Here is a 144179-nt window from a genome sequence, read left to right as displayed (position 1 = left end):
TGCTTTGATGTATTTCTCAGTGTAGGATTACATTGATGCTGATGAATTGCATTCAAGAAGAACTTTTCCATTTTGTATTCCTATCAAAATAAAATAATTATGATTATTATAGGATTTAAAAGTTAAAATGCACTGAAAATATAATCTAGTCCAAATTATTCATATTTACATATGAGGAAAATTAAAATTAGGTTAAGGACTTGGCAAACTTAAATGGACAAGCAAAAGAGCTAAAACTCAAACCCAAGTATTTTCACAAATTCAGTGCACTTCACAATACATTACATTACCTACCACACATAATATGCATTAGATGTTGAATGAATTTTTGTTGAAAGAAAAGATTCTTAAAATATCTATCAAAAGAGCTGTCATTTTACAAAAATGTTCATATATGCTGACACATTTAAATTAGGAAAATTGAGATGACTACATAGTATTAAATAGGAAAGAATGCATCTATTCAGAGACAAAATAGACAAGTTCTGTTGAGCTCAAATTGAACTTTTTTCTATCTACCCTTCTCCTCTCTTTTCCCCCCTTAGTAATTTATCTACTTTGCACTGTATTTACCATTAGCTCGCCCATATAAATGATCCAAACACTTCAGTTCTTTTGCTTTTATTTCTTAATATGTATTGTGATTGTACTTTATATTACTTGGAAATTTCATCTCACTTTCAATTCTCAAGTCAATTCATCAAGCATTTATTAGACATCTACTGTGTGCAAGATTAGAGTTGTCCACCAGTTAACATGTAATTGGCACAGCCAGGAGTTTAGTGCAAAAGCTTATTACTTTTTGTTTGAAGGATCTTTATTTTTATAGGAACCTGATGTTACAACTGGTCACATTGGGGTTCATGGAGTAATAGCTGATAAATCCCAAGGTAATGGGCCAGTAAGTTTCTACCTGGTTGCTGGGTAAACAAATACCATTAATGTTAAGTGCAAGGAAGGCAGAATCCCATCCAAGTATTGGTCAATGAACTTGTGTGTGTGTGTGTGTGTGTGTGTGTGTGTGTGTGTGTGTGTGTATTAGTTTCCCAGTTTACATCTCCTGCAAATTTATTATTTTCCTTTTTGATCATATTAGCTTATCTGATAGATGTCTCAGAATTAGTTTAATTTACATTTTTCTAATCAATAGTGATTTGGATAACTTTTTTTCATGACCATAGACAGTTTTAATTTCATCATCTGAGAACTGCCTGTTCATATCCTTTGACTTTCTATCAATTGCAAAATGCTTTTTATTCTTATAAATTTGACTCATTTCTCTATATATTTGAGAAATGAACCCTTTGTCAGAGACACCTACTATACACATTACTCCCATTTGTTATTTCTTTTCTAATCTAAGTTGAATTGTTTTTATTTGTATAAAAATTTTTAATTTAATGTAATGAATTTTTGTTATGTTCTCTATGTTTTATTTGATTATAGATTCTTCCCTTATCCATAAATCTAACAGGTAAACTTTTCCATGTTACTCTAATTTCTTTATGATATAATCCTTTATTTCTATTTCAAGTGTGCATTCTTACTTTATATTGGAGTAAAGTATGAGAGGTTGGTCTATGCCTAATTCCTACCATATTGTTTTCCAATTTTCCCAGCAGTTTTTGTCAGATACTTAATTCTTTGGGTTCATCATAAACTAGGTTACTATGCTCATTAACCACTATGTGTTGATTTCCTAACCTATTCCATTGATCCATTACTCTATTTCCTAGCCAGTACAAACTTGTTTTGATGATTACCCCTTTGTGGTATAGTTTGAAATCTGGTAGAAGTAGACCTCTATCCTTCATTTTTTTTTCATTAATTCCCTTGATAGTCTTTTGTTCTTCCATATAAAGAGGACTAACTAGAGAATGTTTTATAAGGCCTTTCCATCTCTTTAGAACATTTCACACAGTACCCAAATGGGCAGGGTGGAGGTCCAAAAGTCTTTCTTGCCCATGCTGACATTCGTCAGGCCACATGGGTAGAGATCCTCTGGTCAGGCAAGTACATGTTCTGAAATTTTAATTTTTTAATTATATCTTTATTTTATTTTAATAACAAATTTAGATATAAGTTTTCCAAAATTATATGATTGATGTTGTCTCCCTCCTTTCTTCCGTCCCCCACTCCCAGGGTGGACAAGCAGTTCAATCTGGGTTGTGCATGTATTATCACTCAAAACATATTTCCATATTATTCATTTTTGTAAGTGAATAATCTTATAAAACCAAAACCCCAAAACATATACCCAAATGAACAAGTGATAAAGTATGTGCTTTCATTTGTATTTATATTCCAATAGTTCTTTCTTTAAAGGTGAATAGCATTCTTTTTCATAAGTCCCTCAGAATTTTCCTGGATCATTATATTGTTATTGGTTCATGTTAAGTCTTTCCAGTTCTTTCTGAAATCATCCTGTTCATCATTCCTTCACCATCATATATCACAATTTGTTCAGCCATTCCCCAATTGGGGGACATTCTTTTGGTTTCTAATTCTTTGCCACCACGAAAAGAGCAGTTATAAATATTTTTGTACAAATAGGTCCTTCCCCGTTTTTATCTCTTTGGAATACAGACCTGGCAATGGCATTGCTGGATCAAAAGGTATGCATTCTTTTTTTTATACCCTTTCCTTCCACTTTAGAGTCAGTACTATATATTGGTTCCAAGCAGAAGAGTGGTAAGGGTTAGGCAATAAGGGTTAAGTGATTTGCCCAGGGTCACATAGCTAGGAAGTGTTTGAAAACAGATTTGAACCCAGTACCTCCCTTCCCTAGGCCTGACTCTCAATCCACTGAGCTACCCAGCTATCCCTGGATGCATTCTTTTAAAGTCCCTAGGCATAATTCCAAATTGCCTTCCAGAATCAATTCACAACTCCACCAGCAAGGCATTATTGTCCCAATTTTGCCATTATTCCCTCCAACATGTATTATTTCCCTTTACTATCATTTTGGCCAATCGAATATGTGTAAGATGGTGCCTCAGGATTGTTTTAATTTGTATTTCTCTAATCAGAAAGGATTTAGAACATTATCTCATGTGATTCTTGATAGTTTTGTTTTCTTCATCAGAAAAGTACCTATTCATATCTTTTAACCTTTTTTATCAACTGGGAAATGACTTGGTTTCTTATAAATTTGATTTAGTTCTTTATATATTTGAGAAAATTGACCTTTATCAGACAAATATTTTATTTTAAAAATTTCCCAGTATATTGCTTCCCATCTAATGTTGGTTGCTTTGGTTTCGTTTGTGCAAAACCCCTTTTTAATTTAATATAATCAAAATTTTCATTTTATATCTTATAATGTTCTCTATCTCTTGTTTGGTCATAAATTCTTCTCTTCTTCATAGATATGACAGGTAAACTAGTCTACATTCTCCTAATTTACTTATAATGTCACTCTTTATGTTTAAGTCACATATGCATTTTGACCTTATCTTGGTATAGGGTATGAGATATTGATCTAAACCTAATTTTTCCATACTGTTTTCCTTATTATTTTATTTATTTTTCAGAAAAATTTTCTATGGTTACATGATTCATGTTCTCACTTTCCCCTTCACCCCACCAAAAAACTCCCCCATAGCCGATGTGCATTTCCACTGGTTTTAACATGTGTCATCCATCAAGGCCTATTTCCATATTATTGATAGTTACATTGGTGTGATAGTTTCGAGTCCACATCCCCAATCATGTCCGCATAAACCCATGTGTTCAAGCAATTATTTTTCTTCTGTGTTTCTACTCCTGTATTTTTTCCTCTGAATGTGGGTAGTGTTCTTTTCCATAAATCCCTCAGAGCTGTCCTGGGTCATTGCATTGCTGCTAGTAGAGAAGTCCATTACATTCGATTTTACCACAGTATATCAGTCTCTGTGTACAATGTTCTTCTGGCTCTGCTCCTCTCACTCTGCATCAATTCCTGGAGGTCTTTCCAGTTCATATGGAATTCCTCCAATTTATTATTCCTTTGAGCACAATAGTATTCCATCACCAGCATATACCACAATTTGTTCAGTCATTCCCCAATTGAAGGACATACCCTTGTTTTCCAGTTTTTTGCCACCACAAATAGCGTGGCTATAAATATTTTTGTACAAGTCTGTTTTTCTATGATCTCTTTGGAGTAGAAACCCAACAATGGTATGACTGGATCAAAGGGTAGGCATTCTTTTAGCTCTCTTTGGGAATCATTCCAAATTGTCATCCAGAATGGTTGGATCAGTTCATAACTCCACCAGCAATGCATTAATGTCCCAATTTTGCCACATCCCCTCCAAAATCAGAAGGGAAACAACAAACTGGGAAAAAAATCTTTATAACAAAAAACTCTGACAGAGGTCTAATTACTTAAATATACAAGGAGCTAAATGAATCGTATAAAAAATCATTCCCCAATTGATAAATGGGCAAGGGACATGAATGGGCAATTTTCAGATAAAGAAATCAAAAGTATCAATAAGCATATGAGAAAGTGTTCTAAATCTCTAATAATTAGAGAAATGCAAACCAAAACAACTCTGAAGTATCACCTCACGCCTAGCAGATTGGCTAAAATGATAGCAGGGGAGAGTAATAAATATAATACTGTTTTCCAATGTTGTCTAGCAGTTTTTGTCAAATAGTGAGTTCTTATCTCAAAAGCACAATTTAAGTTCTGATACTGCTAGGTCACCCATCCTTCAGATGTTTTTTTTTTCATTAGTTCCCTTCATATTCTTGACCTTTTTTTCTTCCACATGAATTTCATTATTACTTTTTCTAGTTCTATAAAATAGTTTTTGATAGTTTGATAGTTATGGCACTGAATGAGTAAATTAATTTAGGTTGGATTGTCATTTTTATGATATTAGCCCAGACCACCCATGAGCAATTAATGATTTTCCAGTTGTTTAGATCAAATTTTATTTGTGTGAAAAGTGTTTTGTAATTGTGTTCATATAATTCCAGTGTTTGTCTTGGCAAATAGATTACCAAATATTTTATACTATCTAAAGTGATTTTAAATTAAGTTTTTCTTTCTAACTCTTGTTGATGAATTTTCTTGGAAATATATAGAAATGCTAATGATTATATGAATTTATTATGTATCCTGCAATATTGCTAAAATTATTAATTATTTCAACTAGATTTTTAGTTGGTTCTCTAGGATTCTCTAAATATAACATCACATCACATGGAAATAGTCAAAGATTAGTTTTCTTATTGCCTACTTTAATTCCTTTGATTTCTTTTGCTTCTCTAATTCCTAAAGCTAGCATTTCTAGTACAATATTAAATAATAGTGCTGATAATGGGCATCCTTCCTTTACTCCTGGCCTTATTGGTATAAGATTAAAATTAATATCCAAATACTTCAAGTATTATATTTTATAATATATTTTATAAGAATTTATTAATAGTAACTTGAAGAAAAAGAAGAGTGACAGCCTTAGCAAAGAGAGATTTGCCTGCACTGCAAAAAGCGGGAAGAGAGAGTGAAAAAGGTGGAGTTGCAGTAAATTTATTTACAAAATGTAAGGACTAAAGTAGGGAAACGTAATTCAAGGAATTCTGGGAAAAGTAAAGGAATTCTGGGGAATGTAGTCCTGGGGTACACAATTCTATTTACATATTCCCTCCCTTCACCCCCTCCCAGATCCTTTGAAAGACTAGTTTCCCCAAGGGATCATTTAAACATAAGATATAACAAACTTAAAATAATAAAGATTTTAACTAAAGGCATATACCATACTGTAGTTTCTAAAGGGGAATTACAATACTTTGGGGATAAGAGGGAAACAAAAGAGAAAAAGAATAAAACCAATGATTGCTTTATTTCCAAAAAGCCAATTTGGGGACAGTCCCCTTTGGCATAAGAGTGTACATTCAAAATAAATGCATCCAATTCCCCACAGTGCAATTTACCACATCCCAAACTTTACTCTGGATCTTCTGGTGCAGTGTGTGGTTTCTGCAGGCATCTTCACGGAGCCTTCTCCAAACAACTAGTTCACTTTCTGGATTTAGGGAGGTAGTGTGTTTTTATCCTAAAATTACTCTCAAAAGAATTTAAATTTTGCATTATAGGATAATAATACATTCCCCCTGAGGAGACTATTGACAAACACAGGGATCACTCAGGGATGCATGGCTGAGTTATGAAGTATATGAATCAATTGGCAAAAGAAATTAAAAAAAACATAAAAAAATTCAAATAAAAGAGAAAAATAACTTCTGGATGAAATATAAAATATCAGAGTCTTATGTCTAAAAATTTTAAGTAAAGGAAAAATAAACCTATAAGAGGTCATTGAATGAGGGCCCAATTAAAGTGAGCTATGTCCCATAAGCCTGTAGTAGAAAGTATGCACTTACCCAAACAGCAACCAGGACTACAGAAAGTTCTCCATGCTATGAAAGATAGAAAAGGGACTAGATTTTAGCAGCAAATAGGAAATAGCATTCTCTGGTCTGGTTTTACCTTTTCTCTCAGGAATAGGGGAGCCAGGATGGCAGCAAAAGTGAGGTCCTTAATAGAATGTGGAATGGAGAAGAACTGCCTCTGACATATATCAAACAGCTACAACCTTGAACCTCAAATAAGTTAATGTCCTCTTGTCTTGGCTCAGAATTTCATCAATCCCACAGAGATTGTTTGGTCTCTTTGACCTTGTGCTTGATTGGCATTATGCAGGTTAGCTTTGTAATTCTTTGGCACTATACAGTGGCTCTTTTTGTATTCCCTTCTGGAATCAGACACAATTATTAAGCACAGTCCCATAACATTAAACAATGAATGGCAGATTTCTATAGGCTAAAGCTTTTTGGGTATACATTGATAGTAGGGCTAATGGACATTTTAAACTTACCCTAGTGCAAAATAAAAAAATAAAAAACCTTAATACTGGTAATATGTGCTTTGAGTACAAAAAATGAGAGAAGCAATGAAACTAAAATAGTATATTGCATATGAAAGGGAAAAGAATAATAATTTAAAAATGTTTTTAAAAACCAAAAATATATGGCTTACAATCAGTGACACACTGTGTTAGCCAAGGAGAGATAGAATACAAAGGCTTCTCATCCCAAAATGAGATCCATTTCCTTTTTAACTTGGACATTATCCACAGTGTGAGTGCAAATGATTTTTACAAAGTAACAGCTTTATAAAACAGTAGTATAGCAGGTAATGTACATTCAAAGAAGTACCAAAATCCCCCAAATCATAATAGCCCAGTTAATGACAATAGCAAACAAATACTATCATATAGGATTCACAAGTTGCTATATAACCACTTGCTGTGTGAAATTTTAAAAAAATCTATGAACTCATGGATACTTGTCACAAGTTCTACAGGTATAACAATCTTTAAGCCTTGGCTGAGAAACTTTTTAACAAAGTCCATTATTGCCATCATTTCAAAATGTGGCAGAGGAGTCCAGAAAAACACAAACTTCTGTACTGCTGATGAAAACCTTTTGGGTCTAAAATGTCACCAAGAACTTAGATCCTTCTGGTGGAAGGCTAGAATAAGCTAAAGAGTTACAAATATAAAAAACCCTCTTCAGAAGCTACTAGGCTTCACAGGAAAATCCTTCCCACCTCCTGGATGAGATTATAACCCATTATAGGGTAATTAAGCCACTTGGGTACCTCCCTCCCTCTGGTATGAGACTCTAACAGTGTAACAGACATGTCTCTAAAATGTCCCACCCATTACAGGTGGAGCTGAGGACTAAAAAGTAAAAATCACTTTGGATGTCTCATCCATTATATTTTTAATAAATGTGGAGATGGGAAAATACAACAGTGCCATTGCACTCCACTTCAGCTACTAATTGGACCCTTACCTCTTGTTACAAACAACTCAGAGGCAGGTAAATGATCAGTCAGAGGAATTGATGCTACTAGATATCAGAAAATCACTGAAGACCCCTTAAAATCAATTAAGATATTTAGCTCATTAAATTCTTTAAATGTTGTATACAGGTTGTAACCAGTCTAGTGGAGTCCATCTATCATCATTTATGTGACAATTAACAAATGCAAAAAGGAAAAAAGGCCATATAGCAACATGTGATCTCGATGGATCTAGGGAAAAACCCAGCATCCATAATGAGTTATGGTTTTGCCAGGAAAAGGGTTTGTGCAAGATAACTATGGGCTTTTACAATGGTATTTTTTTTAGTATAGTCATAGGGGAAGTACAAATACAGATTACGTAACAGCACATATAGCTAATAGCCAAAACACAGTAGCTGAAAATTACTTAGTGTAACAGAATAGTATTAGATCAGATGAATGTATATAAACTTAAAAAGCAAAATTAAATTTTAAAGCAAACACTCAGAAAATACAACAAGTTTGAGATGACACAGGCACTGAATTCAAAAGTCCTTTTCTCCAATTCCAATAAAGACTTGTTCACTATTAGGAGGGGAAGGAAACTGAAAAGAGTTAACATTAAGAAAACAATGGAGTCTGAAAAGGTTTAACAAATCACCTCTAGACTGTTAGAGGTTACTTCCCCTCACCAATGTGATCATCCATTTAGATTCCTTTGGTCACACCTCTGGAGTTCCCCATATAGGTACTGGGCAGAATGGGAAGAAATCTCTTATAGGATGTGTTGCAGAGACTGGGCAAGTCAAAATGATGAGGGAGTGTAGGGAAGTGAATATTCCCTCTGAATCCCAAGAGTACTCAAGCTAATTGCAAGGACCAGTGCACCCAGTAGCAGTAGTAAGAAAAGACACCCCAAAACTGGGAGCTGCATAAGCTCAGTAGGATTCTCTGTAAACAGGAACTATTTCAGATAGGCAGAAAAGCAGGCCATGCCTGCAATCTCTACTTCCTGTCTGTAGGTGGCGCTACCCAGGTATGTACTGACTAGGAGTAAAAGCCTCACAAAGAATGTTTGGGAGAAGAGCTCTGACTGCTCCCTTCTCCCCCAAACACACACAGATGAAACTAGTGGCCCCTTGATATTTCAGATTTAGCTTGAAGGCAAAACAAAAAAGAATTACTTGAAGGCAAAGAGAATGAAAAAAACCTTTTGGAGGTAGTTAAGAAGTTTTGAAAAGCCATTCTTCATCACCTCCTTCCTAGGGACAAAACTGCCAGGGAGAACAATAGTGTATTTGAATATGAAGGACAGAGTATCCCTTGGTGTTTTCAGTCAGGAGAAAAAAAAACTATTAGAGGCTTATTCCCCACCCCAAAAAAAAATTGGCTTCAAATCCACTGACTTTGTACCTGACCCCCCCACTAGGTTGAGTTTTAGGGTGGGCTAGCACCTCAGTAAGGTAAATGGGGTATGCAGCATTCATGCTCAGCTATGAGGCTGTTGCTAGGTTAAAAGGCCCTTAAGGTTTCAAGTTGGGAACCCATGTAGGAGAGGAGGAGAGGAGTCAGGGTTGCTTCTCCCAGGTGAAAGGAGTCAGGAGGGTTATAGGCTAATTTTAGCTAAAAAAAACAACAACAACTTCCAACAATCATAGTGAGCAATGACTATCCAGCTGCTTTCAATTTAAAGAGGAGGAAATGGGATTATGATCTCACCCTTCCCTCGGGAAAAAGTGGCAAGGATGGCAGGTGGGTTTGAATCAGCAGCAGTAAGAGGCAGCATCTGTAAGTAGCCATGGGGCAGAGAGCACCAGGCACATGGAGAGTCTCTCAACTCTCATGATGGGCATAGTTCTCATCACTGAGCAAACTTACTGTCTTTACTGAGAGGCTATCTGAGTAGAAATTTTGAGAATTCTTTTCCCAAAATGGTTGGCCAGAAATGTAAGATTAGAAATTAATATCCAAATACTTCAAGTATTATATTTTATAAGAATTTATTAATAATAACTTGAAGAAAAAGGATAATGATAGGCTTAGCAAAGAAAGAGTTGCTCAGACTGTGAAAAGTGGGAAGAAAGAGAGAAAAAGATGGGGTTATAGCAAACTTATTTACAAAATGTAAGGACTTAAAGTAGGGGACATAATTCAAGGAATTCTGGGAAAAGTAAGGGAATTCAGGGGAATGTAGTCCTGGGGTACACAATACCGTTTACACATTGGGAAGGCTTCTAACTTATCTCCATTGCAGATGATACTTGCTGATGACATTAAATGAATACTATTTATCATTTTAAAGGAAGGCCCTTTTATTCCTATGCTTTCTAGTGTTTCCAATTGGAATGGGTGTTGTATTTTGTCAAAGGCTTTTCCTGTACTTATTGAGATAATCATGTGATTTCTGTTAGTTTGATTATTGATATGGTCAATTATGCTCATGGTTTTCCTAATATTAAACCAGCTTGCATTCCTGGTATACATCTCACCTGCTCATAGTGAATAATCCTTGTGATATATTGCTGTAGCATCTTTATTAGTATTTTATTTAAGATTTTTGCATCAATGTTCAATAAAGAAATTGGTCTGTAGTTTTCTTTCTATGTTTTTGGTCTTCTTTCTTTCTATGTTTTTGGTCTTTGGCTGGCTTAAGTATCAGCACCATATGTGTAGTCATAAAAAGAATTTGGTAGGATCCCTTCTTTACTTATTTTGCCAAATAGTTTGTATAGTACTAGGTTTAATAGTTCATCAAATGTTTGATAGAATTCACTTGTGAATCCATCTGGCACTGAAGATTTTTTCTTGAGAAGCTCATTTATGACTTGTCCAATTTCTTTTTCTGAGATTGGATTATTTAATTATTTAATTTCCTCTTTTGTTAATCTAGGCAATTTACATTTTTGTAAGTATCCATTTCACATAGATTATGAGATTTAATGTCAATAAATGGGCAAAATAGCTCCTAATGATTACTTTAATTTCTTTCATTTTGATACTGGTAATTTGATTCTCTTCTTTATTTTTTAATCAAATCAACAAACACTATTTTTTTCATAAGACTAGTTACTAGTCCTATTTATTAGTTCAATAGTTCTTTAATTTTCAATTCAATTTTCCTTTGATTTTTTTAGGATTTTCAATTTAGTCTTTAATTAGGGATTTTTAATTTGTTCTTTTTCTATTGTTTTTAATTGCATGCCCAATTCATTGATCTGCATTTTCTCTATTTTATTGATATATACATTTTCACTTGAATACTACTTTGGCTGTATCCCATCAATTTCAATGTGTTGTTTCCCCACTGTCATTCTCTTCAATGAAATCAGTGATTGTTTCTATGATTTGTGCTTTGACCAACAAGTTTTGAAGAATTAGATTAGATAGTTTCCAATTAATTTTTAATTTGCCTCTTCATAACCCTTATTGATTATACTTTTTATCATTTTATGATATGAAAAATGTTGCATTTATTATTTTTGCTTTTCTGTGTTTGGTTGTGAAAGTTTTAAGCCCTAATGCATGGTCAATCTTTGTATACATACCATGTGTTGTTAAAAAGAAGATATATTCCTTTTTTATCCCTATACAATTTTCTTCAGATAGCTATTAAATCAAGCTTTTCTAAAATATCATTTACTTCCCCTCACTTCTTTCATATTTCTTTTTTGGTTAGATTTATCTTGTTCTGATAGAGGAAAATTGATGTCTCCCACTTGTATAGTTTTAGTATCTATTTCTTCCTTAATCTTCTTTAATTTCTCCCTTTAAAATCTGGATGCTAAAGTAAAAGGAGCAGAACCAGGAGAATTTTGTACACAGAGACTGATACATTGTGGCACAATCAAACATAATGGACTTCTCTACTAACAGCTATGCAATGATCCAGGGCAAATCTGAGGGATTTATGAGAAAGAACACTATCCACATCCAGAGAAAGAACTGTGGAAATAGAAACACAGAAGAAAAACATTGCTGATCACATTGTCCAATGGGGATATGACTGAAGATGTTGACTTTAAATGATCACCCCATCACAAATAGTAATAATATGGAAATAGATTTTGAACAATAATACATGTTAAAACCAGTGGAATTGCTTGTTGGGTACGGGAGTGGGGGGAAAGAGTTCAGGGAAAGAACATTAATCATGTAACCATGGAAAAATATTCTAAATTAATTTATTAAATAGAATTTTAAAGATCTGAATGCTATACCATTTTGTGTGTATATATATATTTCATTCTTTTTATTTGTTTTATTGTTTTTGATGTCTCATAAACTTATTAGCTTCTATTTGTCTGTGTCTAATTTTTATAGACTGAATTTCTTCCATGACCTTGTGATCCTCCTTTTCCATTTGGTCCATTCTAGTTTTCATGGCACTCTTTTCTTCATTGGATTTTGTGCCACTTTTTTCAGTTGACTAATTTTGCTTTGTAAGCTGTTATTTCCTTTTTGCATTACTTTCTTTTCTTTTTTCCATTTTCTTTAATCTATCTTATTTGATTTTTGAATTCTTTCTAAGTTCTTCCTGAGCTTGAGACCAATTCCTGTTTTTTTTTTTTAAGTTTTGCATGTGATTGCTTGGAAACATCATCTCCTATTAGTTCTTTGCTTTCATCCTTGCCCCCATATACAATTTCGAGCTCTAAGTGTTTTTCTGCTGTTTGCCCATTTCCCCAAACTTTTTTGCCTATGGACTGGGAAGTCTTAAAGCTAATTTCTGATTCTGTCTTATCTGCTGGCTTGCAGGGTTTACCCTGGGACTATGTCTTCAGTGCAGCTGTGAAGGCTTGAAAGTGCCCAGCATTATGGATATCCAGGCCTCATTGTGGACTGGTGCCAGGGCCTAGGACTTCAAGGTGTTGGTCTGAGATTTTCTTTTTCTGGGGTAGCTCCCATCCTGGCATCACACAGTTAGCCTACACATAATTACAGAACCTAGAGCAATAGGTGGAGAGGAGAAAGTTGTTGGCCAGCACTCCTCTGCATGCAGTTTTGTTTTCAATTCCCCATTATCCCATGAAAATCAACTCTTTCTGCCTACCTTTCAAGTTATGTTCAGTGGGAGAGTCCCCTCACACCTTCTTGCTGTTCATTTTTGAGTCCTGTCATTTTGAAGTGGTTTGTAAAGATTTGTTTGGAAGGAATATTAGAGTGGTTTTTGGTTTTTGTTACTACCAAGCTGCTCTGACAAATTTAAAGTCTAACACAGAACACACTTTATAAGTATGAAGTCTAATACAAGAAAGAATCTACTTATCCAACTTTAATTACTCTTAATTATGTTATGTATTAAGATAAATTGATTATCTTTAACTGAATAAAACTACATTGATATCTGATAATACAAAAGAAATAATTACTACCCCTATGGAAACACGTTAAAGTGAATGATACAGATTAGGAATTACCATAGGGGTAAAATCATTGATTTAAAATGGGCAGGGATCTGTACAAATAAAGTAGGAGTCAGATTATTTGGCACAGTCCCTAATCTCTTTTTCTTTCTAATTCTTCTTTTCATTGTTTTCTCTTATATTTTTAAATGGTATGACTTTTAATATTTATATTTTTAGAGAGCCAGTGTAGTATAGGGGAAAGAACACTGGATTTGGAGTTGGAGAGTCTGAATCTGAATCTGACTTTATCACTTAATAATGATGCAACCAAAGTTATTTCACTTTTCTGCATCTCAGTTTCTTTATATATAAAATGAGAGATGGCTTATATGAACTCTAAGATCCTTTTTATCTCTAAATCTTTTGTCTATTATCTATTTGCTATTTCTTCAACTATACATTAAAAATGCTCATCTAAACCATTTTTTTGCAAAACTGCTTTTGATTTTTCCCATCATTTCTAATTTTAAAATGCAATAATGATAATCATCATTAAAAGAACAGAAAAAACATCCAGTATTTCTATAGTGCTTAAAGTAAAAAGTGCTTACATATATTACATTTTTATCCAACAATAATCCTACAAGGGTAGATGCTATTACTATTGCCATTTTATAGAAGAGATTGAAACAAATAGAGGTTAAGTGATTTACCCAAGGTCACATAGCTAGTCAGCATTTAAGCCAGGATTTGAATTCCAGTCTTCCTGACTATAGGTCCAGAATTCTGTATCCATTGTGCCAACAATTTTTATGTTTGAGTCTACAAAGAAACTAGACTACTCTGTCATTTTTCTTTTTAGATCTTATCTAATGGTTGTGAATTTCCCCTTCATATTTTACACTTATTTACTTTAAAAATCCAGTGCCAGATAACTTTTGTTAATTATGGGTCTTTTATAAAGTTTGAGATCTTCTTTTCCAATTTTTTTATCATTTTAGCTAATTTCTTCATCTAAATATTGCTATTATTTTGTCTAATCTTAAAGTATGCTGATTATTTGATTAGAATAACAAAAACTGTAGAGGAATTTGGTTAATATCTTCATTTTTATTATATTGGTATAGCTCACTTTAAAATTCATATTCAATAATCACAAAAAAGTATATTGTGTAATTTTTCATTTTGTTTAGATCTAGAATTTCTCTTAGTTTATCTTTCTGTTAGATTTGTCAAGGTCTGAAACAATGGTGTTAAAAATCACCTACAATTATCTTATTAAATAGAGGTTTTGTAATTCAATTAGCTTTGTTTTACTGATTCACATGCTATGTCATTTGGTAAATGTATATGTATATTTAATATTGATATTGTTAACACTGACATTGATATTGAAAGTCAGCACAGTTTAGCAGATAGAGTATTAGTTTGGGAAAGAGGAGAGGCTGCGTTCAAATATAATATTTGATAATATCCTACTTGTATAAACAGGAGAGATTCATATACCTCTGTAAGCCTTAGTTTTCTCATCTGTCAAATGGGAATAAGAAAACCTTACAGAATTTTTGTGAGGATCAAATGAGATAATATGTACAAATTGTTTTGCAAAACTTAGTGTTATAGAATTATCAGGTATATTGTCATATTGCCTATAGTACCTTTTAGCATAACAGGTTTTATTTTTCTAGTATCTATTTTTCACAGTATCTATTTTTATTTTATCATATACTATATCCAAAATGAAAAAGTCACATAATCTCTCTCTTTTTCTTTCTCTATAGAATTTGATAATCATTCCTGTAGTGCTTACCTCCCTGTGTATATTTGAGGGGAAATGAGATAATAAATACAAAACACTTAAAAATGTCAAATTGTTATTTGCATATTTTTAACAAGACTCTTATACATTAGAGCATGAACTTTTAGAACAAGGTCTCAGTATTACTTGTGAATAAGTATTTGGTGAGTTAAAATGAATTTAACTATTTATATCTCCTGCACAGTTAACACTGCATAAGGTTATAGAGGTAAACCTGAATAGGATTACCAAAATCAAAATTAGAAAATAGTAGCCTAACATGATAGATCAGAATTTGGTTCTCCTTAACCTCTTATCCTATCATCTTTACAAGGTATTTCTCCAACTCTCATCTCATTGAGATTAGTATGCTAGTTAGATGAGAAAAAACCTCAATAACATCTTACTTCATTTTATAAAAGTTGGAAAATCATAGGAACATAGATTTAGAGCTTGAAGAAACGAGATAGGTCATCTGATTCAATCTCCCTCATTTTACAGATAAGGAACCCAAGATTGAGAGAGGATGGATATACTCAAAGTTATACAAGCATTCCATTACAAGGCATCTACTCAAAACTCAATGTTTTTTCTACTGTTTTGCAGTATTGATATTTGGAATGTTGGCAATACCTAATTAAGAAGCATAGCTGAATTTTTATCTAGGAATAAATTTCTATTTAAATTAAAACATTGAAGATCACACTTAAGGAAAAAACTATTTTGGGGGGGATTGCACAAATTACATTATTAAAAATCTTATATATATATATAAAATAGAGGAAGAACCAAAATGGCAGGAGAGAGGCACAGAAATCTTGAACTGCAGTGGGAAACCTCTCCAACCAATGTTAAAATAATGCTTCAAAACGAATACTAGAGAGACACAAACAACAAAGGGTTGGAATGAAGCAACTTTCCTGTAGAAAACAATTTGAAAGGTAGGTAAAAAGAGTCCCGTTACTCTGGGTTGAGAGGAGAATGCAACTCACAGCAAGGCAGTACAGTTCTCAGCAAGGCCACAATAAGAAATATTGGCATAAGCCAATAGAAAGCCCCACAACTATCCTGCTCCTACTGCTCCAGGTTTGGAATCTAGGGCCAAGTCGACTTTACATAAGCAAAGAGTAGAGCACCCTACGTCCACCACTTGAAGTTCCAAGCCCTACAACAAACCTACAGTGAGAACCTGAATCACAGTACAGGGCATTCTATAGTGTGCGTTGGTGTAGACCAAGAGTGAGGTTTGGACCCCCTGACCAAGCTTCAGTATAAAGCACTTCACAGTGTCCCTAGTGGATATAAGTCCAAGGAGAAACTCAGAACTCCTGACCAAGCCTACAATGAAGGCCTGTACCCCAGCCCAAATCAGTCCTTGGTGTACCTGGCTAAGTGTGAGTCAAGAATGAAGCTCTGGGTACTGGCACAAGGTAGCTAACAGTGCTCTGAGCCCTGCAAGCAATCAACAGTCACTGGACAGACTGGATCAGTAGTGGGGGAAGGGGGGTTTCAGAGCACTCAGACCATAGGCCATAGTACCATCTTGGAAGAACTGAAATTTACAGAAACATAGAACTACAGCTGAGGGGAAGAGCAAGGAAAAAACTAAAGTTTAAGAAAGTAGCCCCTCTATCTTGAAGAACAGAGCTGACCTTTTTATGCAAAAATAAAAGTTAAGAAAAAAGTCTAGGAAAGTAAGTAAACATTAAATAAAACACCTAACCATAGAAAATTATTATGGAGACAAAGATTAGCAAGGCACAGACTCAAAAGGGGATAGTGAGATCAAAGCAACTGCTCACAAGACTTCAAGGAAAATGGAAATTGGACTCTCAGGTTTTGGAAAAGATCATAAAAGCAATGAAGAATCAAATAAGAAAGACAGAGGAAAATTGGGAAGAGAAATGAAAGTGATATAAGAAGAAAATAATACCTTATAAAGCAGAATTGGCCAAATTGAAAAAGAGATTCAAAATATGATAGAAGAAAATAATTTCTTAAAAAATTAGAGTTGGACAAGTAGAAGCTAATGACTTCATGAAATTCAAGAAACAAAACAAAATCAATAGAATAGAAAAAATAGAAGAAAATGTGAAATATCTCATTGAAAAATAACCGACCTGATAGATTCAGGAGAGACAATTTAAGAATTACTAGACTACCTGAAACTAATGATTAAAAATAAACAAAAAACCTAGAATCCATATTACAAGAAAATATCAAAGAAAACTGCCCTGATATTCTTAAACAAAAGGGCAAAATAGAAATTGAGGACATCTAGATATCTCGGGCAGGCCTAGAGATAGGAAGTCCTAGGTTCAAATCTGGCCTTAGACACTTCCTAGCTGTGTGACCCTGTGCAAGTCACTTAACCCCCATTGCCCAGCCCTTATTACTCTTCTGCCTTGGAACAAATACATAATATTGATTCTCAGAGAGAAGGTAAGGATTTAAAAAAAATAAATTGAAAGAAACTACTGATCACTTCCTGAAATAAATCCCCAAATGATAATACCAGGATTATAACCAAATTCAAAAATTCTCAGGCCAAGGAAAAATACTGCAAGTAGTCAGAAAGAAATAATTCAAATATAATGGAACCACAGTCAGGATTACATAGGACTGAGCAGCTTCTACATTAAAGGATTGGAAGGCTTGGATTATGATATTCCAGAAGGCAAAAGAAGTAGGTTTACAACTGAGAATCAACTACCCAGCAAAACTGAGGATATTCTTTCAGAGGGAAAAAATGGTCATTCATTTAATAAAATAGAAGATTTCCAAATATTCCTGACGAAAAGATCAGGCTTGAACAGAAAATATGATGTTCAAATATAAGACTCAAAAGAAGCATCAAAAAGTAAACAAGAAAGAGGAAATTTAAGGGATTCAATAAGATCAAACTCTTTATATTGCTACATGAAAGATGATATTTGTAATTCTTAAAATAGTTATCATTATCAGAGCAGTTAGGAGTATACACAGATAAAGGGTTAGGGAATAAGTTGACTAGGATGACATGATATGCAAAAAAAAATAGAAGTATGAAAAAGAGTATTACACTAAGAAAAGATGAAGGGGTAGAATTGGGGTAAATTATCTCATTCAAAGAGGCACAAAAAACTATTACATTAGAGGAGAGGATGAAGGTAATGATGGACAATGCTGAAACTTTACTCTCATCCTAACTGGCTCAGAAAGGGAATAATAACCATACTCATTTGGGTCTAAAATCCTGTCTTATGCTATTGAGAAATAGGAGAGGAATGGGATGGAGATAGTTAATAGAAGGAAGAGGGAAATGGGAGGTAGTAATTAAAAGCAAAATACTTATGAAGAAGGAGAGAGTAAAATGAAAAAGCAGAAGTAAAAGGAAAAAATAAGATGGAGGGGAATGCATAGTTGAAAATCATAACTGTGAATGTGAATGGGATGAACTCATCCATAAAATGGAAGCAAATCACAGAGTATATTAAAAACCAGAATCCTGTGATATGTTGCTTATAAGCAGCATATTTGAGGCAAGGATACTTACACAGAGTAAAGGTAAGAATCTGGAGTAGAACTTATAATGATTTAGTTGAAGTAAAGACAGCAGGAGTGGTATTCATAATCTCGGTCAAAACTAAAGCAAAAAATAGATCTAATTAAAAGAGATAAGGAAGAAAATTACATCTTCATCAAAAGGTGCCATAGGACAATAAAGTAATAGCAGTACTGAAGACATATGCACCAAATGGCATAGTATCCAAATTTTTAAAGGAGAAATTAAATGAAAAGAGTAACTTTACTAACAATGAAAAGGAAATTAAAGCAATCATTAGGACACATTTTGTCCAATTACATGCCAATAAATCTGGAAATCTAAGGGAAATGGAGTAATATTTATGAAAATATATAAATTGCTCACATTCACAAAAGAGGAAATAGAATACTTAAATAACCCCATATCAGAGAAAGAAATTGAACAAGTCATCAAAGAAATCCCTAAGAAAAAATCCCTAGGGCCAGATGGATTCACAAGTAAATTCTATCAAACATTTAAATAACAATGAATACAAATATTATATAAACTATTTTTGGAAAATAGGCAAAGAAGGGCTCCTACCAAATTCTTTTCATGACACAAATATGGTGCTGATACCTAAGCCACAAAGAGCAAAAACAGAGAATGAAAATTATAGGTCAATTTCCTTAATGCATATCTGTGCAAATATTTTAAATAAAATACCAGCAAGGAAAGTAGGTAATACAATCACAGAAATCATTCACTATGAGTATATGGGATATATACGAGGAATGCAGGGCTAGTTTAATATTAGCAAACTACCAATTGGCCATATCAATAACCAAACTTACAAATCACATGATTATTTCAATAGATGCAGAAAAAGCCTTTGACAAAATAAAATATGAAACACCCATTTATTCCTATGCTTTCTGGTGTTTTTAATAGAAATGGTATTAAAACACCAGAAAGCATAGGAATAAAATGGGTCCTTCCTTAAAATGATAGTAGTATATATCTAAAACCATCAGCAAGTATCATTTGCAATAAGGATAGATTAGAAGCCTTCCCAATAAATCAAGGGTGAAGCAAAGATGCCCATTATTGCCACTATTATTCAATTTTGTAGTAGAAATGCTAGGTTTAGCAATATGAGAAGAAAAAGAAATGGAAGGATTCAAAGAAGTCAATGAGAAAACTACACCATCACTCTCTGAAGATGATATGATGGTATACTTAAAGAATAAACTTAAAAATCTAGTTGAAATAATAACTTTAGCAAAGTTGCAGGATGCAAAAGAAACCTACTTAAATCACCAGCATGTCTGTATATTAATAAAAAAGTCCAGCAGCAATAGAGAGAAAAAGAAATTCCATTTAAAATAACTCTACACAATATAAAATACCTAGGAATCTACTTGTCAAGACAAACAGGAATTAAATGAACAGAGGTACAAAACACTTCTCACACAAGTCAAGTCAGATCTAAATAATTGGAAAAACTAATTGCTCATGGGTAGGCCAAGTTAATTTAATGAAATTATAATCCTATTGTAATAATGAAAGTAAAATATTAAATGTAATATTAATTTTAAAGAAAGATTGTGGTTGCCGCTTATAAAATTAACTCTCAAGTCACGAGTCTGTTAGTAGTTCTTAACAATTAAGTTTTAATCAAAATGGAGATAAAGTAAAAAAGAGGGACATGTGGGAAGGAGACAGAAAATATTACCTAGCTAAAATAACCTAAGCTGAATTAGGAAGCTGAAAGCAGAAGACCACCAAGCTGCTTAAGTCCACAAAAGCCCACCAGCACACAGCAGGCACCAGAGCTCTGGTCCCACTGTGTTCCACCAAAGCCTTAACCCTGAAAGACCTCTGCATCCCACAATGAAAGCATGAAAAATGAGATGTGGGTAGGAGGAGCTTGGGGAGGACAAGCCTTGGGAGTGGATTCTATATACACACTATCTAAATTACTTTGTTTATTCAGTGCAATACCAAACTACCAAAAATGCTTTATATAACTACAAAATTCATCTGGAAGAACAAAAGTTCAAGAATATCAAGGGAATTCATCAAAAAATGTGAAGGAAAGTGACTTATCAGTACCAGATCTCAATCTGTACTATAAAATAGTAACCATAAAACAATCTGGCATTGGCTAAAAAATAGAATGGTGGATCAATGCAATAGATTAGATACATAATATATAAATGTATATGACCTTAGCAATCTAATGTTTGGTAAATCCAAAGATCCAAACTTTTGGAATAAAAACCTACTATTTGACAAAAACTTGTGGGAAAACTGGAAAACAGTATGGCAGAAATTAGGTATATGATAATATCCCATACTCTATACCAAGATAAGGATAAAATATGTATATGATTTAGACATAAAGGATGATACCATAAGTAAATTAAAGAAACATAGAATATTTTACCTATCAGATCTATGGATAAGGGAAGAATTTGTAAGCAAACAAACATTATGAAATATAAAATGAATAATTTTGATCATATGAAATTAAAAAATATATACAAATAAAGCCAATGTAACAAGATTAGAAGGAAAATAACCAAATTGCAAAATAATGTGGAAACAGAGGCTCATGAACTAAAATAAGAAAACAGTTCCTTGAAAGCCAGAATTGCTCAGCTTGAAAACAAGGCAAAGAAAGTGAAAGATAACCTACAAAGAAAAACAGTCTAAAAGGAAAATGATGATCAAAAAGCCAGGGATAAAATTCAGTCTTTAAAAATTAGAATCCAACAACTAGAAGCAAATGACTTCACAAGGCAGAAAGAGTCTATAAAACAAAATTAAAAGAATGAAGAAATTGAGGAAAATATGAAACACCTCATTGATAAAACAACAGACCTAGAAAATAGATTCAGGAGAGACAATTTAAGAATTATTGGACTACTGGAAAATTATGACAAAAGAAAAAGCCTGGACATCATTCAAAAAGAAATTATCCAAGAAAACTGCTCTGATATTCTTGATTAAGAGGGTAAAGTAGAGATTGAAAGAATCCAAAGATCATCTCCTATATTAAATCCCCAAATGACAATGCCCAGGAATGTTGTGGCCAAGTTCAAGAACTTCCAGATTAAAGAAAAGATATTACGAGCTGCTAAAAATAAAACATTCAGATATCATGGAGCTACATGTTATCCTAACTGGACCTGGCTGCATCCATGCTGAAGGACTAGAAGGCATAGGACATGATATTCTGAAAAGCAAGGGATCTAGGTCTACAACCGAGAATCAACTACCCAGAAAAATTGACTATATTCTTGTAGGGGAAATATGGTCATTTTAAAAAAAAGAAGACTTCCAAGCATTCTTTCTTATTATTCCTTTTTTTAACCCTTGTACTTTGGTGTATTGTCTCATAGGTGGAAGATTGGTAAGGGTGGGCAATGGGGGTCAAGTGACTTGCCCAGGGTCACACAGCTGGGAAGTGGCTGAGGCCAGGTTTGAACCTAGGACCTCCTGTCTCTAGGCCTGACTCTCACTCCACTGAGCTACCCAGCTGCCCCTCCAAGCATTCTTAAAGTAAAGACCTGACTTAAACTGAAAGCCTGATGCCTAAACACAGAACTCAAGAGAATCACCAAAAGGTAATTAAGAAAAGGGAAAACAAATTAAGGGGCCCAATAAGTTCAAATGATTTGTATTCCCATAAGAAAAGATGATATTGGTAACTCTTAAAAATTGTTACTATCATCAGAGTAGCAAGAAGTATACTTAGAGGGTTCGGTGACAAACTGTATAAGATATGTCAAAAATATATTAAAAAACTAGGGGTAAAAAAAAGAGAAGAAAATACTAAGAGAAATGGGAAAAGAGATAAAATGGAGTAAATATATATTTCATAAAGAAGGCATGGGGCTAATAGGGGAGAAGACCAATACAATGGATGGGTGGAAGAGGTTGGCAACAGGTAATACTTAAATCTTATACATATTGAAATTGACTCAGAGAGGGAAGAACAATCAGATCCATTGTTCTGAGAGAATTGTTGTTCAGAGAATTGCATCATGCCCTATTGAGAAGTAGAAGGGTAATAAATGGGCTGGTGGGTAGGAGAGCAATACAAGGGAGGGAGAGGTTAGGGGGTTGTTTAAAAGGCACTATAGTAAGAGGGAAATAAATAAGAGGGAAGGGAGTGGGAAGGGGAGCACATTAGGGAGGGGAAAAGGGAGAGACTGACTAAAAGCATAAAGTTGGAGGGGAGGGTAAAAGGGATAAGAGAAAAGGCAGAAGCAAAGGAGAAAGTAAAAATGGAGGAGAATACACAGACAGTAATCATAACTGCGAATTTGAATGGGATGAACTCACCAATAAAAAGGAAGCAGATAGCAGAATGGATTAAAAATCAGAACCCCACCATATGTTGTCTATGATAAACACACTTGAGGCAGGTAGACATGCACAGGATAAAAGTAAGAGGATGGAGCAGAATTTATTAGGCAGCAACTGAGACAAAGAAGGCAGGAATAGTGATTATGATCTCAGACAAAGCCAAAACAAAACTAGATCTGATTAAAAGAGATAAGGAAGGCATTTACATCTTGATGAAAGGCATTCTAAGTAATGAAGAAACATCAATACTCAACATATATGTACTAAATGGTACAGCATTGAAATTTTTAAAGGAGAAACTAAAGGAGCTTAAGGAGGAAGTAGATAGTAAAACCATACTAGTGGGGGACCTCAACCTTTCCCTATCAGAACTAGATAAATCAAACCAAAAATAAAAAAGAAATAAGTAAGGGAAGTTAATGAAATGTTTGAAAAATTAGAGCTAATAGATATCAGGAGAAAAACAGGGATAAAAAGAAATATGCCTTGCTTTCAGCAGCTCATGGCACATATACAAAGATTGGCCATGTACTAGGGCATAAAAACATTGCAAACAAATGTAGGAAAACAGAAATAACGAATGCAATTTTCTCAAACCATAATGCCATAAAAATCATAATGAATAAGGGCTTGTGCAAAGGCAGATTTAAAATTAATTGAAAACTAAATAATCTAATTCTTCAAAACTGGTGGATTAAAGAGCAAATCAAAGAAACAATTACTGATTTCCTTGAAAAGAATGACAATGAGGAAAAAACTTATCAAAATATATGGGATACAACCAAAGCAGTCCTTACAGGAAAATTTACATCCTTGAGTGCATATATCAACAAATCAGCAAGGGAAGAGGTCAATTAATTGGGCATGCAACTCAAATATATGGAGAACTGATTCAAATTCATAAGACCACAAGTCATTCTCCAATTGACAAATGATCAAAGTATATGAACAAGTAATTTTCAGATGAAGAAAACAAAGCTATTAACAATCATATGAAAATGTTCTAAATCACTCTTGATTGAATAAATGCACATTAAAACAACTCGAGTACCACCTCATACCTGTCATATTGGTCATTATGATGGTAAAGGAGAATGATGAATGTTGGAGGATATGTAGCAAAATTGGGACTCTAATGCATTGCTGGTAGAGCTGTGAACAAACTGATCCAACCATTCTGAAGGGCAATTTGGAGCTATTCCCAAAGGCTATAAAACTGTGCATACTTTTTTATACTATAAATACCACTACTACATCTGTATACACAAAAAAAAGAAAGAAAGAAGAAAAATCCAAGTAAGGCGAAAACACCTACTTATATGAGAATATTAAAAGCAGCTTTTTTTTTTATGGTGGCAAAGAATTAGAAATTGAGGAGATGCTTATCAATCAGGGAATGGTTGAACAAATGTTGGTATATAATGTGATAGAATACTATTGTGCTATGTGAAATGATGAGCAGAATGATTAAAAAAAAAACAACTTTGAAAGACATGCATGGATTGAATCACAGTGAAATAAGTGGAACCAGGAGAACTTTGTACATAGCATCAGCAATATTATATGATGATCTACTGTGAGTTTTCCACACTACCAAGGTTAACAAATAACAGCATTAATATTTTTCATAGGATTCCTGCTACATAATAAAAATAATACAAATACAGTTCTCTTAAAACAAGAAAATAATTTTTAAAAGAAGTGGAAACTTAAGATTATTTCAGAATGAGCTTATTTCATAAACAATGGGGGGTCTTTTGCAACTTGAATGACAACTAAAGTAGACCATTATCTCTCTTATGATCACTAAATTATAATTTTGTTAAATAGAAATTTCATTATTTCTTGAGGCATTGTCAAGTAACTACATGTAGAGTCCAGTTCCTCTTATGCAAAAATAGCAGGACATCTTCAATATAAATTAAAATAATAAGAAAATGAGAGAAAATAAAGACATCCTCATAAGGAAAATATCCAATGAATAAAAAAAGTTCAAAGAATTTTTTTAGAGTTTCTTATATATGATATCCCAAAAGTGTTAGTACAGCTTAAAACTTATTCAGAGTGTCTCAAAACTATTGGTCTTTTGGTAAATCCTGCACAATGTAGAAATATCATAAAGTAAAAGAAAACTAGGCAGTGGGGGAGGAACACTGAAATAAAGGAATAATTCTGTAATAACTAAAACTAAACTTCCAGAAAAAAGTCTTCCAAAATTATTTAAATGCTTAATAAACATTAAAAATTCAAATGATAAGGAAGAAAATTAGAGTTCTTAATGAAGAATTAATTCTAAAAGAAAATCAATGGCAGAGAAGCCAAGAATATTTGTTATAAAATTCTTGAATCATCTTTTCCATTTTTTAAAAACTTGCCTAGATTCACAGAGCTACTAAATTTCTGTGAAAGTATTTTTACCTAAGTCTTCCTGATTCCAAGTCCAGCAGAGTTATCTCCTATAGGACATCACAGAAACCAAAACTTGACAAAGGCTCAAATCTTTTCAGGAACCCCTTGAGGTCAAGATTACTCAAAATTCCTTTGGAAAGATAAATTGTATCATTTTTCAGATCACCCATACTAATGTTGTACATGAGTACATGTATTCATATTTTGCATACCTTACATATCTATTTTCAGCTTTAAATAGCATCCCCATTAGAATGGTGTGTCATTACCAGTAGGGACTGTTTCTTCATTTTTTATTATATCCCCAGAGCACCAACACAGTACCTGAAGCACATAAGTGGGTGTTTAAAACATACCTGCATATTAATTATCATTGAGTTAACATCACAATGAGCCTTAGAACATTCTTTCAGTCACCACCTTGTACAAGTTCCCCATCACTTTGCCCTATGATTATATTAGGACTGACTAACTACCTTAAGAGTGTCAGTTGCATAGCAAGGTCAGTGGCAGAAAGCAGAATAAAATAAAGACCTTTGGTCATCCAGTGGGTTAAAGATCTCTGAGGCAGCAAGGCAATAGCTATTTCCAATAGCCCTAATGCCTCCTCTTCCTTTTTGAATCTAACTGTAGACAGCATATTAAAAGAGAGAGAGAGAGACAATATATGTTTTTGACTAGCTTTTTAGAGTATAATCATGGACCTATGAGTATTTGAAGAGAAGAAAAAAAGAAAATGAGTGGATGTGTCCAGAGCTGTGCACCACTGGTGGTCTGGTATTCCTGAATCACATTCCCAGTTTTGTTTCTTTCCCTGTCAGTCATTCAGTAAACATTTATTAAGCGCTTTCTATGTTCCAGGCTATATGCTAAGTTCAGGAGATAGAGAGAAAAGTAAAAGACAGTTCCTGTTTTCAAGGAGTTCAGACTAATGGAGAATTGACATATAAACACAACTATGTACAAAGTGTATAGGATATGTTGGAAATAATCAACAGAGGAAAGGCACTAGAATTAAGGGGGATCTTGAAAGGCAGGATTTTTGCTGGCACTTGAAGGAAGCTAGCCAGAAGAGATAAGAAAGGAGATCATTTTAGGCATGGGGAATAGCCAATGAAAAATGACCAGAGATTAAGTATCTTGTTCTGAGAAAAGCAAAGGAAACCAGCGTCACCAGCTCATGGGGGTGGGGCAGAGTGGGGATGGATAGAGTATAAGAAGACTAGAAATATGAGGGGGCATGAGTAACAAGTTATGAAGGGCTTTGTATGTGAACAGAGATGTTTATATTTGATGTTTTCCTAGAAAATTCCTGTGTCATGAGTTGAATAGCAAGCTAATTAAATTCTTGGGCACAGAGAACACTTAAGTGACTATCACTGAAGATCAAAACATCAGCATCTTGGTCAGTACCTTTTGAGGCTCTTTATTATTCCCTCAGACAAATGTTATCTCAGATATATTCCCTTTTGTTAGGGGCTCTATAATTTAAATTTATATCCCCATAGTTATTATGAGATAGCCTTGATACATATATTTGTATAAAGAATATATATATATATATATACATATATATGTGTGTATGTGTGTGTGTGTGTGTGTGCGTATTCTCAGAGGCAATGTGACATACACTAGAAGTCAGGAAAACCTGGGCAAAACTCGACCTTACATATTCAATTGCTATATGACCTTCAGCAACTTATTGCATACGTAAATAATATTGGTATAATTTAAGAATTTTCTGAAAATTTTCAATTTCCAATTTAGGGAAAAACTTTTAACACAATAACATTAGAAAATTATTCTTAGGATCCTAGATCTAAGGTGGGAAGGGAATCAGAGGCCTTTTAATTTAATTTCATCTTAAAAAATTATATCCAGGGAAGTTAAGCAACTTGCCCAGGTCACATAAATAGTATATGTTAGAGATGGGATACAAATCAGCTTTGAATTTCACAGCCAATGCCCTTTCCACTGTTCAATACTTCCTCCCTGTATTTCTTTAAAAAGAGAAAAGGGATGAGATATAATCTGTCTTTCAAACCTAATGTAAGATGTTAATATAAACATAGTGTGTCATTATCTCATGAAGTATAACTGATTAGTTTCAAATATCTATTGTTTTAGAAAATGAATATTGCATTAAAGCTTGATTCTGTTCAACAAAACCAAAGAATGAAATACTCTAACACAGTAGATATAAGATCTAAAAGTATCTTTGAGAGAGATTAAGAGAGAGAGAGTGTGTGTGTATGTGTGTGTGTGCATGCACCTGCACATACATATATGAAAGGCTGTCTTGCACACTGGTCAGGAGTCAGCCTTGGAGCCAGATTCAATCTCTGATACACATGCATTATGTGACTACTGACTAGTAGTAACTTAAACCCTTCGTGGCCTGGGCAACTCTGATTTACTCATCTGCTAGGTAAAGTCCCAACACTAGGAATTTTCTATTCAACATCTTAAGATACCCAACAATGTGAAATGTGCATATACTACTAGGCCATAAAATAAATTCAACTGTAACACAATGGCACCACCTGTTGTTGTATTAGCAGAATTGACATGAACCAGAAATGACAATACAATCTTTTCCATTAAGGTCTGTTTTTCAAAAATGCTTTTCTAGTACTGGCCAGTAACAATCTAATCTCTTAGTGCTCCATATTATATAATACTTTGCTTTATAGCACATATATCGTATGATAGTCTGCAATATGACTAGCATTTCATCGCTTTTATTGACACATAAAGTCTCTGAGGGCAGGAAACATCCTATATACAACTTCATATTTCTTTTAGCATCTAACACACATAACATAATATTCTCTGAACAGTGAAATTCATAACAAGTAGTTATTCTATAGAATTACTTTGGAACTTCATATTTGAAAGAAGTCAGTAAGATATCATTGGACAGAGTAAATACTAAATGTTATTGCAACAGAATGAAATTGATTCTAACAGGTAAGAAATGATTGGAAGTCAGCTTGAGGGTCATTTCTTTTAAGAAAACACAAACATCAAGTATGTTTAATTGTATTTTTTTAGGAAACTAGGAAGAAATCATTTTTTATTTTTAGAAACATTTTCCATTGTTACATAATTCATGTTTTTACTTTACCCTTCACCCCCTCAAACACTGCCCCCCTCCACCATAGCTAACTTGCATTGCCACTGGTTTCAATATGTGTAGTCAGTCAAGACTTATTTACACATTGATAGTTGCATTGCTGTGGTCTTTTCAGGTCTACATCCCCAATCATGTCCTCATCAACCCAAGTGTTCAAGCAGTTGTTTTTCTTCTGTGTTTCCTCTCCTGCAGTCCTTCCTCTGAATGTAGGTAGCGTTCTTTATCCTAAATCCCTCAGAGCTGTCCTGTGTCATTGCATTGCTGCTGGTACAGAAGCCCATTACATTCGATTTTACCACAGTATATCAGTCTCTGTGTACAGTGTTCTTCTGGCTCTGCTCCTCTCATTCTGCATCAATTCCTGGAGTATTCCATCACCAGCATATACCACATTTTGTTCAGCCATTCCCCAATTGAAGGACATACCCTCCTTTTCCAGTTTTTTGCCACAAAGAGCGCAGCTATAAATATTTTTGTACAAGTCTGTTTATCTATGATCTCTTTGGGGTACAATCCCAGCAATGCTATAGCTGGATCGAAGGGCAGGCAGTCTTTTATCGCTCTTTGGGCATAGTTCCAAATTACCATCCAGAATGGTTGGATCAGTTCACAACTCCACCAGCAATGCATTAATGACCCAATTTTGCCGCATCCCCTCCAGCATTCATTACTCTCCCCTTCTTTCATTTTAGCCAGTCTGCTAGGTGTGAGGTGATACCTCAGAGTTGTTTTGATTTGCATTTCACTAATTATTAGAGATTTAGAACACTTTCTCATGTGCTTATTGATAGTTTTGATTTCTTTATCTGAAAATTGCCTATTCATGTCTCTTGCCCATTTATCAATTGGGGAATGGCTTGATTTTTTTATACAATTGATTTAGCTCCTTGTATATTTGAGTAATTAAAATGCGAGAAAGTATAGGAATAGGAGGTGCTTTCCTAAAAGTAATAAACAGTATATATCTTAAATCATCAACAAGCATAATATGCAATGGGGATAAATTAGAAGCCTTCCCAATAAGATCAGGAGTGAAACAAGGATGCCCATTATCACCTCTGTTATTTAACATTGTACTAGAAACACTAGCAGTAGCAATTAGGGAAGAAAAAGAAATTGAAGGTATTGAAATAGGCAATGAGGAGACTAAGCTATCACTGTTTGTAGATGATATGATGGTCTACTTAAAAAATTCTAGAGAATCAACTAAAAAGCTAGTAGAAATAATCAACAACTTTAGCAAAGTTGCAGGATACAAAAATAAATGTACATAAATCATCAGCATTTCTATATATTTCCAACACATCACAGCAGCAAGAGGTAGAAAGAGAAACACCATTTAAAATCACCCTAGACAATATAAAATACTTAGGAATCTATCTTCCAAAACAAACACAGGAATTATACGAACATAACTACAAAACACTTTCAAAACAATCAAAACTAGACCTAAACAATTGGAAAAACATTGAGTGCTCATGAGTAGGACAAGCTAACATAATAAAAATGACCATTCTACCCAAATTAATTTACCTATGTAGTGCCATATTTATAAAACTACAAAAAAAACTTTTTTACTGAATTAGAAAAAAACTATAATAAAGTTCATTTGGAAGAACAAAAGATCAAGAATATCAAGGGAAATAATGAAAAAAAAAACGTGAAGGAAGGTGGCTTAGCAGTACCAGATACTAAGCTATAGTATAAAGCAGCAGTCATCAAAACAATATCTTACTGGCTAAGAAATAGAAGGGAGGATCAGTGGAATAGACTTGGGGTAAGAGATGTCAGCAAAACAGTGTATGATAAACCCAAAGAGCCCAACTTTTGGGACATGACTCCACTATTTGACAAAAACTGCTGGCAAAATTGGAAAACAATATGGGAGAGATTAGGTTTAGATCAACATCTCACACCCTACACCAAGATAAATTCAGAATCAGCAAAAGACTTGAATATAAAGAAGGAAACTGTAAGTAAACTAGGTGAACACAGAATAGTATACTTGTCAGATCTCTGGAAAAGATTTTAAAACCAAGCAATAGTTAGAGAAAATTACAAAATGTAAAATAAATAATTTTGATTGTATTAAATTAAAAAAGTTTTGTACAAACAAAAATAAAGCAACCAAAATCAGAAGGGAAACAACAAACTGGGAAAAAATCCTTATAACAAAAAATTCTGAGGGTCATTTCTAAAACAGCTTTGTGTAGGCAAACCAAAAGTCAACAGCAAAAGCAAATTAGAATAAAAGATTAATATAAGAAGAAATTGTATACAATTAGAACAGACTTGTTCTAACCTATCCAAACAAGTTCATAGTGCTAAAAATGAGAAATCAATGAATAAATAATACAGAGAATTAGGCTATACTCATTTTACAGAAGTTTCAGTTGATATTATCAGAAGAAAGCAGTCCAAAGAGCGCAGACATTATCTCAGTCAACAAATACTTGTTTTCTTTGACAACTGGAAAGAGAGAGTAGCAAAATGCTACAGTATATTCATAAAGGAGAGAAAAAGAGCAGATTACAGGCAATATCATCTCACAAAACAATAAAAAACAGTGCTACAGGAAATACTATTATGTTCCTAGTAGTTTAGGTTCAATTCTGGAATTAAATGGAAATATTCATAAAATTTGACAGTTAGGAAAGATATAGATATAACAAGTGAAGGATATTCAGTAGGAATATTTAGTGAGGATTGAAAAAGGTGATATTGGGAATGGGGAATTAATAATAAACTGAGGACACACTCATTCCTCACAAGGGAAGGACAGACAGGGGAACACATTACAGGATACAGTTATAATTCAGCTGAGGGCAGCTACCCTGCCCCACACCAGTCTTGCACATCAAACTTCAGGGCCCAGTTGGATCTTCAAGGGTTTCTTTGTACCTCACGATGCCAGGAAACCAAATTAAGAACGTATACCATTTAAATATAAAGGATAGTTGTAATGTATTCCAAGAAAAAACTAGCCTAACCTGCATGGGGTAGGGCTTCTACCACAAGCAAACAATTAGTCTGAGAAATTAATGAAAAAGATGCTCCCATGATGATTAATAACTTGAATTGGAATGATAGCAAAAAATAAACTGCATTGACAAGATCCATCACTTGCCATATTGGGATTCTAAAAACTCAAAACATATGTCATATAAGGAAGAAGAGATGTCACTTAGGATCATATAATTAGCACTCCAAAGTATTTTCAAAGTCTAGTCCAATTTATTTTTGTAGATGAGGAAACCGAGGCCTATAAAATTAACGTTGTTCGAGGTCACGCAGCCACCAAGTAGCTGAGGTAGGGTTTTAAAGCAAGTGTTATAATTTCAAATCCAGGTTTTAGATGAAATTGGGTCAAGCAGTTCAAGTTCACATATATTCAAAGATATTACACAATAGATAGGAAAGCTAAAAGGTCAGTTGTTCCTGGAAGCTCTGCCTAATTTCCTGGCAACATTTTCCTAGTTTGCTCCAAATCACTTCTTTCTATAGATATTATTAAAAAAAGTGGTACTAACTTACTTTGAATATAGTCATTAATAGTAATTTATAAAATAATTATAAAACACTTTGTATATATGAATACTTTAGTACAATAATACATCTGTGATATTGACAGAAGCCATCTTTATATGGGTATAGAATATATAGCATCTGTCTTTATCTTGAATGACTTTCCTTCATGTCCTCTCATAAATCAACTTGCCAAACTTAAAACCTTCCTTAAAGGCTTTTTTTATATCCTATGGTACAAGTACATTACTCAATTTATCTACTGTTATTTCTTGCTCTCTATTTCATAATCATCTTACCTCTTTTTCTGGTCATATATTCCTTGGATAGGATCCTTTCCTGGCATTTGAGTCATTATTACTAATAAGCTAAAATTTATAGCCACTATCTGACAGTTTTAAAAGCACTTAGGGCTATTTTTCAACATATTTTAAAGAAAAGAAGATGCCAAATAATACAATTGTCATTTTTTAAAAAGTGATTAAAAAGAACATCATTAACTACTGGCCTATGTGACTATTTGCTCCTCTCCATATAATTGTGAACAGAGTCTACACACATACCTTGATGAAATAACACACTATCCTTGATGAAAATTTAAGCCCAATGCCTTATATTATTTTTTTTAACTCTCACATTCTGTCTTAGTAACAACTCTCAGTCAGAAGAACAAGAATTAGGCAAACAGGGGTTAAGTGACTTGTCTAGAGTCACACAGATTGGAAGCATCTGAAGCCAGTTTTGAACACTGGTCCTCCCAACTCCAATCTGGCACTCTTTCCACTGAGCTATCTAGCTGCTCCCCTTGGTTGATTTTCTTTAACAGATCATATCATATATTTGTTACTGAAGAATATATTAGAATACAAACTCCTAATGGGTTTATGATTTTTAGATTACAAAATATATTTGATTCAGAAAATCAACCTTCCTCTACCAAGCTTTTTACCATGCTCACAACTTCTTTGCTCAAAGTTGTTTGCATATCATGTACCCCATTAGATTGTGAGCTCTTTGAATTATTTTTGTTTGTTTTCAATTGTTTTTTTCTTTGTATCTTTGGTATGGAGAAAAATCTCTGGCACATAAATTCTTAACAGATGCTTGTTCATGACTTGATTTTGTGTTACTTTTTAGAATGCTTTCATTTCCCATAATCACTTATCTATACCAATTGCTTTGAATTCTTTAATCTGTCACTTGATGATAATTCATGAATATTCAAGTTTAAAGAAGAAATGCTTGTCCCAGAGTTTGGGACTTACTCTACCCATGTACTAAGAGGTAGAGCTCAATTTGGATTCAAATTTATGCGGATGATACAGTTCCTTTGGAATTGTCTAAGGATACCTAATCTAGGTTCACACAGTAAGTGATAGAGCCCAAATTCAAATTCAGTTACAAGGCTCCAAGTCAGGGGTCGGGAACATATGGCTCTTGAGCCATATCTGGCTCTTTTGAGGGCCAGATATAGCTCTTTCTGCAGGAGCCATAAAGTCAATTTTTTTTTCAGTTACTGTTACAGGAGTGCACACTGTAGGGCTCTCAAAAAATTACATTTTCAAAAATGTGGTGTTTATGGCTCTCATGGCGAAAAAGGTTGCTGAACCCTGCTGCTCCAAATTTTAGAGCAGTGATTCCCAAAGTGGATGCTACCGCCCCCTGGTGGGTGCTGCAGCGACCCAGGGGAGAATAGTGATGGTCACAGGTGCATTTATCTTTCCTATTAATTGCTATTAAATTTTTTTAAAAATTAATTTCCAGGGGGCTAAGTAATATTTTTTCTGGAAAGGGGGTGGTAGGGAACCACTGTTTTAGAGGCTCTTTCTACAAGAGTTGCTTGGGAGCAATCAGATGATTTGCCATGAGTTAGTTACACAAAGAGTAAGTTACATAAACTTTGAAGATCAGTTTTCTTTATTCCAAGGCTGGCTTTCTCTCCAATATATTGCTATCACTACTTCTACTAATGCTTCTACTGCTGTGTAAAGTTAATAATTCAGAAACATGAAGAAAGGGCAGGAAAGAGTCAGATTCCTCAATGACCCCCTGGTCCTTACATGTCCATTTTCCGAGGATAAAGTCAGTATCTGAATTTTTTTTTATCCTCACCCTCCTTCCTCCAACCCTGCCACTTTCACCCTTCTCTCTTCAATTTAGTACTCCCTTTTCTGATAACTACTATTTTTGGAGTAGGATATCAAAGAGCCTGGACGATATAGGCTTCAGTTTCCTCATCTCTAAAATTAGGATTATTTTGTATTACTTTTTGGAGGCACCAATGTCTGGGGATGTCCTGAGGATAAAATAGTACTTGTAAAACCCATTTCAAATGTTAAAAGTCTTTATAAATGATAGTTGTTGTGATTGTTGTTATGGAAGGTACATGATGAAATCGTTAGAGTGCTAGGCCTGGAGTCAGAAAGACTCAGCTTCCTGAGTTCAAATACAGCCTCAGACATTTGTGACCTTGAACAAGACACTTAACCTTGCAAGCCTCGGTTTTCTCATCTGTAAAATGAGCTGGAGAAAAAAAAATCGCAAATCACTCCAGTATCTTTGACAAAAAAACCTCACATGAGGTTATGAGGAGTTAGGACTGAACAACAAAATTATTATTGCTATCGTTTAAAAATAATAATACTTTTATAGAACAAGGGAGCTTGGACCTTGCCTGCAGGCGAGCCCTGTAAAGTGGTCCCTTGAAGGGGATGACTGAGATGCCCTTGTGGGGGCGAGAGGAGAGAAGGGGCGAAAGGGACGGAGGATATCACTGCCCAGACAGTGCCGATCCCGGTTCCTAAACCAAAAAGTAAGAGCTGGATGGATAGCTCCCAGACTAGCAAGGAGGAATTCTCTCCTCCCGGCCTCTTCCTTGCCCCTTCCGCTTCCGGGGAGGGTACCCCTAAATTACTCCCGCCTCCAGAGCGCAGAAGGGTGGGTGGGATTAGAAAGGAAGGAAGTATCCGAGGGGAACTTCCGGTCCTGCGGAAACTCTGCACTGTGGCTTAGCTGACAGGCTCCGTATTCCTTGTGCCAGTAGCCGGTCCCCTCCATCATCTTCTTGGTGGTCCTACTCTTCCTCCTCCTCCTCCTCCGTCTTCTTTTTCTCTTCTTTCTCCTCTTCCACTTCCTCCTCCTCGTCCTTTTCCGCCTCCTCCCCCTCACTTCTGCTGCCTCAGAGTCCCCCAGCCTCCCCTATCCCCATGTTTCGGGGCGGGAGGCCTGGAAGCGAAACTCCGCTCGCTGGTACCTCATCATGTCCGAAGTGACGAAAGAGCTGATGGAGCTGGTGTGGGGCCCCAAAACCAGCCCCGGCCTCTCCGACACCATCTTCTGCCGCTGGACTCAAGGTACCGCGGGTCCCGCGCCCCTCTCGGGGTCCGGTGGGGTCGCAGCTTCCCCGACCTGGGCTCTCGCGGGGCGAGCAGGTGCCAGACTTCCCCAAGATCCCATCCCACCTGGGGCGGGGAGGTGGCATCTGATCTGCTGGCGAGGCGTTCTGAGAGGGCGGTGGTGTGGGTGGCTCCAGGAGCGCTGCTCAATTAACCAAGAGTCCGGAACTTAAAAAAAAAAAAAAAAGAACTTTATGTCAATATAAGTGGTTTTCTTTGCAACCCTATATATGTTGGGCATTTAATCAAGTGAACACGCATTAACTAAGCACCTACGATGTGTCAGGCACCTTGTTAAACCCTGGGAATACAAAGAAAGGCAAAGCAAAATGTCCATGCTCTCAGGGAGTTCACTGCTTAATGGGAAAAAAACAAACAAAAAAAAAAAAACTTAAGAAAAGAGAAGTCTTTAGGCATCATCAAACTGCCAGAGGGAAGCTTGATACAGAAAAGGTTAAGAATCCAAAGTCTGTACTTTGTTTCCACATCAGTTTCTTTATGAAGGGATCATTCTAGGCTAAGGTTATGAACCTCTGGCCTATACTCTGCATTCAAATCAGTTTCCATTTTTAAAAGATGACCTATTTGGATTCTTTTAGGCTAAAATTAAGAACGTATTGACTACATTTTGTGTCCATTTAGTTTTCCCCTAAAAATTAGTGACTCAGTTGGATTGTTTTAGATAAAGTTAAAGGGGAAAAAAAATCTCATCTACACTTTTGTGTCCTCATCGGTTTCCTTTAAGAATAAAAATAAAAAAGCACCACAATTAGATTGTTCTAGGTTGAGGTTAATAAGAACCCCTGGTCTACACTTTGCCATCTACATCAATTTAGACCTGGTGACGTCTTTAGACTGTTTTAACATAGGTATCTTAGAAAGACCCATTGTGCTTTTTTTAAAAAAAAAAATAATAATAAGGGGATTAGGGCAGGGAATAGGGAAATAAGAAAAGGTGCATGGGTGCCCAGAGACGCTGTTTTATTACAGCTTGCCTGCTGTAATTGTTTGGTGTGTCACTATAATGTTCAAGGTGTACAGAATATACTACATCATTGCTTGCAAAGGCTAGATGAGAGTGCAAGGCTATTTTATTGTGGTTCATTAGATCTCTGTTATGGAGGGCTGAAGAGTTTTATCTGTCCATAAGAGCCCAAGGAAGCTTAGGACACAAATCAACTCCCCCAGTATGGTAATTTTGTCAGAACATACATCATAAAGAAAAATATTATATTCCTTTTGTAGGCATTATTCCAACATCTTTTAGTATTAGAAATATAGTATTTTAGAGCTAGAAGTTTAGAGATTATTCTACTCCACCACCCCCCACCCCTTCATCTTGGGTCAACTGCTGTTTTATTTAACCTTAATCCCTAATACAGTACATTGCTAGTTGTTTACTATATATTTATTGATCATTGACAGATTAAGAATGGGTTTCCTCCATGGATTAGGTGGTTTGCCTAAAGTCACCCACTAATTAATGGTAAATCATAGACTCTTAGAGTTGAAAGGATTTTCAAGTGACCAAATAGTCCAATTCATGCCTGAAAAAGAATCCTTTTTATATCCTGCATCTGTTTGAATACTTCCAGTAACAGGGAACATAATATTTTCTAAGGCAACCTGTTCTTTTTGACAGATCTAATGACTGGATTAGTCAATTTTTCCTTTAATTGAGCCTAAACTATATATATATATATTTGCAGCTTTTATGCATTGCTCCTAGATTTGCCCTCTGGGGCCAGAAGACAATCTTTTCTCTCTTCCATGTAATAATTCTTCAAATATATGAACACAGCTATCATATTCCAATCTCTACCTCCCTTGATTTCTCCTTCAACTGATCAATATATGATGTGAATTTGAGTCTCTTTACTAAATTGATTTCATTTAAACTGGATCAGTTGCTATTTCCCATACACCTTAAGACACCTCCCACCTCTGTGCCTTTGCATAAGTTGTCCTCCATACCTGGAATACATTTCATCCACCTTAGAATCCTAACTCTTTTCCTGCCTGAGATCTATGCTGATTTTTGCCTTTTCTCCTTAATAGTGCCCTTAATCTTTAAAATAACTTTGTTTTTAAACACACATATATGTATGCCTTTGTATCCCTTGTGCAACAATGATAATGTTGGCAGAAGTACGTACTTAATACTCTTTGAATAAATTCTATACCCAGTGTTTTAAACTATCAAAATACTTGAATTTTGTTAAAATTGCTTCTAAGTATTGTTTCATTGGCAAACTTAATGCATTTTTTTGGAATGATTGATAACTAAACTATATGGCTTTATATATAACTTAATTGATCAAAATAATTATACTTAGCACAGAACTAAATATAGAATCCTTAGGACACTAGAGAACTTTGAGTTTATATCAAATTAATTATGGTTCTAAGACACTAATTAGAATACACTCCTGTTTATGTGCCCTTTATAGTGCTTTGTTTGGATTTCTAATAGTTTGATACAATTGAATTTTTTTATGTATGTGTGGACTAGATCTTACTTGATGGAATATAATTGTTTGATTTAAAATCCTGCATTTTCAAATCTTATCTTAAATTTACCTTTGCCTCTTAATTATTTATTATTTGGATCTTTGCATTTTGATAAACATAAACTGGTTATATTTATATATAGTGTTGAAATAGACAAAACTATTAATAAAACTTTTAAAGGACTCATTATTTTGCTTGCTTCAACATTTACTAACCATCTTCTTTATATAAAACTTTTATTGCTTTACTCTGCTAAGAAATTGAAAATACTAAATTTTTATTTTGAATTGTTGAGTTAAACTTACAGTATGGTGGTTATATTATGAAGTAATTTAATTGTAGGCTCTTCCAAAAATTAGAGGTCATAGATTTTTAGACCAAAAAGGTACCTTAGAAATCATCTACCCAAATCCTAGATACAGATAAGGAAACTGAGAGCAAAAGAGATTAGATGATACCTTTGTCTTGTCTTGTTTTGTCCAAATCTAGTAAGTTAGAGAATTTGATCTTGTATATGCCCTTTGTGAATGTATATAATAAAATGGGGCTTAACAACTTTTCAAAAAGACTAACAGTTATGAACTATATCATTTTCATATACTGTGTTCTTCTGCTTTAGAAAGTTCTACCCTAATGTATTCCTAGTCCTGTCAGAAATGCTTGTGTCCCCAAGTTTTCTTGGACAATCAAACACACCTAAGTAACAACTGTAACTACTTCCCATTTTAATGCTTTAACATTTTCAGAATGCTTTTCCTCACTGTAAAGGGTAAGATAAGTAGTACCACCATTTTTATAACCATTTTGTAAAAAGAGGTAACATAAGAGAGTTCTTTAGGGGAGGTAAAATAATTATTGCTGTACTGCTATTTAGTACAGGCCTCTTACCTGCAATTCTAACATTACTTCCACTATACTATACTTTTCTTAAGTCTTAACCTGGACTTTAATAAAATTGTTAAGAGCATACTTTTCAGCATTATTATATGAATAACTAATGGATCTATTGGAATTATTTTGCAGATACAAAGTTATGTTTATAAAATTTGAAAAGGGCTTGTTGAAATACTAGCCAGGGCAGATGCTCTTAATAGGGAATAATTTAATAAATGACACTTCAGAATTTACAATGTTTCATATTCACTTAGAAAAACTTAATAGAATAAAATGCTTTACATGAGCAGTTCCAAACATTATTAATGTTTTGGGGCAACTGAATATACATATTTGGTGATTAAACCTGTTACACTGATAATGAGGTTTTTGGAGTACACTTTTATGTCTTTGTTTTTTGTTTTTTTGAAGTTCCAGTTGCTAGAGATTGTTCTAGTGGTCATTTGGGATATGGAAGTAGACAATAAGACTCCACTTTGCTGCACTTAAAGTGCTGCATTAGTGTTCTGACATCAATTCTGGCATTGTCTCATAAATGTATAATGGTGCTTAGTGTTGGACTGAATTCAAATCTTGAGGCATCCTTAAGAAACATTTGATATTTAAGATTTTTTTTACAAAATCAAATAGTGCCCCTAAATCCAGAGAGGATACATTCTAAGATCTAATATGGATTGCTGAAACCATGGATAGTTGTAACTGTGGATATAAGTGAACACTTGCTGTTAATGTTAACCATGGTCTGATACAGTTTGATACAGAGGCATAGTTGCACTACTAGCACCACTACTTTTCTTCCCTCCCAAATTCCCCCTCCACACCCCTGGCAAAAACCTTATTATTTATATATGTGTATATATGTATTTCCAAATGCTTGCAGAATCCATTTTTAACATTTGTCTTCTGACATTTTATGATCCAAATTTTTTCTCTCCCTCCCCCTACACTTCCAGAGACAGCAAGCAATATGATATAAGGCAGTGATGGGCAAACTTTTTAAAGAGGGGGTCAAAGGAAAGGAAATGCTGATCTGTCAGTCTGTTTCTAAGGCAACTCTTTTGAAGTTTCATTGTATTGTATCCTACTCATTGTATTCGTCAGATTAGGAATAATGTCCTGCAGTAGGGGACCACGTCTGGTCCGTGGGCCATAGTTTGCCCATCACTGATATAGGTTATACATGTGCTGTCATGCAATACATATTCCCATGTTGATCATGTTGTGAAAGAAGACAATACCATACATACAAAAAAATACTCATGAAGAAAATTAAGTGAAAAATGGTATGATTCAATGTGCATTTAGACTCCTTCAGTTCCTTTTATGGCAATGGATAGATAGCATTTTTCATTGAGTTCCTTTGAACCTTGCATTGCTGATAGTAGTTTAATCCTTCACAGTTGATCATCACATAATATTGATGTTTTTGTGTACAATGTTCTGATTTTGCTCACTTTAGTCTGCATCAGATCATACAAATCTTTACAGGCTTTTCTGAAATCATGCTCTACATCATTTCTTAAGGCACAAAAGTATTCCATTACTCTTATATCATAGCCTGTTCAGCTATTCTGCAGTTGATGGATATCCCCTTCAATTTCTAATTCATTATCATTCCAAAAAGAGCTGTTATAAATATTTTCGTGTAAGTAGGTCCTTTTCCCATTTCTTTGATCTCTTTGGGCTAGAGTATACATAGTATTGTGGACCATTAGGTATGGTTCCAATTTGCTCTCCAGAATGTTGTTGTATTAGTTCACAGCTTTACCAGCAGAGTATCAGCATCTCAAATTTTCCACATCCCCTCAAACATTTATTATTTTCCTTTTTGATCATATTAGTTAATCCAATAGGTGTGATTTGGTACCTCAGAATTGTTTTAATTTGCATTTCTATTCAGTAGTGATTTGGAGCATTTTTTCATATGACTACAGTTTTAATTTCTTCATTTGAGAATTGCTAGTTCATATCCTTTGACCATGTATCAATTGGAACTCAGTTTTCCATATTTTTGAGAAATGAGACCTTTGTCAGACACATTTGGTATAAATATTTTCCCTTCTAATCTTGGTTGTATTTGCACAAAACCTTTTAATTTTAATGTGTTACATCTTATAATATTCTCTATATCTTCTATGGTCATAAATTCTTTCCTTATCTAGTCTAATTTGTTTATGTTATCACTCTTTACTTCTAAATCATGTATCCATTTTGACTTTATCTTGGTATGTTTTGTGACAAGTTAGTCTATGTCTAGTTTCTGCCATACTGTTTTCCTATTTAACCCCAGATGTTTTTGTCAAATAGTAAGTTCTTCTTCTAATAAACTTAGATCTTAGGGTTTGTCCAACACTAGGTTGCTGTGGTCATTTATTGCATTTAAGTACCTAATCTATTCCATTGATCCAGTACTCTCTAAGCCTGTACCAGATTATGTTGATGATCACCACTTTATAATATTAAGACTAGGCCTCCTTTCTTCATTTTTGTATTGTCTCTTTGATGTTCTTGATCTTTTGTTCTTCCAGATGAATTTTATTGTTTTCTATAGCTCTATGAAATAATTATTGACTAGTATGATTGGTATGTCACTGAACAGGTAGATTAATTTAGGTAGAATTGTTATTTTTTTATATTGGCTTGGTCTACCCATGAGCAATTAATGTTTTTCCAGTTGTTTAAATCTGACTGTGTGTGAAAAGTGTATTATAATTGTGCTCATATTGTTCTTGGATATGTCCTGGCAAGTAGAACCCCAAATATTTTATAGTATCTATAGTTGTTTTATTTTTTTATTTTTTAGAAAAATTTTTTCTATGATTACATGATTCATGTTCTTACTCTCTCCTCGCCAACTCCCTCCCCACCCCATAGCTGACACACATTTCCACTGGTTTCTTCCTGTATCATCAATCAAGACCTATTTCCATATTATTGATAGTCATACTAGGGTGATCATTTAGAGCAGGGGTTCGGCAACCTTTTTGGCCATGAGAGCCATAAACGCCACATTTTTTAAAATGTAATTTCGTGAGAGCCGTACAGTGCTCACAGTGCACCCTCCTGTAACAGCACCTGGAAAAAATTGACTTCATGGCTCCTGTAGAAAAAGCCAGATATGGCTCCAGAGCCATACATTGCCGACCCCTGGTTTAGAGTCTGCATCCCTAACCATGTCCACATCAACCCATGTGTTCAAGCAGTTGCTTTTCTTCTGTGTTTCCACTCCTGCAGTTCTTCCTCTGAATGTGGGTAGCGTTCTTTACCATAAATCCCTCAGAATTGTCCTGGGTCATTGCATTGCTGCTAGTACAGAAGTCCATTACATTTGAATTTACACAGTGTATCAGTCTCTGCGTATGGGATTTCTCTTTCTGTTTCTTGCTGTTGAACTTTATTGTTGTATTTAGAAATGCTAATGATTTATGTGGGTTTATTTTATATCCTGCAATTTAGCTAAAGTTGCTACTTATTTCTATTAGTTTTTTGGTTGATTCACTAGTTTTCTCTTACATATACCATTTTACTATCTGCACAGTGTAATAGCCTTATTACCTTATTGCCTATCTCTAATTCCTTCTTCTCTTGTTGTTCTAGCTAGCATTTCTAGAACAATATTGAATAGTAATGGTAATAATGGCATCCTTGCTTCACTCTTGATCTTATTGGAAAGGCTTCTAGCTTATCTCCATAATAGATAATGCTTGCTGATAGTTTTAGATAGATGCTATTTATTATTCTAAAGATTGTGCCATTTATTCCAGTGTTGTCTAGTATTTATATCTTAAGAATCTTAATTATTACCTCATGTAGGAGTATAATCAGTTTAACAAGTATCTTAAATATTTCAGGTATCATATCCAAATATCTTGATTATTACCTTCTTGTGTGGGAATATAATCACTTTAACAGGTATTTTGAGTACTTAGGTAGCATAGATATCTTAATTATTACCTTCCCTGGTAGGAATGTAATCAGTTTAACCTTATTATACCCCTTAAGTATTCCCTTTTCTGTTTAACTTTTTATGCTTCTTTTGAGTGTTGAATTTATACCTAGAAAACTTCTTTTTCATTAAATGTCAGTTTTTCCCCTGAAGAATTATGCTCATTTTTGCCGGATAGTTGATTTTTTTTATTGTAATCCTAGATCCTTTACATTCCAGAATATTATGTTCTAAGCCCTGTGGTCCTTTAATGTAGAATCTTCTAAATTCTCTATAATCTTGACTGTAGCTCCACAGTATTTGAGTTGTTTCCTTCTTGTAATAGACTCCTTTCAGTACATTTTCCTTGGCTTAGGTTTTCTGGGATTTGCCCATAGTACTCCTGGGAGTTTTTATTTTGAGGTCTCTTTCAGGATATGGTCTTTGAATTCTTTAAATTTCTGTTTCCCCCTCTTTTTTTATTTTTTATTTTTTAAACCCTTACCTTCTGCCTTGGCTCCAAGGCAGAAGGGTGGTAAGGGTAGGCAATGGGAGTCAAGTGACTTGCCCAGGGTCACACAGCTAGGAAGTGTCTGAAGCCAGATTTGGACCTAGTATTTCCCAGTCTCTAGGCCTGGCTCTCAATCCACTGAGCTACCCAGCTGCCCCCTCCCCATCTTTTTTTAGAATATCAGGGCAGTTTTCCTTGTAATATGGTGTCCAGGCCTTTTTTTTTTTTTTTTGATCCTGCCTTTTCCAATGATTCATCCAAGTCAGTTATTTTTCCAGTGAAATATTTCAGATTTCCTTTTCTTTTTTCTTTTTTTTTTGATTTTGTTTTATTTCCTATTGTCTGATGGCACCGTTAGCTTCCATTTGCCCAATTTGATTTTAGTATATTATTTTCTTCCTTGAGCTTATTTCCTTTTCCATTTGACCCAGTTTTTGTAATTCTCTTCTAAGTTTGTGTTTTGATCTTCCTGTCAATAAAATAATTTTCTGAAGTCCGATTTTTTCCTGCCTTTTTTTTTTCATAGCCTTTCTTTAAGGTGAAGTTTAGCTCTGTTTTTAAGGTGGAAGAAGTACTATCTCTGGGTTCTTCCAGGTGTCACATACACTGGTTTGAATTGGTTTGCACTCCCCACAACTGCCATTTCCCTCAAGTGTCTGGAGCACTGAGCTGCTTCTCCTGCTGAGGTTTCCCTGGGAAGTACTTTCATCAGGCTGCTCTTCACACTGCTGATTCCCCTGCTTTCCTCTCTTCTCCCTTTGAGATGGGTACTTCCTGCTTTCCCTTCTATGTTTTCTTGGGCTGAAACAATGTTTCACCTTGTCTTTTGTTGGTTCTTTATTTCTAGAATTTGTTTTGAGACTTTGTGTATGTGTTCTTGTTCATAAGTGGAGCTGGGCAAGCTCAGAGTGGTTCTTATTCTGCTGTTGTGGCTCCCTGAAGCAGAAGTCTCAATATGGACTTTCTTAGAAGCACTGTGATAGCACTACAATGAATGTGATCAGTGAGAACAATAGAGACAGACTGGAGAAAACTTTTGCCTCATAGCCTGGGAATGGGTACAAAGTGATGAGCTATACTCTGGCCTGAAGGACTTCACCATCTTACAACCTATATTTGCTTGGTGGGCAATTTGAAATGTATGGACTATTTGTTTTTTCTATTTTATAAAATTTTCCATTTTTTGCCCCCATGGCTAACCTATAGATAACCGAATCAGTAGATACCAAAGCAGTAGATATTGGAGCACAACTGTAGCTTTTTTTTTTTTAAACTCTTATTTAAATGATGTTTTTCTTTTAGAATCGCCATTGGCTAATCCAGTGGAACAGTTTTGAAATGTATTTTGCTGCAGCTAAACTATGTCTTTGACTTTGCTTACTTGTAGAATTCCAGAACAGATTATTTTCATGAATATCTAGAGATAAAAGTGATCCTGTAGATTTAGCATAACTTGATCAAGAGTAAGTCATGCCAGACTAATCTCATTCTTTTTTTAATTTGTTTTGTTTAAGGTTAACTAGTATCAGAAGAATGTAATAAATGTGGATTGTGGTTTATCTAGATTTCAGCAAAATATTTGATAATTAGTTAATCTTGTAAATAAGATGGAGAAATATAGGTTAGCTGATAGGTAGGTGGGTAAGGAACTCATTGAATGACAGAAAGAATAATCATTTATAATTTGGTAGTAACTTGGAAGGTTGTCATTAGTGGATACTCTAGGAATCTTTTCTTGAACCTCTGCTGGTTTAATACCTTTATAAATGACTTGAATATACAAGAGAGACAGAGAGACAAAGAGAAATCTAGACACATGTGGATATTTATAGATATGATATACGTATTATATGTAGCAAATATATACTGTGAGTGTGTAAAGGGAATAAGGATGGATGGGAGGAAGGAAGGGATAAGAAGGGAAAGGGAATAGGAATAGGAAGGTAACCTAGCTGGGGTAGTCCCAAGCCCAGAGGGGGAAATTGACTGGAGCCTTTCAGGGCTTAATAAAGATCAAGAAACAACTTAAGGATATATAGATAGCTGGGTTTATTTAGTTTAGGGAAAGAAAAGGTCTAGGGAGGCTAGGAGGTAGATCTTCGGCAGCTATGTGTGGACCAAGGCTTTTCCTCCAAAAAGGTGGCAAAAACCTGTGCTCTCTCTTCTCTTATACCTTCCTCAGACACCTCCCACAAAATAAGTGGGAGTGTGTCTGAGGATGTTAGGGTAGAAGATCCTAGGAGAGGTAGTCTCCCAGGGTTAGTGCATTTCAAAATGCACAATACACAGTATACATTGTAAATAAAATATAAGCAATAAATCTATATGTATAATATATACATATAATTATGTGTATATATAATATGCTTATCAAATATGCAGGTGATATAAGCTAGGAGAATTAGCTAATACACTGCATGATAAAATCAAGATACAGGGGGCAGCAGGGTAGCTCAGTGGATTGAGAGCCAGGCCTAGAGACAGGAGGTCCTAGGTTCGATTCTGACCTCAGACACTTCCCAGCCGTGTGTGACCCTGGGCAAGTCACTTGACCCCCATTGCCTACCCTTACCACTCTTCTGCCTTGGAGCCAATACACAGTATTGACTCTAAGACGGAAGGTAAGGGTTAAAAAAATAAATAAATAAAAAATAATAAATAAAATCAAGATACAAAAAGTTTAGACCAGAACAATGAGCTTTTTATCTTGCAATTTAATAGACAATGCCAATATCTAGATTTGTTTTGCTCAAAAATACTTATTACAAAGGAAAGCTTCTATATCAGGCATAAGGATGAAGGACATCAAAACATTTTAAAATGCACTCAGAAAGGGATGCAAAATAGTGGGTTTTTTACTATTTTAAAAAATTATATATATATGCATATATATAATATATGGTACACATATTTTAGAAAAACTATGTTAGAAATTGTTTTGTAAATTCTTCTAAGTTCTTTTTATATTGAAATGTTTGTTGATGGTTAAATTCATTAAAAAGAAAATGTAAAAAAATAATAGGGACTAATATAAAGATTTACACTTGATTTTCATCTTTATAAATATAAGAGTAGAGATGGAAGGGGAACGATGTTTTAGTTGAATTTCAGGTTCACTGTGAGTAAATAATGTTTTTAGTAAAATCCTAAAAGTTAATGTAAGCTTTGGAAGCATTAAGAGCAGTTTCTGCTCAACTCCATCCTCTATTCAGCTGTCAGTGATTTTCCTAAAGTTCAAATCAGACCATGTTACCTCCCTTCAGCTCAATAAACACACAACAGCTCCCATCCCTTACAGTATACTATAAAATCCTCTGTTTTTCTTTAAAAAGCCCTTCATAATCTTTCCTCATTCACCCTTCTAGCTTTCTTGCATCTTCCTCCCCCACAAACTCTTCTGTTCATTTGTGATTCTAGAAAAGGTCATGTTAAGGCACTCTCATTACTAGGATACTGAAGACTGATTTTTTAGAATTAGTTTTTTAGAAAGGAATGAAACCATTCCAATTATTAACATACATTTATTAGATGTCTGATTGTCATACAAATTGTGCCAGTATAGAACTTTTGTATTAGACATAACAAACTTTTGTAATCCCTAGAATATTCAGTATTGATAACTGTAAATAAAGATACTCAAAAGCCTCTGCCATTTCTTTGCCCAGCCTCTTTTTGATTGGATATTAAATAAATTAAATAAGAAAAAGAGAGTTTTAGAGGTCGTCACCCTAATGCCAAACTCAGGAAGGCCTAAAGTGCACTTAACCCACATGCTTCCTTTTTTTCCTCTGTAAAATGAGAATTATAACAGCACCTACATTACAGGGTTATGAAGACCAAAGGAGATAATATATGGAAAGGACTTTGCCAGCAATGAAGTATACACAGATGCTTGCTACTATTATTATTCTTTGAGAGCACACTACATTCTTGTTTTAGGGAATGTGGTTCAGTATTAAAAGACAAATTTGTGATTTTGTTGTTTCTTGGTAGGCTTTGAAAAGCCAAAGTACTGTATTAAAAGTGAACAGGAAATTCATACCAATTTTCTTCTAAGCAATGTAGGTAACAAAACAGAGCAGTGCAAAAATCCTGAATTTTTATTATCCTTTTAAATCTATAGTGATGAAAGTTCGTAATACATTATCTCATTTATTGCCTTCATTTTATAAATTTAAAATCAAGGCACAGAGTTATGAATTTGTTTAGCTACCAAGTAACCAAAGTGTTACATATCCCTTTCTTAGTCAATAGACTTGAGGTTTCTTCAGACTTACCTCACTAAATGATTAACCCCCAAATTATTTTCTTACTTTGATGAGTATTATTTCTCATAGGAAAATTTATTTAATGATTTTTAACCTTTTTTTTTTAACCTTTAGGTTTTGTATTTAGTGAATCAGAAGGTTCTGCATTGGAACAATTGGAAGGTGGCCCCTGTGCAGTTATTGCACCTGTTCAGGTAACATATGCTAATGGTGACTTACAAACTGCATGATGGGAAGATTCAGTGTTAAGTTTGGGGTTTGTTTGTTTTAGTAAAGGGTTAGTCTGAACTGGTAATTTCATAGCTTTGGGGAACTTTACAAGCAATGTGCATAGTTCACCTCTAACTTAAAATTCTAGAAAGCTGCTTGTGGCATTGAGGTTAAGCCATGGTCACACAGCCATAATTTGTCAGGGGCGCAATGTGAAACCAGGTGTTCTGCCCTTAATGACTGGCCCTCTATCCATTATTCCTGTGTCACACTGCTTGTCATGTTTTGGTTTACAAAAAATAATATTATTATTATTATTCATCGACATAAGGCTTTTAACTGACTTGAACTCATATAAATTGGCTATATAAGCCTAATGGGGGGAAATGCGGATTTATAATGTGCGCTTTTAGTGTCTATGTATGCACTTTTTTAAATACTTAAAAAGAAATTTATCCATTCTCCAGAGAAGTAATCTTCACCATAATAGGTATAAATATTTATTTATGTAGTATTTTCAAGTTCACAAAGTGCTTTGCAGATAATATCTTATTTGACTTTCGTAGCAAACCAGTGAGGTAGGGGAAACTGACGCTCACAGAGGTTCCTTGATGTGCTACTGGTCACACAGCAATGCATGGCCAAGGTAAATTCAGGACCCAGAGCTTCTTAACTTCAAGACCATTGTGTTTCTCACTATACCTGTCTGCTTTCTGTGGACAAGTAACAATTTATATGTAGATTAATAAACAGTTAACAAACATTGGTTAAGTACCTGCTCTATGCTAGTCACTGTCCTAAGTGTTTGAGATACAAATACCTAATGGAAAGTTTCTACTCTCAAACAGTTCATCATCTATTGGAATAAGACAGTACACAAAAGGAAGCTAAAGGGGAAGGTGAATGGAGAAGAGATAGCTGGCCTGGGCACCCTCCTTAAGTGGAGTTTGGAGAGGAGCTCTTCACTCTACTTTTCAATCAGAGAAGTCTTAGGGGCAGAGGATATGGATGTAGTATGAAGGCTGATGCATGATGGAGAAGTCCAGATACATGATTGTTAAGTTTTTTGCCTTCATTTGTTTCCATTTGTTGAGAATAATATGCCTGACAAAGAAGAATGAGCTATTAAAATATCATAATATAAGTGACATGCAAAATATATTTTCTAGAATATATAAAATATATGATATTTTTGAACTGTCAATGCCACTTTATAGTTTTAAAATTAGCTGTAACTTTAAATCAATTTTATTAATAAAAAATCAGTTCATATGGAAAAAAATCTAAAAGTATATTTTCATACTGAAGAAATTTCAATAACAGAAACTTTTAAAGCGTTGTTAAAAGATTTCAGTAGAGCAATGAGTTAGATTACTTATGCTTTAAAATTAGAAACTATTTGATTTTTTAGGTATGTTTATCATGTATCCTAATTGTTGCTTTGATTTTGTAAAGGCATTTCTTTTGAAGAAGCTATTGTTTACTTCTGAAAAGTCTTCTTGGAGAGATTGTCAAGGTACTATTTTAAAATAATTATTCATTTTGCTTTTTAAAAACTTATTTTGATCAACAAGTATATTTTAATTATATTACTTTTCCAAAATAGGTTTTTTTCATTTTACAAAATACATTTTCTCAGCTAATTCTTTTAAGTACCTTTCATGTTGACAGAATAAGTATTGTCCTAATTTCACAGATGAAGAAACCGAGACTAAGAAATTACAACTTGTAATAACAATAGTAAATAGTACAACTGAATCTCATATGCATATATTCTCCTGTACCGTTTTCAGCCTTTAAGTGATGAGATCTCAAAAAAATCCATAGTACTTACACTAAAATAATTTTTTCTTAATTTATAAATCTTACTATTTAATCTTTCATCCGAAAATATTTCTAAAGCAATAAACTATTAAGAATGTAAAGAATGTATAATTTTTCTAAATACATATCTATGAGTGATATCTTACTACTGAATACATATTTGGTTATAAGTATAAAATTTTATGCAAGAGATAATACTTTTGGCAAGAAAAAATGCTACTGTAGACATAACTTTTAAAATGGATGTGATATTCAAGTCAGATTCCTTTCAGAAATTTTTATGAATATGTATAGAATCCAAATCTAAAAGCCCCTTTTTTATAGAATATTTCCAAATATTATGGTTTTAACTAAAGATCTTGGCATTAATCTTATAGAACATTGTACTGTAGATGCTATTGACTTGGCAGGCCTTCCATATTTGTAGATGTCATATGGCACATATGGTGTTTAAAACTCATCCTTCAGAATCTAGTAGTCATTTGACTTACTTTGATGTTGATTGATATAAAATTTATTTTTTAGAGTACTAAAAATGGAAAATAAAACATGAACTGTTTTACAAACAAACATGATGTTGAAAATATAACTAACCACTTAATACTTAAAATTTGGGGCATCTAGGTAGCTTCCTTCTTCCCTGCCAGTGTTAGTTAGATGGTACACACCTTAGAAATAAGAAACATTTCTATCCTATAATAGCTGACTTTCCTTTTTTAAAAATGTATGTGTAGGGGGCAACTGGGTAGCTCAGTGGATTGAGAGTCAGGCCTAGAGACGGGAGGTCCTAGGTTCAGATCTGGCCTCAGACACTTCCCAGCAGTGTGACCTTGGGCAAGTCACTTGACCCCCATTGCCTACCCTTACCACTCTTCTAACTAGGAGCCAATACACAGAAGTTAAGGGTTTAAAATTAAAAAAATAAAAATAAAAAAAATGTATGTGTATATATAATCCAATAATATAAAATAATAAAACTCTGACCCTTTCCCTTTTGGACCCTTTATAATATCACTAATTAAATACAGCAAATCCTAAGCATTGGACTACTTCTTCTGTCACTTACTTACTCCTACACATGTGCTACTAAATGGGAGAAAATCACATAACTGTTCTGACTGGATCCATTACAAATCTAGGTAATCTAATACCTCCCTTATCAACTCAGTCCCATTCTCTAAAGTGTTTTCAAATTTTCTCATCCCTTCTCAAACATCTCATGCCTTAAAGGGATAAGGACCTATTTGTACAAAATATTTGTTGCATATATTGTACAAAATTGTACAAAAATGCACATATTGTACAAAAATATTCCAGCTCTTTTTGTGGAAGCAAAGAATTAGAAATTGAGGAGCTGCCTATCATTGGCCGAACAAATTATGGTATATGATTTCAATGGAATACTATTTTGCTATAATAAATGACAAGCAGGATGATTTCAGAAAAATCTGGATTTACATGAACTGATGCACAATGAAGTGAGCAAAACCAGTGATAATAGTATTTCTTGATGAACAACTGTGAATGATCTAGTTATTCTCAGCAGTGCAGTGATCAAAGACAAACTGAGAGACTCATAATAAAAAAAAAATACCATCTGCCCTCGGAGAAAAAACTGATGGCGTCTAAATGCAGACTGAAATATATTATATTTCTCTTTCTTTCTACAAAATGAGTAATATGGAAAAATGTTTTGCCTGATTGTACATGTAAAATCTTTATCATATTGCTTACTGTCTCAGGGAGGGGGGGAGCGAGGGGGGGTCAGAAGGAGGGAGAGAATTTGGAAGTCAAAACTTTAAAAAAAAGAATGTTAAATTTGTCTTTACATGTATTAAGGGAAAAATAAAATATTTAAAAACAAAAACTTCTCATGACTCTCTGTCCCCCTATTCTTTAAACTGAAAACTTTGTCTCATATTTTAATGAAAAAATTGAAGCCATTCACCATGAACTCCTTCTCTCTTCCTCATCTTTTATCATTTGGGTATCTTTGGCCACTTTCTGCTCCTTCTTTCCTATCCCACAATGATGAAGTGGCCCTACTTCTTATACTCTCCTTGTTCAAGTAATTCTATTTCATCCCATCTTCTTTAGCAGATTAACCCTTCTATATTCTCTGTATTCCCCACTCTTTCACTTATTTTCAATCTTTTCTCTTGTAATGGCTCATTTTCTAATACTTACAGACATACATATATCACCCTTATCCTGAAAACTCCTTCAGTTGATTCTTCTATCCTTGTTAACTATCTTACTATATCTTTTCTATCCTTTGTAAACTAAACTTCTTGAAAAAGCTATTCACCTGCTTTCTTCTCGCTCTCTTTTTAATTCTTTACAATCTAGCTTCTGATCTTATGTCCTAGAAATTGCTCTCTCCTGTCACTATTATGGCCTTTTCTCAATCCTCATTCTCTTTGGCTTCTCTCCAGCCTTTGACATTATTTATCACTCTCTCTTCCTTGATAGTCTTTTCTCTAGATTTTCAGAACACCCTTCTCTCCTATTTTCACTCCAGCCTATCTGACCACTCTTCTGTCTCCTTTGTTGGATCCTCCTCCAGATCATACCATAGGTGCTCCTGAGTTCTGTCCTGGGCCCTTTTCTCTTCTCCCTCTATACTATTATGTCAATTGGGGATCTCATCAACTCCTCTGGTTTTAATTATCATCTTTATGTTAATGATTCTCAAATCTGTCTATTCTGGCATGAATTCTCTGCTGACCTCCAAACTTGCATCTCTAACCTAACTACCTTTCAAATATCTCTAAGTGGATGTCCTGTAGACATCTTAAGTTCCAGGCCCCCACGTCCTGCTTTCCCAGTTGCTATTGAGGGTAACACCATCCTCCCAGTCCCTCAGGCTCCTAATCTAGGAATCATGCTGGATTCTCTCCATCTCAACTCCCATATCCAATCTATTGCCAAGGCCTATCGACTTCACTTTTGCAGCATCTCTCGAATATGTCCTCATCTCTCCTCTATCACTGCCACCCCTCTGGTGCAGGTCATCACCTCACATCTTGATTACTGCAATAACCTGTTGATGGGTCTGCCTGCCTTAAGACTCTTCTTACTACAAGAATGGTTTTCCTATGTCCCATCATGTCATCCCTACACCATGGACCTCCAAGAAAAAATATGAAATCCTCTCTGGCATTCAGAACACTTCATAGCCTAGCCCCCTCCTACCTTTCTAGTGTTCTTACACCTTACCTAGTGTATTCTTTGACCCAGTGACACTGGCCTTCAGACTGTTCCATGAACAAGACACATTCCATCTCTCAGTTCTAGGCATTTTCTCTAGCTGGCACCCACATCCGGCCCCCATGTCCAGAATGGTCTTCTTTCTTAACTCTGACTGCCAAACTCCCTGGATCCTCTAAATCTCAACTAAAATCCATCCTTTTATAGGACCTTTCTCAATCCCTCTCAATTCCTTTGCCTTCCTTATTAATTATTTTTGTTCTGCATAAAGTGTACTCTGTGTGTGTGGATGTATGTGCTTATGTTTGGGGTTTTTTGCATGTTGTTATACTGCAAGCTCTTTGAAGTCAGGAACTATCCCATATCTTTTTGCATCCCTAATGCTTTAGCACAATGCCAGGTATATAGTATGTACTTAAATAATGTTTATTTATATTTATTTGAATGATTTACTTATACTGTATAACATGATCTCCACAATCCTTTTCTCAATAAAGTTTTGCATCAGTGATTGTGCAGAATTTATCTGTCTTTCCCCTTCTGGTAGAAAGAATTTAAAGCTGTTAAACTGATTTCTGGAAGGGAGATTGGGGACTTAAGGTCAATTAAGGTATAGATTACATTGTTCTACAACAGAGGCCTTAGGCAGTTTTGGATTCAACATACAAAGCATATACATTTATGGCAAGCAGACAATGATATAAGATTTTTTATGGTATATTCCTGTCACTAATGTATCTTTTTTTTTCTTATTGGTTGTAAAATAAATAATGGTGAAATTGGCCCTCCAAATAAAGCACATCCTCAGATTGTTAAATTTCTCATTTGTATATGTTTTAAAGTAAAAATCATGTTTAATTTTCTTTATCAAATTAATACATTTTAATGGTGTTGTAATTCATGGCAAGATACAATTTTAAATCTTTTTTTTAGGGGCAGTATTTTTCATAACTTTGTAACTTGTGTCAATTTTAGAAGAAGAACGGAAGGATCTTCTTTGTCATACCCTGTGTGATATTTTAGAAACTGCTCGCTCTGATAACTCTGGGTCTTACTGCTTGGCAGCATGGATAAGAGGAAAGACCACAGAGGACACTGCGAGTATTTCCGAAGGCCCTGCAGAGTCCAGTTGTCAAGAGGAACATACTTGTAAGATTCCTTTTTATTTTGTTCTCAATATTATTTCTTTTGCACATAATTTAAATGAGTTATACGGTTTTATAAAGGGGAAAAAAACCTTTATTTTCATGGGATATCTTTAGTGTGAGCCCACATTTAAAGTCTGAATACCAATACTTTTTGAATAAGTCTTCCATTCATATAGAGCAAAAGAGGACATTAACTTTCTTTTAGTGGTCCTCTTTCATTTTTCTTTTTTTTTCTTTTTTCAGAAAGGAGACATATAATACATACAAAAGCAATGATGTTTTAATTCTGATTATCTTCTGCTTCCTTATAATCTCTTGTCTTTTTCAAACCTCATCCTGTGAGCTCAATCTATTAAAGTATCTCTTATGTACCTTCATCTTTACTTGTAATTAACATTCTTTGACATTCCAAAAGAGAAAATTAAGGTAATCTATAATAAAGTTCCTACTGCTAAAAAAAATATCATAATGTTCTTTAGATGTCTTCTAGAGTAAAGTTAGGAGAAATTTTCCATGAGACATTTCATAGCAGATTAATGTCATCCTTTCTTGTCTGTCTTGTTTGTACAAAACTGAGATTCCTCTTGAACTAATTGGCATTATTGTCCCCCCCCACCCCAGTAATTTTAAAACAGCAAACCAAAATAATAAAAAAAAGTTGTATTTAAATATATCAAAATACAGGGTGGTGACTTTTCTGTCTAAAATGATAATTCCAAGAAATTTTAGCTGTTTTAAACTATCCATTTTTTCCCTTGAAGGTGTACCCTGGCTTTGTATATTTCATAACTAATTGACATACCTAAACTTATACATTTTATAATGTGTAATATTCTGGTGTTATAAAAATCACTTCTATATTTCTTTTGTTTCAAGATATTAAATTTTTGTAGAAGTCAGTTGATTACTATCAAGACTTCATTTTTATGCCAAAGACAAATCTAAATATATTGCAGAATATTTTTTCATCTCTTATGAATTTTATTCTATTCCAATTTGAGGCCATAGAAATCAGAGTACTAGAGAAACTTAAGAAACTCTGCTTCCCCATCACTTTCTGCTTCCCTTTCCCTTCCCCCTTCTTGGGTGCCTGATTTCTAAAAAAGCATTTTTTTTAAATATATTTATGACATCCATCTTCATTCTTCCATATTCACTTGCCACTGGGCTATGATTGCTGTCTAATGTAACTATTTACCACATTTCACTTTTAAAATTAAAATATTATGAGCTTGACTAATTAGTCATGTCTTTGTCCCAAGTACATTTACAATAAAATATTTCCCCTTATTAAACTAATGAAAAGAACATATTTCCTTTTCCTTTTGAGAAAGATGGCCCTTCAAATTACTCGAATTATTTTTATAGTTGATAGATGTCTTGATGGGAAAATTTAGTGTTTACCAGATGGGTGAAAATAACAAACTGGTTTATAGTTATATTGAAATAATCATGTTTATTGCTATAGGGTACTTATAAAGATCATTTAAATAGTTAATATAATATTCTTAGTTTGAGATATAAATGTTATATGTGCACATAAATTATTTCATTTAAAACTTACTTATTTGACCAGTAATCAAATATATGGTTTAGCGAGCCTATTACATATGAGATGTGAGAAAACTAGAGAACTTTGGATTTTTAGAAACTTGATTATAGATTTATAGACTTTCTTGTTTTCTCAATATTGTACCATACTTGGTAAGACATTTAACTTAGGTATCTAGTCTGTAAGCTTTTTGAAGGTGAGACTCATACTTCTTTAACTAATTCAAATGAGTCCCAAGATATTTATTGTCATACTGAAGTATCCTATGTAGCAAATTATTAAATCTAATATTTTTGCTGCTTCATTTTTAAAAGCCAAGGCCTAACATGATATTTCATTTAAACTATACTTTTAAAAAATTTCAAGATAGTGTAATATCCTTTAAAATGGTGCCCAAATTTTTGGACTGTCTGTGTTTTGGGGTGTGGAATTGTTTTTGTTTTTATCAGGGAATTTTGAAAATTTATCTTAGATGCTTAAAAGTGAAATAAACTGTTATTTCCCTTCTTCTATGCTGTGTTCTGTTTCTTGTATTTCTGTAGTATCTTTCCATTATTCTTGCCTGCTAAGCCTTTTCTTTTGCTTTACAGTTTATTCTAAATTAACTCCTTTATGTCTGCTTTTATGGCATACAGCCCAATAAAAAACATTGAGATTGTCAACCATTACAATTAGTAGTATTTGTAAAATATTAGGCACAATTTTTAACATTTTGATATGATCTATTTGTTTGGTTTTTGTTCTGAATTGCATATTTTACTCTGTGTAAGCACACCAATTTCAGTGGCTTATTTTGTGATGTATTCTTGTGGCTTGTTGGTAATGCACATTGTTTGCAATATTAGAGTCTCAGGTTCAATTACAATTTGTTTCCATCATAAGTAACATATTTGATACATAAATGAATCTTTCCACTTATTTATTAAAATATCTAAAGTATTTGTCTTTTCAAAGGAAAACAAAATTTTAAAGTATTTTCCAAATGTAACTTCATTTCAGATTTAAACTATGATGTTGAAATGAATTAGTAGTCATTTTTATAGCTGATCATTGAGAAGCCTTATTCTTTAACTCAAAAAAAATTTTTTAATGTTAAAATTGAAGGCCTCTTTATTTTAAATGAAATGAGACATTTTCATTAACATTTAATTGTTTAAGGAGATTTTTTATTTCATTATTTTAATTTTTTTTTATATTTGGCACATACTTAAAATGCCATTTAAAGAGGTAAATTGACAAAAGCACTCAAAAGTTATATGAGTAAATGCAAGGAAACAGATCCAAAGCAGTTGTTGAACCTGGATAGACTCAGAATGCTATGTCTTTTTCTAGACAATTGAGGCATGTAAACATAAAAATTTAATACCATAAGGAAAAATATTAAGGAATGGGCACTTCACAATCGATGACAATTTAAAAGATGAGAAGTAATTTTTAAAAGCAGTTTTATTACTAAAATGAATGTTAAGTATTTAAACTTTAAAAAATAGAAATCCTCTGTTTACAAAATGACCATGCTTGCTTTTTTTTAAAGTAGTATTTTTATCTGATTGTAAAGTATAATTTAGTTAATTCTGCTACAGACAAAATTAAATGTCTGAGGTTCTGTAATTATAAATTGGACAAAATACTAACCTGAAATTTCTCCCCATTTTACAAGCCATAGTAGCTTAGTTTAATTAAAAGGCAATGTTATTATTAAGCTGCTATTTTATAATTTGTGTCAAAAAATCTTACTTTTAATTAAAATAATTAAATTCCAAAATGTTTCATTTTTTATATTAATAATAAAATTGAAGACCAACTGGTAATTTTAAGAGGGGGAAGGAAATAGGAGACATTATGTTTGAAGCTTGAAAATATTTATAGCTTGCTGTGTGTATCTTGTGTCATTTATTTGCCATGTGTAGTGCTGAAAAGTGTCTTTTATGTATAGCTGCCTTGGCTGTCGAAGAGCTTGGCTTTGAGCGATTTCATTCATTACTTCAGTAAGTAACACGTTGGAACATTTAAAATACTTATCTTGTGGGCACATTGCTTTTTGAAGTTTATTCACACTATGGAAAGGGGAAAGCGTTTACAAGACATAGTATTGAAACTGTTGAATGTGGATTTTAAATGAATATTTTGAGTATAATTTTTTTTGTATTGTACTTAAAGGTTAGAAAATAGTGATGTGCTAATATATTAAAATTTACCCAAATCCTAACTTCAGTACCTAAATATATTTATTTATTGAAATCTATTTTCATAGGGAAGATGGAAATATAACTAATACTAATATAATTGTCTTTTTCCCTAAGCTAATAGAAAGATTTATACATTCTAGATCTAACTTCTTTGTAGAATTACTTTTTCAACTCTTTGTCACATGATAAAAGAGTAGACATGCTTCCTTATCAGAGTATATTAAGATGAAATTTGGATCAGAATTTAAAGGTCACTTTCTTTTAAATTAGTTCTCAGTTGTGACTTAGTTTTTAATTTTCATATCTGTGATGAATACTTTACATATGTTTCAGGTTTTTGTTTTTTTAACTAGACTTGTGATTTCATAACTATAGGGAGCTTCTAGTGAAGTTTTTTCTGCCACTTCAAGTATATTAGCAAATGTTTTTATTATCATAAATCCAAGATACTTTTCTACTTGATTTTCTCAAAATAAAGCTACCTTATTTTCTAAATTATTTTTGTAATATATTATTGGGTAATGCCATTGATCCCCAGACATTAACCTCTGTCATACACAGGTCAGGGATATAGAGATTGTCCCTGCCTATTAGGATTTCTTTCTCATTTAATTCCATATATTAGGTGAAACGAATAGTCAACTCATCTCTGCTAATACATATGATTGTATGAAAGCATTTTTAATACTTACTATTCTACTTGCTATAATTTTTAAACATATAAAATAATTTAAAACCTCAGCATTCTTCCTTTTCTTTTTCCTTGATTATTGGTTTATGCTTTTTTATGAATAAGTTACTAATGTCCATTTCTTTTTTTTTTTCCCAGCAAAAGGTCATTCAAAAGTTTTCCTGAACTAAAAGAAGCTATCTGGGATCAGTATTCCATGTGGGCAAACAAATTTGGAGTATTGCTTTTTCTGTATTCTGTGATACTTACAAAGGTTTGTTAAAGAAGTCAATACTTGTGACTTTTGCTCATTTCAGTTGAGTACTTTTTATACCTTTTTGAGATGAATCTGAGGTGAATATTATTTAGTCTTAAAGTTTAAATCTTTTAGTTTTGAAGTTTAGAAACAGCTATATTCTATTTCTTCATCCATTTGCTTACTCTTTAGTCCTTTAAGAGTTGGCTACCTCATATTGAATCAGGCCTAATATAATTGGGCATTATATTGAAATTACTGGCAGAGATTTTCTATAATTTTCTAAAGACCAAAATCTAGTGACTTTTTCTGAGTTTTTATTCTTTTTGATCTCTATAAAGCATTTGACTCTTTTCCCTGCCTCTCTTTGGTGGCTATAATTTCATATTATATTCATCTTTTTACTGTTCCTCTAATGGAGCCTCCTATTTCCATCAATTCTACATTCTCTTCATCCCACATCAAACTTTGAACATTTCATAAAATTCAATCCTAATTTTTCTGTTCTTTTTTAGAGCTCTTAACCACTCTCAGAGATTCAGTGATCACTTCTATTTGGATGGTTCTCAATTCATGTCCTGTCCTCTCTCTCTCCAGTTCTGGTTCTTCATCTTCAATTTCTTACTGATTTTTTTCACTTTAACATCTTGTTATTTTCTAAAATTCCCCAAGTCTAAATTGAACTTCTTGGTATCCTGAAGTTCTCCCTCCTTGGCCACCCCATTTCTGCCAAGCATTCTTATTGTCATTATGATCTTTGACTGATTAGTCAGCCAGGCCCACTGATTTTCTGTTCATAATATTTTTTGAATCTGCCCCTTTTAATTCCCCTTCCACTGTCATAGCTAAGGGCCTTACCACTATTGTTATTACCTTCTCACTTTTCTCTAACTAGGGGCTCTTTATACACCAGTATATCTCGTGTGCCAGTCTCCAATTGGTTTTCCTAATTACTGTCTTGATGAAAAACTTTCCATGATTCTCCTAATCTGGTCCCAACTTCTTTTTCATTCAGACCTTTCACTACTCATCTTCACAAAGGCCTTACACTATCCACATTGATCTATTGTTATGAACTACAGGGACCGTCCTACTCCAAGCTGATAACATTTTCTGTCCTCAAATTGATGTCTACTTAATTCCTCTCTGTCTGTCAAGATCCAGCTTGAGGAATCCTTTGTGCAAGAACTCTTCTCAGATCATTTCTGTCCATCGATTTCTCCCTCACTTTTGGTACTTGCTGTGTGTTTTTCTGTATTATGGATGATCAGTTAAGCTCCTTGAGAGGCCTCCAGTCCCTTTGAGTGTTAGAAAGTATTCAGGATACATTTGATCATGTGCTTTTCAGAAAACCATTAGCTTGATTCAACTATATCTTCATGCTAGTTTGGGCATTTCCTCTGAGTCATAGTTTCTTTTTGTAATCAGTAGATTATAGAAGCTAAACATCTTGGGTCTTCCCATATTATTTAAGTAGAGGTTCACTACTCATGGGTTAGTTGTTGCAAGCTTTTGTTTTAAGTATTCAGCTTGGTTTTTAAAAGATTGTGTTGATACAAGGCTAGAATCAACCCTGTCATGTTCACTGTGAACATTTCCTTTTACTATGGGTGAGTTCTTTTGCCGAGAACAGTTAGTGTTATTGAAAGTGCATAGAATTCTAAGAAATAGGATATTTAGGCATGCCTCATTTAGAAAGCATATTCAAATGTATACCTCAGTAGATAAATTAGATAAGTAAACTGAGAAGCTGGGAGAAAAAATCAGTAGAACTCTGGACTGGCAGTTAAGATCTGCATTCAAATCCTGCCCCATGCATATACTGGTTGTGTGACAATGTACAAATCACTTACCATCAGTGACTTCAGATAGCTGTCTTATACTTTACAGACTAATGAAATTACCAGGCAATATTGGTAAAAGCAAATTTTACATCATATGTTCCCTACTGATAAAAAGTACAGGTTGAGATCTTTCACCAACCCCCCCAAAGAAGTATAAATTAATGCACAAAATATTTTTCTTTCTATTTCTTTTTAAGATTAAGACATAATTTAATAATTTTTAACATAAGAAATATATGTCATTGAAGCCAAATCATCTTCTCAGTTCATAGAATCCATTATTGACCTCCCAAAATACTGTTAGAATTAGTGCTCCTTTCCAGTAAAGTTCCTCATTCTTTTTACTTGATATGTCTTTGGCATTTATTTTTTCTTATTTGCTTATTTTTTATTAGGGATTGATTGGTGTGAAAAACTACTATGATCTAATTTTTAAAAAATATATCAGTGAATTTTAATAATTGGTTTCTTTAGGGTATCGAAAACATAAAAAATGAAATTGAAGATACAACAGAACCTTTGATAGATCCTGTATATGGACATGGCAGGTAATGAATTAAGATGTAATATAGTTATGACCTAATGTAAGACATTGTACTAGAAGCTAGCAGTTTTTAGGAATATGAATTGTTCTTTTATGACTTATCTTCTGTATAATGTAATGAATGAAGTTTTCTTCAATATATTCTATAATGTTTTATATTTTATAGAATTATTTTTGCTTTTGAAAATTGTTTTATTTATGTTTCATAGATGAGTATTTTTTCTTTATTTTTCAAACAAAATTTACACTTTTCTCAAAAGTGGAAAATAGTTACAGTTTCATCCCATTTTTACAACTTTTACTTTTTTAATAATTATTTTCTTCATTCTGTTTCTCTTATTCAAAATAATTTTTGAGATATGTGGAAAAAAATAACTTAAAGATTAATCCTTTTCAAGATATTGATATCATCAATTGCCTATTCTCTTAACCTCAAACAGACTTTCTAAGATAAAATCAACACACGTGCTATCAAAAACAGAAAATTAGTAATTTTAGTTATTCTTTCTAGAAATGTAGATGTTCAGTAATGAAAGTAAATAGATCTAATATTAAACATTATAATTCAACATTCTCTTCAGTTACATATGCCATCTTGTGTAAGGGTCTTAAATTTATATAGAATATAGAAGACAGTATATGTTATGGAATAAAGTTAACAGTGTTGATTTTTAATGATCAGATGACATTTTAGAAATGAAAAATTTTGAAATTAAGAGAGCCTTCTATCTTCCCCTAATGTAAGAAAATAAAATCATTTGAAAGGTAAATGTTATGTATCTTTGAAATAATTTTATAGAAAAAAATTTTTATTAAAAGCAAATAGTCATTTTCTACTGGTTATTTGTTTATTAATTAAAGGGGTTTTTTTATGTTAAATAGCCAAAGTTTAATTAACCTCCTACTAACTGGGCATGCTGTTTCTAACGTATGGGATGGAGATAGAGAGTGCTCGGGAATGAGTAAGTATATTCTTTATTATTTATATAACATTTTTTCTGATTGTATAAATTTTTGTCTAGTACAATTTAATTATTTTTTCCTATCTGTTTTCTTACTTTTCCTTACTTTGTAGAGGACAAGAGTGTCCCACTAGTAAAATTGCCTTCATGGTCAGAGGTACTTATATCTACCTAATTTTTGTAAATTAAAATTATTTAAAAAAATCTAAAAGAAGCTGCCAAATTTTTCTTTGATAACAAGAATGCATAGAGAATCATTAAAAATACCCATAATTTTGGAATACTATGTCCCATTCTTTATAAGTTAAAGTTTTTGCTACTTTAAAATGTTTAGGACATACCTAATAATCAATCTAATCTTTATAATTTTTCTCTTATTTACTATTTTATGTTGCAGAAAAAAGGCAATGAATATAAGTTCTATGTTAAATCATTTAATAAGTCCATCTCCTCGAAGGGACATTTTTTAGTTGGCCACAGCTGGAAATGTGATAAGACTGACTTACTAAAGGAACAATCAAAAGAACAGTCATGGCCACAGCTCTCTGAGATGCCTACCATAAAAGGAAACTGAAATGAAATTCTTGTTTTCTATAAGAATAAAGCTATATATCAGCAGTGCATTTAAAATGACATAATTTCTTTTGTAATAATTATTTTTACCACAAATACACATTTTTAACAGGACATTACAAATATATGTTTAAAATGTTTTAGTTCTAGGTAGCCGAAATGTATGGGAGGACAGTCATGAAGAAAACCACATGAATCCGTGTTTTCCCTTCTGTCCAAAATCTTAAAGTCACAAAATTCTAGAGCTACAAGACACCTTTAGGATCTTCTTATCCCATCTCTTTGCTTTGCAGATGAGGGGACTAAATCTCAGAGAGTTGAAGTGCTTTTACTTCATCAGGATCAGTCAGCTCTTTACTAGTAAAAACTAGGAAGAGATTTCAATTTTCTTGACAATCTTCATTCGTTCTTTTTTCTACTGTGCACTAACTCCCCTTTGTCCTTTTTGGTAACAAATGAATTCATTCCTCTTTGTCCCTTAACTGCCTGTCTTACATGCCATCCTTGAAATTTGATGGTATTGAGTGAACTCTGTACATAACCACCTCAGAAATACACAGCAAAAAAACTTTGTTCATCAAAGGGCCAAATCTTTAAGGAGGAAGAAGATGATGTTCATAGTTGAGTTTAATAGTGTGCCGAAGAAGGTAGAACGAACTGGCTTGGTAGATGTATAGACTGTTTTTAAGACTTTGCATCTCTTCTTATATAAGTCCTCACCAGTAGTAGCAAATTCCAAAAATTTGGGCAGAATAATAAACAGTAAATTGTTAACTTTAGAGCCATGCAGTTCTGTGGCTGTTGATTTTATATTTCACTCACTTAACTTTATTATCTCCAGTCTAATTCAGGAACATTTATTAAGGATTTTCTTTTGCAAGGTACCATTGCTGAGGTTACATAGAGAAAAAATGAAATGAATCCTACTTGCAAGAGAAAGTTTCAGAGAGAATAAGTATCCACAAATAAATACAGAGTATTTCCAAGACCTATTTCAATATCATTCATTTTTGTAAAAAACTAATCTTTTAAAACCAAAACCCCAAATCATATACCAGTATAGACAAGTGATAAAGCATATGTTTTTCTTCTGCATTTCTACTCCCACAATTTTCTCTACATGTGGATAGTGTTTTCTCATAAGTCCCTTGAGATTGTCCTAGATTATTGCATTGCTATTAGTAGCAAAGCCTATTACATTTGATTGTCCCACAATGTTTCAGTTACTATATATACAATGCTCTCTGGGTTATGCTCATTTCATTCCACATCAGTTTGTGTAGATCCTTCTAATTCTTATAGAAATCAAGCAATTCACCATTCCTTATAGTACAATAATATTCCATCACCATCATATACTACAATTTGTTCAGCCATTCCACAATCAAGGAACACCCCCCTCATTTTCCATTTTTTGCCACCACAAAAAATGCAACTATAAATATTTTTTGTACAAACAGATCCCCCCCCTTTTTTTTTCTCTTTGGGATATAAACCTAGTAGTGATATTGTTGGATCAAAGGGCATATATTCTTTTAAAGCCCATTGGACATAAATCCAAATTGCCTCCAGAGTGGTTGGCATGATTCCTATTTTAGAAAGTATTTAGAGGTTGTGAAGATTGGAGAAAATAGCTTAGTCTTCTGTCTTATTGGTCATATTTATTTTATTTAAAATTATGAGGCAATAACTAATGTAATTTTTAATCTTAACACTAGGTGGTAGTAATTGATTTAGGAAAATAAATTACCTTGTAGAGATCTCTCTTACTCACTTTCCTTTCCCTCCTTCTTTCTTTCCTTATTTTAACATCTTAAAATTTAAAGCAGTTTTGGTTTGAGGCATTTTAAGGAATCAAGAAGCCATAAGCATCATGTTTATTTGACCCATTTTATTACTTAAAGAATTATTTCTGGTTCAAATAAATAAGTGAAAATACTTTTACTTCTCCACGTTAAAAAATAAACTTGCAGACAGGATTAGATCCTAACCTTAACTACAAGTAAATATTATTTTATAAAACAAGGAAAGGAGAAAACCTAATTTTATTTTTTAATTAATTAATTAATTAGAATGTTTTTCCATGGTTACATGATTCATGTTCTTTCCCTCCCCATCAAATTATAAATCTTTGTGCATTATATTACTTTTAATTTTCATTATTTATGTTCTTTCCATTTCCTTTCTTATATTTTGTTTTTTCCTTCAGCAAAAAAATTCCATTTTTCCCTCTTACTCCTACTAACTCCCCCTTCCCACAAAGTGAGAATAAAAGAAAAGCAAAACCTGTTGTAAACATATGTAACCAAGTAAAACAAATTTATACTTGGTTATGATCAGAAAAATGTCTCATTCTGCATTTTGAGTACTTTACTTCTTTTATCAGAAGGTATTTCCTATGTTTCATCATTAGTTCTCTGGAATCAGGTTGGTCATTATTCTAATCAGAGTTCCTAATTCTTTCAGAGTTGTTTGTCTTTACCATATTGTTGTCATTGTATTGTCCTCCTCATTCTATTCACTTCACTCCTCATTGTCTCATGAAAGTTTTCTCAAGTTTCTCTTATCCCCTTCATCCTTTCTTGTAGAACAATGGTGTTCCATCGCATTTATATATATACATTAATTTATTCATATATTCTCTAATATACAAGCACCTCTTCAGATTCCCATTCTTTGCTGTCTCAAATAACTTTAAATATTTTCTATATTTAGTTATCTGAGTTAGTTTATTTCAGTTAGAACTAATTTTTCTTAATTTCCCCTTCTCCTTTCTCTTTTCCCTATTTTTTTGATGAGTGAAATGTATTTCTGTGTCCAGATATATGCATTTATGATTCCTTCTTCCACTGACCATTTTAGATAAGACTGAGTTTCAAGTTTAAGCTGCTTCTTCAACCCCTCCTTCATCATTTGTATAAATGTGTACTTGTGCACCCTAATTATGGGTGATAATTTTCCAAATTTTCCTTTCCCTGTGCCCCCTCCAATCTCAGTTTCTCTTACTCTCTCTTTTCATTCTTCTTTTAAGACCAATAAGCTCTACAGAGCCACTTCTAGATCTTATCTACCTAGTTTCTCTCTGTGACCTCTAATGATGATAGGATTAAAAAGGGACACATGTGCCATCTCTCCATATTTAAATGTAAGCAGTTTATTTTTATTTAATCTCTTTTGTTTTTTCTTTATGTTTTTATGTTTTTCTTTATTCCTGTGGTTCAACTTCAGAGTTTTAATATAGTTTTGATCTTTTTACCAGAAATTCTTGGAAGTCTTCTATTTAACTTAAAAATCCATTTTTTCTACTGTAGGTTTATATTCAGTTTTGCTGAGTCAATTATTTTTTGTTGAGTCTATGTCATACCTTGCTTTCCATAATATTGTATTCCAATCTCTTTGCTCTTTTGTAGTGTTGTCTACTAAATTGCATGTGATACTGACTCTGGCTCTTTAGTACTTAAAATTTTTCCTTCTGACTACTTATGGGTTTTTTTTCTTCGACCTATACACTCTGGATTTTAGTACTAATGTTCCTGAGAGTTTTCATATAAATCAAAACTTTCTTTCATTTCTTCAGTTCTTTCAAGAGATGACCAACTGGTCCTTAGAGATCTGAGCATTTTTCCTTTTCAAATTTCTTAAAATATGTCTAGTCTAGTCCCTTTTTAGTCCTGATGTTTAAGTTTGTCCAGTGATTCTTAATTTTTTTCTCTTCAATATCCATTCCAGGTAAATTGTTTTTGCTATGAAGCGATATCTTACATTTTCTTTTTTTCCCAGTCTTTTCACTTTAATATTTCTTGTCACATAAAGTCATTGGCTTCTATTTGGCCCATTCTCATTTTTAGATAGTTTATTTAGACAATGTTTTATACCTCCTTTGCCAAATTGTTAATTCCCTTTCTACTTATTTCTTCCATAACTCTTATTTTTTCTGTTTTTTTCTTCTAAGACTCTAAATTCACTTATAAAAGTATTTTCTAACTCCTTCTTTAAACACTTGCTTCATCTCTTCTGGGAAATCAAATTGAATTTGTATTTTACATTTAGGCTTTGATCGTATATGTTTTTGAGTTATTTTCTTCTCATTGTATGTCTTTAGCATCTCTCTTACCATAATAGCTTTTTATTATGGGATTTTATTTTTGTTTGTTTTTCCAGTCTACTTCATAATTTTGGGCTTCTTAGGGCTGGGCTCTGCACATGCCAGAGAAATGATATGAACTGGTCTTCTTGCTGATTTCTTGGGGTTTTTAGCACTCTTTTGTTCCAGAATGACAGGCACAGTTCAGACTTGGGATCTGTGAGTTTTTAGTGTTTCTAAAGTGGTATCATCCAGGAAAACTCCGATTGCTGCCCCTCACATCTGAGCTCCGCAAGTTCCTAACCTGAAATTGCACTTTAGCAAGAGGAGACATTATGTATTAGACTCAGTTGCTGTCAGCCAACTGGGAAGCTCTGCTTGTTCAAAGTGACATAACTACAGTCTCTATTTGTGTCTGAGATTCTTGTCCTGGTTCTTCCTTTTGTTATTATTAAAAATGATGAGGGCCGAGATCAAAAGGAAGAATAGTATTTTAATAAAAGCCATGCTGATAGAGATAAACTGACCATTAGACCACGCGCCTGTAAGAAACCTATTCCAACCTCACCCTCAGCCTTTTCTCTCTCCACGCGCTCAGGTAGCTAAAGAGGAAGTTCAAAGTCACTTCCCCCTATTTTAAAACAGTCCCTCACCTTGAATATGTAATCCAAAACAGGAAACCCATTGGACCACAGGAAATGTAGTTTTAAGTATCCCAAGTGATTTTAAATGACACACTCTGCAGGCTTCATATTGGGCTAGAAGTTGGAATTCAGACCTTGCTTTGTTTTTAGAGATCACACCACTCTTCTGATAAATAGCTGAGGACCTATGGCAGGTCCCTCCTGAGGAACACTGCTCCTGGGTACAGTTACCCTCCTCAGTCTCCTTGAATCTGTGACCTGGAACTGGGTAGTAGGTGCCAAAATTTTCAGTTAGTATCTTGTCCTACATAGTGCCATATGATATATGTGACTATATGTAGGTTGACAATATGTGGTTTATAATTTGGAAAATTACATAGAATTTTAAGTGACTCCTAGCTCCTTGAAACAGAAACCTTTTAGCAGAAATAGTCTTTAAATCATATAGTTGTGATTCATAGAATACTATACTTCCTAAAAAATTGTGGATTTCCTCAAGGGCAGTGGAGAGATTTATATATTTAGCAAAAAATAGACAGCTACATATTACTAATGATTGTGCAAGAGATATCATGCAATAGATACATGGCTAAGAATAGAGTTTTATATCAAGAATGAAGGCGAGTAAATGAACCAGTAATATAATGCACTGGTATCCATATAATGTTCACTAAATGTTAACTAAGAAGGCTTCCCTGATGGGTAAACTTCTGAGGAAGAGTTTATAGGAAGTTGTTTTGTTTTTTGTTTTTTAAACCCTCACCTTCCATCTCAGAGTCGATACTGTGTATTGGTTCCAAGGCAGAAGAGTGGTAAGGGCTAGGCAATGGGAGTCAAGTGACTTGCCCAGGGTCACACAGCTGGGAAAGTGTCTGAGGCCAGATTTGAACCTAGGACCTCCTATCTCTAGGCCTGATTCTCAGTCTACTGAGCCATCCAGCTGCCCCCAAGAAGTTGTACATTAGAATGCCCATTATTATCCTAGGCATTTCAGTCAGATCCTGACATTATTATTACTATCTTGAAATTAAGGTGATTATGACATTACTAGTTGGGTTTTAAAATATGAGCATGTCATCTCCAGGGATGTTTCCCCCATAAATCATTTTTTTAGAACAGAGGCTAGGAGATTTTAAAGATAGGCCTGTAATTATTTCTAAGAAAATGAGCTAGAAAAATGTTTTATATTATTGCACATGTAAAATTTAGAGCAGATTGCTTGTTGTCTCAGGAAAGGGAAAAGGGATGAAGAATTTGGCCCAATTATTTTTAAAAGGTAAAAAATGTTTTTACATGTAGTTGAGAGAATTTTTAATGGGATGATAGGAAATAAATATTGAAAACTTTGAATCATACCTCTTATTGTAGGTCAGATCTTATCTAGAATACCTATTAATATTTGCCAAAAAAATAATTAAGATGAAACTTAATGAAGATAAATGTTAAGTTTTATACAAGTTAAAATTAATTTTGCAGGTACTAGGTAGGGGAATCATTTGAAAAAGTTCTAGGGAACTGCAAAGTTTCATATATGTCAAAAAGTATATATCAACAACAAAAAAACCTTGATGAAATCTTAGACTGAATTAAACATTTCTATACACTTGTCCTAATCAGTCCAATTTTTGAGTATTGTTTTCAGTTTTAGGTGACACATTTTAAGAAAAAAACATTGATTAAACCAGGGAACATCCAATAGAGGGCAGTCAGTATTAGCAGTCTTGAAGTTTATGTCATAATCATTTGAAGGAACTAGGAATGTTTAAACTGGAGACTAGTAACTGAGAGACATAATCACTATTTTCAAACATTTGAAGGACTGGTTTATGATAGAGAAATTAGACTTGTTCTACACCTTAGAGGACACAACTAAGAACAGAAGTGAAAGTTTCAATGAGACAAATAGGTTTGTGGGAAACAAAACTTCCTAAAAATTATAGCTCTTCAGAATTTTAATTGGCTGCCTGGAGAATGCGTTCTCTCTTACTGGAAGATTTCATTCAAAAACTGGCTGACCATTTGTCAGATGCATTTTTGACAGGACTTTTATTCAAATACAGCTTGGATGAGATGAGTAATTCTGTGAATTAAAAAAATCCAAAAAAACAAAGGGGGCAGCTGAGTGGCTTAATGGATTGAGAGCCAGGCCTAGAGATGGAAGGTCCTGGGATCAAATGTGACCCTGGGCAAGTCACTTGACCCCCATTGCCACACACACACACACACACACAACTAAAAGAATGCCAGCAGAACACTGTCAACTTTACAAAAATATCCTTTTTTTAATCAAAACTTTGTATTAACCAGTATCTTTATTATCGAGATGTTTATTATCACTTTAAATATCTGTCATATTCAATTAATATAACAATACTTTATCAAATTCATTTTCATTTTTCTTTGCAAATAGCCATTGTATGGGCTTAAAAAATGTGACATGATTAAAGAGGTAATTTAATCCATTACTACCATGGATAAAGCATAACAATGAGAAACAATTGTATTTATTGAGTAAGGCTTGGGGGTTGAGGAAGTAATGTGGTCAGGCCCATGCTTTCAGAAAATCTCTGTCATAGGCAAGTGTCTCTGTCAAGGTCAGGAGGGACTTGAGACAGGGAACCTAGTAGTCAGGCAATTGTAGTCCAGATGTGAGGGAATGAGGACCTCAACAGTTTATAGCTATGCGATTGGAGAGAAGAGAGCAGGTACAGGAGATAATGTAAAAGTAAAATTAATGGAAATTGGGTATGGGGGACAGAGCTGGTAAAAAAGAATGAGGTTTAGAGTATACCAGACTAAGTTGGAGCTTAGGTAACTTTAAGATCGACTTTGATATATTTCTACACCAAACTATAGCTATGTTCAACCTCCCTTTATTTCAGATAAGGATGAATTTATTGATGCCTCTTCTACTTGTTTGGGTATTTTTCAGAAGTATCCTAATTATGAGAAATAACCAGTTCCACTCCTTTCTTTATTTCTACCTTAGTATATTTCTCCTTTTATCCTCCCTTCTCTTTCCCCTCCTAAAGTCACTAATACAGAAGCAGTCTAACCCCAGAACTTCTGTTTTTCATCCTTAATTCCTTTAGTATTATTTCAAGACATTTAAGGTTCAGAAGGTGAAACTTGTTTCTTCTCCCCCTATTGTTATTGTTTTTGTTTTGTCATTTTCAGTTGTGTTTGACTCTTTCTTTTTTTTTTTGTTTTTCTTTCTTTCTTTCTTTTAAATATTTTCCCATGTTTACATGATTCATTTTCTTTCCTTCTCCCTTTCCCCTCTCCCAGAGCTGAGAAACAAGCAATTCCATTAGGTTGTACAAATGTTATGTCTTAATACCTATTTTCATATTATTCATTTTTGCTAGAGTAATTTTTTTAAGGCCTGAGCCCCAAATCACATACCCATATATACATGTGATAAGTGATGTCTATTATACAGGATGGTATGGTGCTTCTGTTAGATGGGCCTGACAAGCTGGCCCAAGATCCCTAGATGGTAAATGGATCTAGGCTGAGTGAGGATAAGGGTGCCTGGGTGGCCACCAAGGTGTGCTGATAACCACCAGGGCTTGTGAATGTTCAGCTCAGCGAAGCACTTGACCCCACAGACAGTGCCCAAACCAAAGTGATGGAGTGAGAAGCTGTATAGAGTTCACACAGCTCTTCTGGCTACTTGGCTTGGGGTTAGGTTAGAGCAGGGGTCGGCAACCTTTTTGGCCTTGAGAGCCATAAATGCCACATTTTTTAAAATGTAATTTCGTGAGAGCCGTACAGTGCTCACAGAGCCGCTCCTGTAACAGTGCCTGAAAAAAAAAATGGACTTTATGGCTCCTGCAGAAAGAGCCATATCTGGCCCTCAAAAGAGCCTTACATTGCTGACCCCTGGGTTAGAGGATTAAGGTTGGTAATAAGGCCAGTATTGGTATTGAGTCCAGATAAAGCTGAATGATTGTGATTTAGGTAAGATCCTCTTTCCCCTTGGGCTGTAATTATTCACTTGCTCTCAAAGAGATTATCAGTCTTCACTTTGAGATATGTTTCAAAGGGTTTAATGCTATAAAGGATTCAGGATAAGGAAAGGGATGGCTATGCTAAACCTATGGGAGTTAGATTAGGCCAATCAATAAGTAACAGGTTGGCAGCCAGCTGGAGAGGCTTCTCTCCCTCCCAGACCCGGCAGTGATCTAGACCAAGTGAAAGGAAGGGACTGTGATGTTCTTCCTAGCAGGTGCTGATGCTTATCTCGCAGCCTTGTTCAGTAATAGGTCAATGGACTTAACACCATTTGCCTAGCCCTTACTACTCTTTTGCCTTGGAAGTGATACTCAATATTGATTCTAAGACAGGATAAGGATTTATTTTAATTAATTAAAAAAAAAAACCTTTTAATGCTTACTTCATGGTATCTTATTTACTTCTCTCTCCAACTTTAGTGCTGAATGGAGGCTTTCTTCTAGGATCAGGCTAAGCTACCAGCTGAGCTTTCACATGGAGTTGTCAGCCCTGTTCAGTCTTGCCCTGAGCCCCCAAGGTTCTTATACTTCCTTCTATCTCCCCAGGGTTTAGCCCCCTTTGGATCTTGGAGTTTCAAAATACTAAATCGTTAATGCCTTCTAGACCCCTGCCCCACACACCCTTTCTGAAAGAGTTTTGCAGGCTACTTGTGTCCATGATCATTTCTGGTCTTAACTGGGGAGTTACCCTGTGCTGGTGCTGGATTTGCTTAAGGTGATAAGGATTAGCTGACTTTTTGTGGATGTATGCAGTGAAAGAAGTATTTTCATTTTTCACTGACTTTCTTGGTTATTCTGCCATCTAATCAAATTTCAAGGTTTTACTGATATAGGTATATGGAGGAGTAGGTAGCCTGCATTCTTGGCAGTCTGTTGCTAATTTGGGGGATTCTAAATTGACCTCCATAAGTCAAGGGAATATGGCACTACCTTCTAGAAAGTTAAATATTTCCTTTAAAGAAAGTAAGATCTTTTCTACCTAGAACATTGCAACTTAAATCTTTTTAAAATACATGAAAGTCTTTTATGAACTAGCAAGGTTGTTTTATATAGCCTCCTATGTATTTTTAAAATAAAATGGGCTTGTGAATTAAAAATAAGATGTTAATGATATATCACTTTTTAATTTCTGGACTTTTGCATGGATATAATACTACCTAGCTGGGTTGTCTTTAATTTTCTAGGACTTTAGTGATTATTTCATTTATGTTGTCGTTGCATAAGGTTGTGTAATTCATCTGCAATTCTTTAAGAAATTGGAAGTTCAGTATTGTTCCAGAAATAGAAAGACATTTTAATTGTTTTTTCCTAAAAAGAATTTCCTATATGATCGTATTTAATATCTTAATAGTATACAGTATTGTTGTAATATATAATAAATAGTCATAACTTGTAAAACATAGACACATCTATAGAAATTATAATTTGGTCAGTCATATAGCTAGTCTACCATCCAGATCTCCTGACCCCTCAGCCAGTGCCTTTTCCATACACTACACAATGCCCGTTTCTACTCCCTTCATCCTATTTTACAAGCTTAGGAAGATGGTATGTCAAATCTAGTTTTAAATCACATCATTCTTGGCCAATAAATGGCAAAAATTAGCCTGATTCTATATAGATGAGTTAAAGTATTTTGAACCCCATTTATTTTATGATCAAGACAGTTACAATGAAAAGTTTCACTTCTCATCTGTGGGAAAGTTAATGATTGTAAGCAGATTAATTTTCAGACTTTTATTTGCTCTGCTTGTACAAATTTAGGAAGCTCTGTTAAATTTAGAGTCTTTTACTAACTTGGCTTTTAGTAGGAACATAACATTTTAGCTCCTTTTCAGTATAATTTAAAATGGATTTTTTAAATAGTAAAAATGAAAATTAAGATGCTAAAAGAACTCAGGTATTGATCAGGCATAAAAAAGCATTTCAATTTTGATTCTATTAATTCAGAACTTAGACCAGATTCTAAGTTTAGACAGCAGAAGAACTGATGTTGCTTTTTAGCCTTTAGAAAGAAAACATCTCTAGAATGTCTACATTGTTGGTGCCTGAAAAAATTGGTCAGCTAATATACAATGCAAAAACTAAGTTAATGGCATAAACAGGACTTCTGGAGAACTGTTTAGAATACTTGAGATAAATTTTTAAGTAAAGTTCATAATTCAAGATTTTCATTAATTCAGAATTATATTTCCCTTATTTGGTTTCAATTAGTGAGGTTTTTGTTATATCTGCTAAGTAGAGAAGCATTTAATATATTACAGTGAGTGACCACATCTTGGTAATGTGCAAGTACATAGTGGAAAATTAATTTTTATTGGTGATGATAAAAGATCAAATTACATATGATAACAGATATTCTATATGATCTAATAGTAGTGTTATTAAGAGATAGAAATTATCTTATTGGAAAATAATGATTGCTCATTTGAGCCAAACTGAGGAAACACTTTTGCAAATCTTTGTAGTAATAAAATACCTTTTTTTCTTTAAACAGAACTTCTTGGCATACATAAACAAGCAGCTATAGGCTTTTTGACATTAATGGAATCTTTAAGATATTGTAAGGTAAGTTGATTTTTTAATATTACATATTTATTAATAACTTCAATGCAATTTTCACATGTCCAACTACCTTAGAACATATTTTGTTGCTAGTGGATTTGTTGCAAGTATATTCTAGGTCAAATGTTGGCCATTAGTGCCTCTAACTACATAAGTCTCATTTTCTGAAAATAACAAATGAATCAGTGTCTGTATATGGATATATCTCATGAAGACAAATACATTTCGTACTGCCATGATTTTCTTGCTCTTGAACAAGTTTTCATATATCCTCTCAAAGCAAAAGCCATGACTAGTAAAAATATTATTACATTACAGGAAAAGAAAAAGAATTTGCCAAAGTTTGAAATTCTAACTTTGTACCAACTACAAAAACCACTCAGCACTTTAAAAATTTTAAGCATTTTACAACAGTCATTTTATTCTGACATATGCCAAGGTTACTTATTGTTCTTGGGACACTTATTTGCCACCTTTTTTGTGTTACACCTCTTATCCTTTGCTTAACAATCTAAAATATATATGTAAACTTAATTTTTGAATACTGATAACATTTATTTTATTTAGTCCTGGTCTCTTAGAGTTTACATTTATGTAGGTATTATATCTTTGGGAAAGGAACAGTATAGAGAAATGTTTTCATCTAATTTATGCCTTTAATAGTGGTAGGATTTTATAATAAGAATAATAACTAAATGATATAATAATAATATTTTGCCTCCCCTCCTGCTTGTCATTCCTTTTCTGTTTTATATTTTATTTCTTATTGACTTATTTAGCAACAATATTAATGGCATAATTATCTTAAAGAACAGTATTGAAAAGGGATAATTTAGGTATTTTATAGATATATATTTAAAGTGTGGCCGCCAGGAATCAACAATTCAGGTTGATTCCGTAATTAAATCAGACCCAAGTCAGCATCGGGTTAAGGCAATTTATTTACAATTAGGAAGGTAAAGGTATGGGAATAAAGAGAAAGGGAGAGGCTAGTCCAGGCCTGCAGAGTCCTGGACGAGAGAGAAGGTTAAAAAGCTAAATAAATTGGGCTGCAAGCCACAAGGCCCAGCAACCAAATAGGCTAGTGTCTACTTAAGGCAGAGTTTGGAAGTGGTCTAGGTAGGCCAAGGAAGTCAGCCTAACTTACCCAGGTGACCATGCTGAGTAGAAGCTGCCTGAGGTCTCAAGGAAGGTCCTTCAGCACCAAGTTCAAAGCAGGAACTGCCTCCACAGGAAGTAACCAACATACTTAAAGAGATCATGTCTCTCGTCACTTCCTGTGGGTCCACCTCTAATTCAAGTGGACAAATGGCAGCCTCTACACTGATTTGGACTGCCCAAAGGGCAGACCCTTGTTCTTGATTCGTTACTTATTGTCACATGTGGGTAACTCGTCCTCCCTCCCCATTAAGGGAGGTGAGGATTACATCATTCTATGCCTAGGGTAAGTAAGAGTTTAACTATGAATGGGCTAGAGTTAATTCCATTTACACAGTATATCTTAACAGTTACTTCTCACATACAAATTAGAATGTGTTCTCTGATCTGCAGTTGTGGCCCTTCCCACTCATCTCACATTTACTTAACTTCCAGTTGTTGGCATGCCACAAAGCAATTGCTTTTCTCATTTAGCACATATAAAAATGAGTTCAGAAGCATTATGCTTACTGTGTTCAAAGTGCTGTGCTAGCAGTTTGAATAGAAAATCGAAATAGCCCGCATTCTCAAGATGTCTCATTCTGATGGAGAGAAATAACATAGAAGAGGTACCAGTTTGGAATCTCTCTCAAAGCAAAAGCCATGTATGGACACTTAAGATGTGTGGGATAGAGCAGCAAAACAAGTAGTTTTGTTTGTATGCATGCACATGCACATGTGTGTGTCTCTGTGTTTGTTTGTATGTGAATGTATCTGCTTTAATGATTCTGACAAGTGTAATATTACTGGATGTTACCGAGACATAAAATGTAGTTTCAATTGTTTTATTTTCCAACTTTAGCTTTTTCAGACTCAATCAGCCAGATATAAGACCTTTTTCTTGTGATGATGAATATTGAGGCTCAAATAGAAATAAATATTAGACTCAAACTTTGATAAGTAAATAAAATATCATGTGGTATTTGTAGCTGTAGTGGCTATTGAGAAAATTTCATGCACAATATTTTAATTACTAAAATTTGATTATGTTTAAAATTTATAGTACTTTTGTGTTGTTACAATTACTCTACATAGTCTTTAGACAGGTGTGGTTTCTTTGTAGTCTGTTTACTTTTCTAAAATCCATAAAGATAATATATTACAGAAGATGTTCACTAAAATATTCTAATATGTGTGTCACTGTCTATATCCAAATTTACCTTTATGCATTGGACAAAACAGGTTTTAATAGGGAATATGGTATAATGGGCCATCCAGCCTGCAGTTAAAGATGGAGAAGTCTTTTCTAAATTTATTTGTTTATTTATTATATTAAAATGCCTAAATAATTCCCTTCCTACCTTCCCCCTATTAGACCTAATGAATTCCCTCCCCCCTTTCTTCCCCTCCCTTTTTGAACTCCCACTCCATTGTCCCCCTTGGTTTATCCCTTCTGACTTTCTCCATAGGGTAAGATAGAATTCAATATCCCAATGGATAAGGCTACTCTTCCCTCTCAGGAATAATTCCACTGAGAGTAAGGTTTAAGTATTTCCTATTAATGCTCTCTTCCTTTCCTTCTTATAATAGTATTCATCCCCTCCCCTCTCCAAGCCCTTTTTGTGTGGTATAGATTATCCTATTTTTCTTATTCCTTCAAGTTTCTCTTGGTGCCATCTTCTATTTCCCCCCTCTTTTTTTTCCCATATCATCTTAGACCATTTAGTACTCCAACCTCTCCCTATGAATAATTCTTCTAATTACTATAATAGTGAATATAATTTTTGAGAATTACATGTAACATTTCTCCATATAGGAATACCAATAATTTGACCTTATTGAAGCCCTTAAAGAAGCAAATTTAAAAATAAGAGTTTTCTTTCTTTTCCCTCTCTTTCTTATTTACCTTTTCATGTTTCTCTTGATTTTGTGGTTGGATATCAAACTTTCCATTTAGTTCTAGTCTCTTCTTTACAAATACTTGGAAATCTTCTATCTTGTTGAATGCCCATACTTTCCCCTGGAAGTATATAGTCACTTTTGATGGGTAGGTGATCCTTGGTTATAGACCCAATTCTCTTGCCTTTCTGAACATCATATTCCATGCCTTATGGTATTTTAATGTGGAGGCTGCCAGATCCTGTGTAATCTTGATTGGTGTTCCTTGATATCTGAATTGTCTCTTTCTGGCTTCTTGAAATATTTTTTCCTTAACTTGGAAACTCTTGAATTTGGCAATTATATTCCTGAGGGTTGACTTTTGAGGGTTTAGTGTAGAGGGTAATCTATGAATCCTTTCATTGTCTATTTTGCCCTCTTGTTGAGGAACGTCAGGGCAGTTTTCTTGGATAATTTCTTGTAGTATGGTGTCCAAATTTCTATTAATTTCTGATTTTTTCAGGATGACCAATGATCCTTAAATTGTCTCTTCTAGACCTGTTTTCTTGATCTGTAATTCTCTCAGTGAGATATTTCATGTTTCCTTCTAGTCTGTCATTCTTTTGACTTTGCTTTATTAGTTCTTGTTGTCTTGCAAGATCATTGGCTTCTTGCCCAATTTTGGTCTTTAGAGACTGCTTTTCTGCTATAATCTTTTGATTTCCCTTTTTGATTTGGTCTATCTTGTTTTTTCATGGTTTCCTGCTGTTTAATTTGGGTCTCCAATTTGCTTATCGTTTCGTTTGATTTGGGGACATCTTTCTCCAATTGTGGGTTTCTGTCTTTTAAACTGTTAATTTCCTTTTGAGCTCTTTCCCACTTTTCTTGCCAAATCTCTTCCATCTTTCTAATGATCTCAGATTTGAACTCTTCAAGAGCTTGTGACTAGTTTTCATTTTTTTGGGAAGTTTTGGATGTGTTTACTTGTTTGTCCTTCTCTGCTATCTGCTCCATTGTCTGGATTTTTTCTGTGTAAAAGTTATCGAATGTTAATGCTTTCCTCTTATTTTTTTCTCTTGGTTAGTTCTTGGGCATTGCTTGCCATTATTATGCTGGTTTTTCCTTCTCAGTCAAAAGTCTGGGTGAGGTGGGCAGACTCTGTGTTTAGAGGTGTGGAGCAGTTTTTGCCTGAGTCACAGCGCAGTCCTGCCCCTCTCAGCTTTATCCTTGTGCCCAAGGTCTGATCTCTTTAGGCTTCTGGAGTCTGAAGTCTAGCTGTTCTCAGGGTCAAGCCTCCTGGTGGTCCCCTTGCTTGCTCCTCTGCCTGAGGCTCCTTTACGAGTCTCAGAGCTCTGTTTCCACAATCTGTTACCCCACTGCTTTAGGTCCTCACTCAAGGTCTGCCCTTAAAGTCCGCATTCTTTAGCCTCTTGGAATCTTGTCTTGCTGCTCTCAGGAGCCAGCCCCTGGTGATCCCAGTTAGCTGCCAAGAACTTAGTGAATGCCCCAAGCTTGTTCTAACTCTTGTGCCCTGGCTTTGGGACTGGGGGGGAGGGGAAGGGAAGAGTGTTGATCAGTTTGCATTTTAGTGAGAACTATTTCACCCCCTTTTAGCATGGAAATGCCCAAATCCCATATACCTTCGATGCTGCCCCCTATTGTGGGATCCTTTCGTTCATCTGGATTTGGTTTTTGTGTCCTTTTGAGGTATCATATATGGGTCAGTTAGGAGAGTTAAGCTCCTTGCTTCTACTCTGCAGCCATCTTAACCCAGTAGTTCCCCTTCCTCCAATTAGAGAAGGCATCATTTAACAAAAAGATATATGTACATAAAACTAAGGCTTTCTCTTGGTACTTAGAGAACTGCTCACTTGATGTTGGCCCAGTAACTTCAGTTTTGCAGGCCTCATTGTCTTCAATGTGTAGGTGATTTGTATTTACTAGGCATTTGTCTACTAGAACCCTTTCTTGGTTATTTAAATGAAAATCCAACTGCACACAGGGTCGATGCTGTTCAGACCACTCGTTGTGGACACAACCTTCACAAGGTAGATTTCACCTTCCTTACTTTCTTATCCAATAGGAATTTTTTGTCCATATCTTTCTAAAAATGCCTCTAAATGGTCCACCCAATATCCCAGGAGCCTTCTATTTGTTTTAATACTTTGTAGGTCCCAATATATCACTTGGCCTGCACAACTCCCTCACTGTTGTTATTTTCAGCCTTATATACATCATTATAAAATATTAAACATGAACTTGTATAGAGGCTACCACAATCTTACAAATCTAAAAATATCTTTATAAATTGGTTATTTATGTTTGGGGGTGCTGAAAGCTTATCATGAGTCAGTCACCATGCAATTATACATCCCCAGCTCTATGCCAAGCACTTTACTGGGTCCTAAAAACACAAACCAAAGAATGAAAATAGTTCCTGCCTTTAAGGAGCCTTTGTACATTAATGAGACCTCAGACAGCATTAAAAGAACTATACTTTTAGGTGAGGGAAATTATTATGCCCAATTCCTTTGTCAGACTACATTGGAAGTATTATATACTTTTTTTGAATTACCATTTATATATATACATATATATATATGTGTGTGTGTGTGTATGTACGCATACATACACACACATAGTATGTAACATAATGACAATATATATTATTTGTTATAAATTAAATAAATATGCTTATCCAAGAAAAACAAATTCTCCAATTAGTTATGTCTAAAAATCTATGTTATCATTCTTGTTTTTCTTCTCTTATACTTCTCCCTTCCCCAAGCGGGCAAGTAATATAATATAATTTACATGTATTAGCATATAATTTTCCTGTTCATCATGTTGTAAAACAAGTAACATATTATTTACATAAGAAAAATTCATGGAGGAAATAAAAGTGAAGAGTGGTATGTTCAATCTGCAATCAGACTCCATCTGTTCCTTCTATGGCAATATAGTCTCTTTCATCATGAATCCCTTGGAGCTGTCCTGGATCCTTGCCTCATTGATCCTTACCTCATTGATCTTTGCCATATTTGATCATCATACATTGTGTACAGTGTTCTCCTGGTTCTTCTCACTTCATTTTCTATCACTACATATAAGTCTTTTCAGATTTTTTGTGATCATCTTTTATGGCACCCATAGTATTCCATTACAAACATGTACCATATATTATTTAGCCATACCCAGATTGATAGACATCCTTTCAATTTCCAGTTCTTTGCCTCTACAAAAAGAGCTACTATAAATATTTTAGAACAAATAAGTTCTTTTCCTTTTTCCTTGATCACCTAAGGAAATAAACCTAACAGTGGTATTACTGGGTCAAAAGGTATACAGTTTTATAACTCATGAGTATAATTCCAGATTGCTCTCCAAAATGGTTGGATCCGTTTACAGTTCTACCAACAGTGTATTAGTGCTCCCATTTTTCTTCATCCCTCCAACACTTTTAATTTTGCTCTTTTATCATTTTAGCCAATATGATAGCTGCGATATGATACCTCAGTTATTTTGATTGGCATTTCTCTAATCAATAATGATTTAGGGCAGTTTTTCATATAGTTATTTCTGACTTTGATTTTGTCATTCAAAAATTGTCTATATCTTTGGACCACTTATCAGTTGAGAAATGGGTTATATGCTTATATATTTGACAAAGTTCTTTATATATTAGATATAAGACCTCTATCCAGAAACTGTCTATAAAAATTTGTCCCCACCTTATTACTTTCCTTCTAATTTTGGCTACATCAGTTTTGTACAAAAAATTTTAATTTAATGTATTCAAAGTTATCCATTTTACATTTCACAACATTTTTAAATCTGATCATATATCCATTTTGATCTTACCTTGGTAAATGCAGTAGAATATTGATCTATATCTGCTTTTTAGTTTTCTCAACAATTTTTACCAAATAGTGAATTATTTAAAAAAAAAATCTTGGAACTTAACCTTTGTTGAACACAAGGCTATTATAATCTCTTAAGACTTTTTTAAAAATATCTATTCTATTACAGTTATCTACTTTTCTGTTTCTTAGGCAGTGCCAGATAGTTTTATAATTACTGCTTTATAATATATCTAACATAGACCATTTTAAAAAGTTTTTAATAAGTTGAACAGCAGCCAGAGTATATTAACCGGGAAAACTGAAGGCCTTGGGGTTATGCCATATGAAAATCACTTGAATTCTAGGGATGCTTCGCCTATCTACAATTCTTTTTCCAATCGTCATAACCCGTTGTTGGATTCCCAGGAGAGACCATAATGTCTGTTGAATTCACCTAAGCTTCTAAATCTCTCCTTATTAAAATGAACTACTAGTAGTCAGTTAACAACATTGAGTGTTAGTTGTTTACTGAATAAGTTTTAGGTATGATTATGACTAAATCATTTTGGTGGTGTTCTTACAGGGCTGCTTATTAACATTAAGTCGTTAGGTTCTCAAATGATGCCATTTGGAGCCATAGGTGAGGGTTAAGCTTTTTTTTTCAGTAGCATACATCATTTTATTTGCATTGATCTTCCAGCATATTTTTATATGTTGTTTTGTTTTTTTCCTTATTATGTAATGTGTGTTAATTTTGCTAGTTATATCATGAGCTTTTTGGCAGCTGGGACCGTGTCTTATCTGTAATCTCTATAGAAAACTAGACTTAGAGAAGAATCAAACTCATTTAATACTTGTCTTATTTTTTTGGAGATTATATTATCACAATGAAAAATGTTAATAGTTTATAAATTGTAATTCCAAATAACTTAAGTGAAATATTTTAAAATCTGAATCATTTTAAAACATATATAGAAGCACAACTGAATTTGAAGAACAAGAAAAAAATGCTATGTTGGGTTCCCCAGCTTGTTTTGGAAATATGCCTTTATTTGAAAGCTAGCAATACATAAGGTTGGTTGTCATGACGATGCTAATTGTGACATTATAAACATCAATTTTTCATTTGTTTAGAACTTTAACATTTTCTAAATAGTCTTTTTTAGCCTTTCATTATAATAGAATAATGTCTGCCTCATCTATGGATACTAATGAGGACTGATTCTCATTTTTTTGATTACTGAGGTTTTTTTATCCTGTAAATATGACTCATACTATGTTAACAGCAGCTGAAACATCTTGTATCTGTAAATTACTGAAGATATATTGCTTAAAATCAGTATATCTGCTCTATACCAGCTGCTTAGGAAGATAGGGTCAAGAACACTTGGGGATTTGGACTAATTTAATTAAATGTGGACGTTTTCCTTTCCCTTTTCTTATAATTTGGCAGTGAGGAGAAATAGAATCTGGAGACCATGTTAACACTGAATGTCATCTTCAATATTATTATTCATTAGTAAAAGCAAGGACCATTACATACGTTTACAATACTTCCCTAAATTATATTTTTATTTACTTTTTTTGTAGGTGGACTTTTTGCCCTTTGAGGCCATAAGTATATATTTAACTTTGCAACAACCCAGCATTTATTGGGGAATTAGAACTTGCTGTTTTATTTATATATTATATTGTAAATTCCTTGAAGGTAGGGACTGTGTTTTTCCATTTTTGTATCCCTAGTACTTCACACAATGCCTAGCATGTAAAAGGTGCCTGATAATTGTTTATTGACTATTGGTCTTCTCTGTTACTGTCAAGCCACCACTACCCTGCCAGTCACACAAGCTTGCAACCTAGCTGTTGTCCTCTTTTAACCTAACCCAAATCTCCCAACCTTCAATTTGTTGCCAAGTTTTGTAGCTTTTATCTTTGTAACATCTCTCTTGCATCCTCTTCTGTTTTCTGACACTGCCACTATCCTGGAAGTAGCCTTCATCACCTTATCCCTGGAATAGTATAATTGCCTTATGGAAGTTCTCCCTGCCTCAACTACCCCAGTCTATCCCCCACTAAACTATAAAATTGACCTTCTTAAAGTATTCATCTGATTATATCACACACCCCCATTCAATTAACTCCAGTTATTTTTTCTTCTTGAAAATATTGACACTGTGTAATTAGAATTTCGTACCCCAGGACTCCTTTTCCCAGAATCCCTCTTTTTGTCCTCATGTTAAGTCTTTATGTTTTGGAGATAAAGTTTCTGTAACCCCACCCTCATGCTCTCTCTTCTCCCGCTAATCATGGTCAGGAAAACTTCTCTTTACTCAGGTTCTTTCTATTTCCTCTACTTCAAGTGATTATTAATAAATTTATAAAATATAATACTTGGAGTTATTGGATATTAATTTTAATCTTTCAACACCAAGTTTGTAAACCTGAGTAACTGCAAGGATTTTGGTGCCCTCAAGAATGAGAGGAAAATTCAGAAGACAGGGCGGAGTGGGAAAAAAGACAGTGCATTTTGTTGATTTAATGAGTAGTAGAGAATTATCAATCTGGATAGGTCTATGTGAATCTGCAGAATATCAAAACTACTTCTGGTAATGAAAGTACTTTAAAATTTTATATAATTATTACCATGATGAAATAGAACAATCTCTCTGACTTTATTTTTGTTTTACTGAATTTGCCTTAGGTTGGTTCTTACTTGAAATCACCAAAGTTCCCCATTTGGATTGTTGGCAGTGAAACTCACCTCACCGTCTTTTTTGCCAAGGTATGATAGTTGGATAATTTGGGTTTTGTTCTAAGACTTTCAGCATACAGATACTGAATGTGGCTGCTTTAAGTTGAGGTCTTTGTATAAACTTTATTAAATATTTTTCTAAGACATTTATTTCATAATCCTTGAATCTTTTTTAAAAATTACAGTAAGGCATCTTTATTCTGTTGTGTGTTTTTTTGTTAGCTAACTTTAGAATCATTTCAAGTTACAATTATTTAACTTTTCTTACTTTGTAGCTTTTGCCTCTGGAGTTTCACAAAAGTTGTTGATGTTGTAGAAAGACTAACTGGCTAAAAAAAATCAGTGTACTCTACTACTAGACTGTTAGAAGTAAACAATAATCTATACAATAAACAATTATATTAGTGATATCAGTAATAAGAATAATAGTAATAGAGTTAGCATTTGACATTTTGTGATTTATAAACTCCTCATAGCTACTTTGTGAATCAGATAGTGTATTATTACCTCCAGTTTACAAATGTGGAATCTAAGATTATAGAAATTAAATTACCTATAATAAGGATTGAAATTAAATTAGAACCAAGATCTTTTGATTCCAAGTCCAATGTTCTTTCTTGTCATCTAGTATAACCCCATCCATTTTATCAGTGAGGAAACTGAGATCCAGTGAGAACTTAAATAACTTTCCCAAGGTCACCTAGGTACTAAATGTCAGAAATGAGATTTTAAGCCAGTTTTTCTGACTCAAGATCAGAAATTCGACTGTTATATTCCAGGGAGTTATCCTTTTGGGAGTTTTTTCAGGAGGTGATTGGTGGATTTTTTCAATTTCTATTTTGCCCTCTGGTTCTGGAATATCAGGGCAGTTTTCCTTAATAATTTTTTTTAAACCCTTGCCTTCCACCTTAGAATTAGTACTGTTTATGGGGGTTAAGTGACTTGCCCAGGGACACACAGCTAGGAAGTGTCTGAGGCCAGATTTGAACCCAGGACCTTCTATCTCTAAGCTTGGCTCTCAATCCATTGAGCTATCCAATTGCTTCCCTTAATAATTTCTTGATTTCTTAAAAGACAGTATCTATACTTTTTTTTTATTGTGTTTTCAGATAATTCAATAATTTTTAAATTATCTCTCCTGGATTAATTTTCTAGGTCAGTTATTTTTCCAATTAGATATGTCACATTTTCTTCTGTTTTTTCTTTTAAAACAATTGTTTGATTGTTTTTAATGTATCATGGAGTCATTGGCTTCCACTTGCCCCATTCTAATTTTTGAGGCATAATTTTCTTGAGTGAACTTTTGTGCCCCCTTTTCCATTTGGCCAATTCTAATTTGTAAACAGTTTTTGTGTTTTCCAACACAAGATTTTTTTGTACCTCTTTCCATAGTGTCCATTCTGCCTTTGAAGTTCTTTTCTTCAGTGCATTTTTGTATTTTTTTTCCATTTGGCCAATGCTGTTTTTTAAGAAGTTCTCTTCATTGGATTTTTGTGCCTCTTTTACCAACTAGTCAATTGTGGTTTTTTAGATATTAATTTCTTCAGTATTTTTTTTTGCCTCTTTTACTGACCTGTTAATTCTTTTCTCATGATTTTCCTGTGTCACCTTCATTTCTTTTGCCAATTTTTCTTCTACCTCTCTAATTTTTAAAATCCTTTTTGGGTTCCTCTATTAATTCATTTTGGGCTTGAGAGCAATTTATCTTTTTCTTGGAAGCTCTAGATATGGTAGTAGTGACTTTTTTGTCTTCTCCTGAGTTTGTGTTTTGGTCTTCCCTGTCACCAAAATGACTTTCTATCTTGTGTTTCATTTTTTGTTATTTGCTCATTTTCCTGCCTTTTTCTTTTCTTTTAATTTAAAAAAAATGTCTAAATTAAGCTCTGGAACTGTGGTAAAGGAAGCACTATTCCAAGCTTCAGGTTCTTTGTGTAGTTGCCTATGGAGTTGGCTCTGGTGATATGTCTGCCTTTGGTTCTTCCGAGGTCCTGTGACTTAAGGAGATGTGTGTTTAATTTTCTCCCAGGCTGTGCTGTGGTCTGTGAGTAATTGCAAATAGTCTTTTCAGTCCAGGAACCATGACTAGGGTCCTCTACTCCTATGTGGCTACAAGTGCTGGTGTCTGTTAACTCTCTTCCTCACCCTGAGATTATGCCCCTACAACTGCAACCCTCTTCTCCATATGGGCAATATTACAAGTCTTGCACCCAAAGCAATCTAAACTCTATAATCTTCTGAGTCCAGTTCTCCTTACAGTCTTCAGCTGAAAGGTCTGGAAGCCTTTCCTTCTGCTTTAGCTGCTGCTGTTTTTTAAGTTCTCTTCATTGGATTTTTGTGCCAGTTGTCAGGCAGGGCCTGCCCTGGATGCTGTGCTCCATCTCTACCTTGGTGTACTAGATCCCTTGTGCTGGCCTTCTAAGTGATTTGGGGCTGAAAATCATTTCACCTTTTATTCTTTTTTTGTAATTTTTTTAATACTTTTTGATACATGGCTCCAGAATTCATTTTGAGCCATTATATCTTAGTTTTGCGAGGGTAATTTGGTAGAGATCAGATAGGTACATGCGTGTTCTCTGCCATCTTATCTGTACCCCTTCCCCCAGTACTAGGTATCTATTATAATACTACCAATCAAGGATTTATCCATCTTCATATTTATTTTGTACAATTTAACATTCTGTAAGTATCATTTTTAAAATTTTTATTTAATGATTAAATTACAATATTTTTCCATGGTTACATGATTCATGTTCTTTCCTTCCACTCTTCCCTATCCTCTGCTGGAGTCAACAAGCAATTCCACTGTGTTTTACAGGTATCATTGTTCATATTTCCATATTATTATGGAAATGATAGAGCGATCATTTAAAATCAATATCCCTGATCATATCCCCATCAAAACATGTGATCAATTATATGTTTTTCTTCTGAGTTTCTACTCTCACTGTTCTTTCTCTGGATGTGGATAGTGTTTTTTCTCATAAATTCCTCAGAATTGTCCTGGATCATTGCATTGCTGCTAGTAGAGAAGTCCATTATTTTCTATTGTGCCACAGTGTATCTGTCTCTGTGTACAATGTTCTTCTGGTTCTGCTCCTTTTACTCTGCATCAATTCCTGGGGGTCATTCCAGTTCATTATTCCTTTCACCACAATAGTATTCCATCATCATCAGATATCACAGTTTGTTCAGCCATTCCCCAATCAATGGACACCCCCTCATTTTTAATTTTTTGCCACCACAAAGAATGCATCTATAAATATTTTTCTACAAGTCTTTTTCCTTATTATTTCTTTCAGGTACAAACCCAACAGTGGTATGGCTAGGTCAAAGGGAAGACATTCTTTAAAAGCCCTTTGGGCATAGTTCCAAACTGCCATCCAAAATGATTGGACCAATTCATACCTCTTCCAGCAGCATATTAGTGTCCCAATTTTGCCACAACCCCTCCAACATTTATCACTTTCTTTTGTTGCCCTATTGGCCTACCTTTTAGGTGTGAGGTGGTGCCTTAAGAGTTGTTTTGATTTGCATTTTTCTAATCTGGAGGGATTTAAAGCCCCTTTTCATGTGCTTATCAATAGTCTTGATTTTATCCTGTGAAAACTGCCTATTCATGTCCCTTGACCATTTGTTGATTGGGGAATGACTTGATTTTTTTGTAAATTTGACTCAGTTCCTTATATATTTGTTAAACTAAAACTCTTGTCAGAAAGTTTTGTTATAAAAATGTTCTCCCAGTTTGTTGCTTTCCTTTTAATTTTGGTTGCATTGGTTTTGTTTCTACAAAACCTTTTTAATTTGATATAATCAAAGTCATTCATTTTACATTTTGCAATGTTCTATCTCTTGCTTGGTCTTCCTTTCCCACAAATCTGAAAGGCATACTATTCTATATTCACCTAATTTATTTATGATTTCACTCTTTATATTTAAGGCATTTACCCATTATGAATTTATATTGGTATAGGGTTGTTAACTTATAAAAAACACAGAACTGTTAAATAGTCATAAAGTCACTCTTTAATCAAGGAAAAGGGGGAACAGGGCTGATTAGACCTCTTATGCAGAGCTGCACTTTGTGCAGAGTGAACTCTGCTCCCTGACCCCCTGGGAGTGACACCTCACTAGATGACCACTCCAAGGAACAAAGGAAATTGGGGAGCTTATATACCATTTAGGAAGATCCAGGGGCTGGGAAAGATGACTGACATTATACTGACTGGATACAATCAAGCTTGGGATTGGAATCATATCTGGAGACTAGGTGTAAGGGAAGGGGCTGCTTATATAATGGATACTAAAGGATGGTCCCTGCCCAGGTGTGTCAACCTGGGAAAGGGTCTCTGATACAAAGGGGAAGATTTACCTAAGACAAAAGAATATTTAGCATTTACCCTAGGGTCCATTATTCAGTCTGCAACTACTAGCCTGAGATTCTTCAGGGTGGATTCTCAGGGGAAGGGGATGTACAAGCTTTGGGGGTCTCCAGCCTACATGCTATTTCTAAAACTTGGGGTTCATCAGATCTCACTAAGCCACAAGTTTGTGGTCTCTAGATTCCATGTCAACAGGGTGTAAGATGTTGATCTATATGTAATTTTTCCCATACTGTTTTCTAATTTTCCCAGCAGTTTTTGTCAAATAGTGAGTTCTTGTCCCAAAAGCCTGGAAAACACTACCTTGCTGACATCATTTATCCCTAGTCTATTCCATTGATCCTCCCTTCTGTCTCTTAGCCAGTACCATATTGTTTTGATGACCACTGCTTTATAGTGTTTGTACCATTTTGAAAAGAAGTTATCACTTAGAATTTTTTGTCTTGTATTAGAAATACAAATTGAATAGTGTAATTAATAATCATCCTAGAGGCTTTTTAAAGTTTCACTTTTCAAGAATGTTGTGTTGCATCTAGCATCTGATATAATTTCACAAAATACTACATAAATGTTTTTCAGTAGATTTGTAGGCTTTTTCCTAAACTACTTCACAAGTAGCAGTGAAAATGAATATTCCCCAAATAACATCATTCTGAATATTTATGAAACAATTATTTAATAGCATGAAATGAAATAATGTTTATCATGCATATTGTAACCTTAAACTTGAACACTTTGTTGATATTTGATCTCATTGCTGTGAGTGCACCTTCCAATCTATATCATAATCTCCATTCCTGTCTGTCTTGTTATAAAAGAACTATCAGTTTTTTACAAAAGCATTATGGCCCACTTTTTTGTCCTGATTATTTCTGGTACTAGTTATTCGTTTTTAGCATCTATTCATAATCAGTATTTACGGATGAATATGCTCTATAGTTGTTGTGAGGAAGATTAGATTAGTTAGTTAATTAAGAATTAAGGTGTATCTAGGGGGAAGGAGCTGGAGCTGAGAATTCCAAGATGGAATGAAGGAGCAGGAAGAAGTGACTTGTGCTCTGAGTGGGACTCCATTAGGGGTTAGCACAAACTGTGGTTAGCCCTGGGAGAACTCAGAATAAAAGGACACCCTGCATCCTGATTTCCCCTGGGATCCTGTGTGGTGGTGGCATCTAGCAAAGAGACAAGATCAACAGTGCTGTACCAAGGAAAGAGGAGAAGTTTGAGACAACAAATATTTCTCCATTTGGTTTTTCTTGTTTGGATAGTTAGGTCAAAGTCTTTTGAGTAATTACAGATATTATTTAGCAGTCTATGCAGTGTTTAAAGACTTGATGTGATTGACAGAGTCTTCTAAACACAGAAACATTTGGAGTATCTAACCCTCTATTGGGAATCTCCTCAATTTTAACTCTGCATTTAATAGCTTCTAAGATGTTAATGAGTACCTTTCATGAACATGTTTCCCTACTTTATATCTTTTCTTTTTAATAATAATTTTTCAAAATCAATCTCAGATATTACATCCCTTAAGGAATCTTATATGATTTTGTTATATATTTGGGAGGCATATTTTTGGAGGAGAAAATATAATGTGCCATTTTGGTCTATAGAGTCAAGCAGATTAAGAGTAACAGCTCCTGGAGAGTAGGCATTGGTATTTTTTTGTCTTGTTTTGTCTTTGTATCCCTAGTGCCCACTATGGTATCTTGCTCTCATACCACATTGCTTCTTTTTGTGGGTATTCTCACCAATGTTGCAGACAACAGTCTGTCCATTCACTTTTATCATGTGTATTGCTATACAATTAGAGCTTTAAAAAATATTGAAAGCTTTTGGAAAAAGAGAGTGCTAGATACTGCTTGCCTCCAGTGAAGGGTATAATAGGGCCACAGAAGCTATTAGTTAAATAGATCATCAAATAAAGATCAAAAGAAGATGAGAAAAGCAACCTTAGTTGGTGTTTCTGTGCCCAGTGGTACTAAGACTGCTATTTGTCCACCTACTAGCAATAGTAGAAAGCTCTTGCCTTCCAGGAGGAATGTTTCCAAGGCATGACAAAACCTCCCAAGATTTATCACAAATGGCACTTCTAGAAGGGTTCTAAAAATATTTTCAGTAATTAAAAGCACAGGTTATGTTTTTCTCACTATTGCCCATTAAAGGTCAAAGGACGGAAGCAGAAAAATTACTTTGGAAAGTGAAAAATCTGGTTAAGAAGCTGATGCCTGAGAAATGGGATTTGGATTTCTCCACCATGACTTATAAAATAGAGATGACATATTACTAGACAGAGATCTAAATATGCCTAACAAAACTGGTAAGAATCTAATTGATAGGCATCTGACAAATCAGTTTAAAAGGGTTTTAAATTTAAGAAGAAAGGGAAAAGTGAATGTCTACCTCCTAAGTTAGATACAAAAAAATTGAGTAATTTATTAAAGAAGAAAAATAACAATTGAGACCTTGAGAAATTTAGAGGAGGTGAAATCAAGAAAAGAATTTGGAACAAGACTTATGACCTAACACAAATGCTCAAGGTTTAAGCATCACACAAGAGAAACTTCATGTCCTAACACTAGGGGCCAAATTTGAACTTATAGGTATGAAACTTATGATTCTAAAATGGTTTGTTTTGTTCAGAAGAAGTCTATTCTAAATCGGTTTTGCCCTGAGCTATTGTATATTTCAGTTTTGTCAAAATTAATTTACATTGGATAAATGACCTTTGAAAATGACAGTCCCTGTCTTCACCTGTTCTTTTATGGATTTCCCACTATTTAAAATAGGTATACATATCTTATTTATATTTATTCTACTAGTTCATGTATAGTGTTATCTTTGTCCAAAAAGGTTCGAACACAAATAGCTAATTGGAAGATAACTCCCACATTGATAATTAATTGTTTTCTGTATATTATTATATAACCAGTTGCATTTTTTAAAATATTCAGTGCTATAGTGCTTCCACTCTTTGGAAGAAAACATTCTTGCTAAATATTGTTGTGAGGCTTCTTTAATGGTCTACAAACCTTTGACTTCTTACATTTCTCTTTCCTAAACCATACTTTCCACCCCTTTTTCCCCCACAAAAATCTTCCCCTATCTCTATCTTAAAAAGAAGATTGAATATTGAAGTATATTCTGATTTAATTTGGAGAGCCTTATGTTTTTCATGGAATTACTGACCTATTCCCTACAATTGATGTTGGCTCATAGTGCTTTTCATGATAGTCTTATTAATGCTCATCATGAGCCCTGTAATACAAGATGAACAAGTGCTTCATGATATTTCTTTTTAAAATATTACAATCATGTTAAACATTTTTTCATATTAGTTATTTTGTGAAGGGATATCAAACAAAAAATAAAATGTAGTCTGCTTCTGTAATAAAGAAAGTAAAATATAGTATGCTTCTGGCTGCTTTTAGACTCCCATCAGTTCTTTCTCAGCAGGTAGATGGCATCTTTTATCATGAGTTCTCAGAGATTGTTTTAGATTATTATATTGCTGAGGTTAGCTAACTCTCACAATTGATCATTGTACAGCATTGCTGTTTTTATTGGGTATAATATTCTCCTGTTTCTGTTCACTTCACTCTGCATCAAATTCATATAAGACTTTCCAGGATTTTTTTTTAAATGTTACTCATCATTTCTCATAGCATAATTGTGTTCTATCACAATCATATATCATAACTTGTTCAGCTACCCACAAATTGATGGACATCCCCACAATTTCCAATTCTATACCACTACAAAAAAAAAAGCTGATATAAATATTTGTTTGCAAATAGGACCTTTTCTCCTTCTTAAAAAATATCTTTGGGACAGAAATACTCTTAATTAATTGCCTTTGGCACAGAAAAATTTGGTACACGTCTTCCCACTTATCTCTTCCCTATCCAACCCATGCTTATTTGCTAGATTGATCTAAATGATATACAGATATGATCACATTGCTTAGAAACATTCAGTAATTCCTTCCTGTCTTTGGAATAGAAGCAGTACTTCTTGGCCTGGCATTCAGGACTTCTCCATTCTAACTCTAACATTTCTTTTCCATATACTATTCCCCTCATTCTGTGCACAGCCTAACTAGTTTGTTCTCCATTTCCCATGCATTCTTCATGCTTTGTTGCCTCCTGCCTTTGACTCTTGTTCTTTCAGACTGGAATAATTTTTCTCTATCTCTGCTTATAGATTTCCTACCCTTGCCTCTTTAAAGTCTTCTTGAGTCTTCTTCCTTCTTTCTGCCCATTCTCCTTCCCCAAAATGGAAGTAGTTTCTTCCTCTGATCTTTTAGCACATTTATTCCTCCTACAGGTAAGGTATCCCTTGAACTTTGCCTTATAGAATCCCAAAGTTCTTAACATATGTATAACTTTCCAGTAAAGGAATGGCTCCAAGGATTTTCTCAGGAACTGAACTCTCATCCTTTAATCATGGTCATTCCCTCTAGGTGCAGACAAATCAAATTCAAGACAGCAGACATTAAAGGCACAAAAACACATAAAATTCCATAGGGACCTGGAGAACATTCTCCAAATGAGGTCTCAAAGAAGAAATCTTTAACACGTTTACAAGAGCCCCACTCTCGTTGGTATGTTAGAGCCATAATATAACCAGAAGTCTCTTCAGGCTTCAATCTTAATCTCTCTATATGAGTGTCTCTCTATCTCTCTTCCTCAGTGAGAAGGATTCATGACCAGGACCAGTTACAGTGAAATGCAAGAAACTACAGTTTATTCTATGATGTTTTTATAGAGCATTAGTTCAAGAAAAGTGGAATAGAACTTGGTCATTTTCTTTATTAAGTAGAGGTTCTAGTGGAATGAACATTTATTAATAACAAGATTTTCCCTATGTTTTTTTTAAACCCTTAACTTCTGTGTATTGGCTCCTTGGTGGAAGAGTGATAAGGGTGGGCAATCGGGGTCAAGTGACTTGCCCAGGGTCACACAGCTGGGAAGTGTCTGAGGCCAGATTTGAATCTAGGACCTCCCATCTCTAGGCCTGACTCTCAATCCACTGAGCTACTCAGCTGCCCCCTCCCTATGTTCTTGATAATGGACTTGTAGTTAATTTGATTTATGACTAGTTTTTTATAATTATTTCCTTGGCCCTGATTAGGATCACAACTCTTTCTTAGTAATCATACAACTATGTTATTTTAACTCATTTATTAACTGAACTAATAATGTTCTAAATAACACTCCTTTTGCTTTTTCCTTTGTCAGTTTTTTTAAAAAAGATTTGTCCCAAACTGGTAAAATAGTTCCTTAAATTAATATTTAGTAATTCCTTTTAAGGTAATTCTTTGTTTGGTTAATGGACCTTGTCTCAATATATAGGTTCTAAATAGTTTGTTTAAAGTTTAATATTGATGGTTGGTTGATGTAGACCATGAAAATATAATTGCATGTGCCCTCAGATAAACAAGAAAATTGTTTCCTTTTGGGGAAATGATCACTTATCCATATGTTTTGGGTTTTCCCTTTATGATGAGGTATTTAACTCTTCAAATTGTAGGGGTGAAGTGCCATGGAAATGTTGGTTGTACAAATTTATGATTCTCAATTTGGGTGCTGACCCATACACTTAATGAAGTTATGATTTCACACATTTGAGAAGTCCAGTTTGTGGCAAATTAAATTGTTCTTTTTTCCTACCAAAGCATTATACATAATGGGAACCTGCCTTTCAGGAATCAGAAAGAAGATTTTGTTTATTCTATGTTAGTGGAAATCCTAATTTTTTGACTTAAAGAACAAAAGAACAAGAAGAATAATTTCATTAGATGTGGGAGAGTGACAGTTTTGGGCAGTTTAATTTGAAATTTAGAGCTATAAAATAAACCAAAATTAAGTAGATGGCTATAAAAATTAAAATTGGCTAAATTTGATTACATTAACTAGAAAATAAATTACTAATCCCAATGCTAGTCCAGTAATTTATGCAAAATAGTATTTGCTTGACATTTGATCTTTGCTTTTTAAAATATAATTCTTTCACTTCTAAAATTATGTAATTTTCCATATATTTGTTTCATATTGGTACTTGAAATCTAGGCATAGGTTTGTTGTTTTTCCTCTCAGATCTTTGAAGTTGCCTAATAAGGGCACTTAGATGGCCAAGGGAGAAGATAATTTTTTCTTTTAATTTATTCTCTTAAAGTAGAATTGGTCAGAAAAATGAGTACTCTGATTTTCTTAGCAATGTACATCAGTTTTTTATAGCATTTTATTTTAGTTTTAATTTTAATTATCATACCCAACAATCACAAGTGATAAAACCCACTTCAGAAAAATCTTCTTTTTAAAGTGAGCTATAAAAAGGGGTGTCCTAAACTATTACAGATTCGACAGCAGCATTCTACCTATGTAATACTATTAATGCCAGAGATCTAAATGTTGTTATTGTGCCACAAACTGTGATCCAAGCATTAGGAATTTTTTGGTCCAGAACATTTGCTAATAAACACTATAACATTTTGCTCTATTCTGACTAAAAATTATAAAGTTGGAGTCATAATGCCAAAAGAGACCAGTAACTAACTGGTGATGATGATGAGGAATGCATATCAGATGTGTGCAAAGTAAATTTAGATTCAGGGAAAATAATATGTCTTTAAGCAGTATAATTTGTCAAAAAGCATTCATCATGCATTTTCTGATAAAGTAAACAAGAAAAAGCTTACTCATCATATTCTAATCTGTCAGACATTTCTATTCTGTCTCTAGCTATGAATTCCTTCCTTAAAGCATTAAAATATCTTTCTCCCATTTGTAGAAAACAAATATTCATTTGGTCCTACCATCCTTGCTAATTAACTACACCCTTGCAATAGGCTTCTTCTTGTCAGTCTCTGTTAAGTCTAATCCTTCCTCCACTCACAGGGCTTTTGTGAGGATCCAACAAGACAGTGTTTGTAAAGTATTTAGCCCAGTGTCAGGCATTTAGGAGGCCCTTAGTAAGCACCCGTCTCCTTCTCCTTCACTCTTCCTTGCTTTTTCCCCCCCCTTCCCCACTTAGCTGCCAATGATTTTCCTAAAGTGCAGGTCTAACTTTATCAGCCCCTGCTCGAACTCTGCTGGTTCTTTATTATCTACAGGATCTTTATGCCCTTTCACCTATTCTGGAAGAAAGTGACACTGACCTTTTTTCTTTTTTTTCCTTTCTTTAATTTTTATTTTGAGTATTTTCCCATAGTTACATGTTTCATGTTCTTTCTCTCTCCCCCAAACCTCCCTAACCTCCCTTAGCCGATGCACAATTCCCCTGGGTTTTACTTGTATCATTGATTAAGATCTAATTCCATATTATTGATAGTTGGACTAGAGTTATCATTTAGTGTCTACATCCCCAATAATATCCCCTTCAGCCCATATGTTCAAGCAGTTGTTTCTCTTCTGTGTTTCTCCTCCCATAGTTCTTCCTCTGAATGTGGCTAGTTTTCTTTCTCAGAAGTCCCTCAGCCTTGCTCTGGATCCTTGCATTGCTGCTAGTATAGAAGTCCATTATGTTCTATTGTACTACGGTGTATCAGTCTCTGTGTACAATGTGACTTTGACATTCTTATGGATCCTTGCACACAACATTCTATTTCCTAGCCCTGTGCTTTTTCACTGACTTTCCTCCATGCCTTGAATGCTCTCCCTTCTCACCTGGTTATGAACCAGTAAATATTGCAGAAGATGGACACAGAGATAGAAAAGTCTATGAAGAACTTAGTAAGAAGAAATGAAAACAATATAGTTCGATTCTTAGTAATTTAAGTACAAAGTTGAAAATTGTAAAAAGTAATTAAAACTTTTTTTGGAACATATGGATTCAGAATAAGGAATGACACTAAAGATTTTCATACAGATATCTTTTGTATATATGGGCATCACAAATACTTCCTTCAAAAAAAGAATTGGAAGATACTGGACATGGTGATCAATAAATAACATTTTTAAAAATGAAATCAATTATATTTTAACACCAAATTTCTTTTCACCAATATGGGAACTATTCCCAAATAGTCTATATGACTAGAACACTAGCCCATTAGAACAAGGATCAAAATTAATACAAAGCTAGACGAAAGAATAAAAAATTATTTTAAAAATCTGTGTTTAAACAGCTCTAAAACTAACTTTTTTAAGCAAGTTACTGATGATGTAAATGTATTGTAGACAGATGAAAGAAAGTTAACTGGTGTAAATCATTTGTCATAACAAGGAAACCAAAAGGCTCAAAATCTACCATAATGAGCAGACATTTGATTTGTTTTCAAGCAGAGAGATTTAGTAATGAAAGAGAGTAACTAATTTTACATAGGATGACACTGGAAGATTTCATTAATCAACAAACATTTTATTACGGTGCGGTAGTAATCCACCTACTGGAAACAGACAAAAGTTAAAATCTTCCCTGCCCTCAAGGTTTTGTGTAGCCAGAGAGCATGATGCCTATATGTGAGAAGAAGAAATTAGCAGTTGGTGGATTATGAAATGTACTGTGAAGAAGATGGCACTTGAGCTGATCCTTGAGGAAATCAAGACATCCAGATAGATGACCTTTAGAAAGGCTGGCATTCTAGGCATAAGGCAGAAATGGAGACATGGAGTGTCATCTCTATATTAGAATCAATTTGACTGAACTGTATTGTTTGTAGAAGGAGAATAGTTTATGGTAAGACCTGAAAGTTAGATTGGGGCCACATTGGAATTGCCAAAGAGGAATTATACAGGGTGTCCTAAAAGCCTTGATGCAGTTTTAAGCCTTAATAACTCAAGAAATATAAATGCTACAAACTTAGAAACATTTGAAAGGCTAGCAATTTAAAATATTTAAATAGCAATGTTTCTTAATAGCCACTGAAGTGCTAGACATTGTTATAGTGAATTTTTTAATTTTAGAAAACTTTCTAACAGTTGTTGCCAAGGAACTAAAAGGATTATGTTTGTATTTCTTGCCTAAGGCTTGGCAAGATAAAACCTCAAAGATAAGAGGTTTCTGTACATACGTGACAGTTTTGACTTGATTCCAAAAGAAAAGTCACCAAGTAAGAGTGCCTTCTGTATTGATCTACCAGCCTGGACTGTCTCAGAAACTCTCATACAAAGTGGCTTATCTTCTTGAAAAATTATGTTATTTAATAAATGTAACCTCTGCAGTTCAGAAATGCAAAAATTCTAAAGCATTGCTAAGTAAGATTCACTATTGATTATAGATTCTTCAAAAAAGAAGACCAATATTGCAAGACTTCATAATGGCACAGCAAATGTTAACTTTTGAGGTGTCTCATGTTAAGCCTCAACTGTGGAAGTTAATTTTACCATTTATGTAGAAAATTGCTTTATCAGAAAAGGTCAACTTATCAAGAACACCATTGGAATTTTCAAATTTTGATTTCATCAGTTGACAGAAATCTAGCCTTGCATAGTATCTTTTTGTAGCATTGAGCAATTGTGATCTTGGAAGCATGCTTATGAAGCTTCGCTGTTAGAATCCTGTGTACTATGATTTGGAATTTTCAGTTCAACAGACTCATGGTACACTTATTTTGCAGATTGTTCAAATACCCTCTTAGATTCAGTATCTTCTCTTTCTTGGCATCTTCTCCATCTAGGTTTCTTGTGATTAAAAAATATTATTCAAAATTTACAAAACTAAATGAAAAAAAGAAATTTAAATAATGGAAACTTTTAGATTTTTTTATTTGTAACATTAATATTTTTGAAGCTGTTAAAACTTCAAAACTGCTCAGACTTTGGTGGCACCCTGTATTTGGTCCTGAAGATAATAGAAATTTTTAGTTAATCCAGTAAATTTGATTGAAACATGTAAGTTAGACTGGACTAGTGAGAAGCTTGAGACAGAGAAACCAATTAGAAGCTATTGAAAATTTTCAGGTAAAAGATTTAAATTAGGGTAACAGTTATTTGTGTAGAGAAAAGACATCTCTCATGAGAAATGTTATAAAGATAGATTTAAGGGTAGCATCAATGTGAGCTTTGTTAATAGGAACAGTTGTGGTACCCTTGACCCAAAATAGGAAAATGTGTAAGCAAAAGTGTTTTTTGTTGTTTTATTTTTGGCAGGTGTGGGATGGGAGAATGAAAATAATACATTCAATTTTGCCTTCCTTGTTTGAGGGATATGTTGTGAGATCTAATTTATAATTATTTTGACAGTCATCTTCTTTGATAAGAAATGAGAATCACAAAAAATTCATGAAAATAGTTCAGTGTAACAGAAGACCAAGAAGACCCCAGTGCTCTTATAATTCAATACATCTTTCTCTTATTAGATTAAAAATAGCAAATATAACTTATTTTAAAGGGGAGAGTTATTCCTTAAGTGGAATTAAAGGCTTTCGTTATCATGTCATCAGAGCTGTCTCTAGGGCACTACAGAAGTTTTCTTTGAGAAACCCTCTGCTCAATCAGGAGTTGTATAAGTGACTCAGAAAAGCAGTTAGGAAAGGGAGATGGAGCAGGAGACAGTAATTCTGGAAGCTGTATTTTGAAAAATAACCCAAACTATTGATAATGTTTTAAAGTCAAAGCATTATACATGTATGTGTATGTACATATATATTTCATTTTACATTAATAAATAATTTATAGGTAACTTTAACTATCATACACACATGTAATCAGTTAGAAGTATGTTTTTTTCCAACCCTTTCTCTTTTTAATTCCAGATGTTGAATATTGAATATAATCCAGAGATTATTGTTACAGGTGCTAAGGAATGAAGTGGTACTTTTGCTGTGATTAGTTAGGTGTTAGTTAGCTTTATAAGAAACTATATATACATATATATAATAAATCAATTTAAAACAAATTTGTAAGAAATCCATCTTAAAAAGTAAATGCTTAAAATAATACTTGCTTTCAATCTTATGTAATTCTTTTTGATTCTTTGAAAATTAAAAATTTTTTCCTTCCCTATAGATATATTTTGTATATTGATATCACACACACCAACACACACACACACACACACACACACACACACAGAGGATTATAGCCTTCAGATTTTCCTATTATCCTTTTTTTAAGATCTCTAATTTAAAATTTTATCTCCTAGAAGTGAATTTGGGAGCATTTTTATTTGAGTCTCCTTTATTTTTCTTTGAACAGAAAACATCCTGTCACTTTTTAAGAGACTATTTAGAGTGACAAAAAATTTTTTTAAGAAAATATGATAGATTAAAGCACTATAAAAATGTCACTGACATTAAAATAAAACTCCTGCATGGTAATTTTAAAAAGCAATTTGTCTTTTATCATGTAGGGGACAGAGCTAAATCCTCACCATGTTGCATGACAACTGTTGATTCATCAACCAAAAAAAAATTGAAACCTACCTATAGCATCTAGTTTCATTCTTCAAAGCTGAGTGACTAATTTCCTTGAAAATCCATTTCCAAGTTTCTTTTGATGTGGCAGGAAATAATGAGTTTTACATCCATCCCTTTACTGGCCCCTTCATAGGGACTCTTTGTATATATATTCAGAATACTACCTTTGACCTTTCTTCTGATGAAGCAGTTTTCTTTTCAAATTGAGGGTACATGAAAACACATTAAGATCTAAACTTTAAATATATGAAGAAACTAGTTTTATGCCAAAGAGAGAAGGAAGCATTTAGTCTTTCCTAGTATGGTGACAGTGTTCTTATTGTGATATCTGTTACCAGTACATTGGTAGGACTGTTTCTACAGTCAGGGTCCTTTTGTCTAATACTCACTTATGTAACATTAGAAATCTATTTAAAATCCTTTTTTTTGCTTTTAATTTTTTGGAGGGAGAAGGATTTGTAAATATTTCCCGAATTCTGCAGGGCTATTTTACTCCTTTAATAATTTTCCCTATATTTAATGTAATAAATCTCCATTATAGCATTAATTTGAGAAGACAAATGTGTGGTAGGATTTCTTTGTTACAGAGAAAAAGTATGTTACTGTAGTTGGTAAATCTGACAACCTAGAACAAATGATAAACAGGTTTTACTATATTTTAAAACATATAGTATCATTGACCTGACATACTTCTTTTTTTAAACCCTTACCTTCTGTGTTAATATCTATACTGAATATTATTTCCAAGGCAGAAAAATGGTAAGAGATAGGCAATTGAAGTTAAGTGATTTGTCCAGGGTCACCTCACCAGGAAGTATCTGAAGTCAAATTTGAATGCAGAATGTCTTGTCTCTAGGTCTGGCACTCTATCCACTGCGCTGCCTAGCTGCCCCTCTTTAATTTTTTTTCATAGGAAAAAATTCAGCATTTACATTTAAGGCTTTGTTTATATTCCAATGAGAAATGTGGTTATGACTAAAAAGGGGCATGTTGGCATTCATAGATTAGGTGCAAAGGTATCATCTGACCTCTGATAACTGTCTTTTCAATTATAGCAAACTCCAATAAAGGATATTTTAATTGGCTACTTAAATATTTAGAAGAGTTTGGATAGAAAATTATTTAAGAAACATATACTTAACAGTTTTCTAGAACCAAGTTTAAAATGACCTTCTTTGATAAAAATATGCATGTGTTTTACATTCTTATCTTCTTTTCTTTACTACTTGATTAAACTTTGGGGATGTATCACTTCACTACCCAAAAAATGATTGTGAATTTTCATGTCAGCCTAATTGATCAATATTTAAAAATGAAAATTTGATACAGTGCAATTGCATAATGCTTTCCAAACCAAATGTATTAAAAATCTTGGCTATTAGGAACTTTTAAAGGAAAATTCAGCATTATGGAAGTCAGATTTTCCATATAACTGATTAGCCATTTGGTGGCATATTTTTCAAATATATTTTACCTTCTTTTGTCTTAATACAGTATCCTGAATAGAATTTAACCTTTATGATTCAGTCATCATTAACATAAAATCAAAGAAATTGAGTGACTTCTCCAAATTCATTGCTGTATTCTGCTATACAAGCAAAAGTGATATCTTCATAAACTACTTAGTTGAAACAATTGTCCCTACTCTAAGTGGTCCTAGCATGATATTTTTTGAGTTTGTGACGTTTTTAGTGTTTTTCACTCCTATCTGTTGTTTGCTATCATTACCCTCTGCTACCAGTGTGCCTACTTGTGGTAGCTTTACTTTTCACTTCTAATTTGCCACTTTTGATCCAAGATTGATTGATCTATCTATCTTTCTATCTGTCTGTCTGTCTGTCTGTCTCATCTGTCATATGTGTGTGGGGGGTTCGGTGTAGTTGTCATTGTTCACTCGTGTTCAACTCTTCATGGTCCCATTTGAGGTTTTCTTGACAAAGATACTGGGGTGGTTTGTCATTTCCTTTTCAAGCTTGTTTTACCGCTAAGGATACTAAAGCCAACAGGGTATAGTGACTTGCCCAGGGTCATACAGCTAATAAGTATCTGAAGTTGGATTTGAACTCAGGAAGACTAGGATTCTTTCTGATTTCCATTGTACTAGCTAATTGCCCTTGTTAGCATACATGTGCTTAAAATAAAATAGTAATTCAATGTGCATTTTAGGTGCTTATGGTCCTTTTTTGTTTGATTTCTGTTTGTTCTGTATTCTTAGAGAAGTGAAGTGGCCAGCTGAGTTAGATTCCTGATTCAAAAAAACTGTTTAATATTTTGGTGAATTTTTTAAAAATTAGCCACCATTTTGGAACATAATCCCTTAGAACACATTTAACTTGTGTAACAGAGTAGGTAATACAGAGAAGGCACTTTGGTATGTTAAGTAGCATGGGAAAGTTAAATTAAAAATTCTGGAGATTATATTAAATTATTTTATAAGCACAATTTGAAATTCTTTTTAAGTCTTCTCTTTTTGTTTTTATATTTCAAATTGTATTTAATCAACTATTGTTGAAGTGTTACTCTTTAAATTATTACTCCTGACATGTATATTCATTTTCCCAGTTCCAGATGTAATTTTGATACTTTTACTCAAACTTTCAATTAGTACTTATTGCCTTACATGATAAAAATTCAAAACTTCTTATCTTGGTATTCATGGCTTGTTATAATCTGACAACAAGATGTAATCTAGAGCTGTGGACTTCAAAGTTCTTGTTTTGAATCTTGTATCAGATACTTCTTAGCTGTGTAACCTTTGGTAAACCACTTGGGCTTTCTGAAAGTCAGTTTTCCTTATTAGTAAAATGAATATAATAATAGTACCTTATAGGAATGTTTGCGAGGATCAGTTGAGATCAGATCATCATATGTGTAATACCTTGTAAAACATAAAGCACCATATAAATGTGTTATTATCTTACTATGTTTCAAAACTGAATTAAGAATTTCCTGAAAATAGCCTGTTCTCCATACTTTTATCCTCTACAGCTGACATGCCTCCATCTTCCCCTCTTTCCTCCCTCTATTGAAATCCCAGCCATCCTTCCAGGACCAACTCAAATGCCAGCTCTTCCTTGAAGGTTAGAATATAACCTAGATTTATAAGGAACAGCTTTCACATGATGCAGACAACTTCCTTTAGCCTAAATTTTTACAGAAGAATTGAGCAAGAGGCAAGAAGGGAAGTTTTCAAAAATGAAATGCTGAAAATGAGTCCAGTGAGAAAGAAGAGAAGGTTGCCTAAAGATACTGCTGGGGATAATTAACTTTTTGTATTTCTTTATTGTATTCAATTGTCAACTGTTTTTTCCCCCTACTACTTATTCCTGTCCACTAGGAAAAGAGGCAGAGAAAGAAAAGAGGGAGGAAAATATTATTTTTCTTTATAAGTTTCCTAGAATCATGGTTGATTGGAATCAATATATCTTTCCAAATTGTTCATTTTTATTAGATCAGTTGTTCTTCTAGTTTTGCTTCCTTCACTATGTATCAAGCTTTTCAGATGTCCCTTTACTACCATCTCTCTCATTTCTTACATTTCTGTAGCATTGCATTATATTCATAAACCACAATTTGTTCATCTATTTCCCCCAACGAATAGTCATCCCCATAGTTTCCTTTTTCCTCCATAATGAACTTTTTTCAGTTGTTGTCCTTCTTAGCTCTGTGCCATATTTGACCTTGTTGATCACCCTCACCTCCTGCTAGCTGTTTCTTAGTGACAGCACTCCTTTTCTGTATGATCCTCCTCAGACTCTTTAGTTACTTCTTTAACTCTTGTCATGCCCATAACTAAGGATATCCCCTTAACCTCTCCTTTGTTTTTCTCATCAGCTATCATCATTTTAATATCTCTATCCAGGTGATTTCAAAATCTTTATATCCAGCCCTACTATCTCTCCAGTGCTATAGACCTTCATTCTAATTGTCTTTTGGACATCTCATACAGGATGTCCCACAGACATCTCGTATTTAGTATGTCCACCCATAGTAAGCAAATTGTTGACTGCCTGAAGTGAACCATCATAGGATCATCAGTTTAGAATGGGTGACTATCTTAGACAATGTCCAGTAATTAGCCAACTTAAATTGGGAGATATGATTGCTAAGCTGCTCTGTCAGTGATCTTTGAAAGATTATGGAAAATTATAGAGATGCCATTGTACTAGAAAAGGATGTGTCCTTATTTTCAAAAGGAAGAGAGAATTGAGTCTGAAAAGTATAAGCTATTGAGATTGATTTCACTCCCTGGCAGAATTATAGGCTTATTTTATTAAAGACATCCCCAGAGCCTAGTATGCTTTGTGGTAAGTAGAAGGCGTTTAATAAATACTAGTTGCTTGATTGGTTAATTAATCAATATCTGTAAAATTAATCAATATCTGTAAAAAGAACTGCTGTTCAAAAGAGCCTAGCACAGCTTCTTCAGGAACATGTCATGCTATGGATAGAACCTAATTTAATATGATCCACCAGTGTTCAAGGTATTGTACTCAACACTTAGGATAGAAAAAATGCCCAAAACAGTTCTTTCTCTCAAGGCTCTAACAATAACTAAATATAAAGTAGATGAGAGGTAATATGGAAAAGGCACTAGAAAGTATAGGGAACTAGAAAGGCCTCCTTCAGAAGTCAGGATTTGACCTGAGTCAGGGAGCTAAAAGCCAGTGAAGCTAAAAGGAGGAGGTGAATGGAACAAAGCATTTCTGGCAGGGGTGACAGCTAATGCAGAGGCGAGGAAACAAGAGATGATACCTTGTTTGAACAACAATAGAAACCAGTGCCCCAAATCACAGTGTGTAGAGGAGAGGCAGGAAGGGATTTATTACAAAGAGCTAGAATGGTTTGCAAATGCAGAAACACTAGGTGCTTTCCCACTAGAAATGAGTAAAACAAGGACATCTCCTTCCACTACTACTTTACAACATAGCTCTTTAAATGCTAGTTATATAGAATATTAAGACAAGAAAAGGAATTTATGACAAATATTGGCAAAGATGAGATAAATATTGACAAAGAAGAGATAAAAATCTTTCTTTTGCAAATGATTTGATTGTATATTTATATTTGTATATTTTTATTTTATATTTAAGAAAACCCCAGAGAATCAACAAAGAAACTAATTGAGATACTTTGGCAAGGTAGCAAGATATAAAATAAAACCACAAAAATTAGCATTTCTAAATAATACTAACAAAGATCAGGAAGAGTCAATAAAAGGAATTCCATTAAAAAAAAAACAACAAAGTACATAAAATATCTGGGGATTAAACTATCAAAACAATATTTCATCTTGAATACTGCACAACAACTATTTATAGAGGCTTAATTGGAGAACTGTTCACTACTTGTGGATGGGCTGTGCCAATAAATATGACTAACAACTCAACCTCAATTGATATACATATTTAGTATTATATTAAATTACTGAGTAGATACACTTTAAAACAAGACCAATTTTAGCCACATTCATGAGGGTGGGGGAGGTTAGGCTCTTAAGGAGAAAAATGAAGAAAAAAGTATTAAGAAAGGAGTATAATGCCACATTTCAAATTGTATTGTGAAGCAATAGTCATCAAAATTCTTTGATACTGTTTAAAAACAAAAGTGTAGATTAGTGGAACAGTAAAAAAGAACTTTGGGATGAATAAAGTAAAGAGTGGAGAAAAGTTAGCAAACAACATTATAAAAAATTTGAAATGCAGAATATATAATGAATTGACATGATTCTGTAACATCAAAATCTTTTCCCCAGTTAGTAGTCAAAAGATATGAATGTACAATTTAAAAATAATTTCAGATTATAAATGTCTTTGAAAATAAATTCTTCTAGTCACTAAGTGACATGCATATCCATTTTGAATTGTCACCGTAAGCCATACAGATCGGCAAAGATCAAAGATGGAAATTTTCAGTCAATATTAAAGAACATATGGTAATAAAGGCATTCTGATTCATAACTAATGTTGCTATATGAAGTGATCTAACTATTTTGGATTCCAGTTTATAATTATATAAGAAAAGCAATTAAATCAAAAGTTTATGATTTTTTTTGTGTCATGCTTTGTCAGTCTGGACCCCATCTCATATTTTAAATGCATAAAACAAAATAGAATTACAAAGGAAACCTACAAAGAAACAGTTCTATTAACATAGAGTTATAAAATATTTTAAAACATGGCAGTGGACTAAAAAACAGACCTCTGGCACTGTGTCTTTCCCCCACACAAACTTCAGAAAATGAAACTACAGAAAAGAGACGACTACTGTAATACCAAAATAGTCATAGACACCCTTTGTGGAAGTAAAGAACTGGAAAACAAAGTCGGTGCCCATCTAAATGGGAGTGGTTGGGGAAAAAAACGAATCTAGATTCATATATTAGAAATTCAGAGAAACCTGGAAAGATTTTGAAAAACTGCCTCAATGAAATAAGCTAACCTAAAGAAACCAAGCTGAATAACTACAACATTGTAAATGAAGTAATCACTAAAAGGATCAACTCTAAGCAGGAGGGTAAGGAAGGGGGCATGATAATAAAAATCATAGAGAAAAGGAAAGGAAACCTACCTTCTTTTTTCCTCTAGAGTACAAAAGTGGTAGATTAGTAGGATAGTATGCCATGTTAGAGATGTATTTTGTAATATGCTATACATGTTTTCTTCTTTGTTCGGTATAACAGGGATGAGAGAACACTAGAGACAAAGCATTTTAAATGTCAGAGTTATATGCCATCTAAAGAAACTTTGCTGACTTTCTTTTTTTTATATGCATAGCTACCTGATTAGAGGATAGTTTGATCAGATAGTAGTCTGACTAAACATTAGAATAGGTTATCTGGTATAGTGAGACACTCCATCCCTAAATTGTTTAAAAGCAGACCTTTTAAAAATGCACCTTTTAGGGAGCAGCTGGGTAGCTCAGTGGATTGAGAGCCAGGCCTAGAGACGGGAAGTCCTAGGTTCAAATCCGGCCTCAGACACTTCTCAGCTGTGTGACCCTGGGCAAGTCACTTGACCCCCATTGCCTACCCTTACCACTTGTCTACCAAGGAGCCAATACACAGAAGTTAAGGGTTTTAAAAAATGCACCTTTTAAAATTATGTAGGCCTTTATTTGACTTGTGGCAAGGATCCCAGGTCATACCACCCTTTCAGCTCTATAATTTTAGAATGGTTTAAGTTAAATAAGGCCACCCTCATTTTGAAAAGACCTGTAAAGGTAAGGTTATCTAATGAAGATGGGTACAAGAAGGATTTATATCAGATGGTGATGCTGATTAGAATATAATAATAAAAAATCCTCTCCTGAATGGCTCTTCCTACCCATTTCTTTTTTTTTTTTTTCTCTAGCCTTTATAGGAGTTAGAAGCTTTACTTTTGAGAGAGAAGAAACCAGAAGGGTAAACTCTCTTCCTCTTTACTTACAAGTTACCATACTATAAGAAAATCCTAGGCTACTATCTCAGTAGCCCACATTTATACTTGATATTGAAAAAAATAGTAAGAAATCCTACATTGTCTAATTTCTAGTGTACTGAGAAGATAATATTAAAAAAATATCAAACTGAGTCCGGTTGATGATTAGTTCAGAACTACAATTTTTGTTATTGTTGAGTTGTTTCAATCATGTTCATCTCTTTGTAACCTCATTTGAGATTTTCTTGACAAAGATCTTGGAATGGTTTGCTATTTCCTTCTCCAGTTCATTTTATAGATGAGGAAACTGGACCAGCAGAATTAAGTGACTTGCCCTGGGTCACACAGCTAGGAAGTATTTGTACAAAACCGTACAATATTGTATGCTAATAGTTCAAAACTGTATTCTATCTTTGATAGTACTATAGTGGCATAATATTTTGTATATTGTAGTAACATCTAGGAATCTTAAATATTATATCTCAAATCATAATCTGTTTCATTGGGATTTAAAATTGTATTCATATCTATCATTAAAAAGCATTATAATCATAATAATCAGGTAGATTTGTTATCAAATGAAATTTTATTTAAATAATCATGCTTTGGGAACAGGAAGTATTTCTTCTATTTTCTTCTTTTGTTTGGTTTTTAATAATTTTTTATCTATCTCCCGTGTTAGAATGCAGTTTCTATTTTCATTCCTAAAATAAGGTTTTAAATTTTCTTTGCACAAAAACAGAATGCCACTGTTAATTTAAAAAAGTATATGAGATAATCATTCTGAACTGCTTGGGAATGATGAACTACTCAGGTGCTGTTGTAGCTCTTAAGATGTCCAAACATTGTAGATATAATTTTGGAATTATGCAGAAAGAGTAACTAAGCTGTTCATAAGTGGTCCATAGGTCTCACTATTGGGCATTTGCCCAAAGAAGGTCAAAGATAGAATGGGGAAACATGCTGTGGAAAGTTGGCAGATTTCTATTTCTGTTAGCAGGTTTGACAAATAGCTAGTTGCTTCAGTGCCCTTAGTAGGAATATACCAACCTCCATCACTCTTCTCTTCTTCTTCTTCTTGCCATTATTAGATGATCTCTCATCTCTCCATCACCTGTGAATCCATATCTGTCATTCTTGACTGGACTGGAAAGCACCTCTCTATGATCCTCTCTAGCAAAAGTTGCCTGTTTGTTTCTTAGTTCCTTGGCTTTGGGGTCCTTCCCTTTCTTTGTGATGGTCTTACAACCTCCCAACTCAGCTCAGGTTTTCCCTTCTTCTCAAGAACTGTTTTCTTTGTTTTCACATCCTTTCTTTTTTAAGGAACACTTCATGAGATTCTGTCAGTCAGCCAACTAACATTTTTTAAGCTCCTCTTCTGCAGAGAATACAAATACAAAGAGTGGAACCTATTTTCATGAAACTTAACATTTTAATGGGGAGACAAAAGTACATACATAAGTACATACATAAGTGTTAAAAAAATAAATATGAAGTAGTTAAATCTAAAATAATTTTGGAGGGAAGATACTAGCAGTTGCTGGGTAAGTCCTCTGTGGCACTTGAGCTGCTTCTAGGAGGCAGAGGGAAAGAGGGGATGCCTTCCAAGCATGTCGTAGCTCATGCAAAGGGGAGGAGGCAGGAGATAGAGGGCCCTGTATGTGGAGCAGAGGGACAGCTAATTGGTCTGGATTGTAAAGGATAAAAGAGTAGTAATGTTCAACGAGAATAGAAAGATATATTGGAATACGTTGGCAAAGGGTTTTGAAACCCTACCAGTTTATATTTTGTTCTAGGGGCAATAGGGAGCTGCTAAAGTTGATATGGTCATGTCTGTACTTCAGACCCCTTTGGTAGCTATGTGAAAGATGGCCTGCAATAATGAAAGACTTGAGGTGGAGAAACTAATTGTGAGACTGCTGCAGAAATCTGTCTAGGTGAAAGGTGACAAGGAGCTCACCTTTGGTAGTTGCTCTGTGAGTTGTATGTGAAAGACACCATGGAGGTAGAAATGCCAAGATTTGGGTATCTGGGTAGAGAGTGAAATTGCGGATGATGCCAAAGTTAGGAACAGAAGCCTCCAGAATGTAGTGTAGGAAGGTGTTGAAGAGAAGAGGGTTTGAGGAAACATAGGACATGCTGAGTTTGGGATATCTCTAGAACTTCCACTTTGGAATGCTCAGTGGACACTCAATGTGGGAATTAACTTCAGGGGAGAGATGGAGCTGTATATGTAGACCTATGAGTCACCTGTGTACATAGGATGATTAATACAATGGGTAACTAAAGAGGTTACTGAGAGAAGAGAGAAGAAAAGGGGCCCAGGACAGTTCTTTAGGAACAAGCACAGGATAAAGAGCTATCAAGGAGGTGGAGTGGTTCAGCTGGTAGAAGGAGAACCAGGAGAGAGCTGAGGAGTGAGGATCCAAAAGGAGAGACAGATGATCTTAGCGTTACAAATTCTTATAACTTTTAAACTACAATGGACCAGGTCATTAGGATAAGAAACATTTACTAATATTAATTTATTAAAGTTGAAATTTGTTTTGAGTTTAGCAAAATGCCTTTTTAGCATATCAAAGGGAATAAAGAAGCAACCCGTAATTCTCTTTTCTCACAAAGCAGTTTGTATTATTAAGAAGTGGATCTTTCTTGTATGGAAGGTGCATCATGTGGGGCCCATCGAGATAGGGCAGCCAGGTGGCACAGTGAATAGAGACTCTGGGAATCTGGAAGACTCAACTCTGTGAGTTCATATCTGGCCTTAGATATTTATTAGTTGTGTGACCCTGCTCAAGCCCCTTTACCCTATTTGCCTCAGTTTCCTCATCTGTAAAAAGGAGCTGGAGAAGGAAAAAGGCATTCCACTCTAGTATCTTTTCCAAAAAAAAAGTCAAATGGGATCGTGAAGATCATCAGACATGACTGAAATCATTCAACTGAATTTAGTTCACAAGGTTTAGAACTTAAATTTTGCATTTTGGAAAAAATTGTGAAAATTCTCTTTGGGTTATTCAAATACATATTTTTAAGATGTTTCACACTTCTCCATTTCAAATGGTACATTTGTGAGTTGCCTTTTGAAAACGAAAAACACGTTATTTTTAGAACTATTAGCTACCAAAAAAATCAAGATAACCTTTTTTCAGAAGAATTCAAAATATGTTCAGTGATACAGTTTATCTAGTTAAGGTTTTTATCCTAATTTTTCAATGCCCTATCAAATTCCAACATGTCTCCCACAATTATTACTTTATGATGTTTTATTTATATTTGTATGTTATTTATATTATGTTATAATATCATTATGGTTACATGATCTCTACTAAAGAAGCCAGAAGTCTTTTCTCAGTCCTCGTCATCTGCATGCAGCTCTCTTTGGAGCTTTTGGTATTGCTGATCATCCAGTCTTTCTTGAAGCTTTCTCTTGGTTTTTTTCCAACCTCTTTGATGAATTGTTGTCTTCATTCCTAACTGATTCTTCATCCTCCACTCATTGTGGATATTGCAAAAGACTCAAGTGTCTAACGTGATTTCTCTAGTTAAAAAAAAATTAAATCTCTGCACTGTGCAAAGCATTATGGGAAAATAGCATAAGGGCCCACAGCCAGCATAGCTCAATGTTGGGACTTTGATTTAGATCTTCAGATTCTTGCGTCCAGCTTTCCATTCACTATACTTCCTGCCTCAGCTAGACATACGTGAGAATACATAAAGAGACTTAACTATAACTCAAAAGTGAATTGCCAAGTTGTATCTGTGGAGGGAGTTTCCAGTACTGGAGGTTCCCTTACATAAATCACAAGGCAATAGCTAAACTCGTCCCCCTTTCCCTGGCCCCTCCCAAAGAATGTGAAGAACATATGACTGAAGGCTTACAGGTGAAGTTCCAAATGTCTTTTTTGAAAGTTTGGTAAAATGGTAATGTATGCTGTCATGGGGAAGTTCATTATGGAGGATAAAAACTATTTTATCTTACTTGATTTTAGTTTATATAAGACATTCAGACTGACATTATCACTGGTGGGTGGCTTGCTATGAGAGTTCGTGGATCTGACATAGATCTTGATTTAATGGGTTTTTCAATATATTAGTCATATCATAGAGTACACCATGCCATCAACTATTCTGAACAAAAATGTATAAGAACTACCTGGCTGTCACTAATAAACATTCTGAAGACTTAGAACTATTTTGAGTTATGCCTCTTGCTTCCCAGTGAGACAGTAATGTCAAACAAATAAGTACTGTTGTTGATTCTATTCTGTTTAGTTTTGATAAAGAAATTTTGTAGTTTACTTTTGTTGACGCTAATTGCCCTTAAGATGATTTTTATCATCCTTATTTGTGTACAAGTTATATCCTTCTAATGAAATATAAGCTCCTTGACAATAGGAATTGTTTTGTTTTTCTTTGCATTACCAGTGCCTCACATGGTGCCTCACATGTGTTTGTTAAATTAAGTAGATTGCATTTGAAGATTTTTATCTTTTCAGGATATGGCCTTAGTTGCCCCTGAAGCTCCTTCAGAACAAGCCAGGAGAGTTTTTCAAACTTATGACCCTGAAGGTAAGGAACTTCATTATTTTCCTTTTGGTGACTTCATCTTTCTATATGTCTTACATGTGTGTATTATGTGTGTGTGCATGTATATATGTGCTATTTCTGTGCTATATATGTGTACTCATGTGTATATTCTGCATAAGTTTACACACTTGTGTGCACATATATAATCATATTCATCTTGGACTTTACAAAAAATTAAGCATATTATTAAATTGAATAAAAGGAAAATATACTTCTCAAAAAGTGAAAAATAGAACAGAGGAAAAGAGTCATCAAGCTTAACATTAGCCAGATAACACTTAGGTGAAAATTTTACATTTATTATGAACTTAACAATCATCCACAAACCTACATATTTTGTTGTACAATAAAAAGACTGTATTTGAAACTATGGAATTATGTTACATACTTTATTTTTAAGATGTTTTATTGATTTATTTTTGCATTTGTCAGTTTCTACTTTCCCACCTCCCTTCCTCCAAGTAAAAGACTTATTCCCTGTATAAAGGATATATTATAACAAATTTAATAAAGGAAAACAAGACATTGGTCTCGTTTTGTACCTCTAAGTCTAACGTCTCTCTGCCAAGATGTGGGAAGTATATTTCATCATCAGTCACCTGAAGTCTCAATTGTTCTTTAATTGATTGGAATACTATAACCCCCTTAAAGTTATTTTTCTTTTCTCTAGTTAACATGTAAATTGCCCTGATTTCACTCATTTCATTCTGAATCATTTCAGAAATCTTTCCAAATTTCTCTAAATCCATCATATTCTTCATTTCTTAAGCTGTAGTAACATTACATTCATATACTATAATTTGGTCAGCCATTCCCTGATTGATTAGTACACACTTTAACAACTAAAAGAATTGCAGCAAGTATTTTCCTGTGTATTTACCATCCCTTTTTGACCTCCTTGTTATATGCCTGATGATGTTTTTATAGATAATTTAGTGACTTTTTAGCACTACAAGATTACTCATCTCAATGTATACTTAGATAGTCCTTTAAATAGTGGGTGCGAATTGTTCACACAGTATCCCAACTCGAAGGTCATATTTATGTCTTTATATTTTAAAAGGGCCACAAACCAATAGTTTGTGATATTTGAAAATGAGCTATCTGTATTTTCTTTTTAATCAAAATATGATTGGTTAAAATGTACCTTTATAAGATATTTCAGTTTTCAAAATAACTGGACTAGTTCATGTATCCACCAACAGTTTATCAGTGTCCCCTGTCTTCTCACAGTCCTTCCAGCAATTGCCATTTTACTCTTCTGTCATCTTTACCAACCTAGTGGCTATAAGGTGAATCTCAGAGTTATTTCAATTTGTATGTTTCTTATTGGTGGTAATTCAGAGCATTTTTTCACTTGTTGATAGCTTCCATGTACTAATTTGAAAATTGCTTATTTATATCCTTTTATTTTCTGCCTAGGAATAGCATCTGCCCTAGATTTGTATGAGTTCTTTATGAGTCTTGGCACTAGACATTTATCAGAAAAATTTGATCAAAAGTTTTGTTTTTTGCCTAGTTAACAATTTCTCTTCTCATTCTATTTTCATTTGCTTGTTAGATTTTGTTTAAGGCACAATTTGAAAAGAGAACTAACATATCTTCTGAAATAGACATTATCGATATCTTATTCATGAATTTCAAATTCCAAACTTCTAAGTTTTAAGTATGCAGTTTATAAAATTAAACTTCAGAAGTTATATAGGTCAAATGTTTTGGTCACAGCATCAAGATTTAATTATTTAAATTTGCTAAATATTCAGGGCATTGCATCTACATTTTTTATCTGAAAATGGCATTTCCAAATGATGTCTGGTATTATATGGAAGTTATTACATGGAAGACATTTGCCAAAGTGTATATGAATGTAATGTGAATGTATTGTGCCATGAAAAGGAGAAATCCAAGTATGACTTAAATAAACTGGGAAGATTTGTATGAACAGATAGTGAATTGAGCAGAACTAGGAAGAAAATATTTACAGTGACTACCACATTATAAGGGAAAAATTGTAGAATTCCCAAGAACAATAATAAATGTAACAATCAAGGACAAATCCAGATGACTGTTAGTAAATTATTCCCCATCTCATAGAAGAGACATGATGAACTAGAGGTAGAGAATGAAATCCAAACTTAGCCACGTATTAATTTGTTTTGCTTTACTTATTTGTAATAAGGGAATGTTTGAGAAATTGAGCAAGATGTGGGGAAAGGTGAAACCCTTAGGGAGAGGAATAAATAGTGATAAAGGTACAAGGAGAAAAGAAAAGAATAAAAATAGCATCAGTATAACATTTAAAAAAAGAGACAAGAAGGGAGTTCAGGAAAAGAAAAACAAGGAGGGCAATATTGGAAATACTATGTTAAATTTAGTATCTATTTTTAAAAGAAGTATGTAGTAGACTCATGATGTCATGTATAGTCTTCTTTCTGTTTTTTAATTAATGAGATATTCCTTTTTTATTGATTTTTAAAATATAAAAAAAAATTTCAAGTAAGTTCCCTTTCTTGCCAGTGTCACCAGTATTCTATGCATTTACCAGATTCATGGTCTTAGGTATTAGTACTTTTTTTACCTTACATGCCCACTTTTTTCCTAGCTAAAAGCTTTTATCTCATAGGAATATTCCTATCCCCAAATCCTGTTTTTATTTTCTGATTTTGAAACATCAAAATATTTTGGAAAAAAATCCTAGACTTACAGTAAAATTATATGGATTTAAATTCTGCAATAGTCACTACTTCCTGGTTAGCCTTCGTTTTTTCAACTTTAAAATTCATGTAGTAGATATGTTCTAAGTACCTTTAAAAATGTGTTAATGCAATCAAATGATAGGATGTTCATGGAAGGTCTTTGTAGCATGGCATAATGTAAGTGTGAACTAATTGCTTGATGAAAGACATCAAAAACACTCATTGAAAATACCTTGACACTTATTCTCCCTGATATACTCAAAAATCACTTTTTTCCTTGTGAGTAAGGAAATAATAGGAATTTTTTATTGTCTGATTTAGAATCAAATACTGAGTAATTAATTGCTTCTATTCTTAGACTGCTTCATCTTATCCCTAATAATCCTTCCTACATTTCCTAATTTATAAAGTAAGAAGTTTAAAATGACCTTTTTCCTCCATTTGAATTTTATTATGTTTTTACTTAGACATGGTTGAGGTAGTAAATTGTTTTAAAAAGGCTTAGAATGTTAACTGTTGTAATTTTGCACGTATGATTCACTGAATTCCTTACCTTCTTAGTAAGTCTTCTAGATGCCCCATCACTAAGTCACTTAACTCTTTAATCATTCAGTCATCAACATTTATTGAGTAATCAATGGCTATAGGTGTCATGGAGATTATAAAAAACAGACCAAAAATACATTCTCATATTACAGATCCAAGTGATGATATTTCAGAGAATTAAAAACTTGGGAACCAAAGGAAGGGCAGTATTATTCAGTGATATAAAAATGGAAAGAGATTCCTTTTTTTAAAAGTATTTTAGCTTCAGTAGGTTAAATTTCAGGTGTCAAAAGGTCTGCATTAGGAGCTATTTTGGCAGTGAGGTTAGATAGAGAGAGCTCTGGATCTGGACTTGAGAAGAAGACTTGAGTTCAGATCTACCTTAGATATTTACTAGCTGTATGACACTTGACAAGTCACTTTATCTATTTGCCTCAATTTCCTCACCTATAAAATGAGTTTAATATTAAATAGCACCTACTTTCCAGGTTCGTTCTAAAGATAAATGAATTTGTAAAGCTCATAGTATATTATGTAGCACATAATGGTATTATATAAATGTTTATTTTTCCCCTCTAATCACATGGAAAAGCATGGGATGTTGTAGCTATGTAAAAATGTAGATATGAAATAGAATAGAGAAATATAGATATAAAATCATCTACATACAGGTAATAGTTAAACTTTTGATTATTTTTGTACTGAATTTTCCAAATTATATTTGAAAGGAAATCTTGTTTCCAAGACTCATCTGTTTTGCCTTCTTGGTGCTTTCTAATTCACTGGACCAGAAAGAGCCACATATTCCTTATTACTCACTATCATTCCTGACTTTTATCATTTATCATTCAAAACTTTTATTTGTTTTTATCATTCAAAAACTTCTTTTTTGAGTTTGTTTGAAAAGTTCTGTGGCAGGGAAGTAGGTTTTCTTGACTATTAGTTCTGTCCAGCATCCTATATCACTTTTCAATTCCAATAATTTTTAAAGCAAAAGTATCCAAATTACTACTTTATTTACCCTTCCCCAATTCACTCAGTAGACTTCAGTATTTTTCTCTGCATATTAGAGACTAATAATTATCTTAATTTGCTTATGTTTTTTTAAAATGAGGTCTAAGATTTTATATACATAAATATAATGTATATTTTTTAAATTGTTTATTTCATCATTTGGAATTCTACCAGCATTTTAATTTTAGAAAGGCCTTGGCAGATCAGCTTCCATTACTCACTTCCCAGCCTATGGAGTAATCCTTAATTCAACAGTAAAAATAAACACTATTCCATGTGCTCAAGGTCTAAAGGAAATCATGCAGCAGGCTTAATGAAAATCAGGCTGTGGATCTAAGAGAAATGTAATAGTTTGATATCCTTGTCTAATTAGTTCCTATTTGTTTCTGTGTGAATATGTGTGTGTACTGAAATGTGCTAATGTAACATAATTTTTTTTTAAGTTGGAAACACTTAGATTTCAGATTAAGCATAAAGATTAAACATAAAGTGGACAAATGAAAATGGAATCAAAATATATATGGAATAACAAATAATTGTTATGGTTCTAAACTTTTTTAGGCTATTAAAATTTGTTATATCTTCATGTCATGTTCTATGAATCTAGAGCTCATTCTAGAGCAGGATTCAAAGGAATCAAAGGCATTTAGTTTTGCTGAACTATCAATTAGTCATTTAATAAACACTTAATGATGTTTTTTGTTTGCTTCATCTTATCTCAGTTCACTAAACTTTTGGGTAAACTCAGTGAAGGCCCCAAACATTTCCATATATCCTTTATCCTTTGGATCATTTATATTTGTGATTAGAAACAGAAAAGATGGAGGGAAAAATAGTACATCTCTCTGTCTTAGCTGTGTGAAGTCCAGCTTTGTGATTTCCTCCTAGTACAAAAGCAGTCACATTCCCAACTCCCTTACTCCATCAGGACTCACTTAGCATTAATTATTCTTTGGCTCTGCAGTTTCTGTGGTTTTTAGTATTGGCTTTCTGCCATTTTTTTTAATTGCTATTTTTTTAAACAGACTGTCCTTTTTTTTTCTCTTGGAACCTTTAAAAGCACAATTCAAATAAAAGCTCTTAAAATGAGTTGTACAATGGTTTCCTCTCATCATCCCTGCCACTTCTTATTTTCTACTTCTCTTTGCCTCCACTTAACCCATTTTTTAATATCAAAATTTTAGAGCGTTGAGACGCTGTAGTGTCAGTCAAATCCAATCCCCTTATTTTACAAATATGGAAACTGAGTCACAAGTAAATTGCCCAGTTTCACAACTAATAAGTGACTGAAGTGAGTTTTGAACTCAGGTCTTCCTGACTTCAAGTTCAGGGCCCTATCACTATATCATACTTTCATACGTAACACTACCTCATTTCTAGAAACATTTCTAGGTCTTGACTTTTGTAACCTTGTGAATAGAGCAGAAACCAATCAGACCTTGACCAATATGTTTTTTTAAATCCCTTTGAAATTTATATTTTTATATCTATATAGCACAAGTATCCCCCAATATCTTCCTTCAATCACTGGTTTCTCTATTATGTCAATTTCTTTAAAATGCTGGTTTCTTGGATACTAGATTACTAAAGTTTTTACACATATTTTGAGAAGTTGCATTTCTATTCCTTTTCTAAAAGTGATGGTTCTATTTAAACCTTTATACGTATGGTTAGATATAAAATGAAATAAGAGAAAGCTATAGGCATTCTTTGTACCTTACTTATCTCAAACTATATTTACTTGAAGTTGTGAATATATTTCAGATTGCTTAAGATATTCAACATGTTTTACAATAATATGGAAATAGGTCTTGATCAATGACAAATGTAAAACCCAGTGGAATTGTGCAATCGGCTATGGTAGCGGGTGAGGGAGAGGAGGGAAAGAACATCCTCTAACCATGGGAAAACATTCTAAATTAATTAATTAATTAAAAGTTTCAGTGGCAACAAAAAGATTTTCAACATATTAAGTATTTTCTTAAAGTTTAAGAATAATATATGTGGAAATAATAGTGCCATAAAAAGGTTCCATTTTTTATGTATACATTCCTAGGTTTGTGTGTTTATTTGAAGGAATTCAAGCAATGTTTTATGGAAGCTGTTCATGTGAGGTTAAAGCTAGAACATATTGTAGATCAGCAATGTCAAATTCAAATAAAAATGGATTCCAGGCAGACTGCTCATTGCCTTAGAAAACTACAAATTATATCATTATCTATGATGTCTTATATTTTTATTATTTAAACATTTCTCAATTACATTTTTATCTGATTCAGGCTATACTTGGGAGTTTTGCAGGCTGCAAGTTTAACATTTCTGGTGCACATGAAGCAAAAGTTGTAGATGTAATCCCAGTAAAGCCCAATAAACTTTGTATGTGTCAACAAATAAAACTTCTTTAGCCTAAAATTATCAACAACATAATAGATATTTTCCATTTACCAAAAGGGAACCTAGTGAGCATACATGGATAGTTTAGCATCATCCATTACTATACAAAAGTAGAGTTATCTAATATATGTGCTATGGCTCATGAAGAGAAACTTGCTGATTTTCACATTGAGATCTTTCTCTAGATAGCCCAATAAGTTCTATTCAGTTTTGGAAAATGATTTAATATTATTAATTCTGAACATATCTAAGCAGAATAAATGGTTAATATCTCTTTTTCTGCCCAGAGTTCTCTAAGCCTAAAGGACTCATAAGCACTTAAATTTATCCTTTTTTTAAATTTCCACTTAACTATATTAAAATACCTTCACATGTGGGGCAGCTGGGTAGCTCAGTGGAGTGAGAGTCAGGCCTAGAGATAGGAGGTCCTAGGTTCAAACCCGGCCTCAGCCACTTCCCAGCTGTGTGACCCTGGGCAAGTCACTTGACCCCCATTGCCCACCCTTACCAATCTTCTACCTATGAGGCAATACACCGAAGTACAAGGGTTTAAAAAAAAATACCTTCACATGTGCTTTAATATTAACTACTTTCAAGTAGTGACTTTGAATTTTATTAAATGATTCTCATTACTTAATCAGGCCCCATTGATATATTTGCTCAGATCAACACATGGGCTTAGTTTTGTAAAAGAGCCAGAAAATTAAAATAAAACATTGAGAGGGAGGCAGTACAGTATGTTCCATATTTTGTGGAAGAGTAACTAAATCTTACTTTGCAGTGACTGCTTTGTTTGATTATAGAAGCTTGAGCTCTTAAATACCCTATTCTACTTGGCAGGATGTAAAATTGCTAAGCAATATATTTTATTGTAAGGTAGTTTAAAATGGAGAAAATCCTCAGGAATGAGCAAATAATAGGTATGGGGGAAAGGCATTGTACATTTATGGATATAAAATGATATGTCTGTTTAAAACTGCTTCAATTCTAAAATATCCTAGAAGCTTTTCTATTGTCATATTTTTCTTCTGCCTAGTGTGTTTGACCACCACCCATACTGTTTTCTCATCATGCTAAAAAGAGTTTTTTTTTCTACAAAATAGCCTCTATCCACATTAAATACCACATTGCATTTTGACATTGTGATATTCTTTAATTAAATCCTAGTAAAAGCAGTGAAGGAATTATTATAGAAAAATACTTTAAAAATGAGAACATATTATCTCCATTTGGCGGTATGGGGAAGGCGAATTTTCATTAGTCTAAAAAAGAAAACCACTGAATTCCTTTCAAAGTTTAAATACAACACTAAATTTAAAAAATAAATATGCTTTATGAAATGAAGTAATAGTATCCTACAATTGGAACTTAGAACAGTTATTTCAACAGTAATAAATATATATGCTACATATATATCCATATATATATTTCCTTTTTATTTAAGATATGCTTGAGGAGACGAAGCTATGATCTCAGAGTAGTAAGTAGCAGCCCAGCTCTCTCTACAAACTTCTTCACACAAATTGAGAAAAAGCACCAAACTGAATCCTGATAAGGAAATCTAGAAAAAGTCATAATGAGTCTGTCCAGCTTGAGCTCAGCAGACAGAGACAAAAACACTGGGGACTGAGTCCACCAGAAGCAAGCAGAGCACCCCAGCACCCAGGGAAAACAAGAAGCTGTAGACTAAACTGAGACCCTACCAGACCCTTACTGATATACTCTGATAGAGACAGGTGGCAATTGAGAGGCTTGTTGCCCACTATCCAATTATGGGTCACAGATTTTGGGAGGACTGAGAAAGGTAACTGAATAGAAGTGGGATCCCATGTAGAGAAGCCTTGGCAGCACACTGAGAAAGAAAAAAACTTAGAAGCCCCAAGAAGCAACCTGTCTCAGACTTCAGATACCCCCCACAAAAAAAAAGTAGTTTCTGTTAAACAATCTAGCCCAATATAGAGCAGGGGTCAGCAACGTATGGCTCTCTAACCATATCTGGCTCTTTTGAGGGCCAGATATGGCTCTTTCTGCAGGATCCATAAAGTCAATTTTTTTTTTTCAGGTGCTGTTACAGGAGCGGCACTGTGAGCACTGTATGGCTCTCACAAAATTACATTTTAAAAAATGTGGCGCTTATGGCTCTCATGGCCAAAAAGGTTGTCGACCCCTACTATAGAGGAATAACCAATGCAGAAATCCTAGACCAAACAGGAGCCCCACTCTGAACCAGTAGAATTTTTCAACTGGCTGGCAGGAACTGAATCCAACCTCAGTTTACTCTTGTTCAAACTTAGTCTCAGGACAGATACTTGTAGAGCTCTGACTAGGAGGCCAACAGTCAAACTTTTCCCTGAATCAGACCACTTTGGGAACTCTGGCAAATTGCAAGTTCCTTGCCTGTCCTTGAGATCCTGCAATACAACACTCAATACCATAGGACCAGTCCATGAATGATTATGATGGCAAGATATTCAAGACACAAAATTGAAGAAGAGAATTATCTAGAACGGCTATAAGCAAAGCCTCAGAGAAAATTTCAGGTCAGGCACTAACTCATAAACAACTCACAACATCACAAACTCAGTTCCTGGGAAAGATGAAACAAGAGTTTAAGAAACAAAAAGAATTAAATATTTTTTAAAAGACAAGGGAGGGCACTTACAGGAAAAAAAAACTGAAAAAGAAATGAAAGCTGTGGAAGAAAGAATCAGAAAGGTAATTAATAGCTTGGCACAAGAGGTACATACAGAACTTTGATTAAGCAACAAACTCCCTGAAAATTAGAATGGACCAACCCAAATCCAGTGACTCTCTGAGGCAACCAGAAATATTAAAACAAAATCCACAGACTGAAAAAAGAAGTCGAAGAAAATATAAAGCATCTTATAGTAAAATCATCCTACCTAGAACCAGACTGAGGAGAAAAAAATTAATCAATAGGCTATCTGAAGACCATGACCTAAAAGAAAGAGAGCTTTAACCTCATGTATATTATCTTAAAACTACTCAAATCTCTTAAAACCAGAAAGCATAGTCGAAATAGCAAAAATCCACAAATCACTTCCTAATTAAAACTCCAAAATAAAAATTCCTAGGAGCATCATAGCCAAAATTCAGAGTTTCCAAATCAAGATAAAAACACTGCAAGCAAACAGTAAGAATTTAAAGGAGCAGAAAAATTAGAATATGATATTCTGGAAGGCAAAAGATAAAGACTTATAGCCAGGAACAACTTACCTAGCAAAACTGAGTATAATGGTACAGTGTGGAAAATGTATTTTTTAGCGAAATATAGAACTTCCAAGCATTTTTGGTGAAAAGACCAGGACTGTATAGAAACTTCATAATTTAAATGACAGGAATGAACAGAAACATTAAAGGGCAAACATGAATCAATAGTGATAAAGTACAAAACAAGAATTAATTACTTACATTCATATGGGGAGATGATACATGTGTCTCCTCTGAACTTTATCATCATTAGGGTTCATAGAGGGAGTCCAATTAGAAATGGTCTTGGAATGTTCATTTTATGTCTTTATGATCCTAAGAAAAAAAATTGAAAGAAAGGGGAAGAATACATTTGAGTTTCAGGGGAAGGAAGGAAAAACTGAAGGTGCACAAGTAGTCATCCATACAAACAAGAAGGAAGGAGTGGCATGAAACGGTTGACACTTGGATCTCAGTCTCATCTAAATTAGTCCAAAGTAGGAAGAACATACACACAGGGATGCAAAAATATATTTCTAGCAACAGGGAAATAGAAGGAAAGGAGAGAATGGGTGAAAAAGAAATCCTGGGAGGGTAAATTAATGGAGGGATTGGTTCTAAGCAGAAAAAACTCTTTAGTAAGAGTGTATATATTTTCCCATCTTTTTGAAGTTGCAAAGAATGGGAATATGAGGGTGTGCCCATAAATTGAAGAATGGATGAACAAGCTATAGTATATGAATGTGATGGTACTATTGTACTGGACTCTTATACACAAAATGACTAATAATCATACCAGAGGCCTAATGATGAAATATACTACCTTAACCTCATGGTAGAAGGTTGGAAGATGCAGAATGCAGAATGAGACAAGTACTTTTTGAACATGGCCAAAGTGGAACTTTTTTTTTTTAACTATACATGTTTGTAACGAGGTTTTCTCATGTTCTTAATTGAGGTCAAGAGGGATACAGTGGGAGGAGGTAAAAAAAAAATCTTATATAATTAAAACAAATTTTAAAAAAGATATTTACTACTGAATGTTTACATAAAATTTTAAATTTCAATTTCAATTTAAGTTACGTTCTTTTTAATACCATCTATAAGAAAGGATTTTAGGGAAGATCACATTGTTTTAGAGTTTCATGATGGAATTCTAAAACTAAGATTATTAAGCTTCCTTTTTTATTTTAGAATGTTTAGCCATGAAAAGAAGTGATTGCCCTTAAACCTAAACTAAGGAAAATAGGAGAAGTCCAATTGAGAATGTGATAATGAATTTGAAATAAATTTAATGTTTCACTTTTTCCTCCCTTTGGTTTTTATGAAAATTTGTGTCACTGAAGTGATTTTTGAAGATTATATTTACAAAGATGATGTTAACACTTGAAATAATCTTGAATTTTTGGTTATTTTTGCAGATAATGGCTTTATACCTGACACACTTCTAGAAGATGTGATGAAAGCTTTGGACCTTGTATCAGATCCTGAATAGTAAGAGAATAAAAAATTAGAACCTTTATTTAACCACAAATACAATTTCCATTAAAATCAAATTTTATTTTGCCATCATTAATTATTTTCTTGAAATGTATGTGATTATGTACCTATATACAAATGTCAGAGTGAATAGTATTTTAATGAAAGGAATGATCAGTTTGGATGGATAGATAAAAGGAAGAAGGATTTTGAGACAGCCAAACAAAGATTAGCTTTCCTAACTATACTTGGTCCCTTTTATTAGGCATTTAAAAGAATGATGATAAAAGGATTGTTTTTTAACTTCAAATTTTTATTTGTTAGCTACCAAACCTTAGTTTTTGAATCTCCTTTTAGTTTTCAATTTTGCCATTTTGAACCTAGTTTGGGCAACTTGGAAGAAAATTATAACAGTTCTCTATAGTATACTGATCAATAGTATTTTCTATTAATAACCAGTAGCCTTTTGACTTTCAACCTTGTCTTTAAAGACAAAGATATGAAACACTTCTAGATGACTCAATGATCTGGTCTACATCCTCTGAGTGCCTGTACATGAAGAATTCAGTCTTTCTATACTGCCTTAGGAGGGAAAGGGAGGAATTATTCATTCACTCAGGTTTCAGTTTTTTTTTCCCTGTCTTCATGACCTTGGTGTTATGCAGAGGTACTTTTCACATATACAGAGCTTCCTCTAAAAAACATTTTTTCATTTTTTTCTCCTTAATGATAATTTGTATTTTTTATTATACTAAGTAGAATATTAGTTGATCAAATATAAAACTAAATCTGGAGACTTAAACAGTATCTTCTGTTTCTTCTGAGAAATAGCATGAATGTCAGGTTCTGTTGCTTTTACGTTCTGTACATTTTTCATCTGACAATAATAAAACAAACTTTAACATGCAAAGTATGTAACAAGGGAATTCAGCACAAGCAACATAAACAAAATTGATATTCACAGGCCTGTTTGTGTCTTTTAGATGAAATTCAGATGTGATCTCTTTGAAAGTTTGAACTACATATAAACACTTATAAACTAATCAAGTCTAAATTAATATCCCAGAATCATATCACCTCGAACTGTGATTTAGACAGATTAAATAGTTAAGCATAGGTGGACAGGTTTATAAGAAAAAGGAAAATGTCTGAAGGAGCCTGAATTGCTGTAGCAAATAGTACAATACCAGCCTTCCTCTCAATAAAGACTGAATATATTTCCAGGTATGGCCATGCCTTATCAAAGCCTTTCAATTTGGGGTAGAAAATTGGAGCTCTTCTCCTTTTATGATCTTGCTTGTTCTCTTTGCCTTCTCTACTTACCCTGTGTCCTGTGTTTAAGTCAACTTTAAAATTAACCCACATTTCCCTTGTTTTACAATATTTGGTGGTATCCTTGCTGTATGAAGAGGAAAAGAGTGACCTGTTTAAATTGTTTTCTACTTGCAATGAGGGGGTAGATTTCAGTCATGTTACTCTGGTGACTATTGTTATACATTTGTAAAATCACTGAGGTCCACTTTTTGTGGTATTTAAATGATTTTTCTGCTTCTGTAGAGTTATCATTTTTAAATAAGTCTTAAGGAATAAATCCTTGACCCTAAACTTATAGGTCTTCTGTCCTAACCTACTGACTTAATTATCTCAGACTTACTAGATAGAACATAATAATTAAATCCTTTACTTATTAAGACCCTGTTTTGTAAGATAGTAGGTAACTGGATATTCTTATTCTACATATATATGTATATATACACTTTGAGGACAAAGCAGAGAATTAAAAACCAAACTAGAGTACTATTTTTATATTTTGGCATTTCAAAGGACCCTAAATTACTGACTTCAAAACAGAAACTTCAGGGTTGGAGAATCTTGTCTTCTACCTCTCACCTCATTTCCCTGTTTTCTCTCCACTTCTCCTTAGCAATGTCATGTAGTGTTTACCCTTCCCAACAGATAAGACCTATAGTAAAATGATAATAATGGAGCAAAGCACAAAGCAGTTTGTCTTTGAGGTCTTCAAGTACTAGCCAATACTATGACCATTTTAAATCATAACACACTTCAGTTTCTGAACTTAGTAACTCGCTTTTTCCATACCAAAATGTTATGTGAAGATTTTCCGCACTACTGGCTTTTATATTTTGGTTCTTAAAAATGACCCTTTTTATAGTTACTTTATAAGAATTACATTTTATGTAGCATGTAAGATGGTATTTCTTCCCAATAGCCTTATTAGTTAGTTAGAATAAATGCTTTGTCCCCATTTTTATGGATAAAGTCTTAAGAAAGCCTATAATCTTACAATCTATTAAGTTTTGGAGCTGGGATTTGATCTCAACTGTCTCAGATTCTTAGTCCAACATTTTTTCTTAAATAATGACATGATAAAACTCAAGGTAACCCTATTGATCAAGAACATGCCAACATTTCACAGATAAAAGAATTAAGGCCTAGAGAAACGGACTTGCCCAAGATTTCACAGCTAGATACCAGCACAGCCAGGGACAAGATCTCCAACTTCCAGCCTAATATACTTTCCACTAGGCTAGGAAAAGGGGGGGAGGGGAGTAGATTTCCACTCTTACAGTGAAATATATCTCTATAAGAAAAAATAATTAAAGAAATTTCTTCTGATAAGGGGCAATGTCATGGGTCTATGCTTATAAGCCTTCCATTTAAAAATGACTTTACCTAATAAGGAATGAACCTTCAAAATTATCTTCACAATTTAAATTGTAAGTAGTAACAGATTACTCTGATTTAAAAATAACTATGTTTTGGCAAATCAAGTGCCATTCCTATGTATTTGTCATTAAGGTTCCAAAAAGAACAGCTCTCAGAATTTTTGGCAGTGAGATGTGTTGTAATGCCACATATTTTAATCATGTGAGAATAAAAATGTACCAGTGCACTTATTGTTTTTGTATCTTCTGGTTTTGTTATAGTGTCAATCTCATGAAGAACAAATTAGACCCAGAAGGACTAGGAATCATTTTATTGGGTCCATTTCTCCAGGAGTTCTTTCCTGAACAGGTAAAATAATCAAGGAATTGTATTAGTTGAGCTAATAGTCCTAAAAGACTTGAGGTCCTCAGAGATAATAAAAATTATCCTACCACTTGTGAATTTATTTTAGGTCAAGAATTCTCTACTCTGTTAAAGCTTCTCACAGTAAAAATGGACATGTCCATGTAGATACATACTTAAATTACATTATATTTAATGGGAAGATTTTCCTGAGTTGATGATATTTGTGAATATTCACTAAGTTTTAAGAAAGAAATTGCAATTTTATATAGTTTTTATTTTGTTATAAAAATAGCATAGTTCATAATTATATATAAAAATACATTGCAGCACACTAAATCACTTTATAAAGTATAATACTCTGAGCTCTACTTAAACCAGAGTTTGATATCAGCAGCCAAATTTACAAGTAGGATTGTGTGGCAGCAAGTTCCTTATGCCAGTTCCTATGAACCCCAGAATCTTTAAAAACTAGACCACTTCTTTGCTAGGGAAAAAAAAATCCAAGAGAGCAGGTAGTATGAATACCTTCCAAGAAAGGCAACCTCTTTCTCTTTGAAGGAGGAAATTTTTAAAAAATATATCTAAGGAGAAACTGTCGGCATAAGACTACATTGGCTGTTATCACTCTGTTTCCTAAAGGTTCCTACCTTCCCTTCTCTGTCACACTGAATTCTGGGACTGAATGCTGGGCAGATTAATTCTCCTCTCCTATAAATTGTTCCTTGTCTCTGAAGTTAAGATTTTGTCACTTAACTGAATTACTCAGTTACCTGAATATGCCTTGTTGCTTTATTCCTCAAATAATAACACAATTGTAAGCTGAAGGTAAGTGCTTTAACAAGATAACCCATATCATTTTCACCACTGTTACAAAAAGGAGATAACCGCCAAATGGAAAATAACTCAAAATAGAAGAGGGAAAATGTTAAAGACTTAATTGCTCTTTAGAAGACTAAAGAATTTAAATTGTTAATCTTATATGTCAGATTTGAACACTTGCTCTGAGTCATAATATTTACATTCCTAAAACAGTCAGCAGCATTATCAGCATAAAATTTGTGTCATTTTTTTAAAAATTACTAGATTACGCACTCTCTATACCTACAATTTCCATGGGAATTTGGGAAAGGAAAAAGATTGATGATTTTTAAAAAAAGTTTTCAAAACCAAAGCTAGTGATTAAACAAATCTTTTGCAGTTACTTAATGGAGGGAAAATTGCAGAAGTATTTTCCAATGAATTCTGATGTTTCAAAATGTATACATTTTCTTAATATTGGATATTCTAAACTATTAGGTTTCTTAGTAGCTTTTTACCATCATAGACTTATTCTTCTTTGTTTTCTGTAGTTGGAATAATACTCTTCTTTTTATTGAATGCATTTCTGTTATGCTTTCCGCAAATATGTTTCTCAATGACATGACATCTTAAATAAACAAAAAATAATTTGTATACTCATTCATTTTGTATGTCATTCTAATAGGAAGATCCATAAACTTATTTTATAAAAAAATAAATACTTGAGGTAGTTGCCAACCTTTTTAGAAGTTGGATATCTTCCTATTTAATTTCGCAAAATTATACTTGCTCCCAAAAATGTTCTCTGTGTGTGTAGAATTGTATTTAGAAGTGGTTATAAGATAAGAGTGGGTATTTATATGTATTTTTAAAATTAAAGTGAATTAACACTGTCAAATAATATATATTAATATTTTAGATCAATTCATTTGTGACAGTCCCTGAAATTTTTCCTATTAAGATGTTATCCTTAACACACACAAACAGCACATTTTAAATATATATATATATGTGTATACATATATATGTATATATATATACTTATATATATTTGAGCACCAACTGTACAAGGCACAGCAGAGAATACAGAACAAATACGATGGTGTTTTCCCCTAATCAGAGCTCACAATTTCTGGCTCAGGTAAACATGGAATAAAGCAAGAGAGAATTAATTGCCCAATCAGTGCTTCAGACAATTGCTATGGTAGTTGAAAGGAGGGAGAAATCACTTCCCATTGGTCAGTGAACATTTCCTGGAGGACATGGGATGTGACCTGCATCTGAAAGGATGGATAGGGTTCAAGAAGGAAAGAGATGAACATTCCAATTGATAGTTTAGTTTTAGCAATTAGGAGAATTATGCCTCAAAGTGAAAGCATATTGGAGAGAGAATGAATAAAACATCTGGGATGAGCAGAGTGTTCTTGAAAATTAGACAATGAAATAAAGGCTAGAGAGGTAGGCTAGGGCCAGAGTGCAGAAAGCCTCCAAAGCCAGGTAAAGGAGTTTGGTTCTTTGTCCTTTTGGCTGCAGGGATTAATCACAGGTTGTTGCAGAGAAATTAAATTAGGATTCCTTTGGAAGCCAAGCTCCAGATGGTGTCATAGAGAAAAGGACAGTTTTGTATAGATAACATTTCCTTAATGCTTTAAATCTGTCCTTTTCTCTGACACCTTTTCTTTTTCATTATTACTGCTAATTGAGAGCCAACAGCCTTCAAGGGATGTTCTTTTCAGAAAGTCCAAAGTCTTTGTCATTGGGATGAGCTTGCAATACTGCAGCAAGTCTGGCTTTCTAAGAACAAGTTTTTTAGAGTGAATAAAAATCTCCAATGCATTTTTCTAGATACATCTCTTTTAAGCCTTCTGAAGGCTCAACATTTAAAGTTTAAGTTACTAATTAAATACAATTTGATTTATTATTTAAATATTTAATGATACTTTACTTGTCATAGGATTCCAGTGTGCCAGAGTCATTTACCGTATACCACTACAATGGATTAAAGCAGTCTAATTATAATGAAAAGGTATGATTATTTACCTAAATTATTTATTCTTAATTTGGTCAATGATAGAAATATTTGAGTATATAACTCTTATGAGAGCTCTTCATTAGGACATGATTTCAAAATTCCCTTTATTTTCTCTTTATTGATTACTATATTATCCTTTACACGTACCATGTTCTAATAAATTGTATCAAATTTTAGAGCATTGTTTCTCACTATCAGAAAATAGGTTATATTTACATGCACATATCTTTGGACGTGCATATGCTATTCAGGCAGCCTTATAGTTAGTTCCATGAAATAAAGTTCTGATTAATATAGATTTTAAAAATTACTTGAAAGGAGAAAACAGATTCTTTATAAAGATTACAAGTAGCATAGTATTGCCACAGGCATTTTTTAATTTCAGGAAATAGAACTTGTACTACACAAAAACTAACTTGATTGGACTGAGTTGGAACATTTTTCTTGATTGACTCTCTTTGATGAAATGAAAACAATTTCTGTTTAACAACTAAAAGCAAACTGTACTTTAGTTTCATAATGAATCCATTACTTTATATCATTCACATTAGCTCTCCCTTCTCCTGGACAAATCATAGCCCTCCTTGTCCTCTCTCCCAATGTAATTCTTGTCCATGTCTTTCTATAAATCTTCCAGAAAAGATCTGTCCAGTGACTTCCTTCAGTTCTTTTAATATTTCTTGACTGTCACTAGAGCCTTCAGGCTGTACATCTTTACCTCTCACTCTTACTGCATGATTAACCAACCTCTTTGTCTACTTACAGTTGTCCTTTGGTTCTCCTTTGGTAAAAAGCCACAACTTCCTTATTGGGTCTTTCCATCCCCTTCTGTAAACATATAAAAGGTATAGCAAGCAAGAGATTTTGTTCACTTACAATTAGAGACATAGGTGACTTGAGTTCCTTCCTTTTCATGAGAATATATTTTATTTCTATATATATATATATATATATATATATATGTATATATATATATAAAACTTAGATGCTCTTTCCTAGTCTGTTCATAGGAGCTTCATTCACAGTTGAAGATTTAACTAGTACTTTGTCACATGAAGGTCTATATAGCCACTGATTAGTTGTCTTTGCAAGAGAAATCAGCCCTATTGTCCATATTTTATAGGTGAGGCAGCTGAGAGGGACATTAAGTGACTTTCTCTGTTCATACAACAAGTCTTTGGCACAACAGTAGCTAGAGTTGAGTCTTGGACCCTCAGGCCTGTGCTTGGGCTTCATGACAACAACACAGCCTCTCTAGGAAGTCATGTCAACTATACCTGTGACAAAGGTCTGACTAACAAAAAAAAAAAAAATAGAGGAGAAATCACAACAGGCCACAAGAATTAACTTTACATATTTTGGAATGGAAAATTTATAGAAATTGGTTCCTCAGAACATCTTTTCTATTAAATCATGGAGGCATATAGTGAACGGGTTAAAGGAGAGAGCTAATAAAGGGAGATTGAACTGTATTAGAACAGAAGTTTTATGATAGTGATAATGAAAGGAGTTTTGATCTGAATGAATATTTAGGGAAGTTCTTTGCAAAAAAAAATGTTTTTTGGGCTTATTTCTTTAAAAAAAACTTAGACAACATTCTCTATGTACTTTTTTATAAAAGAGTGCTCAACTTGGAAACTTAAAAGTAAAAAATTGTAATTAAAAAATAAAAAAGAAACAAAGGCTTTAGCTAAAATAAAAATCCATATACAACACCCCTTAGAACACGTCTGCCAAACTCTGTGGAACAGAATGAATTTGTGCCAGATTCTCTAACCAAGTGATGTAGAACAGTGCTCAAACTCATTTAAAGTATTTCTAGTGGAAAGACCCTTTCAAGCTAAGTTTGGTTCCTTGTGCTTTTATAGTTATGCACTCTTTTAAATATTTTATGGTTTTTGCATCATAATAACAAAGCTTTGTTCATGCAGAAGGTCCCAAAACAAGACTTTGAGGACACCTGTATTAGTTTGAAACATTTTTTATTTGATAGTATACTTTTTTAAAAATCTAATTATTACATACTCCTCTCTTATATGTTAATTTTAATTATTAGATTATACCTGCACAGAAAGAGGTAGAAATTAAAGTTTAGCCATTTTGTAGTATAAAACATTACATTTTTTTTATATTGTTTAGAAATAGGTACTTAGGTCAAAAGCCCCTGTTGATTGGCAGATATTTTTTAATCAAGAAAATAATATGGAGCATTATAAAAATCAATTTAATGAAGAAATAAAATAATTAGGTCAGAATATTTTCCTTTGATTTTCATTTAGTTTTATGTTAGGAAGTATATAAGGATGATATTAGAAAATAAGTCTTGTTTTACTAGTTTAGAGGTAAGAAGTAGAGAAGCTGCTGGAGGAAGAATTGGAGTTTGAAGCAGAGCTGAGAGAGAGTGTTAATTTCAAATGCTGATAGTTTAACTGTTTTCCTGTGATATTTACTCTCTCTGGATGTGGCTCTCTGACAGTTGACATATTCACACACAGGGACATTCTCTCTCAGGGCTAGAGAAGGTAACATCTTTCCCCCACCTACCCCCCCCCCTCTCTGTCTGAGTGAAAGACCTGAAGGAGCTTAGTGTTTTCTTTACCAACTTGGGAAACACTATTAGTTATCTATTACTATTTATAGATTGATTAAACTCTGAGAAGACCAAAGAAACCCTGGTCTTTGGTTTGGACTCTGAGTGTTAAGGCTCAGAGCCCTAACTTGATTCTTATTGAGACTCAACCAGCTAGCCTTGGTTATTTTTAGAACTTAAAGGCGAAGTTAAGAATTCTAAGGATAATAGTAGTAGTTTTATTTAGACTAGTATAAATATGGGTTAGTCAGATCATGGAGGATTAGTGTAGCCTGTGAAACACAGGGGAAGCGGTTTCTTGCAGAACCAGGGAGATTTGTTTGGGTGGAGTCCCTTAGAATTAGAAATCCCTTAGAATTAGAAATCCTTTTTATCCTTATATATTGTAAATAAGTAGTTTATTTTTCTATAACAAGAGTCTCTAGTGTTCCTTGCGCCTGACCCTGAAGGGAAGTTCATCTATGAGCTTCACTTCACTTTATCACTATATCACTGAAGATACTTTTGATCAAAAGTATCTGAAACAATTTTGAACCTTTATTTCCATAGTTTTTTGCCATAGTTTTAGCTTGCCCCATAATTATTTTTATAGGTACAAACCACTAAATAAGCTACCCTTCTGTCTATCAATGATATACGTGCATGTGCTTGCATATTATATGTTTGTATACGTAAATATGTTTTTCCTCATGTAAATATTTTGTTAGTTCCTACCATACAATTAAATTTATTCTTACGTATCTTTCTCCCTAACATTCTTTTTTTTAGTTGTTTCTAATTTATTTTTTAACATATTCATTTGCTCTTTTTTCCATACCATATTCAAATGAGATTTGATTTTGACTAAAATTTGTAAAAGTATGGCCTCATAGAGAGCCTTCTACACACTTCACATCCTCCCACTGCTTCATACTAGCCCATGACTTAATTTCCTGATCTGCATCAGTAGAAGTTTGCATCCCTATACTTCTCCACATTGATGAAATCATGAATTCGAACCCAAAGCAAAACAAAATAAAAAGTTATAGAAGCATTTACTAAAGAAATGAATGATTCCTTTGCCAAGAAATCCAAGTGCCCCCAAGCTTTACATTGAGCCTCATGACATTGAAGGTTGGGGTGGGGAATGTTGCCAAAAGGACATTTTAGAATATGTTAGTTGTTAACCATGTATGAAGCATGTACCATATACCTGCAGTATATAGGCAAAATGTATAAAAATTTTAAGCAAATGAAAAAAATTCTTCAATTGAGACTTTCTTGCTGGGTCAGCTAGAGGTGTTTTGCATGTTTTCAATGAGGTCATTTGTATTTTTGCTGTTGAACTGGAACTTAAACCCCAAATCATCAGCCAGCCATACAATACTGTGTATATATACCCATTACTTTTTATTTTCTGGATTTTCCCTATAAACATATCACAAATGTACCCTCTATCTCTAACCTAAGAACAGATATATTTATATTCATAATTTCTACTGAGACAAAATTAAATGTAAGGTTTTGAAACTGAGTGAAATAGTTTGCTTGCTCTGAAGACTGCCTAGATCCCTCACGGAGTTTCTTTGAACATGTAGGCTAAATTTGTAGGTATCATCTTTGTTTAACAGGTCATGTATGTTGAAGGCACGGCAGTTGTTATGGGCTTTGAAGATCCTATGCTTCAGACAGATGACACACCAGTTAAACGTTGTCTCCAAACCAAATGGCCATATATAGAACTACTCTGGACCACAGATCGTTCTCCCTCGCTCAACTGATTTGCCCATGTGTTTATAAGGAAGATAATACATGCATATACGTATAGAAGGGTTGAAAAAAATGGCAATTAGATGTAAAATATTATACTTTTGGCTAAATGAAGATATACACTGGTATCATTGATAAATTGTAAATAATTTTAAAACACTTTTTCAGTGTTTGGGATATATTTAATTTATATTTCTTTTTAAATATCTTCTGTTAAAGTTTATCATTTGGGGCCATTGTGACATTGGAAATAAAAATTAATTCTAAACTTTAAATAGAATATGTTTATTTACAGTCTAGGATAATTTGCCATCCCTTACAGACAGAATATGTGTCCAGTACTGTAGCATCTGCATACTGGCTATCAAAACTGAAAATTATTACATTAAAGTGCATTAGAAAATTAAAAAACTTCACCTCTACTTGTATTTTAATTCATCTCAGCATGTTTTATTACCTAAATAATACTGGCTTACATCATATCATAGCTCAGTCTTAGCACTCAAATGCATACAAATTTAAGTTGTTTGTTTTTTTTTTCCAAAATCTCTTTCCAACAAGGTAACTTGTACAAATGTGGTCAGATGGTACACTTAAGAAATATTCATCTGTAAACATAAATCATCAGCTCCATCTTTTGACAGTTGTCTGTTGATTTGGCTTAATTATCTGGCATGCTGAAAGGCAGAAACTAATAGGATGATGTATTAATTTATTCAGAGATGTATGAGAAGAATGTAAAAATAAGTTCAACAAAAAGATTCTGTTCTATAATTATAACTGTTCACTTTTATTGTATTGCCAAATGCTCTTCTGAATTTATCCCAACAACAATGTAAGCCAGCTTTCTTGTATATCTGTAACTGTGTTAACTGCATGAGAACATCTGTTATTACATTAGTATATTACATTATTTATTACAATCCTAGTTGACGGCTCTAAATAAACAAACTTTTTTCCTGGACTGTAACCTAGAATTATTTTTACATTAATTGTCCAAAATGAATGTCTTTTCTTATATTCAGATATGTTGACAACATCTGTCTAATCCAGTAGTAGATCTCATATCCTAGCAAAGATGCCAAACGAACCAATTCAGGAGTTTCTAGACCACCAAGGTTCTGATCCTCCTGTAAGAAAATGTTCCCACTCTGCATAAGGACCCATGGCATTTAACATTTTAATTCAAGGCTGAGTATTATTGACATGGACATATTCTTTATCGACTTCTCTGTTCAACAACACACTTGCTGTTCTAGAAAAGTCTAGAAAAGTATAATAATCACAATAATAGCTAACATTTATATAGTGTTTTAAGGCTTGTAAAGCGCTTTATAAATGTTTCATTTGATCCTGACAGCAATCCTGGGAGGTAGGTGCTGTTATTATGTCCATTTTAAATGAAGAAACTGAGGTAGTCTCTTGGTCACACACCTAATAATTGTATTGGGCTAAATTTAAACTCATCTTCTTGATCCCAGGCTCAGCATGCCACCTTGTCATCTATAAGCAAAAAGACAGAACTCCAAATTAGATCATACACTTAAATAGCCACATTCAAATCTTAACTTGCATGTATACCCTCAAGACTTTTTAGTATGCGAGGCTCTAGGCTTTGAAACATAGACAACCTGCAAGCAATATTATTTTTTCCATTACACAAACTGTTAGCATCTGCTATTACTATTCCCTCTTATCATTTTATTCCAGTTCCTAATTATTCTCACCTATAGTATTGCAATTGCCTCTAAAGCAATGCATTTTAAATACACAATTTACCTCTTCTTATATACAGTACAGATTACTGCACTGCTTGAAAAATCTCCTCTGACTCTTCCCTGTTGCCTGTAGAATAAAGTCCTGGTACCTTAGCCTAATGGTCAAGATTTTTCACAGTACAATTCCAACTTACTTTCCAAGCCTTTGCTACTCCACCAAAGAAAAGAAAAAAATCCTAGTCCATTTGGACTACTGGTTGTCAAAAAACATCTCATTCTTTCCCCTCCCCAAGGCTATGTTCACATCCTTCCCTGTACCTGGAATGTTCAGTCTCTCCTCCCTTTCCCATCCTCTGCCTGTTGATATCCTTCCCATCCTTGCAAATACACCTTAAATGCCACTTCCTTGATTAATCCATCTATAAGTTGTTCTGACAGAAATGTCCTCTCTGCCTCATCTGGGCACCAAAAATAATATGGTATTTGTGTATAATATCTCATTTCTTCTACTAGACCAAAAGCATCTTGAGGGCAGGGACCATACCTTTTTTATCATTGCATCTTCCTCACTACTAACAACAACAAACAACTTAAATTTAGATGTTTAAAAAAATGAAAATTAAGCCTTTCAAAATTTGGATCCAGAGAAGCCTAAAGACTTTTGTTTGCCTTAAAAGCTATGAATAATATAAAATCTGTCTAGCAGATGTCTTGTCTGAGATTTTATTTATTTGTTTTTAAGGCACATTTTCATTGCAATGGTTAAATAGCTTTTAGCAAAGAAAGAAGTCGTGTAATTTTGTCTACATAAACTTGGAAACATCTTCTATGCCTGGGTATAAAGCTAGCTACTATAATTACATCTGGAAAATGTCAAGAGTTTAGTTCTAGTTTTGACTATGTTCAACCACATATAATGGCAATACTCTTAGAATAATTCACTTAAATAACCTAGTTCCAAGTTGAACTTTTAGTACCTGCCTGCATGAGCACAGGGACTAAGAAAGGAATAACTGAAATTTTTTAGCATGCCTAAAAATGTATGTAACGATATCCATCAGTTGGGGAATGGTTCAACAAGTTGTAGTATGTGATTGTAACAGAATACTATTGTGTCATAAGAAAAATGAACAGGCTGATTTTAGAAAAACCTGGAAAGACTTATATGAACTGATGCAAAGTGAAATGAACAGAACAAGGAGAACAGTAACAGAAATAGTATATGATGATTAACTGCAACGCAAGGATCCAAGTCAGCCCCAAAGGATACATGAAAAATACTATCCACAGCCATAGAAGGAACTGTTGGAGTCTGAATGCAGATTAAAGAATACCATTTTTTGCTTTATTTCTTTCATTAGTTTTTTTCTTGTACATAACATATGTCTTCTTTTATGATGAAGAATATGAAAGTATGTATTTCATGACAAATTATCTACTGTCTTGGGGAGGAGGAAAGGGAAGTAAGGGAGAGAATTTGGCTCACAAAATATCAGAAAAAAATGTTAAAAATTGTTTCTACGTGTAATAGAAAAAAAAAGAAAAAAATTATGTAGGACAGAAAAGAGGAGAAGGAATTGAGATAAACTGAACCCCCAGTGGGAGATCTCTTTTACTCTATTATCTGACAAATATTCATTTACATATACCTTCTTAAATTTCTGTTTTGTCACTAGTTTGAACATGGATTTTTCTACTACCTCCTGTGCTGGATGTAGGACTGGTATGTGTTGGAAAGGGAGTCATGCCATGAATGTACAGTTTGAAATTCTTACTCCTAATAATAAACCAATGTTTAGAAATTAACTTGAACCTGAAAACTATAGTATTTAAGGAAGCAAATATAATTCTCGTCCAGTAGCTCTTCCCTCTTAGAGTGGAGTGACTAAGCCTTTGTTGACATTAACCTTCTACCAGGAATTTAAAGTCTCCCATAGAGAAGGGTGTTGGGGAAGAGGAACTAGAGACATCTGTTCTGATTGTCACATGTCTCCTGCATGTCATGCTACATGCAGTAGAGAGACCCAAGAAACAGAGGAACTCCAGCTACATGAGTATGGTACTAATGAATATGTAGAAAATGGGGATGTGATGGCTGTTTTGTCCTCTATCACGGTCAGATATCTGGTGTATTGTGTTCAGTTTACAGTGCCAAGTTTTATGAAGGACATGTTAGAAGACATCCAGACAAGGCCAATGAAGGTGCTAAAGAAACTCAAGATAATGCCATACAGAGATCATTTTTTGAAAAACTGGAAATATATAGCTTGGATGTGTAATTGGAATCTGAATCCCAGAACTATAACTCCCAGTACCCCACTCTCCTCACCTTATGTGCTGGTGTAGGCAGGATATAAATTTTGTGTAGCCCCTCCACTCATTCTCTCTTCTTGTAATCACAGGCAGCTGTGGATGTGGGCTTTTTGAGAGCCAGGAGAACTTACTAACGTGGGTTTACTTTTGTTAGATAATTAGGTTTTTATACTTCTATTTCCTTTTTCTTCCTTCTACTTCAAGTGATTATTAAACTATAAAATTAATTCTTGGGGTGTTGGACATTAATTTAAATCTTACACGGAGAAGACTTTGACAGACTGGGATTTCAGAGGAGGATCTTTGCTGAAGGAGAAAGAAGGAATTCTGAAGTTACTTTGGAAGGCTTTGTAATTGTACTGAAGAAAGTTAGAGCTTGATTTTGAGGATGAGAAGAAAGAATGGAGGACCTCTCTGTAAAATGATAGATGAAGTTAGGTTAGAAAAGGAGGGTTCAAGCAAGACCTGAAGTTGATAAGGGGGGTGCTAGTGGCTAGGGTAAAATGAAATACCCAAAGTAAAGTTTACAAATTGTTCCTCACATCAGCACTAGGAGTTAAATGCTATTATCCTCACTTTATAAACAGTATCTTAAAAAAACAACAGCTATTGTCCTCGAGTAAAAGACACCTACAGATTTGTCTAAATTGTTACCTCAACCCTCTGGCTTAAATCAAATGGAATTTTAACAACTAGAAAAGTAATTGATCTCTTCATTTTCTTTTTTTACCCTTGAACAGGGTATCTTCTCATTCTAATGACAAACTATGCCAGCTGTATGACAAATGTTATTCAGTTGTGTCTGATTCTTCAGTGACCCCATTTGGGGTTTTCTTGGCAAAGATCCTGGAAGATGAGTATTCCTGACTTCAAGGCCAGCACTCTATCCACTGCACTACCTAGCTGCCCTTCCATGACAAATATTCCCCCAGGAATCATTTTTCCTTTTGGCTGATTTCCCTCTTCCCCTTCTACGAAATGCCTTATTCATCTTTCATAAATTGCTGCAAAATGCTGACCACCTTCAGTGGTTCTGGAAAATTTATGAAAACCAAATCTGTACCCTGGGTAGCAGAAGCTGCTATCAGGAAGCAGACTTCTTAGCATACTAAGATTTTTTCTTCAGTTTAGTTTCTTAAGTTATTTTGTCACCAACCGCCAGATCTAACCCAGGGGTGAGATTTTCCTGGGCTGCTTAGGAACCTAGGCAGAGATTACTCCCAAAAGCTCCGAAGGAAATTTTTCAAAATCACAAGTCTGACCAAATAACCTCCCCACCCTTACCCCAAACAGTCAGTTAACTTCCAGGTTTCCGTATTGTTACCTCTAGGGGCAAAGCTAAGATCCACTTTCTCATATTGAATTCTCTCCACAATCTAATCCCTTCCTACCTTTCTAGGCTTCTTATACTTTACTTCCTTTTACCCACTCAGTAGTCTACTTGATATTCAAAGCACAAAACACTGCATCTCTTGTTTCCATGTCTTTACATTGACTTTCTCCCATGCCTGAACTGCCTATTCCTTTGCCTCCAACTCTTGGTTCCTCTAGTTTTTTCCAAGATCTAATTTGTCTTATATTCTGCAGACCTTTCCTATTCCTTTCCTTAATTGCTCATTCATTCCCTTCTCAACTTGTCTTTCATCTGCTCTGTATACATCTGGTATGTGTCTTTTTTTGACATGTGGTTTCTCCCTTTAGACTATAAGGTCCTTGAGGGCAGGGACCATGTTTGGGTTTTTTAGGGTTTTTTTTACCTTTCTTTATATGTCCAGCACCCACCACCAAGCCTGATATATTTTGTCATTCAGACATTTCAGGAGTGTCTGACGTCGTGACCCCTTTTGGGGTTTTCTTGGCAAAGGTACTGGAGTGATTTGCCACTTCCTTCTCCAGCTCATGTTACAGATGAGGAAACTGAGGCAAATAGGTTTAAGAGACTAATAAGTTAGTAAGCATTTGACTCCAGATTTGAACTCAGGATGATGTCTTCCTGACTCCAGGCTGACCACTTAACTGTCCCTAGCAATTAATAAGCATTTGCGGATGGATTGGTATGGCAGTAGAGGTAGTATCGAGGTGAGCCCACCATGCCCAAACCTTAGGAGGTACACCAAAGCTCTTGGAGTCCACCTAATACATGGACCCAGATTTGCAGAGAGCCAAAGTCCACAAGAATGAAAGAAAGTAGAACTTGAAACAGGAACTGTAAACTTTATTATTATGCTGTCTGTTCACATTTGTGTCTGAGACTAGATCTTCTGAGGTCATCACAGAAGTTCCCAGTTGGAGAGGATCTCAGTTGTTATCTGTACCTTAACATAAATCCCTTCTGCTCATTTTTTGAAGATGGCTTACATTCATAGGATCAAAGGTTTTACGTCTGGAAAGGACAGCATTTTTCACTGACCAGCCTTCCTGGCACAGGATCATCCATTAAAACAAGCCTCCAGTTCTAGTAAGCAAGGATGTTTTGCTCTCTATCAGTGGCAACACTTTTCTTCCATGTTACGTACTAAATTATCTGAATGATCCCAAACAAATACTTGGAGCAAGAAATTAAATGCGAGGGATTTCCAGCTCTCTTGTAGTATTAATAAATTAAAACATTTTGTCTATAAACACATGATGAAACCTTGTTAAATATTTAATAGGGGAAACACATTGTATACAGTTTATACTGTAAAGTGGAAAAAAAAGTAACCTTTCTTTTATTTCATTTTTGTATCATTTTGTAGATCATGATACAAAGTTAGGAGAGACTTGGCTTCTGATCCTTCTCTGACACCTGTTAGCTATTAAAGGTCATGACACTGAACCTTTGGAGAGCCACCATTTCCTCATCTGTAGTCCAAAAGTCATCTCAGTAACAGGCATGAGATGAACAGCTCTCAGACTAAGCCAACAGAAGGGAAATCATAAGCAAGAAGCATAATCCAGTCAGGGGAAGCGCTTAAAACATGAAATCACGCAAAAGGTTGTTCCGTCAATTCAGTCTTGTGTGACTCTTTGAAACCTCATTTGGGGTTTTCTTGGCAAAAATACTGAAGTAGTTTTACCATTTCCTTCCCCAACTCTTTTTACAGATGAGGAAACTGAAGCAATCAGGGTTAAGTGACTTGCCCTGGGTGGAACAGCTAATATCTGAGGCCAGATTTGAACTCAGGAAGATGAATCTTCCTGACTCCAGGAATTGTGCCTCCTTAAGTGCCCCTCAGGGAGAAAGACACAAGTCAAAATCCCACCTCAGATGCTACTTGATCCTAGGTAATGGCGTAATGATTACCATCACTCAGGAGTGTGCCAATAAATGTTTAACTAGCTTTCGGGAATCAAAAATGATGGCGAATCATTATTTAAGTTTAACTTGAATGAGTAACGTCTTCTCCATCACTTTCTTAAGTGATTTGTTTTTGCCATTTTCTGAGATGTAAGTGCTCGGTCTAAAATTCCAACAATGCAGTTGGAGCTATGTCCAGCTGCTCCCAGATTTCTAAGACTCAATGAGTTCATGTAAGTAGAAACATCTTGAAAACAGAAGATGCGATATAAATGTGAGTTAGTTTCGAGGCAGATAGATGGGCCAGTGGCTAGAGTTTTAAACTTGGAGTCAGGAAAACTCAAATCTGCAACCAGCCTCCCATAGGTACTAGCTGTGAGACTCTAGGCCAGTCACTTAGCTTTTACCAATATTATTCTCATTTAAATAACAGGCATCCTGAGACTCCTTTTGGACTGCAAGTGACTCTCCTTAGGTTAAGTGGCTCTCCATAGGTTAAGTATAATGCCCTCAAATAGCTATCTGGTGTCAAAGGCAGGATCTGAGTGCAAATCTCTCCTGACTTAATCTCATAATCTTCTACTCCCTACAGAAACAGCATTAACATTCTTGAGTTGTTTTTGAGGTTCACATGTGATACCGTACAACCATACATAAAATACTTTACATTCAAGAGAGAGAGAAAGAGAAAAAGAGAGAGAGAGAGACAGAGAGACAGAGAGACAGAGACAGAGACAGAGAGACAGAGAGAGAGAGGCAGGCAGAGACAGAGAGAGAGAGAGGCAGGCAGAGACAGAGACAGAGACTGGGAGAGAAAGACGAGAAAGACAGTAAGAGAGACAGACAGCCAAGGAGGGAGGGAGACAGAGACAGAGACAGAGACAGAGAAACAGATTATGAATTTGGAAAAATGATGGAAAGAATCAACAGGATGTGCTGAGTGACTGAGTGGATATGAGGGTGAGAAGGAGGAGTCAAAGATGGCAATTTAGACTTAGAACAACCTGGAAGAGAGGATTTGGAAAAAGCCAGTTTGGGAGAGAAAAGGAACTCAATTTGGTTCTGCATGCATTAAATTTGAGATGATGGCATGACGGTGGGGATATCTTGTAGGTAGCTGGAAATATGAGACTAGCTCTTGGGTGAGAGAGTTTGGGGCTGGTGGGCAAGAGGAAAAAGAAACCATTATCATTGCTGGGTGGTTTCCATTCTAATTTGTTAAAGTAGATGAAGCCAGAAGAGGAGAGGAGCCTGAACCAATAGAAACTCAGTTGACTTGCTTTCACTGAGGAACATAAATTCTCATTTTACTTTCTGCTGATCTTGGAAGTTTCCATTCTCATTTGGGCTGCCCATTTGATGTTTTATGTCTCGTCCTTCACTTCTGATGTTTCATTTCTTTAAAAATATGTTTCTTTCCTAAGTTATTTCTGTTTCTAAGGTATATGAAGTACACATGAGCCCTACAAAATCTCAATCTGGGGTTAGGAGCAGAAGGTCTGCATATCTTGCAGTATATGCTGTTTTTGTATGTCTTTCCTAATACATTTCTAATGAAGGGAAGGCCTCAAGGGCTTGGCTCATGATTGAATTTACCATGTTTATCAAATTCTCTGTAAACTTTTCAAATGCAATTGCAACAGTTTACAATCAACGCAGATCCAAAACATACTGACATACTTTTGTCAAGGATGAATCTTTTTAATAGTTGAAAACAAAGAGATGTACACTCTCTTCTCAAAAAATTATAGCAGGGGGCAGCTGGGTAGCTCAGTGGATTGAGAGTCAGGCCTAGAGATGGGAGGTCCTGGGTTCAAATCTGGCCTCAGACACTTCCCAGCTGTGTGACCCTGGGTAAGTCACTTGACCCCCATTGCCCACCGTTACCACTCTTCCACCTAGGAGCCAATACACAGAAGTTAAGGGTTTAAAAAAATTATAGCAAAATACTAGTATCCACTCTTTGTTTAACCATAGTCCTTTGTAAAAAAAATTGTAATAGTCCCAAAACACATTTTTGAACAAAGAGAACCAATTTAAATCTGTTGAAAGCACTTCTGAGTTTCAGAAAGCATTCTTATCACTGAGAGGCAGGGTAGATTATAATGAAAAGGTTAACAGTGTTGGCTCAGTTTGAGTTCCAAGTCCACCATTTACTATCTGTGCCATCTTGGATGAATAATTTCACCCCTCTTGGTCTGTTTCCTCAATGATACTGTGGAGATAATTATACTTGCAGCATCTACCATGTTTTTAGTAGAAAATTTCTTTGTAAATATATAAAGTATTATGTAAACATGAGTTTTCTTTGAATTAATAAAGCAGTGGGAAATGCCACTAAGTCTTGGCATTAGCTTTAAAGGGAATCCTGGATTATATTTCAAGTAGGCATCATTCACAATATAAAGTGCTACAACAACGTTGAACTTCAAAGTTTAGCTCTAGGGATGGGTGAATAAAAAGAATATTTGTTTCTAATTTGTATTTAGTAAGAGATAGGAAGGTGAAAGGGAGAAAGAGCTAAGCAATATTCTTAAAAATAATGTTATTTGTAATAAATTAAAAAGGAAAGCTAGACCACTCTGTTACCATCCCCAAAGAGCTCTTTCCCAGCTGGTAATTAAAATCCCCCTTCCTAATTATAGCTATTTCTTTTCAGATTTTATATATCTGTCGTGCCAGTTAACACGTCACTCTATCAAAACTCTCTTGTTTAACCAGAAAACCAAAGGAATTAGATGAGACAGTGTGTTCAGCTCAGCAGTACTGTGAAGAGCGTAATATAGTGGTGAGCACAGCGGGGATTTGGAATCGAAGGAACTGGGTTTGCTTTCAGATCCTGACTCTGTTGTTCCTATCATTGAAAAAATCATTTCCTATCTCCAGTCCTGTACAGTGACAGCCTAGGATTAGATCATCTCTAAATCTCCCATCAACTCTAACCTATGATCCTATAAACTCTTTCCTCACACTAGAAACCTAATTGATAGTTCAAGGTGGTAAACTACATTATTATAGGTTAATAAATAAATATTATCAAGTTAAGGGAAATGTTTCCAAAGTAGAGGTTCTTAACCTGGCGTCCACTGATGGTGAAGAGATGGCTAGATTTCAGAGGTTCCTAAATTTGGATGGAGGAAGAAATTGCACCTTTATTTTTCACTAACTTCTAATTGAAATTAAATATTTCTAATAGTCAAGGCAACAGAACATCCCGAGAAAGGGTCCATAGGTTTCACCAGACTACCAAAGGGATCCCCAATACAAAAACTAATTTAAAGGAAAAATTGTTCCCTTCCATTTCCATTCCCTCATTCGGATTATTCTAGTTGATCTACTAAGATCCATTACATTCTCCATGAAAACTGCTGAATCCTTAGGTTAACATTTGAAATACAGCCATGGTCATATAAAAGCAGTATTAGGAAGAGGGAAAAAAATGTTCTGGCTCTTAGATTCCCAGATAGACACAATCATGGCATTTACAGAAATATATCTAGTTTATCCTGTTTGTTTGTTTTTTTACACTTTCATTTCTTGATAGTTTTCCTGGCCAACTTGGAACACAATGTATAATAAGCAATATTTTATGTGCTTTCAGTGAGAGTATTAAATTCAGCGTGTGTTTATTCAATTTAGCATGAGAGTATATGAAACGATGCCATCAAGACAAAATACATGGCTTTCTTTTTTAAATCAAGCCCATTGATGCCTTGGAATTGTCTCATAATCATGGGAATATAATTATATGTTCTGGAGTGAGTGTTTAAATGAGAGTTGCTGATTTTTCTTTCCTTTAGCTAATTTCCTTAAAAATCTTCTAGTGCTTCTAAATTTAAATATATGGTTTGAGGTCTGATTTTTTTGGTTTGGATTTGGGGGCCAGGGGCTTGGTTTTGTGGGATTAGGGTTTGGGAGTATTTAGCTTTTGATTTTTTCGGTCTTGGGGTAAAAGAGAATTTCATCATTCCTTTAATATTAGAACTCCTTAGGGATTTCCAGTTGCATGTAAAACAGATCTTGGCAGAAGAGAATGGACTATGGAACAGTTTAGTCTCATGACCAGAAAGGCTTTAAGAGCCAGCATTAGGAAGTCTCATCAGGGCTAGGAACTTCATATTGCCTTTTCTTATTCAGTGACAACCAACAAACCTAATAGCTTGACTAAAGTCTATCTAGAATCTTCAGTTTTGAATCCTTCTGCATAAGATTTAGAAAATCTGGGGTGGGTGGTTTTCCATT

The 144179-nt window shown here is 34.1% G+C and overlaps 1 protein-coding gene across 1 annotated transcript; it reads left to right on the top strand.

Annotated features, from left to right (window-relative positions):
- Positions 1-34926: 34926 nt before the first annotated feature.
- Positions 34927-133590, top strand: MINDY3 (MINDY lysine 48 deubiquitinase 3). Its single transcript, XM_044677273.1, has 15 exons — positions 34927-35291; positions 47557-47636; positions 49108-49168; positions 53662-53835; positions 57323-57374; positions 58405-58519; positions 60820-60893; positions 61772-61851; positions 73666-73736; positions 83292-83372; positions 110995-111067; positions 122367-122439; positions 125373-125460; positions 128210-128281; positions 132488-133590. Exons 1-15 carry the CDS (start codon positions 35198-35200, stop codon positions 132635-132637), a joined length of 1338 nt encoding a protein of 445 aa, XP_044533208.1. The 5' UTR covers positions 34927-35197; the 3' UTR covers positions 132638-133590.
- The last annotated feature ends 10589 nt before the right edge of the window (positions 133591-144179 follow it).

Source organism: Gracilinanus agilis, chromosome 5, assembly GCF_016433145.1.
Source record: "Gracilinanus agilis isolate LMUSP501 chromosome 5, AgileGrace, whole genome shotgun sequence".
NCBI lineage: Eukaryota > Metazoa > Chordata > Mammalia > Didelphimorphia > Didelphidae > Gracilinanus > Gracilinanus agilis.
This window is presented reverse-complemented; position numbering and strand designations above follow the sequence as displayed.

What these genes read in the sequence shown, in the direction of transcription:
- MINDY3 (XM_044677273.1), top strand. Translation starts at nt 35,198, where the DNA reads ATGTCCGAAGTGACGAAAGAGCTGATGGAGCTGGTGTGGGGCCCCAAA. An exon ending in AATCTTTAAGATATTGTAAG is followed by an intron (nt 73,737 to 83,291) that starts GTAAGTTGATTT and finishes AATTTGCCTTAG; the next exon opens with GTTGGTTCTTACTTGAAATC. An exon ending in TCACCGTCTTTTTTGCCAAG is followed by an intron (nt 83,373 to 110,994) that starts GTATGATAGTTG and finishes TTATCTTTTCAG; the next exon opens with GATATGGCCTTAGTTGCCCC.